A 144,179-nucleotide genomic window follows, 5' to 3' on the forward strand; every position below is an offset into this window, starting at 1 on the left:
TGTAATGACATAAAAGCATTTATGTCAGCTGTTTTGCCGTCTCATCCAGAACCAGTAATAATCAAGTTTAGTTCTGTCACAGTCACCAATCAGGTGATCACAGTACTCAGTTTTCCTACCGTCATTAAATAAACGTCAAGCCGGCTATCTAACACCTGCTAAATCACTCAGTGCCTCAGAAGGCAGTGGTGTCCACTGTGCCAGTGCTGTTGCTTTCTGCCTTTTTTTTATAAACTCATCTGCACAAACACAGAGGATTATGGGATATGTAAGGCAGTGAAAGATACATCTACACTGCCTTTAAAAAATGGCAGAATGGAGGAACCTCAGCAGGCAGCGTTCATACAAACATCAGAATCATCACAACTTGGCAGCTCTCAGCTCCTTGTATCCTCTCTGTGGGTAGGTCTTTTTGAGAAGAGACATAAACATGCATGAGAACTATCAAGTGTGGCGTGAGAGCGAGAGAACGAGATCTGAATGTGTAAAAGCCCTGTCTGCTTAGTTTCACCCCTATAGTAACCACATCTGTGGTTTTGTACTGTGGCATCAGTGCAGAGTGAGAAGACACAGGAAACACAGCACTTCAGGCAAGAGAATTGAATCACGGCAGCAGTAATTAACCATTTATTATATCTTACAAACCATTATATTATTTAAATTATTACTTATAAGCCGGCTTTTATGTGGCAGTAACTGGACAAAAAAGACACAAGTGAACAGACGGACATACACACGAAGGGATGAATGAAGAAATGGACGGACAAAGCAATGACAAAGGAACAAAGAGTGCATTTACATACACTCAATAATTTGACAACTGCAACTTTCATGCTCTTGGGTGATCAGATAATGGGTGAACTCTGGGTCTACCTGAGTCAGGCAGTAATCAGATTTTTCTAACCAGCCAGTAAACTCACGGAATAAGACGTGTTGTAAACACAACCTAAAATCAGTGGTGGACGAAGTACACAAACCATGTACTTGAGTTAAAGTAGAGATACCCAAAGTAAAATATTTCTCCAGTAAAAGTAGAAGTTCTCCCTTTAGACCTGAAAGTACTAAAAGATTAATTTTGGCTCTAATGTCCTATTATCATTTTTGTAACAAGACTCTTACTTTTATAACTCAATTTAGGTGAAAGAACTCTAGTGTCACTCTTATAACACCAATATTTTAATAGAATGTCATTAAATTTAGTTTTTAAACACAGGTTCACAAATAATTTTCCTTTACTCTATCGCTTCTGTAGGTCTCTGTTCATAAACATAAACTAGCCAAAACAAATTCACCAAAAAATGAAATATTGTTCGTATAAATTCAGAAAAAAAGACACATGCCAGTCACAAATGCATATGTGCACATATTTCTATATTGTGGTCTATAACCATAAAGTTATGTTAGAGTCAGGATTTTCTTCTATCATTTATGTTGGCATAGGCTCTCCCAAAATTTTATGCTGCTGCACTGACGTTGAACCGTATGCTTGCACTAGGTAGGTGTGTCCAACAGGTCAAAACAAGCTCAAAAGAAAGTGCACGCTGTGCCGTGATTGGTGTTCTTACTTCACGCTTCTTTCGATTTTACATGTTATGTTTTTACACACACATAAACCAAAAGGAACAACAAATTTCGCATAATGTAGTGGAGTAAAAAGTAAGATATTTGACTATGAAATGTAGTGGGTGAAAGTAAAAAGTCGCCCAAAATGGAAATACTTCAGTAAAGTACAGATACACAAAAAAAAACTACTTAAGTACAGTAACAAATTACATTTACTTAGTTACTGTCCATCACTGCATAAAACTCAAATGTCATAATCAGCAATTTTTAAAACACTGAGTCACCTTAGCTGAAAATATGAACATACAGCTGAGACTGCTGCCTATTCTGCTGGAGCCTGACCCTCGGCCACACACACTGCCTCTAGACTCGCTGCGCAGACTCGCTGTGCAGACTCGCTGTGCAGAGCTCACTGTCAGGCCTTGTTGCATTGGCTCTGACACCAGGCCTTCCCACACTGACTCTGGCCTCCAGCCTCACCTTGCCATCTTCCAGCTGGGGTTTGCTGGCAAGCCTTGCTGTGCCACCACTGCCCTCACTACCTGTCGTTACCTTTGCAGTTTTTTTAGAGCAGGACACAAGCACAGTCCACAAGGCAGGCCACCAGTCCATCACAGGGCAGACACACATAGCTTTAGCGCAAGTTCTACCAGGGAGACTCCAATGCCAGAACACACTTTAAGAAAGTGCACATATCTAACTTTTCCATGTTTTCAAGAGAGGGCAAAGGGTCTAGAATCTATTGATTTATCTTAATTGTGACTAAACAGTGATCAACTTTCTGTGTGGAGTTTGCATGTTCTGGCATTGGAGAGAGAGAGAAATAGGATGCACGTTTTGTAACCATCAGATTTGCTAATTGATTTTGACAGGTCGTAGCCCCACCCCCTTTGACCTTTGACCCCCATTATCATCATCATCATCATCATTACCCTTCCGTCACCCCAGGGTGGGGGGTGTCACCCTTGACCTTTTGAACAACTTCCCCATGCTTCAATGAAGCATCTAATTTAGACATCTGGTTTTGAACTGGAAATCTTCTGGCGCCAATACAACCACCAGTCACCCACCCGCCATCACCCTTCTGTCCCCAGGTGGGGGTGTCACCCTTCATGAACAATTCCCTATTGTTCAATAAAGCATCTAATTTAGACATCTGGTTTTGAACAGGAAATCTTCTGGCCCCCCACCAGTACCCCCCACTCCCCATTCTTCAATTAATCATCTGGTTTAGACACCTAAACAGGGAATGTTCTGGCCCTACCAACACCCCCTTGCCCCCGGAGGCCTGAACAGGATACCTCCAGCACCCCCAACCCCAAGCCCCCTCCCCAAGCATCTAATTTAGACATCTGGTTTATCTGGAGGATAATATCTTTCTATATCGTCCTATTTCACCCGTATTATTTTCAGCCATTCTGATACGCTATGACGCTAACATCGATTTTCCCGCCAGTTTTTAAAAAGATGTCGACCAATCAGATGTATGTTTTCATAACTACACGTAAGATCAAACTCCTCCCTTCTGTCCATGACGCTGTGAGCAAGGGTTTTTAAGAGTTAGTGTTTCAAGAGATCTATATGCAGCTAAGCGGCTAAGCGGCTAAGCAGCTAAGAAGCCATGGCCAACGCACCAGATGCCCCTAAAAAGTCTGTGACAGCTTTGTCTAGATCAACAATTTTGCGACTCAATGAGTCGGACAAATTTCACGCGTGGAGACTATCCAACGGAAGCTACTTTGGATTCGTTTTTGATGAATAAAATGACAGCGTTACCCTCTTCAGCAGTCCGACAGAGAGTTTCACGGATGCGTCCTCTCGATTTACCCTGCATCGGAACGATTGGAGCGTTTTCAAGAGACACTGTGCTGTGCTTAATGCTTATGTTAATTACAGATGTACAGAGTGTGATCCCTCTTATGATGAGATATACAATTTAACATGGAAGCCTTCAGGCCAGTGTTTGCGTACTTTCAGTCTCTGTCCGAAAAGAAGCAAAGAGGTATTTGATGTGTGTCTTAATGTGATTTACATTCTCAGATGCTACGCATTTGAGAATGAAACTAAAGAAAAAGACTGTCAACTTGTTTTTAAATGGAAAGACTTTCAAAAGATGAATGAAGAACACTTTGTTATAATTGACAGACTGTTCACCGTAATCAAAAAATGAGTGTACGTTCTGTGAATAAAATGATGTATCGCTTTTAACAGACTGTCTCCATGTAGTTTTTCTTTTTAATCATCTCTTTAAGCGTAGAAATAGCAACATGAATTACCTACTTAATGTGTTTATGTAACAAGCTAACTAAAATAAAGCTAAACTAAAGTTAGATACCAAAAATTCCATTTATTTATTATTCCTATTTATTTGATGTATTTTTTATTTTAGGATCATTAGATTTGATTCACAAACGTCAGCATTAATGTGAGTAATATTTTATTATTGAAATCTATTTTAGATTACAACATCTAATAACACTATTTATGAATGTAATACTTATTACATTAAGCGTATATGTTGTAATGTATATTCAAAACTAAGGTTAACTTTAAATGTGTTTTTGATTTGATCGATTCAACACTTCAGTGACAGAATCATAGTCTGCGTGTGTGTGTGTATTACATGACTGTTTTTTGGCTAACAAGAAAATTAGGTAAAATGAACCGATGCTCAACTTGATAGGTTATTTTATGATTTTTTCAGTTCCAAATACATCCTCAGACTGTTTTGACTACCATGAAACACAACAATTGAGTAAATGTTTTTTCTGTAAAATGTCCTTTGATTTTATGTGATGCTTAGACATTTTATATCTTTATAATTTTACATATATATATATATATATATTATATATAATAATTAATTAATTAATTTTTTTTAAAAGGATATGAACCGAGCGATGACGACGTTATACTTTTAGAAAGTGCGGGCGAGACTCATTACCAACCTGTAACAAGTCCTTTGAGTAAGTAAAATTAAATGATTTTTATACTTTGCTACGTCTGTCTACAAATTCCTAATTGTATGTTTGTCCTTCTTCAGATTTCAGTCAGAATTCCTATGACCTTTATCAACCAACTTCTCCACGTAAGCGTCTTTAATTCAAGATAATTATGGTCATTGTTTTTGTTATTTTCTTTAGTTTATTTATATTTATTCATTTATTAGGACGCGAGATAGATCAAGACGAGGGTGAGCCCAGACGAAGTCCTTTGAGTAAGTAAAATTAAATGATTTTTATACTTTGCTACGTCTGTCTACAAATTCCTAATTGTATGTTCCTCTTTAGATTTCAGTCACGCCTCCTACCAGGAACCATTCTGGCTGGAAGAAGTCGATGACACTTACGATTTCCGTTACCTGTCATGGGCCGTCGAACTGTCGCTACAAAAGTTGAAACGCGTGACTGCACACGGATCAAGGCAAGACGTTTGTTCTGCTTTTTCCAAGTTCAAAGAACGTGTAAATCTGTTTATTAATCATTGTAATATACTGTATGATTCAAATGGCTCAGAAACGCCCTGGCAGTGATCTTTTTAACGATGCTGCTAAGAAGCCTAACATCATTCCTTTTTCAAGCACCCCAAATCAAATAGTGTCTGTACTGGATCATAATCTGTCAAGATTACAAAATACTCTAATCGAACACAACGCATACACAACTGTGAATCCGTTTTTTATTAGATGCGGTGAATCAACTTAATGAAACTTTGTCATTAACTCATGAGCGCGGCTCAGTCTTTGAATCTGTAGCATCTCCTAATATTACCTTACAAATCACACCAGAAACTCTACATGATGCTTTCTATCAACTAAACCAAAGTCTGTCAAGGTTACAAAACAATCTGCAAGAACAAGGATCGTCTATTCAGTTGAACCCTTTTCTAATAGATGCGGTGAACCGACTTAATGAAAGTTTGTCAGTATCTCACGAACGCAACTCTGATATAGAGTCTGTACCGCCGCCTCACAATATCCTAGAAAATGTGCCATCTCAGGATTTTTTCTTTGAACTAAATCAAAGTCTTTTGAGATTAAACGATAATCTGGTAAATTTAAGTCAGAACTCATCAACCAGCCCTGTTCATGATGAACATAACTCTTTTACGGCTGATAATGAAATCAGTAATTCCCCATCACCTAACGCTGGAAGAGAGGATGAACTGAATGACTTTTCTCCTCCTCAGCCTTTACCTAACGCTGAAAGAGAAGATGAACCGAATGACTTTTCTCCTCCTTCACCTAACGCTGAAAGAGAGGATGAGCCAATTGACTTTTCTCCTCCTTTACCTAACGACGCAAATGAGCAAATGGGAAATGGTATAGATCGAAATATCATCATAAATCGTCTGGACAGGTTCAACACCACAGAAATTAGAAGGCGGGTAAACTTTTCCTCACTAGGTAATGATTTTTACAATTACGTTCTTGAGATTTTCAACCAAATGTTGGATGTGGTTAATGATGAAGTAGGCCCGAGTGATGTTGTACATGTTGAAATTCAAGGTAATTCACTCAATGTTTCATCGCGTGTTCAGGTAGACAATGGGATAATCGAATTGAATTATTTTCTGTCGTTGCTCGAAAATGCCATACAGAGTAAATTTGAAATACTTTCGGATGAAACTTTGCAACTAGTGATTCGAATTGCGCATGCCCCGCAAGGGGGAGGGCGGCAAAAGCTATCACACATCTTCAACTCTGAAGTTGTTCAGAAAATGATGAAACATTTGTACGTGTTTCACAATAAAGACAACCTATGCTTTGCCTTATGCGTTTCCCAATTATTGAATCCTGATAAAAACATTTTTCAAGTAGAACAAATTGCAAGGCAGCTGCAACATGATGTAGGGCTGTCTGTAAACGATATGGTTAGCTTTGCTGACATTGTGCGTTTTGAGCAACGATTGAGCTGCAAAATTGTAGTGTTGTACCGAGCCGCTAACAAAAATGGGTACTCTCTTTATCAAAATACCAAGATGCCCCATGACAAAACCATTTACTTGTTTTTGCATGAAAATCATTATTACGGAGTGAAAAATCTTAAAGGTGTACTAGGTACCTCCTACGTCTGTCCTTACTGTCATGCTGGCTTTAACAGCGCGAAACATCACAAATGTGATTTCTGTTGCAACGTATGTCTCGACCGTGACTGCCCCAATCAGCCTCGAAAGACTGCGCAATGTAAAGAATGTCTAAGGATTTGTAGATCGTAATATTGTTATGATAAACATAAAGCGGCTATCGGGGCGGATGTAGAACATTCTTTGTGCAAAACTAGATTCTACTGTCCTAAATGCAACACATTGCAGGATCGGGGTAAAGGATCCACAAAGCATCAATGTCGTACGAGTCTATGTAAAGAGTGCGGTGCCAAAGTGAAATCAGAAATTGCGCACGAATGTTTTATTGAACCTTTAAAAGGAGAACCTTCGGATGAAAGGTTCATCTTTTATGATTTTGAGTCCAATCAACAGACGGGGTACCACATAGCAAATTACATATGCTGCATTGATTTCAGCGGTAATGTGTGGACGGCCGGCGGAGACGCATGCATCGCCGCATTCTTTAAGAGGTTTCGCAGGAAAAAATACAAAGGCTACACATTCATAGCGCACAATGCTAGAGGGTATGATTCATATCTTTTGCTGAATCATTTGGTAAAACAAGGTATAGCACCTAGCATCATAGCACAAGGTGGTAAAATCTTGTGTTTTGAAGATGTTAAATATGAACAGAGATACATCGATAGTCTCTCTTTTCTCCCTATGAGACTGAGCGCTATTCCAAAAGCCATCGGTTTCACAATGGAAAAAAAGGGGTATCTTCCGCATTTCTGGAATACCCGGGAAAATCTGAACTATGTAGGACCTTATCCACAGCCCGAGTTTTAAGGGGTAGCTACCATGATGGCTAAAGAAAGAGATGAATTTTTTGAGTGGTACAATACACTCACAGGAAAGGTCTTTGACTTCAAAAAAGAGATGGCTGAATATTGTGAAAATGACGTTCGCATTTTGAGAATGGGGTGCTTGTCTTTCAGGAGTGAGATACTGAACAGCACGGGGGTTGATCCGTTCATCACAATCGCCAGCGTCTGTTTGAAAATTTTCAGAACCAACTTCCTACCTAAAACATTTTAGCTATTCCTCCTTTAGATAATTACATTGACAGACAGAAATCATACTCCACACCCTCTATCCAGCGGCTCGAGTACCTCTCTGACAGAGCTGAAATTCCCATTCGACACGCTCTCACTGAAGGTGAAGTCAAGTTTGGAAACTACTTTGTGGATGGTTATTTTGAAGATGGTAGTATTCGAAAAGCTTTTGAGTTTTTGGGTTGTTTTTATCATGGTTGTGATAAATGCTACCCTTCAAACTTACCGCATCCGCTAAGTAAGTCTTCTCAAAGTCTTCTTTCCAGGGACTGATGATAAATGTCCCCAAAGGTTTGAGAAGACTTACTTAGCGGATACATCTGATTTGGGGTGCTTGAAAAAGGAATGATGTTAGGCTTCTTAGCATCATCGTTAAAAAGATCACTGCCAGGGCGTTTCTGAGCCATTTGAATCATACAGTATATTATAATGATTAATAAACAGATTTACAAGTTCTTTGAACTTGGAAAAAGCAGAACAAACGTCTTGCCTTGATCCGTGTGCAGTCACGCGTTTCAACTTTTGTAGCGACAGTTCGACGGCCCATGACAGGTAACGGAAATCGTAAGTGTCATCGATTCTTCCAGCCAGAATGGTTCCTGGTAGGAGGCGTGACTGAAATCTAAAGAGGAACATACAATTAGGAATTTGTAGACAGACATAGCAAAGTATAAAAATCATTTAATTTTACTTACTCAAAGGACTTCGTCTGGGCTCACCCTCGTCTTGATCTATCTCGCGTCCTAATAAATGAATAAATATAAATAAACTAAAGAAAATAACAAAAACAATGACCATAATTACCTTGAATTAAAGACGCTTACGTGGAGAAGTTGGTTGATAAAGGTCATAGGAATTCTGACTGAAATCTGAAGAAGGACAAACATACAATTAGGAATTTGTAGACAGACGTAGCAAAGTATAAAAATCATTTAATTTTACTTACTCAAAGGACTTGTTACAGGTTGGTAATGAGTCTCGCCCGCACTTTCTAAAAGTATAACGTCGTCATCGCTCGGTTCATATCCTTTAAAAAATAAATAAATAAATTACATATATATATATATATATATATATATATATATATATATATATATATATATATATATGTAAAATTATAAAGATATAAAATGTCTAAGCATCACATAAAATCAAAGGACATTTTACAGAAAAAACATTTACTCAATTGTTGTGTTTCATGGTAGTCAAAACAGTCTGAGGATGTATTTGGAACTGAAAAAATCATAAAATAACCTATCAAGTTGAGCGTCGGTTCATTTTACCTAATTTTCTTGTTAGCCAAAAAACAGTCATGTAATACACACACACGCAGACTATGATTCTGTCACTGAAGTGTTGAATCGATCAAATCAAAAACACATTTAAAGTTAACCTTAGTTTTGAATATACATTACAACATATACGCTTAATGTAATAAGTATTACATTCATAAATAGTGTTATTAGATGTTGTAATCTAAAATAGATTTCAATAATAAAATATTACTCACATTAATGCTGACGTTTGTGAATCAAATCTAATGATCCTAAAATAAAAAATACATCAAATAAATAGATACGTACTATTTTGACCGCTACTCCTCTACATTTACTTCTCAAGTACGTTTGATCATAATGTATATATTTTATTTTGAATTATAGTCTATTTGAAAAAAGAGTAAAAACAGTGTCGTACAAGTCTGTTCTTACCTGCTGAAAAATGATTCATGCTGATGAGAAGTTTGGAGCGGTATTGGAGCGTTCGCAGAAGAGTTTGGCAGAAGTTGCAGCTGCAGTTGGCAGAAGTCCAGGATTTTCTGTCTAACTGTCTTCTCTGTGGCCATTCCTTTATATGCCTAGATGCTGGCCCTAGGAATTTTTGGTATCTAACTTTAGTTTAGCTTTACCTTAGTTAGCTTGTTACATAAACACATTAAGTAGGTAATTCATGTTGCTATTTCTACGCTTAAAGAGGTGATTAAAAAGAAAAACTACATGGAGACAGTCTGTTAAAAGCGATACATCATTTTATTTACAGAACGTACACTCATTTTTTGATTACGGTGAACAGTCTGTCAATTATAACAAAGTGTTCTTCATTCATCTTTTGAAAGTCTTTCTATTTAAAAACAAGTTGACAGTCTTTTTCTTTAGTTTCATTCTCAAATGCGTAGCATCTGAGAATGTAAATCACATTAAGACACACATCAAATACCTCTTCGCTTCTTTTCGGACAGAGACTGAAAGTACGCAAACACTGGCCTGAAGGCTTCCATGTTAAATTGTATATCTCATCATAAGAGGGATCACACTCTGTACATCTGTAATTAACATAAGCATTAAGCACAGCACAGTGTCTCTTGAAAACGCTCCAATCGTTCCGATGCAGGGTAAATCGAGAGGACGCATCCGTGAAACTCTCTGTCGGACTGCTGAAGAGGGTAACGCTGTCATTTTGTTCATCAAAAACGAATCCAAAATAGCTTCCGTTGGATAGTCTCCACGCGTGAAATTTGTCCGACTCATTGAGTCGCAAAATTGTTGATCTAGACAAAGCTGTCACAGACTTTTTAGGGGCATCTGGTGCGTTGGCCATGGCTTCTTAGCTGCTTAGCCGCTTAGCTGCATATAGATCTCTTGAAACACTAACTCTTAAAAACCCTTGCTCACAGCGTCATGGACAGAGGGGAGGAGTTTGATCTTACGTGTAATTATGAAAACATACGTCTGATTGGTCGACATCTTTTTAAAAATTGGCGGGAAAATCGATGTTAGCGTCATAGCGTATCAAAATGGCTGAAAATAATACGGGTAAAATAGGACAAAATAGCAAGATATTATCCTCCAGATAAACCAAATGTCTAAATTAGATGCTTGGGGAGGGGGGCTTGGGGTTGGGGGTGCTGGAGGTATCCTGTTCAGGCCTCCGGGGGCAAGGGGGTGTTGGTAGGGCCAGAACATTCCCTGTTTAGGTGTCTAAACCAGATCATTAATTGAATACCTCTGTTGGTTTTGGGGGGTCCCTCCAAGGGCAATGGCTCGCAGAGAAATGGCCAGCCTAATTCTCTGAATTTGCCCTTGGATCTGCTTCCTCGGCACTGTACGAGATTTATCCCATTGTCATCGCTAACATTCTGTGGGATGAGGCTTGGTCACGGAAATGTATTATTATTTTTTGCGACATCAAAGCCGTGGTTGCCATCACTAACAAAGGAAGGTCGTCATGTAGCACAATCATGCGTTTACTTAGACGTTTAACATGGCAATCAGTCATTCATAACTTTATTGTGTCAGCTGAACATATTCCTGGCCATTTTAATGCTGTACTGATGCTCTATCTCGATCTCGTTTACAGGAGTTCAGACGTCTCTGCCCATCAGCCAACATGGATCCAACACCTTGACCTCCTTTTACCCTACTTACGCCTTGCTAGATTCAGCCAAATATTATATGTCAAAAGGCTAAGCCCCTTCCTCTCTTAAAGCTTATAACTCCATGTGGTCTTGGTTTGTTCTGTTCTGTCTTTCACTACAAATTCTGTTTTTTCCCCATTCTCGTGACAACAGTTTGCACATTCATCGTTCATAATTATCAGACTCACAATCTTAAAGCCACTTCAATTCGCAGAATGTTAGCAGGTATCCAATTCCATGCTAGATGTAATGACCACAACTATCCTAGTTTGTTCTTCAATCCAGCAATCCACTTGCTTCTTAAAGGTTTAAATAAATTTACACCGCAAGTTTCAGATAAACATTTACCCATAATTTCTGAAATACTGCAGATGCTTATCTCTGCTCTACGCAAAGGTCTTTTCACACCTTTCATTAACACTTTACTTGAGGCTGTTTCTCTCACAGCTTTTTATGGTTTCATGCGTCCAGGGGAATTCACTTCTAACACTCAGTCATTCGATCCCACACACACTCACACTGTCTGATATACGCTTCTCGTCTCACTACTTTGCTATCTTTCTTAAACACTCTAAGACAGACTTCTCTGAAGCTGGGGTTTCTATTAAAATCTATAGACTAAACACCTCCTTCTGTCCCTATTCCTCTATGACCTGTTATCTGAAACTCCACCCACCTACTCTCAACTCACCTCTTTTTATATTACCAAACGGTCTTCCTATAACTGCACAATGGTTCAGGGAACATCTTGTCTTCATCATTTCAAAATGTGGACTGTCCCCAACTCACTACACAGGCCATTCCTTTAGAACAGGAACAGCTACAACCGCAGCTAAACTTGGTCTACCCATTGATTCAATCAAGCTGCTTGGGAGATGGTCCTCGTCTGCCTATGAATCCTACATAAGGCCAGATGCACAACTCATTATCGATGCTCAGTTGGCTTTCTCAAAATCTATCAGAGTACATTATATTTCTTGCAACTACTGGTGGCGGCTACTGACCTTTGCAATTGAATGAACACTGCATGATTTAAAAAATAATAATAATAATAATAATTCTTTACTTAGCTCTCTAAGCAATACCTCTTTAATGTTATGCATTTTTAATTTATGACAATCGGTGCTTTTGTTCTGCATTTATGAGCTCATCTGCTGGGGCATTGCATGCCTATATGAGCTCATTGCTGAGCAAACGCCATGCAATCTCAATACATGAATGGGCCATCATCATAACAAACACTTGCATATATGGACCAGTCACTTGAGCAAACGCCACATGGGCTCGTAACCTGAGCAAAACGCAGCAATGAATGTGAGGCCATGTCGCCCCAATGACAGCTATGCATGTATGGGCCCGTTGCCCAAGCAAACCGCTACGCATGTGAAGGTGCGCCACCCTAACGAACGCTATGCAGGCGAGGGCGCGTTGCCCTAACAAATGCTTTGCATGTATGGACCCGTCGCCCAGTGAACATAGTGCATGTGTGGGCTCGTCGCCCAACGAACATGGTGCATGTATGGGCCCGTCGGATTCTCTTGCTTTGTTCACTGACGCCGCTACCTCTGTTGGTTTTGCGGGGTCCCTCCAAGGGCAATGGTTCGCAGAGAAATGGCCAGCCTAATTCTCTGAATTTGCCCTTGGATCTGCTTCCTCGGCACTGTATGAGATTTATCCCATTGTCGTCGCTAGCATTCTGTGGGATGAGGCTTGGTCACGGAAATGTATTATTATTTTTTGCGACATCAAAGCCGTGGTTGCCATCACTAACAAAGGAAGGTCGTCATGTAGCACAATCATGCGTTTACTTAGACGTTTAACATGGCAATCAGTCATTCATAACTTTATTGTGTCAGCTGAACATATTCCTGGCCATTTTAATGCTGTACTGATGCTCTACCTCGATCTCGTTTACAGGAGTTCAGACGTCTCTGCCCATCAGCCAACATGGATCCAACACCTTGACCTCCTTTTACCCTACTTACGCCTTGCTAGATTCAGCCAAATATTATATGTCAAAAGGCTAAGCCCCTTCCTCTCTTAAAGCTTATAACTCCATGTGGTCTTGGTTTGTTCTGTTCTGTCTTTCACTACAAATTCTGTTTTTTCCCCATTCTCGTGACAACAGTTTGCACATTCATCGTTCATAATTATCAGACTCACAATCTTAAAGCCACTTCAATTCGCAGAATGTTAGCAGGTATCCAATTCCATGCTAGATGTAATGACCACAACTATCCTAGTTTGTTCTTCAATCCAGCAATCCACTTGCTTCTTAAAGGTTTAAATAAATTTACACCGCAAGTTTCAGATAAACATTTACCCATAATTTCTGAAATACTGCAGATGCTTATCTCTGCTCTACGCAAAGGTCTTTTCACACCTTTCATTAACACTTTACTTGAGGCTGTTTCTCTCACAGCTTTTTATGGTTTCATGCATCCAGGGGAATTCACTTCTAACACTCAGTCATTTGATCCCACACACACTCACACTGTCTGATATACGCTTCAAGCCTCACTTCTTTGCTATCTTTCTTAAACACTCTAAGACAGACTTCTCTGAAGCTGGGGTTTCTATTAAAATCTATAGACTAAACACCTCCTTCTGTCCCTATTCCTCTATGACCTGTTATCTGAAACTCCACCCACCTACTCTCAACTCACCTCTGTTTATATTACCAAACGGCCTTCCTATGACTGCACAATGGGCCATCTAGTCTTCATCATTTCAAAATGTGGACTGTCCCCAACTCACTACACAGGCCATTCCTTTAGAACAGGAACAGCTACAACCGCAGCTAAACTTGGTCTACCCATTGATTCAATCAAGCTGCTTGGGACATGGTCCTTGTCTGCCTATGAATCCTACATAAGGCCAGATGCACAACTCATTATGGATGCTCAGTTGGCTTTCTCAAAATCTATCAGAGTATATTATATTTCTTGCAACTACTGGTGGCGGCTACTGACCTTTGCAATTGAATGAACACTGCATGATTTAAAAAAATAATAATAATAATAATTCTTTGCTTAGCTCTCTAAGCAATACCTCTTTAATGTTATGCATTTTTAATTTATGACAATCGGTGCTGTTGTTCTGCATTTATGAGCTCATCTGCCGGGGCATTGCATGCCTATATGAGCTCATTGCTGAGCAAACGCCATGCAATCTCAATACATGAATGGGCCATCATCATAACAAACACTTGCATATATGGACCAGTCACTTGAGCAAACGCCACATGGGCTCGTAACCTGAGCAAAACGCAGCAATGAATGTGAGGGCATGTCGCCCCAATGACAGCTATGCATGTATGGGCCCGTCACCCAGCGAACATAGTGCATGTGTGGGCTCGTCACCCAGCGAACATAGCGCATGTACTCCTATAGTGCAGTACTCCTTACATAATGTAAGCATGAATTTGTTGCTCTCTGCAAACAATTTGCAGCGTCGAGGCCTCGGGCTCTAAAACTTGAGTTTTCTTTTAACCTGACGAAAAACTTTAAGCTTAAAGCCGCCTTATGTACTGCACGTGACCTATGTGTTAGAGCAACTAAGTTCTGTCACTTATTACACCACCACAATGGTATTTAGAACGATGAGCCCATTCACTTATCACTCCATCTTAGCACATGCAATAATTAAAAGCTCCTTTTCAGACTAGCCAATTCAGGTAAAGCCTTTCCCGGTGGGTATCCATTATCTCTTACAACCTTTTGGGGGTATGCTCCGCCCCCTGCCGTCCCTGTACGGCAGGATCTGCGAGGCTCTACACGTTGAAGACCTGTAGTCCTTCCTTCACTTTCGTCTCTGGAGTCTTCTGGTAGAATTATAGTACTTTTACTCTTACTTTAGTTAATTTTTAATAAAATACGTTTAGTTCGCTAGTTTAATTTTCATAACGTTACAGAGTAAAAATAAATGATGACGTATCAGTTCAGAAACCAATACGACGCGCGCTTAAATTTAAAAGATTCACCAATCAGAAATCAGCAGCTCCGGCAGGAAAAACACTACAGAGCGGTCCAGTTTAGTGGAGAAGGACAGATGAGAACTGAACCAGCACACACGAGGAGCAGACCGCCTCCAAACGGTCATCTGTATTAATTTTCACACGAACTAAAGAAAACTGCGCTATTATCAGCGGCCAAACACAAAACCTGCTGAGGCAATCCGCTTTCACAACTCAACTCGACTGAGGCAGCGTTAACCGAGCTGAACAGGTAGTACGGATCTCTTCTTTCTTCTATAGTGATTCTGTTTATTACACTGGAAACCTGTTGCGTATATTTTATCACAGTGCTTCTCAGACACTTTAGTTAATAGGTGTCGCCCACAGCCCACCGTTTACCGTTTAAAATACAGCCTAGTTTAGCTGCTGTTTTGGAGATAAACGGTCGTTTACGGATGTGAGACAAGGAATCTAGTCTAATACAAGTCATGAGCTCTGGACAGTGATTCTGTCGCGCCGTCGTTCTTTAAGCTGACTGGCCTGATCTGATCTGATCCCTCCTCTCTCTCTCTCTCTCTCTCTCTCTCTCTCTCTCTCTCTCTCTCTCGCTCTCACGCTCTCTCTTCCTCTCTGTCTCTCTCTTCCTCTGTCTCTCTCTCCCTGCCTTGGTGTTTGTCTTTAACTGTGAGAGGTTGTGTAGCTGTTCAGCTGTTAAATGCAGTAATAATGTCTGATTCTGTATGAAGTGATCAGCATGATTAGTGAAGTGTATTACAGTAAAAATCAAAGCTGAGTAAATTGCTGATGTTTCTGCTGATCTTAATGGTGTAAATGTTCTGAACAGATATCAGTGAAATATACAGTGTGAAGGCTGTGAATGTGTTTACTGTCTGTAGAGGTTCAATGTAAGCTAGAGTCCAGGGAGCTGATGGGCAGCAGGACTCTCATCAAAATTACATTATTAATTAAGCACTCTGCTCATAATTTTGACTTTTTCTTTCTCTCTTAAATGAGAGAAAAAACAGCCTCAGAGAGAACAGCCTCTGCACGGTCTTTCAGGGATTCTAAAATACTTTATTGGTAACAGATAAACTAGGACGTCTTATATAATCATCCAACCATGAAACGCATGCACTGTAACCTAAACCTTGTTCCTTACGCAGTTCACAGAAAGGTGTGTAAATGTGCTCTAGCAGAGCGGACTGTGATCAATCTCAGCTCTCAGAACTTTAGCTTTAGTGTTTTTCTGTACAGATTATTTCGAGTGATGTAGCCGAGTAGCTCAGAAACATGTTCAAGTAACTCAGTACTTAAGTCGTTTTTCAACTAACTACTTATTTACTCTTACTTGAGTAATTTTATTTACTAATACTTGTACTTGAGTAAATTATCACTACAGTAACAGTACTTGTACTTGAGCAGGGATTTTCAGTACTCGTGACACCCCTGGGTATATGAAGAAATAGGACTGAAATGACTGACGAAAGATGACATGGCATGTCGCAAAAGGTCGAGGTCAACTGAAGAAACAAAGTGAATATAAAAGGTACAAAAACATTACAGATCTCTGTATGTGCTGATGATCTTGTATGATGTATGCTGGTAACCAAGACTTTTCCAGTGCAACCCATCCACACAATGTAAGAGCATAACTGATAAAGCACTACATAATCCACTTAAATTAACATTAAAATGGACTCCAAACCTGCAGGTCTTGATTTGAGTTCAGAAACTCCTAAACTAAAGACACCACCAGCAGAAAGGCTGCTGTGGGCGTTTAAACTGAACTGCAGTCTGATCTACTGCTGCCCTCTTGTGGCAGTTCAGCACAACTTCAACCAAACCTAAAGCTGAGACATGCTTCCTCTGAGTTAGGGTTCTCTGGCCTGAATGAACGTTATGGTGAGTTTCTTCTTGTTCACCTACATGTGTGCAAAATCCCCCAGGGTGGAGGCCTTGCCAGTGAGAACCTGAGGGAATTTTTATGTTGCGGTGGCATTGGAGTCTCCCTGGTAGAACTTCCAATTTTTCAATTATGATGTTGGATGAGGATCACCTGCTTGGAATTCAAGCCCCCAAAAAGGTGAGTGATGGTGGATGGACAAGATTCCCAGGACTGAGAACTTGGGGATGAGAGAGCAGTCAAATCAGTGAGGGCGGAAGTGTGGCTGAAGTGACTAGGAGGGCAGCAGGGTCCCAGGGACACAGGCAACATCTTCACAAATGGATGGTGGAGCAGTATGAGAGGGAAGGGGGGCATATTGAGGGGGGTTTCCTCTGCAGCATGATGCAACGGTGACGCAGTGGAGAGGGAGTGGGAACGGTTAAATAAGAGAGGCAGTCATGCCTGGTCAAGCTGTCACAGAGGAGAGGCCTGAGAAGCAACAGCATCCGGAAGTATAGTGAAGCATCAGACAGAGCTGCTGTGGTAAAATTCTGATTCTGGTAGCGGCAGTAAGAGTGGGTGGAGGCAATCTGTGCCCGAAGGCAGGGCTGAATGATTTGGCCAACTAGAGCACTGTTTTTGGCCTGGGACTTTCACGACAAATGAAGTGTGCCAGACTGCCATTAAGGTTTGCCATGGGTCGCTGGACATGGTCACAGCATCACGGCAAGTAGGCGTGCGGTTACTGCAGAGAAGGGGAATTCCTCCCCATCCATAGTTGGAGGTGCATGGCTGAAGGCTGAGAAAATGCAGTGATGGATGCTGTCTAGAAGGGAAGGCAGGTCAAACAATGTACCAGTAGATGGGAGAGAGGGCAAGCTCGGAAGCTTAAGGATTGACAGGTGGAGGTGAGAGGAGACGTGGGAGCAGGCTGGAAGAAATAGGAGGAGGCATCGAGGGCCAAGCATTAGCAATGCAATGAAGCAGGTAAGGACTGGGTTGGTGAAGTAGGTAAGATGGAACAAAGAGGTACGATTTATCGAGGTGGCCGGTTTGGAAGGGATGAAAAAGGGAGTAAAAGGAGAGAGAGAAAGATGGATGTACAGAAAAGAAAATAAAGAGGAGGAAAAAAGGGGGGATGAAAGAAGAGGGGTGGGATGAGGGATGACAGGTTAAAGAAGGGAGGGATCCGAGCTGAAAGTGGCCAGCATTATTAAATATTTTATGTTTTTCATGATCTTTATAATCTTTAAGCTGCAGTCCAGCTTCACTGCTGTGTTTTTTGTCTTGGCAACTCGCTCTTCCGTTGTGGATGCACTGAAGCCACGCCCATTCCCCCAAACCAGCCAATCCATGAACAGCTTCAGAAATAACACACAGGTTTCACTCGAATCAAACATTATTTATTTTAAAGAATAATTACAGTGAAAAAACAGTGAAACAGCCCAAAACTCACAATATTACACTCTGCACTTTTTGAAACGGCTGGTCAGAATGAACAGTAAAGTGACCTGACTGCAGTCCACACTGTTAATACAAATAAAACCATGTCTGATTGCTGAGTTCTCCCACTTTCTCCTCCCGTTTTTCTCCTTTGTCTCTTCACTCTGGAGGTTTATTCGGTCGTCCAGGCAGTTTTGACCTTCTCATTGGGTTTCTTTAGCGTGTTGAGGAGGTTCTGGATGAAGTACGGCCTCTCTGCAGATCCATTGTTGCCCTCCAGATCCTCCACTGAGGGAACAACCATTAAATCAGAACCAAAACCAACTCAGCAGTGAACAGTAACAGTGTAAACCTCTAACTCACTCTCACTACGACTGGAGCTGTCACGATTAATCAGAGCCTGATTGAAGAACCTGCTGAAATGGACCTTCTCTGTGAATCAGTGCTGATTAGTTTCATGGTGATAGTGTATATTATAAATTCTTCTACTGCTCTCATTTAGAGTAACACACACTTTTATATGAAACACTACAGTTCAGAATGTTTTAAGACAGACACTTAATTTGGATTTACATTAACGTATAAATGACTATAATCTGCTCATCCTGAACATCTTCACAGTTTTCAGATCATTAGCGGGAAGCTGTGAATAATAGAAATGTTACAACGATGAGTTTCAGAATGAAACTCTAATGAAATGAATTGTTTATTTAATATTCCCAAATAAAATGCCAATTAGTTAGTTAGTTTCAATTTTAGTTTTTCAGTTTATTTTCAGTTAGTTTTAGTTTTCAGTTTAGTTTTATTTTTCAGTTTAGTTACAGTTTTACATTTTAGTTTAGTTTCAGTTAATTTTAGTTTTCAGTTTAGTTTCGGATTTAGTTTTCAGTTTAGTTTCGGATTGAGTTTTTAGTTTACTTTCAGTTTTAGTTTTCAGTTTAGTTTCGGTTTTAGTTTTCAGTTTAGTTTCGGTTTTAGTTTTCAGTTTTTTTCAGTTATAGTTTGCAGTTTAGTTTTACTTTAGTTTATATTTAGTTTCAGTATTATAATTACGGTGTGATTATTCTTTGAGGAGAAGGTTGATAGAATCCGCCAGTCTTTTCCCTCTGTCCCCACTCTTTCCACTAGACCTCCTCTCGTTCTCAATCCCTTAACCTGTTTTTCTTCTCTTTCCACAGATGCTGTCCTTCAACTGATCAAATCCAGTAACCCAACCACCTGCCCACTGGATCCCATTCCATCCACATTGTTCCAGTCAATCTCCAAGGATCTACTGTCCTTCATCATTTTTCTCATTAACAAGTTCTTGTCATCAGGTGAAGTTCCATCAACTTTGAAGACTGCAAGAGTACTTCCCATCCTGAAGAAGCCCACGCTTGACAGCTCTTGATGCCAACAACTACAGACTGGTATCACTTCTTTCTTTCCTTTCAAAAATTCTTGAACATGCAGTCTATAAACAACTGTCTCTCTCACACAGAACCAGCTCCAGGACCCCAACCAGACTGGCTTCAAACCGGTGAACTCAACAGAAACTGCTTTTAGCAGTGACCAAGAAGCTCCAGTCAGCAAGATCAGCCAGTCTGTCATCTGTCCTGATTCTTCTTGACCTCTCAGCAGCTTTCGACACGGTCAACCACACAATCCTTCTGGACGTCCTCACCAACCTTGGAATCACTGGCTCTGCGTGGAAGTGGTTCAAGTCCTATCTGGAGGATTGCTCTTATCAGGTAACATGTAGAGGGTCCACATCCTCTCCATGCAGGCTCTCCACTGGTGTCCCACAAGGCTCGGTGATAGGTCCTCTTCTCTTTTCTCTTTACACTAGCTCTCTTGGCAATGTAATATCATCTCATGGCTTCTCTTATCACTGTTATGCTGATGACACTCAACTAATTCTTTCTCGCCATCTGACACACAGGTTTCCAGTCGGATCTCGGCATGTCTGTCTGACATCTCTTCATGGATGGCAGCTCACCACCTGAAGCTCAATCCTAGCAAAACTGAGCTGCTATTCGTCCCTGCAACTACAGGTCCTCATCATGATCCTGACATCTCATTCGAGAACTCTCCGATTGTCCCGTCCGTAGAGGCAAGAAGTCTTGGTATGGTTCTGGATGGCCAGTTATTGTTCTCGACTCACATTGCGAACCTAACTTGGTCATGCAGATTTCTCCTGTACAACATCCGGAGGATCTGACCCTTTCTCACTCGAGAGGCCAACCAGGTGCTAGTGCAGTCTCTTGTCATCTTGAGGCTTGACTACTGCAACTCGCTCTTGGCTGGTCTTCCAATGCAGGCCATCAAGCCTCTGCAACTCATCCAGATTGCAGCAGCACGGCTCGTCTTCAATCTCCCCAATTTCAGCCACATCACCCCACTGGTGCGCTCCCTTCACTGGCTTCCTGTAGCTGCACGCATCAGATTTAAAACCCTAATGCTTGCCTACAAAGCCAAAAATGGACCAGCCCCTCCCTACTTGATGGCAATGGTGAAATCTTGAACTGTAGCACGAGCCCTTCGAGCTTCGAGTACAGCTCGGCTTGACCCGCCATCCTTCAAGGCACGCGGAAGGCAAGCATCAAGACTGTTCTCTGTGCTGGCACCCAGGTGGTGGAACGAACTCCCACTGCCTGTCCGTACAGCAGAGTCTGTCACTGTCTTCAAACGCAGACTGAAGACACATCTCTTTATACAGCACTTAAATGAGCACTGAATTAAGTATTGATTGTAAAGTATTGTACTGCACTTATGTATTGTATTGTATTGCACTGCTCTCTGTTTAACTCTGTTCCTTTTTCTCTAGGTGTCTATAATGACTTCCTGATTCTAGCAGTATCTGACCTATTGGTAACTTGCAAAGATACTTTTTCTGGATAGACAAAGCACTTTTTGTAAGTCACTCTGGATAAGAGCGTCTGCTAAATGCTGTAAATGTAAATGTAAATGTAAATAGCACTCCAGCTTTCCTAAAGTATGAAACACAGAAATACACTCCTAAACAAAAACAAAGTTCATTATCAGTAATTCTGTTTAGTTTAGGTTTTGCAGTGGACGTTATAGTTTTGATTGTTTCTGTGAGCACATTTTTTACTGTTTTTACTGTCAGTTTTAGTGAGCCAAAATATGTTTGCTTCTTTACCTTTAGCACTGGAGCTACAAAGCAAATGTAGCTAACAAGTAACTGAAGCTTAGAATCCACTTAGAAACATGCTAACTGCAAACAGACTTAGAACACTCTGGGGTAACTTGTTATCCTCCAAACAAAATCATTATCCTCCTAAACTGTGGCATTGTAACATGCAGGACATGGTTAGCTAGCTAACATTAGGTAGCAAGGTGTGTTAGCTGTGCTACAGTACTGCAGCCTGGTCTAGTTGTTATCTATGCTATGGTAGCTGCAAAAGTCAGGGCTGCTAACTTTTTTATTGCAATGAGATTTCAGTGGGCGGGGCTTGAGGCGGGGTATGAGGTGGATGCTATGGGGCTTTTCATTCATTTGATTTTTTAATTCAGTTGTTTGTAAAGGTTTGTAAAACCTAACTTAGCTAACCTAGCGAGCCTGGTCAGAGATTTCTGGAATCTGGTGTGGCTGTTTCTGTTAGGAGTTGTGGTTCTGAGGAACAGCAAAGTTGAACACAGCTGAGTCCACGTGAGACGCTTCAAGTCTGTAGGATAGTTTACTTTTAGCACTGCTTACTGTTTAGCTTGTAAGACAGAACTGTGTTCATTTTGCAGCACAAACTGTGCAGTGAACGCTGCTCGTTATTGATCAGGTTTAGTTTACTGACCAAGTTGGTTATGTTCTTTCAGTTCTCGTCTGTCTGGCATGTGTTTAGTGAAGGTTTTCGCTGTTCTACGACACAAGTGCTCTGTGGCCAGTTCACGCACTGGTTCCCCGTTGCTATGGAAACCAGCCCCGCCTCCACTGATCTACAGCACACATGGACCAGCAGCAACCGACTAGTCAGCGTGATCTCTTTCATTTGCATTCAGGTAAACTGTTGTTGCCAGATCTGCAGATGATTTTGTAAAAATGTGTGAGAAATGTGCAGTGTGGTGTGAGAACATGAGATTAGACCAAACTGCGTGAGATGCGTAAGAGTTGGCAGCCCTAAAAAGTTAATAGAAAATTTACCTGTACCTTTCCGTTTTTCTACAGGCGACAGGTTTTGGGCAGCAGAACGCTAACATAACTGCTACTGAGTACTAATTGGATAGAATTACTGCTACTGAGTGCGAACTGGTTAGCGTTACTGGAACCGATTTGTTACTGTTACTGCTACTAAGTGCTGATTGGTTAACATTACTGCTACTGAGCACTGATTGTTTAGCATTACTGCTACTGAGTGCTGATTGGTTAGCATTACTGCTACTGAGCACTGATTGTTTAGCATTACTGCTACTAAGTGCTGATTGGTTAACATTACTGCTACTGAGCACTGATTGTTTAGCATTACTGCTACTGAGTGCTGATTGGTTAGCATTACTACTACTGAGTGCTGATTGGCTGCCATTACTGCTACTGATTGCTGATTGGTTAGCATTACTGATTGCTTATTGGTTGCCATTACTGACTGCTATTGATTGGCATTACTGCTACTGAGTGCTGATAGGTTAGATTGCTGATTGGTTGTCATTACTGCTACTGATTGCTGATTGATTAGCGTTACTGATTACTGATTGGTTAGCATTAATGTTACCGATTGCTGATTGGTTAGAGTTACTGATTACTGATTGGTTAGCGTTAATGTTACTGATTGCTGATTGGTTAGCGTTAATGTTACTGATTGCTGATTGGTTAGAGTTACTGATTGGTTAGTGTTAATGCTACTGATTGGTTAGCGTTACTGCCACTGTGTGCTGATTGGTTGGTAAGCTGAGTGAAGCTGTTTGAATGTACATAAAGTCCTATAACTGGAATTTGAAAATATAGCAGCAGTGTTGAAAGACTGTATGATGTTCTGTGTTGAGTCGATTAGTGCATTTTTCTGCATGAACAATTATTAAGAATTTAAAAACTGTGATTTGGCACAAAAGCGCCATAAAAACCCATTCATTTTGGACTTGCTCAGGTGCGCCCTCTAATGCCTGACAGACCCAGAAGACATTACTGAGAGGCAGTTCTCTCTACATATTGTCTGTTTTTTTGAGTTCTGATTAAACTAAGCAATTTCACACCGAGCTAATCTATAGATTCATTCTGTACAGGCACTTCTATGCATCATGGTCTGGGATCAGATGCATAATGGCTTGTGTGGAGCTTCTTTACAGCATGAGTTCATTTCAAAAAGACTTGTGGTTTCTAAAAATGTATGATGTATTGTAAAATGGACAAATGATGATTTGGACAGCCCATGCTAAATGGAGTTCCATTACTTGTTAGCTACACTAGCTTCGTAGCTTCAGTGCTAACCTCAAGGAGAACTAAATGTGTTTTGGCTGATTGACTGTATTAGTTGTAAACTAGATTTTTTTTGCGAAAGTATCACTTGAAGTAAACCAGGTTTTAGCTGTGAGGTTCTGTTCTGCTAGACTGGACTGACTGCGCAGTCTGCTAGCATAAGTGTTAGTCCCGAGGTGTTGGTGGAGCCTTGCTCTCCTGAGGGCCGTTCTCCTGTGGCTTCACTTCCTCCACTTCAGCTGCTGGCTGCTGGAGCTCTGGCTGTGGCTCCTCCTGCTGCTGCTGATGTTCTTGTTCTGGTTCCTCCATCTGTTTCGCCTCAGCCTCCTGAGGGCCATTCTGATGCACCATTTCTCGCAGAGTCTCCAGCGGCAACACTGCTTCCTGCTGTACCTCCTGTTCTTCAGCTTTCTCCCCCTGCACTTCCAGGGTATTAGGCGCTGTGGCCTCCTCCTGCGGTGGCTCCTGCGTCAGCGCCGCCTCCTCTTCATTCTCCTGTTTAAGAACTTCCTGCTGCTTCAGATGGACTTCACCGTTCTCCTGCAGCAGCACCGCCTCCTCCTGCTCCGTCGCTGCACAATCAACCTCTTCTACTTTGCTTGTGGACAGGATCTCATGCAGCTCAGGAGACATGAAGTATGGTCGTTCAGGTGAGCCGTCATTCCTCTCTAGGTCCTCGCCTCCGGCCCGGTGGGTTCGGGTTGGTGCAGTTTTTGGGTTAGTGGTTTGTAGAGAGAGCAGAGAGGTGGCATAGATGCAGCAGGGTGGGAAGAGCGAGACGATGCAGAAAAGAGAGAAAGAGAAAAGGATTAGACTCAAAGCCAGTCGAAAAGAGCTCACAAGCATTTCAGAAACGTGGAAGTGAAAAGAGGAGAAAACAGCCAGGATGTTACAGTGAGCATAAAGCATCAGCACATACAGTAAGGTGGATAAAACCAGTTCAAATCCTAATACTTAGCTCCGCCCACCCAACCTGATTGGTTGAAAAATGTTCTTCCTGCTTTACATGTTGTTCTACCTGATGTCAGCACATTTTTCTTTACCTACCTGCACCTTTCACCAGCTGCAAAGTAATTACAATTGTCGTTTTACTAAAAGCTGCTGAAACTACTTTTTTTTGGAAAATGGCACCATCAAAAACACATATTTGAAACAATATTACTTGTTGTTTATTTTGTAGAACTGTTGTTAAACGTGCAGCAGAACACTGGAGGAGGTGAGTTTTGGGAATTAAATCACAGCTAGGATGATTTACTGTGACCAAATCACAGCTGTGATTATATTCACTTCCAATGTTCTATCGGTCATATACCATATGCCCATCACATGTAGCTTTTCAAAGCGCTTTGAGTCCAAATGGTCAAGCTTTCTTTTCTGATTTACAATAAATTCTCAAATTAAAACATAGTCTGGGATATTTAGAGGGAAACAGTATCACACATTTAAATATTTGCACCTATTTTAGAGCCTTTGCATGTTGGCAGTCGACAGCAAACTGGATATTCCACTGCTTTTTATGGAGCAGTGATGGAAAGTTCTGGCACTGCCAGTGGAAATGGCAGCGTACCATAGCGGTCAAGCATCAAGAGTTCCATTAACCGTTAATTTTTCAATTGTTTCACCTTAAATAATCAGTAAACACCGACAAAGCATCTAAAAGATGGTGAGGTGTCCCTAAACGTTTGGGTCAGTTTTTAGCACATTGTATCTCTCCTGACAGAAGGTTTTGTTTCTGCAAGCTGAGTGCTGCGTTTTCTCTTCCAGAGTAAATAAGGCTTCAACACTCACAGAAGCACAGGAACAGAGTGTCCACACACATGGCGTAGACGCTGAAGAAGCCGTGGGCGATGAGGTACATTACCGTCTGGAGAGACAAACACAAGCTGCACTGAAACAACCTGCTAATATTTCTCCTGCTAGCATAAACACAGCTGATTCAGTAACATAGTAGTATATCCTGGTATACCACAACAACACAGCAGGAACTAAGCCTGTATTATTAGGTTATATCAATAACGCTAATGCTAAAAAATCCCAGAGAACTGATCTATTCCTGTATTATTTTGGTATATCATTAATACTCATAATTCAAAGCATTGACATTGTGCAGTCGCACTGCTACCATTTTGGCAGGAAACTGTGAGTTCATTTGGCAGATGTGGGTTATTATGAGATCATAGAGCCATAATTGACCCAGCAAAGGCAGTAAAACACATTTTATCTGGAGTACTTATTAGTTAGTGTTAAGTAGTTTGTGTAAAATCTCACGAATTAGAATTCTCTGAATATTTGAGATATGGAGGTTAACATTATATGGATCCAGTCCATAGATACAGCTAATCGTCTCATAGTGTTTCCTGGACATTGTATCTAAAGTGTCCACCTGTTTTCATCTTTTTTCATGGTCATTCTTGTCTGTTTTGTTGGTGTTTATCCAACTGCAGGGCTGTATCTGCAGTAATGGTGATAAGACAAGCCCTATCAGTTACAGCTCACCTACCAACATGGAGACGCACTTTTCTTAATACTACGAATAATAACCTGATCTGAATGCTTATAATAATGAGATTATAAGAATGGAAAGCTGATCTAAACTAGTCTGTATTATTGTGGTATGTCATAAATACTAATGCTAAACAATTTCATAGATCTGATAATAACAATAATAGTAATAATAGAAAGCTGATCTGAATGCAGCCTGTATTATTGTGGTATAATGCTAAAGCTAGTGAACAGTGAGCGTCTGATCTCACCAGGAGGGGAACCCAGTAGAGGTTTAGTGACGGAGCCGCTTCCTCCACAGCCTTTATTTTCCCTGTGAAGAAGAAGAAAGAACAGATTCCTGACAGGAGAGAAAACACAAAGTTACTACTTTTCTAAATTATTTCAGCAAATGTATCATCAGATCACACTAATTAACATTCTGCAAGCTACACAAGCTGTTTTTATCCTCATGCCAGAAGTGAAAACCCAAACTGTGGGGGAATATGTGGTGAGAAACGCTGAGATCACAGTGAGAGCTGCAGAAACAATTTATAACAAACTGTAAACACAGGAACTCGACAGCTGACATGTCTCCTCACCTTTCTGTCTCTTCTAGCTCATCTTGGACCACTCGTTCAGTTACATCGCTGACCATCTCGCCCTACTCTGAGCTTTAAGAGAGTCAACTCATATTAGTTTCTTCATATTTTCCCCTCCCCTTAAATGGTGCAGCAGGGCGGAACAGAAAATTTGAATAAGAAGCTGCTAAACAGGAAGCCAACTTCACTAACACGTTTAAGGCAGGTGTGATGATTTGGCCATGCAGTTAGCACCATGCCAATTGGCATCCCCATCTCACAGCTTTTCAGCACTTTGCAATGCGCAACACTGTTGTTATCTGATTTATATTGTAGCGAGTTCAGAAAATGGGTGCATGTTATTTGGGTTTGTTTTCCACAGTGTTATTTTCTGGGTTATTTTTAGTGGATAGACTTTTACTGTAAAGATGGAATTAAGCTGACTGTTTATGCTGAGTTCCTGGAGAGCAGTGGGGTCCAAGGGGGGCTGACGGCTTAGCTTAGCATCACATCCCTTATGTAAGGCAAGCTGTGGCCACATAGCAGTGAATAAACCCAAGGTTCGTGCTGAAACAGCATGTTCCTTTCCTTGTAACAGAAATCATTACAACTTTATTCTTCCTCTTTTTGTCATTTTTCTGTATTTTTGTCTGCTCACTTGTCCCACGTTTTTTTGAGGTACTGACATCATTTCAACAGATTTTGAATTCAAAACAGTCCACCTTGCAGTGTAATAAAGTTACAGCCATACTGTTTTACACTGTGCAGCACTTTAAACAACATCAAATCAGTGTAATTAATCTTATACGTTTCATTTTCTGCATGTTTAAATGCAGTCTTGTGTGTTCACTGCATTTCACTGTTTTGGTTGCGTTTCAATGAAGCAAAAACATTTAGTATAAAAAAAAGTATTACAAAAGGTGAAGTGTAACAGAGACAACACAAAAACTATGTGAACAGTTTTGTAAACAGCAGATTCCTGCTTTTCTGTGAGGTTTGGTTTAGTTTGTGTGGAGAGGCTTTCAGTTTTATTGTTATATTTTTTTCAGCCGCTCTCGGCACTCACCCACAATCCCCACTATCAGCAGCTTTCACTTCTGCACTCACTTTACTGTCTTCAGTTTTATTGATGTTGGTGATTTGCGTTACAAAACTACTGCAAATTATCGGTGCATTGATAAACATATACACACAGAACTGTAAGTGTTGCTGTGGACCAACACTGTGGTCTGTTTCCTCTATTGTCCTGAGCTCAATGGCTGTATAGGTGTATAGCTGTAGTTTGTAAATATTTAGAGAAGAATTTATTGTATAGTTTTTGAATAGTTTGAGTTTATTGTATTTATTGTCTGTCTGCTGCTGTTGTGTGTTAAATGTAGCAGCATGTACTGAAGATTTTAATTTAGTTTCTTTCTTAACACGTCTGTTATGATAAAAAAAGACAATAAAGCTCACTTTGACTTTATTACAGTAACTATTCAATTACTGATAATTAAAAACAAAACACTCAAATAAATTAAAGTAGAGAAAACTCAATTAAAAGCTGAATTTTTTAGTCAAAAGTAAGGCAGGATTTATTTTTTTAACCTTAACTCTAACTTTTTTGAAAATTAATTGTGTGGTAACTCAACTGGCATAATACATTAGCAAAATCTTCTATGGCCACTTACAAAAACCATCTTAAGTATTCATCTTATGTGAAATGTTTAAGGGATCTGCTTAAACCTGTAAATTATATGTTATATATATAATTATATATTTTGCAAAAACTAAAGCTTGTCTATAATGTTTAAACAAATTTGTAAGGAGTATAAAAGTCTGATTTTTTTGCTAAGAAATGTAATTGTGTAAGAGTACATTCAGTATGGTAACAAAGTACAATCACTCCTGCTGATTATTCTTCTGTAATCGACTCTCTGTCTAATACTGGCTGAGTAACAGCACTGTATGATGTGTAGTTTCTCTCACCGGACAATGTTCCTCATCAGGAGGAAGAAAGCGTCCTTAGCAGACGTGCAGTACCATAAATGGCGATCTGGGAGAGAATGAGTGAAAAAACATTATTAACCTTTAATTCTGAGATGCAGGGTCATCAATACTGAAATCGACTTTACAGCTTTCTAACAGGAACACTGTAAAAATCCCACTTAACTAAGATTAGCCACCACTGTAGTGATACATTCACTTCAATACAAGTAAAAGTATTAATAAATGACTGAACAATAAACTGATTTAAGAGAAAAAGAGTAGAAGAGTAAAAACTACTCTGACAATCACTGTGAGCTTCTTTAAGGAACATTTTCCTCACACAAATAAGCTCCAACTAAGATGCTGAGATTTCAGTAATAATAAGCTAACCCATTAGCCTAGTTTGAACATTAGCTGACATTTGCTAAATTAGCTAACAGGCACTCAAAATAAAACATAAACCTCAGATTTAGATTTAATAGAGCTTTTCTGCTTGTTATTCTAAATGGTCAAAAAACAGTTATCTGGCTAACATTAGCTTAGTTAGCAAGTGCAAGTACACTTACTTTTACTCTCTAATGGTAAAAGTATAATGTACAGCTTTCTAACAGTCTGTAAGGAGTGATAAATCAGTGAGATCAAGCTACCTAGTGATAAATGTGTTTAAAGTAAAAGTGTTAATAAAGAAAATGACTCAAGAATAAATAGGAACAAATAGGTTTAAGAGAAGTATAGGAGTAAAATTATGGTAATTATTTTGAGGTTCTTGAGTATTTTTATGCTAAAGTTCCAATATGCTAAGATATCAATGCGTTCCCCATTACCTTAGCTTGAACGGTAGCTGACACTGGCCAAATTAGCTAACTAACAAGCACTTAAAGTAAAACATGTTGATGTTGTCAGAAGAAAACCTTATGTCTCCATTTTTGATGTTTTTACGTTTTTGACATAATTTGAAAACAGTTATTATCCTTTACATTGTATATTAAGATCATAATGAAGGGATCAAAAGAAATGACCCAAAATGACTTGGAAAAAAGTCTGGTTCCATTGGCTTACATTAAAAGTAAAGTAGGTTTTTTCCTTCTCCTGTTAAGTTATCATTTTGGAAATACAGGGTTTCGTCCGACAACAGCGATATAAACAACAGATTTAGGATTAATAAAGAGCTGTTGTGTTTGTTATTCCAAAAGGTCAAAATGAAAAGAAATGAGTAAAAGAACACAGGAGCTATCTAGCTAAGATTAGCTTAGTAAGCAAGCTAACAGTTTCCTCAGTTCGGAAGTTGTGAAAAGCAGAACGTTTTGGTCTTTATTGGTTATTTAAAAATAAAAAAGTTATGTTGCAAATGTATTAGAAAGGAACTTAAGTGAACATAAAAGTACTATGATTTATTTACATCCAAAAAGTACTGATAGAGCAAAAAAATACAGGAACTGCAAACTGTCAGTACAGACAATCGTACCATGATGTAGGTGTTTCTGTTAAGGAACCTGATGCATTTCTCCAAACACCAGAAGCAGCACTTCAGGGCAGGTCAGGAAGAACTTAGCAACTCTGTTTTCAGCAACTGGGAGAGAGAGACAACACAGGGGTCAATTATATTTTATGAACTGCATGGATTAAAATAAAGACAAATTTAGATAAATTATAGAGCCTGTAAATAACAACAACCATATAATAACTGAAATAACTGCAACAAGCAGCTGACTGGATGGCAGCCCAACATATTTTATTTATTTATTTTTATCAGCTGTTTGATTTTGTCCTGTTTCGTCATAAATGGTTAATTTTCCCTGCTAGAAAAACCAGCGTAGACCAGCATGGCTAATCACCAGCAAAACCAGCATATGTTGTGTTTTGGATGCTGGTATGCTGGTCAACCAGGATAACCATGCTGGGATGACCAGCTTAACCAGCATCAAACCATCCTAGATGAGCACAGACCAGCATAGAACGTCTTAGACCAGCATAGACCAGCCACTGGTCAGTGCTGTTTTTATTAAGCAGGATCTTGTTGATCTGAACACACCAAGCAAAACAGCTCACCTTTCAGCTTCTGCTCCAAATACTCCAGGATCACCCTGATCACCTGAATGATTGAGAGGATCAGAGAACCGAAGGCCAAAGAGCCTGTATGATACCTGAGAGAGAGAGAGAGAGAGAGAGAGAGAGAGAAAGAACATCATTAATCACATTATTATGAAAATGGAGAGCAGAAATTCAGGCTTCAAGGCGCTGCCGCTACTGTTTTTAGCTATGCTGAATGTTTCTATGGTCTATGCACAGTGTCAGAAACCACAAATTTTTCGTTCCACCTTAAATGGTGCAGCAGTTACATTCTGGCACCTGAGTGGTTTCCTACAGGATGTTTTTCAGCAGCAGCAGGCTCACACTCCAACACCCCCAACAAAAGCAGCAGTGGTAATAATTTGACATAAACATAAAACATATAACAGATTAGCACCATGCTAATTGGTGGGATTTAAACTTTTATTACTTGCTAGCCTTGTATCTCCAGTGCTAAAACTAAAGAAGCAACAACATGCCTTGGCTGATCGGCTGTGTTCAGGGTAAAGCTGTAAATTTGAACTGTTGCCAAACTATCGCTTTAAAGCAGAGCAGGCCAGGTATTGTGAAGTTATGGAATGGAGCAGGTGCAGTAAGATTAGTGAACGCACCTGAGGGCCTGTCCGAGTGAGGAGAAGATGGGGAACGCTGGGATATCATCTGGTTTCTTGAAGGCCCAGTAGTAGGAGGTGAAGGCCCCGGCCAGGGTCACCTGACCCAGCGCCGTCACAAAGTTCACACACCAGAAGAACGGGAACAGATTATAGAACTGGAACACAATCAGGTACTTGTGGTAGTACGTCTCCCCGCCGTAGAATGCAAACAGACATTCCGCATCCGGACACTGCGCGGAGATGTTGGAGCTGTTGAAGTTCTGTGAAGAAAATTGAAAAAAAAAGAGAAGAAAATCTGACTATCACATCACCACCATGAATTCATTTATACAGTGATTTAGATTGTCTATTCAGTCTACAGCAGTATAGTTTCCCACCCAAACAGCCTACAGCAGTTTAGCCCCGCCCATTCAGCCTACAGCAGTTTTATTTACAGAGGTCATTTACATATATTACTCTTAAAGAGGACTGAAAGGAGAAAAAATAAAAAACTAAAAACTGCGGTGTATGTGTGAACTGTATGAACTAATTACTCATTAATGTTATTAGTTATTAATCATGGAGACTGACCTCAGGGTTGCAGGTCTGTCTGGAGTATTCACACTCTGTGGTGTTGAAAACTTTATTGACAGGCTCACTGGAGGTGGACAGGAAGCTGCAGGAGGCCGTTAAGGATCAGCTAGACATTCCTCTATAGGAGCTCTTTATATTTTAATTGAATTGTACTTCTTATATTTTACTCTATACAATTTTGCTTTATTGTTTTTATTGTTAAATTCAATCTGTGCAGTGAGTCAGTTGCGCTACAAGAGTGTGTGTAGCTCTGATGTGGATACACAGCGGTGACAGCCCAGTACGCGATCACCAGAGACAGGAGGGCAAAGGTCAGCATAGGTAGAACAGCGATGACATCACATGACACAGATGGGTTGATAATTACAATAACACAACTATAACATGCGTATAACTACCACAACTATAATTTACTCATAAAAAATATTCATATTGCCACTGTCCAAAGGAAAACAAGTATCTCCAAAATAGTAACTTTGCAGGAGAGGGCAAAATGTTCTTTGCTTTCAATGTAGTTTGATGGAAAGAGTTTTTATTCTAAGCAGTTTTGGAGCTTCTGTTGGTCCAATCATAATGAAATTCCCACAGTGTAAAGAACAGCTGCCGAGCTCAAACAATGCAGAACAGTAAAAATCACCAAAAATGGAGATACATGTTTTTCATTGGACAGCGATGTTATTTGCAATCTTATGCAAATACTTTTTTTTAATTACATTTAGCAAATAAACAGGAATTGTGCACTGATTTTGGCAAAAAAATTAATTATCTGTAAGTGTGTTCTGTACAGTGTGTTCTCTTTTATGTAAAATGTTATTTGCATGTTGTTCAAGTTTCTACATTTTTACAAAATGAAAACAATAAAACATAATTCTCTTCTAACTATTCTCTTTAACCCTTTAATGTCCTCACCAAGAAAAAAAGCAATGGAGTTTTATTTTTTGTATTTTTATTTGTTTGGATAATAATAAAAAACAATTGGTGTCGTTTTTGACCCTACAATTTTTTTAAATATTCACGTCTACCAAACGGTTGAGATGGCACTTTGTGGCGTCTATAGTGACTCAAAATGTGCTCTACCAAATGGTTGAGCAGAACATTAAAGGGTTTAAGGTGCACTTATACTTGTGTTTGCCAGCGAACTTTGCAAGCAAAATTACATTAATTTCAATAGAATTTGTCGCACTGATTGAAGTTCAACGGGGGTGACCTTTGAGCAGAATGCCAACCAATCAGCACTTAGTAGCAGTAATGCAAACCAATCAGCACTTAGTAGCAGTAATGCTAACCAACAAACACTTAGTAGCAGTAATGCTAACCAATCAATGTTCAGTAGCAATAATGCCAACTAATCAGTACTCAGTACAGTAATGCTAACCAATCAGCGCTCAGTAGCAGTAACGTTAGTGTCCATACTGCCTGAAACCTGTTTGCTGTAGAAAAAAGGAAACATATAGGTCAATTTTTTTGTGTGTGTTTTTTTGTGAGTGAAATACTTTCTAAAACTAAAGGAAGTGTTTGGTTTTAGCCAAGTTTAGCAAGTTGCTCGTGAATCTTTAAAACAACCAATGCAGTGCATTATGGGTATCGCATATCTGCTAGGGTACAATACTTATTGCGGTGCACTGGGGGATTGTTTGAGTGCACTGGATCTTCTGCATGTGTTCAGACACCACCAAAAAATAGTGGAACCCCAAAATAGTGCACTGACAAGAGAGGAGGGGACCCAGTTTCAGACTCAGGCTCTGACTGAACCACCAAAACTGAGAAAAAGCTATTTTAGCTGTGTTTATGCACAAACCTTTAAGCAGTTCATCACCACTGACTATAAATAAACACATAATGAGAGACTGTATGATACACAGTCAGTCCTGAAACTGTATTATCATCTCAACGCTTGTGTTTTTACTACTATAGTAGGCAAAATAGCCAGCTTGCTAACTGCAATGTTAGCTCGTTGCTAACTGAAGCTACACAGTTCACTCCACTATCACTGTTGAAGTTATATACACTTTAACACTACATATCTGTGTGCAGCACTATACTCTCATGTACATCATTATCTGACGTAATTTTGTTCACTTTTATGTTTTTACTGTTTATGCTAGGTGAATTAGCCAGCGTGCAGCCAGTGTGCTCTTTTTTATAATCTCAGTGTCTCAGTGTGCAGCTTTCGCAAGTATATCATTATCTGATATAATTTTCTACACTTTGTTGTTGTCACTGCGTGTGGGTGAGGGGGTGATACAAGCTCTGTGCTCACTTGCTGGCCTCTTTAATGAGAGCGATGGCGATGAGGATTCTCTTCCTTAGAAAGATGAGGAGGAGGAAGATGACCACTTCAACGATGCACAGGATAATCGCTGAGAGACAAACACACACAAATTGAAAGATAACCACCATACATAATAAAAACAATATTAATAGTTATCCTACTATTTATTATTAGCAACAAACTCACTGAAGGCCAGCCAGGTCTGCTGGATCTGCAGGTAGATGGAGAAATCTGTCTGCAGCCCCAAATCCTTTATGGTAACATCTGATCCAGGCTGGCCTTTCAGAACAGCGTACTGCATATAACAGTGGAAAATACCTGAGAGAGAGAGAGAGAGAGAGAGAGAGAGAGAGAGAGAGAATGTAAGAACACTAAAACCAACAGAACTGACCACAGAGTTTATCAGGGGTTTAGTGCACCAACACCACACCAGCTTCATCATCATACCCCATTAAATGTTGCTGAGTTCTTTATATTTTGTTTTTACTATTAAATACAATGATTTAATTTAAACGCAATCATAAATGGTCAGTAAATATATGTTACAGACATAAGAGTAAGCTAACCAGCAACAGATGAAGTCAACAGACAGAGTAAGCTAACAGATGAGTAAGATAACAGACAGTGTGAGCTAACAGATGAGTAAGCTAACCAATGGACTAATGAGTAAGCTAACCAATGGACTAATGAGTAAGCTAACAGATAGTAGGTTAACAGACAGAGTAAGCTAACAGAGTAAGCTAACAGATGTTTCAGTGTTTGTGTGAATGTGCTGCCCCCACCGATACTTTCTGGATGTCCCACTTGTGATTTAGTTTTGGCACTGAGCCGGGGGTCTAGTCCTCCACTCTAACGAATGCAGTTTAAGTTAAAATCTCTCAGCCTGGAACATTTTCCACATAAACTGCTTACTAGGGCATGAAAATAGCCTGACCTACAGCAGAATAAACGTCCTCACCATAACCAATAACAAGGATGACTGAGATGACCATCACCCAGACCATGACCCCAGCCAGAAAACGCAGAAGAACGATGAAGAGCAGACTGAGCACTATGGCAATCACTAATCCACTGAGAAAGAGAGAGAGAGAGAGAGAGAGAGAGACATATTATACAATGTTCTACTGTTGTAGAGTGTGTTATACAGTGTTACAGTATGTTATACAGTGTGTTGTGTTATGCAGTATATGCAGTGTGTGATGAAGTGTTATGCAATGTTATGCAATTTGTTATATAGTGTGTTATGCCATGTGTCATGCTGTGTAATACAGTGTGTAATACACTCTCATACAGTTTCACAGTGTTTTACAGTGTTATGCAATGTCATATAACACTTTATTGTGTTTTGCAGTGTGTTATATAGTTTTATGCAGTGTTACACAGTGTGATCTACGGTGTGTTATATAGTGTCATACACTTCTAAGTACAATTCCTAGACAGTGTTTTGCAGTGTTGTACAGTGTAATGGTGCATTGTACCATGTACTTTTTGCAGTGCAACGCTGTACAGTGTGTTAGAGCTTCATGCAGTGTTGTACAGTGGTATGCAGTGTTTTGCAGTGTTTTTTTTTTCCGTGTTATGTAGTGTTTTGCAGTGTGTGAGGCTGATGTTAGTTGGTGTGTAATAGTTGAGAGTCTCACAGCAGGATCCGGCGCCAGGAAATTATATAATCCTCAAAGATCCTCATCGCCAAATTCTGAGCCTCTACAATGATGTCGGACTTCCTGCAGAAACACAAAATCTATTCAGCTTCTCACTCAGAATTTAACACTGACATTCACACACACACACATTGACTTTATTGCTTCCAGCAGGTCAGTGGAATTGGAGTAGTTTTGATAGCAATGACAACTACACCGCCCTTCTTGTTCTTCAGGCCTGGCACACACCTGTGCATAACTACACACACACACACACACACACACACACGCACAAGGCATCAGACTCTGGCATATAAACAGGTCAGATCACAGACGCTGATGCAGAACTGAATGACTCACATAGCTGGCTGGGTTTGATCCATTCCGGACACATTCCACGTTTCAGGACTTCAGGATCTGGCTGTAAATAAAAAACAAACAATAACATTAGTGTGAGAGAACAATAAACTCAACTCAACACAATCCTGCTGTGAGACTCTTAGCAATTACACACTAACTATGTGACGCCTTCCTCCATTCCAGTGGTCACTTCTTCCTAGTCTCCGGACTCCATCTTCCAGAACTCCTCACCTGATCACGTGACTTCAGATCTCTCTCCCATGACTCTCCACCTGTTTGCTTCACCTGATTAGTGATTCACCTCACCTGTTCCTTGTTTCATGTTACTTGTTTGTTTAGTATATAAGCCTGGGCTTTAGCATAGGACCTTTGCAAAGTATTGCCTTTGTTTACAGAGTCTTACCGAACCTTCCAGTCTGTTTGTTTGCTTTTCTGTGTATGACCACTGCCTTGTTTGTTTTTGATCCTTGCCTTTGGCCTTGCTCTCTCAGTATTGTTGTGATTTGTGGTTTGACCTTCTTTTCTGGATTTTGGACTTTGTTTTTAAACTTCACTCATGGTTACTGTTTGCGTGATCTGGCTTTTGACTTTGGACTGGTTGACCTTGATTTTGGATACCCCTCAGTATCACAACTCGGTCAACTAAAAACAACACAAACAACTCAATACAACTCAATCAAGTCAATCAACTAAAGACAATTCAATCAACTTAACTCAATCGACTACACACAACACAACTTGGTCAAACAAACACAACTCAGTCAACTAAACACAACACAACTCAATCAACTCAACACAGCTCTACACATTTCAATGAACTCGACACAACTCCACGTAACTCAATACAACTCAATCAACTTAATGCAACTCAACACAACTCAATCCACTCAACTCAATCAGCTCAACACAACATAAGCATCTATAGACAACTCAACAAAACTCAATAATTTCTACACAAATCAATCAGCTCAACACAATTTAATAATCTCTACACTATCAACACCACTCACTTGACTCTAAACAATTCAAGACCACTCAATCAACTCACCACTTTGATCAGTTCAACACAACTCAGTTATCTCTACACAACACAACACCACTCAGTCAACACAACACAACTTAACACAACTCAAGTCAAAGTCAAAGTTTATTTATATAGCGCTTTTTACAACAGGTGTTGTCACAAGGCAGCTTTACAGAAAAATCTGGGTCCAAGCCCCCATAAGCATCGCCAATGGCAACAGTGGCAAGGAAAAACTCCCTAAGAGCAAGAGGAAGAAACCTTGAGAGGAACCAAGATTCAAAAGGGGAACCCATCCTCCTCTGGTCGACACTGGATAGCAAACAGCATTAGTATAAAATATCATAATGCAAAACAGGGAAAACAGGCGGAGCAATGGTTAATTAGATTGGTTTTAGTTTATGCAGCAGCAGCATTATCAGAAGGGTCAGTTCATGAGGGTGAGGTTTGCACAGCGCTGTACAGCATGAAGCTCACTGGTGGTCAAGCCGGTCCAGAAGGCTGGCGAGCAGTGGGCATCCGATCAAAGCAGAAGAAGCAACAGCATCAGACCACATAGGATGGGCAGCTGTTCAACACAGCAAAGCAAAGGAAAACACACAGAGAGTCAGTTCTGTAAAGAGTGACTGATCACAGATTACAGCATTAACAGTGCAACAGAGACTCTGGCAGGTCTAGTTATTACAGTAGTTATTAAGGCCTAACTAAAAGGGAGAAACCAGAAAGGTAACAGAGACATGAGGCTCCCTGAGATTTCGGCGCCCCTCCGCCCCACCGTCAACAAACCTGAGTGAGTGAGTGCATGCAAGCAACAGGACAACAGCACCAATCCTTCAAATTTACCATAATACTCTATGATCAAGAATCCCCAGATCTGCACCTTTTATCTGACAGGGAAAACTAATTACCAAAGGCTTGACTAAACAAGTAAGTTTTTAGCCTAGACTTAAAGACTGAGGCTGTGTCTGAGTCCCGAACACTGACTGGAAGATTATTCCAAAGCTGGGGGGCTTTGTATGAGAAGGCTCGTCCCCCCTGATGTAACTTTGTTAATTCTAAGGACTAATAATAAGCCAGCACCTTGTGGTCTAAGTAGGCGTGAAGGTTCATAGTTGTTCATAGTAGTTCATAGTAGTTCATAGTTCACTCAGGTACTGAGGGGCAAGTCCGTTTAGAGCTTTGTATGTCAGTAAAAGAATTTCGTAATCAATGCGAAATTTAACAGGCAGTGTAGGTTTGATAAAACTGGGCTGATATGGTCAAACTTTTTGATTCTTGTGAGACTCTGGCTACAGCATTCTGGACTAGCTGAAGCTTGTTAAGGCTTTTGCTGGAACATCCAGACAGCAGGGCATTACAGTAATCTAGCCTTGAGGTAATAAATGCTTGAACTAGCTTTTCTGCATCCTGTAGAGATAATGCATTTCTTAATTTAGCAATATTGCAGAGATGCAAGAAGGCTGTTCTAATAATATTCCTTATATGTGCATCGAAGGACAGATCAGGATCTATCGTGACACCAAGATTTTTTAGAGATGAACCTGACACAACTGAGAAACTATTAAGTTTGAAAGTTAAATTAGACAGTTTGTTTCTAGCAGCTTTTGACCAAGAAGCAGAACCTCTGTTTTATCTGAGTTAAGTAGGAGAAAGTTACTCGAAATCCAGTCTTTTATGTCTTTTATACAGTCCTCAATCTTGCTAAGTTGAATTTTATCATCTGGTTTGCTTGATATATATAACAGAGTGTCATCAGCATAGCAGTGGAAATTGATGCCGTGTTTACTGATAATGGTGCCCAGTGGTAGCATATAAAATGTGAATAACATAGGTCCTAAAATAGAGCCTTGTGGTACACCATACTTTACTTTTGCGAGGACAGATGATTCACTGTTTATGTTAACAAACTGATAGCGATCAGTGAGGTAAGATCTGAACCAGGAAAGAGCTATTCCTGTTACCCCTACAAGGTTTTCTAGTCTATCTAGTAATATAGAGTGGTTATTGTGTCAAATGCCGCACTAAGATGAAAGAAGACTAGCAAAGACACATTTCCTTGGTCAGAGAATAATAAAAGATTGTTTGCAATTTTTTACTAGTGCTGTCTCTGTACTATGATGTGGCCTAAAACCAGACTGAAAATTTTAATGTATATGATTCCTATGCAAATAGGAACTTTTTTTTTTTGCCACAACTTTTTCCAAGATCTTTGATATAACGGGGAGATTCGAGATAGGTCTATAATTTGATAGTTCGCAGGGATCAAGGTTAGCTTTCTTAATCAGAGGTCTAATTACTGCTAGTTTAAGAGTTTTTGGGATATAGCCAAGGCTAAGAGAGGAGTTTATTATTGACAGAATAGGCTTGGTAATTTCTGGCAAAATTTCTTTAAGTAAACCTGTAGGAATCGGATCTAACATACAAGAAGAAGATTTTGCGGAGGAAACAATTTTAACTAGTTCATTTTGTTGAAGTAAGGTAAACAATTCCAGCCTCTCTGCAGTAGTTACAGTATACAATATCTAGACTGGTATTATAAGGCAGCAAGTTTGTATAGTTTAACTGTGCATTCTGAATTTTCTGCCTAATTTTTCAGTTTTATCACTAAAGAAATTCATAAAATCATTTCTGCTATAGGCTAATGGCATCTGGGGTTCAGGAAGTGTTTGGTTCTTAGTTATTTTAGAAATTGTGTTAAATAATAATCTAGGATTATTCTTATTGTTTTCTATGAGAGAGGAGAGATATGTTGAGTGTACTGCAGTAAGTGCACTTCTATAGTCTATAAGGCTCTCCCTCCAGGCAGGGCGCTTCTAGTTTAGTGAGGCACCATTTTCGCTCTAGTTGTCCAGACAGTCTGTTTTAAAGCTCGAATATGATCATTATACCATGGGGTGGCTTTTTTGGCCTTATTTTACTTTTTAATGGAGCCACATTGTCTAGTGTAGATCGAAAAGTATCCTCTAAGATCTTGGTCATAATATCTAAATCGGTAGGATTAGATGGACAGCTGACAGAAGCTGATAATTGTGGGATGTTTCTGATAAAGCTACCAGTTGTGGAGGAAGTTATAGTCTGTTTAACACAATAACATGGTGATGAACGTACATTACCACTAAAGTGAATTCCATATGAGATTAGGTAATGATCTGAGACTGCTGTGCTCTGGGGGAGAATGGCTAAGTTAGCTATGTTTACACCAAAGGTCAGAATTAAGTGTAGCTGCAATAATGAGTGGGCTCCTTTATATTTTGAGTGAAACCTACAGAGTCTAAGATAGATATACATGCCTTACTTAGTGCATCTTGAGGTTTGTTAAAGTGGATATTAAAAACTCCGACAATTATTATTTTATTTGAAAACGTTATTAAACTTGACAGAAAGTCTGAGAATTTCTGTAAGAACTGAGAATACGGCCCTGGTGGCCTATAGATTGTAATTAGTGAAAAGGAATTCTTCGAAGAGAATTTGTATCCTACTTCCCGGCTCACGCCTAAAGCTTTAGTATGGATGGTTGCTATACCCGGCCGCTTAAACAAGGGCTATGCGCATAACTGTAGCCTGTGGGCGGTTTCATTTAGACTAAAGTAGTCATTGGGTCTAATTTTTAAAAACTTTGCTTTATTCAGGGAACAGACACAGTCTCAATCGGGTGCCGTCTCAAGGTTTAGCCTGTTTGTCTGCTGCCTGGCCTCGGCCCTGGTTTGTCAGCAACTAACTGTCCTACACTAGCCATGTTTACATGCAACCTAATAATCCGTTAATAATCTGACTAATAGCTCAATCGGAATAGAATACGTCCATGTAAACACCTCAATTGGAATAGTCTAGTCTGATTGAGGCCATTCGGAATACAATTTCTATCCGATTGAAGGACGTGGGCAATCCTGTAAATAACCCGTTAAATAGAAGAATAATAGCCATGTAAATGCCTGAATCTGATTACATTCCAATCGGAATGTGTAAATACGTTCTGCGCATGTGCATCACGTCACAGCAAAAGCAGTTTTTCTGTGAGGGGCTCAAACGTGTGCAGCTGAACCGCTGCCACGAGAGCCTAGTTCTTTATGTTACCTGGAAGATGCCACTATCAATCATTTTGCATTCTGACACCCACACAGTTCTGAGCAGCAACTCAGAAGTTTTGGAGCTTCTAGTTTCTATCAAACTGTATTAATTTGTATATTGCTACTGTTGGAGCAAAATGATCACTTTACAAGAGAAAGAAAAAACTTAAACTACTTCTATTGTAAGTCAATGGAACCAGATTTCTGTCCAAATCATTTTGGGCTGTTTCTTTTGGTCCATTCATCATGACATTTACAAAGAATGTAAAGCGCACTAGACATTTTCAAATTATGTCAAAAAGTGAAAAATGAGGTTTTGTTTCAACAGCAGTGATATATTTCTTGAATAAAACTGATAAACGCTTATTTTGCAGCATAACCATTAAAACAAAATTAAGGGGGGATGGTGGATGATTTGCATGTTGGCTGGTATAATTAAGATCTGAGAAATGGGAGGGTGGGAGGTGTTTTGATGTGATTTCGGTTCTGATGCTGGATGATAAGAGAGCAGCCTGCAGTTATTCTGGGAGAGAAGGAAAACATACACTATAATGAACTACACTGCTCTACTACACACACACACACACACACACACAAACACACACACACAATACACAACTCTACTGCTCAAATTATTGTTACATATAGCTGAACGCCCAGTCTCCCGGCCTGTCCCAAAGTTCACATGTGCGTTAAATTTGACCCTTTCTTGAACATCACTACACAGAACACTACTGGGTAGGGGTCCAAATCTGTCTCTTTCAGACGATGTGATACACATCTCGAAACACAGTTTATGATATGATCCAAAATGACACAGCTAAACAGGTAACGACTCAATACACTTTGATTCCTTACAGAGCCAATACGACTTGGTTCAGCATTGATATGATTCGGTTCAGCATTGATACGTTCACACCAGGAAGCAGACTGTCTGGTAAATCTACAGACAACTGTACCAACTTTTAGCTGTTTTCATTTCTGATTTGAATTGAGTCGAGGCTTATAAATCAATGAAAGTGTATCGGACACCACTGGACTGTTTTACCGATTCAAACTGTTGTTTCTTTACACCCCTACTACTGGGTTAGGTATATATCCCATAGCTCAAGGCACTGGTAACGTTCTAAATAACGCTGTTCCAGAAATATCAGTACAGGGCCAAGCCCCACCCCCACTACGGCTACTCAGACCTCATCTCTGTGACGCTCACTCCAGCATACAGACCGCTCATCAGACATGCCAAACCGGACCAGAAGCAAGTGAGAACCTGCCCGCCAGGAGCTATCTCTGCTCTTCAGGACTGTTTTGAGCACACTGGTTGGGAGATGTTCAGAGAAGCAGCAACTTCTGGTAACTCAACCTGGAGGAGTATACAGAATCAGTGACTGGCTACATCAGCAAGTGGATTGATGATGTGTCTCCAAACTCAACACAACAAACCCCAACCAGAAGCCATGGAGGACTGCAGAGGTGCGCATGCTGCTGAGAACCTGTGATAAGGCCTTCAAGTCAGAGGATAAGGCAGGCCTGAGAATAGCAAGAGCCAAGCTGTCCCGGGCCATCAGAGTCAAAGCGTGTCTACGCAAAGAAAATCCATGAACATTTTCAAGACACTGCTGACACACAGTGCATGTGGCAGGGCATCCAGGCCATCACCAACTACAAGACACCTCCAAATCATCATGAAGTGCTTCGAGAGGCTTGTCATGAGGCACTTCAAAGACCAGCTACCCCTTCACTAGATCCACTGCAGTTTGCATATCGCCCCAACCGCTCAACAGATGACGCCCTCTCCACCACACTCCACCTGGCTCTCACCCACCTGGACAATAGAGACACCTATGTCAGGATGCTGTTCATAGACTTCAGTTCAGCATTCAACACCATCATCCTTCAGTAGCAGATTGGAAAACTGAGCTTGCTGGGCCTGAACACCTCTCTCTGTAACTGGGTCCTGGATTTCCTGACTGAGAGACCTCAACTAGTTAGGATTGGTAATAACATCTCCAGCACCACCATACTGAGCACCGGTGCACCTCAGGGCTGTGTGCTTAGTCCACTGCTGTTCAGTCTACTGACTCACGGCTGTACTGCAAAGTACAGCTCATGATACGACTGTGGTGGGTCTGATCAGCAAGAACGATGAGTCAGCATACAGAGAGGAGGTACAGCGGCTAACGGACTGGTGCAAAACCGACAACCTGTCTCTGAATGTGGACAAAACTAAGGAGACGGTTGTTGACTGCAGAAGAGTGCGAGGTGACCACCCCCCACTGAACATCACTGGCTCTGCTGTGGAAATCATCAGGAGCACAGAGGATCGTCCACATCACAGAGAACCTCACCTGGTCCCTCAACACCAATTCAATAGCCAAGAGAGCCCAGCATCACCTCTATTTCCTGCAGAGACTGAAGAAAGCTCATCTCCTCCTCCCATCCTCACCATGTTCTACAGGGGGACTGTGGAGAGCATCTTAAGCAGCTGCATCATCGCCTAGTTTGGGAATTGCACCGCCTCTGTCCGCAAGACCCTACGGTGAATAGTGAGGACAGCTGAGAAGATCGTCTGGGTCTCTCTCCCCTCCATCATGGACATTTACTCCACACGCTGCATCCGCAAAGTCACCAGCATTGTGGACGACCCCATCCATCCCTCACACGGACTTTTTCACTGCTGCCGGCTGGCAGAAGCTACCGGAGCATCCGTGCTATCACTGCCAGACTCTGCAACAGCTTTGTTCCGCAAGGAATCAGGTTTTTAAACTCATAATGACTGAACTGAAATCCCTCTCACACACATACTCTACACTCACACACACACACTCCTCTTTTGATGCTCTGCTTGCACTGGAACAATGCTGCTAACACTGTGTTTTCAAGTACTGTGTATTTCTACCTCAGTAACCGCTGTGCTCATGTATGTTATCTGACTGAGTATACTCACATATCACAGCATGTTAAATATCTTTGCACCTTATTCCACCACCTCATGCTCAGAAATGAGTGCTGTGTCAGCGCTGCACTGTCCTGTCCGTTTACTGTGTCTAATGTCTGTTTAAATTATCATATTTACTGTATTGTCTCTAGTTTATTGTTTTGCACATTTACGTCTGCACATATGGGAGGCAAATCCAGCCAAAAAAAAATTTTAATTAGACAATAAAAATAAACAATAAAATGTAAATGCAAACCTCTTTTTTGCCATTTCTTTTTCCAAACATCTGTGCAAATATCCTGCCAAAATTAAAAATGAAATTAAATATCTACATTTGCAATTTCATTTTTCACATGAGCACGAGTCATTTGTGACAAAAATAAACATTTATTTAAAACAGCTATTTGTCGTTTCATTTTAGTCGTTATTCTGGTATTTCATGGCCAAATCTAAAATGGAAAAAGCTAATAGAGAAAAGAAAATCCAAGCTTCACATTTTCTTCATGAAATGCAGAATATCAAGAATGTCAAAACTAAAATCAAAATGCAATGTTTACATTCTTTTTCATAGCAATCGGCTGCATATTTGACAAAATGAAAATGAAAATGCAAAATGGATAAATCAACAGCAAAGTGACAGTTTGTGATTCAGTTTTCGGCGTGGACGCGCTTTAAGTGTCAAAAGTTGCATTTTATTGTTTTCATTTTAATTTCTTTTTTGGCCGGATTTGCCTCCCATACTGCACGTTGTATATATAGTATATATGTGATATATAGTATATATCCCACAGCTCAATTTGGGGGAGGCTTGGGTTACTGCAACGGCTCTTCTTAAGCACTACAGGACTTCGCATAGCTCACTGTGTACAGCGTTTATAATTAATAAGAATCACAATAAACAACGGTTTCACTAAGAAATGTAGGTTGTTTAATGTATGTTATTGTTGCAAAACAACCACAGAGAGCCGAATCTGGATAAGAACTGATGTCATTTCATGAGTTTTCTTAAACTTTCTCATTTTCTGTCACATAATGTCACATCTGTTGCCTGTTCCCCTCCACGCCAACAGAGGTCTCACTCACCTGAGTACTGATTCATGCTGACACCTGTCTGTAATCAGAAGACCATTAGTGGTCTACTTAAGTTGTACCCTGAGCTAAGCTCCGTGCTAAGTCTTGTTAAGGTTTTCCTAGCAATGCTGAGCAGTATACTCCTTGTATGTCTCTGGTTTTGACCCCTGGCTCCTGGAGTACGTTATTGATATCTGGATTGTGGTTTTGGACTTTCTACATTATCTCATGTGAAGCTCTCATGGTTTTGACCCGGCCTGTCTGTGTTTACTTTGAAATCCAATTTGAGCGTCCAGAGCGTCCAGCCTGAGACACATCTGCAAAAATCTGACTGGAGTCGCATTTCAAACCAATGTCTTTTGGGTTTGTCGGATTGAGTGAGTCCAAAATTAGAGGGTTAATATGGTCCATTTGGGCAAAATCATAGCAGTAATACTAATCAATCAGTGCTCAGTAGCAGTAATGTTAATCAATCAGTACTCAGTAGCAGTAATGCTAACCAGTCAGCACTCAGTAGCAGTAAAACTAGACTGCAATTTTTCAACTTTAGGGCTGAATTAGCTCTGTACACAGTGCTCCAGGTCAAAGGGTCATATTACAGAGAGAGCTGAGATTGTTCTGAACATTTTGATATATAATATATGGGTATCATGTTGTATGCAAGTGCCTTTGAAGGCACATTTAAGAACATAGGCAAAAATGTAGAAATTGATTTAATTGAATAATGGAAAAGCCAGAAATAAAAAAAAAAAACACCCAAATATCACAAAAGAGGTTTTTACGCTAAGACAAGGTGGTAAAGGGTGATGGAGAGGGGCTTTTCGAATAAGCAATGACGTGTCACGCCGTAAGTCACATGATTCTGTGATTCCTAAAGACGGTCGATCATGGTGCAGAGCTTTTCAAAGACTACTTTCAACATTCTGAAAAGCTTTTTTGAAATGTCTCTATGCACAATGAGCTCCAGAACTGTCTGGTGTGTTTGTGGGGTGGCACAGAGATTTCAGCCCTCATTAGGTGGCCACTGCTCATCCTGCCCGGCGTCTCTGAGCTGCAGTAAAAACTGTTAAAATTGAGTTAAATCTCTCCATCTGACTCATTTCAATGAAGCTCCTAATCAAGTTTGCCTGTGTCATCTAAAGATTCTTCACAAAACTGTAGTGGATGGAAACACGACTTAATTTGCATTTTTTTCTGCTGAAATTTTTTAAATGCATAAACGTTTGAATGGAAACCTGTCTAAAGTAAATGTGCGGTTATTCCAGGAACTCAGTATATTCAGGTATGTTCTTCTCTCTCACTCTCCCTCCTTATTTTTTGACACCCTTATTTCCTTGTTGGATTTGCCTTCCTTCAGGAAACACACCTGAGATGAAAAGAAGCTCACTGTCTTAATGTGCTTGGATGGGGCAGGTGATTCATTCGAATTTTAATTATTCCCCATTCTTCGTGGGTGTGCTGTGGTGGGGAACCTCTCCAAACTGGGGAGTAGTCTGCACTGACTGGGGTTAAGGAAAAGCACTGAAAGGGGAACCAAGTTGTTCAGCGGGGGCTCTCTGTGCTCCATCAGTAGCCCCTCCTGGGCTGGACAATACACATGACTGCCACAGGAGCCTCAGATAGCTCTTCCCCAACAATGTCTCCCTGTGGTCTGGTGCAGCCTCTGTATGGGGCCAGCCTATCATGGTTCAGTGCCACTTTGTACCTGTGGTGTAGGAGCTGCACTCTGTACACAACTTCTCCTAACCTTTCTAGGACCCAGCATGGCCCTACTCAGTAGCTGTCCACTTTAGGAGACCTGTCCTTCTTTCTCTTTGGGCTGTAGACCCATACAGGCTCCCCTACTGCGAAATGCCTCCCATGAGTGTGCAGGGCACAGTTCCTTTTCTGTCACATGCCAGAACTTAGCAATTGCTTCCTATCACATGCATGTGCTATGTCTATGCGGTCTTGGACCTGCCAAGTGTTCTCTGGGCCTGCTGGTTCTGGTAGTGTGTCTGGGGGTGACCTAAAGCTAGTTCAGCAGGGGTCCTGATTTTCCTCTCAAGGCTGCTTGGATGTTAGAATAGCTAGCTGCTCATCCTGAATGCGGGTGAACCTTTTCACCAACCCATCGCTATGGGGGTGAGTTGAGGAGGTGCGGGTCTCCAATACCCAGCCACTCATACACGGCAGTGAACACCCTGGATTTGAATTAGCACCTTTAGTCACTATGGATGGCCTGAGGAAACCCATACCTACTGAACATCCCCTCAACCAAGGCATTGATGACAGTCAGCATAGGCCTCTGGCCATTTGGTGAAATAATCCATGACAGACAAACACAATACAGTCAATGTCTCCCAGCAGTGCATGGAAATGGCCCTACTATGTTGATTCCAACTCATTGCATGTGCTTGCTCACTGGAAACTACTGCAACTGGGTTCGGGACTGGCCCTGGGGTCCCTTGCATTCAATACACAAGTCACACCCTCTGCAAAAGTCCTCTACATCCCGCCTCAGCCATCCTCAGTAAAAACTCTTGAAGAGGGTGAAGTGTTTTTGTGACTCCAAAGTGACCAGACACTGCTGAGCCATGCATGTGTAAACCCCCGTACATTATTTTGGTTATTTAATAAAGTTTTTATCCTAACCAACCAGTAGGGTGCGCTCTTGCGTCACCAGCTAAGTAAACGAGGCTCCGCCTAAAGAAGAGAGAGTCTCCATTTTCCAACAATGTGTTAAGAACCGGCTGTTGAGTTAACTGGAAAGAAAACCAATGTTAACTGTGAAATACTGGAATAATTTACACATTTTGAGTTATTTATGCACCTGAAGTGAATAGTACCCTTTCTATTTTATCAAGCTTTCGAATGTACTGATCGAATGTTGTTTCTATGGCTAACTCACGAGTTCAGTTGTTACCCTAAGTTCAGGATAATGGAAGCTAAGAAAACCAATCGGAGCTGTACTTTTCATGCAAGATTATTCTTTGATTAGCAGTTGCCTTTTGTTTGTTTATTGTTAGTCGTTGAACCCATTATTTTTATGTCCATAGTGCTATCTTGGCAAATGTGCAAGTTAAGCCTATTGAGTGGTTAAATACACAATATTTTAATTGTATTCTTGGTAATCTGTCTATTTCAGCTGCAGTTTAATTCATGTAGATACGTTTAAGTGAACAATTGTGGAAATTTTGATTGCTTTTATAAGTAGAGAATGCAGAAATTTTAATTGAGCTAAAATGCATGTGCAGTTGTGCACGTAGGCTACTGGCACAGTAGTTGGTTTTGCTGAATTCTCATAGCGAGATTTGAGTTTCACCTCTCTTTTTGTGTTGAAATTTGTAATTGTTTGCATTATCGAACGCAGATTGGTTTAAAGGAAAAACCTTTATTTTTCTCAACCTTTATTTTACTCTTTATTTTTATTTTCCAAGCCAAAGACTTAAATACTCATTGTGGTGTACAATAAATGTCGCTTTTCATTTTCTTTAAGTCCTGTATTATTGTGAGTGATTAAAACCCCTCCCACGAACCTAGGACAAGCATTATCCTTCTTTAGGATAGTCCCAAACATAGTAACTCGTACACACGGGCTACACATGGCTTTTGAAACTTCCTCCTGCAGCCCTCGAGGCATGATGATCTGCCATCTCTTTTCCACAGTTCCTGGCTCAGTCCAGGTCCACTGTAGAACACCACCCTCTAGGGAAAGGGTGTCAGATTTGGCCCACAGTCCCTTTGTGCATGGAAACAGGATCGCCACCACCTCCCAGTGGGGCCGTTGTTGTGCCCTTAACGACTGTGTCACTGGCTGCAAGTCTGGGTCCCGCATTTGTTGATCAGCCCACTCATTGCTGTCCATCTCTCGTAGTTCAGCACAGCTTTGTATGGTTGCCTCACATGCCACCTCAACCTTTACACCCTCACCTTGTCTCAGCTCCTGCTCTCTGGCTTCTTGGTGCTCATAGTACTTGCATGTGTGTTCACTACATGGGCGACAGGATAGGGCATCAGTGTTACCATGCTGTTCACCCACACAGTGGGCTATAGTGAATTCCTAGGTCTGTAGCTCTTCTAGACTGTGGGCCACCTGCCCCTCAGGCTTGCAGAAGGTCATCAGCCACTGCAAGGAAGCAAAGCCTGGGAGCAGTGTGAGAATCATGTTCTTTGATTTCACCAGATTTCAGCGAACAGTCCTGGCACCGTTCCTCTTCACGCTGTACACTGCAGACCTCAGGTACAGCTCACCAAATTCCATCTACAGAAGTTCTCTGATGAAAATGAAGAGAAAAAAATATACAAAAGTAAAAAAGTAAAAGCAAAAACAATAGCTCAGACACTCCTAAAACATACCAAAAGTCATATTAAAAGTTAAGTAAATCAAATAAAGCAGTTGCAGGCTGTGCGGAGGTGGTTAGAGACTAAAAGTTTAAAATGTTCATGTGACACCAGAGAGCGAAGCTTTAGAGTTTCCTGTAAAGAATTGCACTGTAGCTAAAAGCAGATTTTCCCTGCTCAGTAAAGGTCTTGGCACCTGAAACGGGTCACCAGTAATGAATCTTAAGGCAGCATGGTATACAGAGTCTAGAGATTTCAGATTAGTTACAGGTGCATATCTGTACAACATTTCACCATAATCCAGAACAGGCAATAATGTTGCTTCAAGGATCTTTTTCCTTGTGTGCTTTGGGAAACATACTTTGTTACGATACAGGGAGACAAGTTTTTGTCTCAGTTTACAGATAAGTTTGTTAACATGTTTTTTTAAAAGTGCATTTGTCATCTAGCCATATCCCATGGTATTTCTACTCATTGACTCTTTCAGTGTCAGATCCCTCCCAGGTTGTGATTTTAAAAGTGCTAAAATCAATGTTAGAGGCTCTGGAACACAGCATAAATTTAGTTTTTTCAGCATTTAAAACTAGCCTATGGTTGTAAAAAGCCGATTGTAGGACATTAAAAGAATGCTGTAGTTTATCTACTGCAGTACCAATATAGTCGAGCAGTACAAGATCGTGTTATCAGCATATAAGTGTACTTTGCAGTCAACAATTGAGGTGGCAATGTCATTTATATAAATATTAAATAATACTGGTCCAAGGATCGAACCTTGAGGGACCCCCTTTATTACTGGACGTAGCTCTAGATTTATTCTGTCCGAGGGCCACACGTTGCTGTCAATTGGAGAGAGAGTTTCTAATCCAGTTAGTAGCCCTGAGATCGAAAGCAATGTTTTGTAGGCTTTTTAAGAGTAGGGAATGATCAACTCTATCAAAGGCTTTAGAGAGGTCAATGAAAATGGCTGCACAATGTTTCTTTTTATCGATGGCCCTGAAAAGATCGTCTAAGATGAGAGTAGCTGCAGAGATTGTACTGTGCTTTTCCCTAAAACCAGATTGGTACTCTGATAAGATTTGATCATTTACTAAGGTTTATAAGATCTTGGCTAAGCATGACAGTTTTGAGATGGGTCTATAGTTATTAAGATCAGCAGCATCACCTCCTTTGTGAAGTGGAGTTATATGTGCTGTTTTGCAGATACTGGGAATTCTGCTTGATAAAATAGATAGAATAAAAATATATGTAATATGTTCTAAAACAATCAGGGTCGCAAGCCTTAGAAAAAAGGGGTCCAAACTGTCCTCTCCTGTACTTTTTTGGTATGAATGGTATTAAGTGATTTGGCCACTAAATGAGGAGAAAAAGGGTGAATTGTAAAGAGACCATGTCTTACAGCAGAGGGTGTATCTATTTCATTGAAAGGTGCTTCCATGTTAATATTATCAAATAAATGTCCAGCAGCTGCAAAGTGAGTATTAAATGCTCTGCAAATCTCTCTCTGATCAGTAAGCTGTTGATCGTTAATTACAATATGATTTGGAATGGGCATTGATTTGTTATTGAGCAAATTAATTGTCTTCCACAATTTAGAGGAATTTGTAGTTGAGTTTGTGAATATCTGGAGGTCGAATTCTGGGTAACACTTCATAATAAGGGTACATGAAGTGGCAGTAATTATGGCATTTACTAATGAATAACTAATCAGAAAGTAATCAGGAACAAATGAATAAGTCATATATTAACAACCACAAGACAAAATTACTAACACATGTACTAATGAATGAAGATGAAGGTAATAAAGGCTTTATTCAGTGCCTGAATTTATTCGGAATTCATGTGTTAATTAATGTTGTCACAAAATCCCCCTGGGACACAGTGCTCTGGAATATTATGCCTATCAAAGTCAACTGTTTTTTTTTTATAGCTCCATCCTCTCATCACCTTGTCCTTCTTCTTTATCATGTTGTGTAAGCTGCCCTTGTATTTGCCTGTTTCCACCTGTCAGGTCTTGAGTTTATGGTTTTTGATTTCTTATGTTACCTGTTTCTACCCACCTAGTGACTGTTCAGTAAAATTAAAAGCTTACACTGACATTGTTTTGCAACTAGTCCTCATTTGTGACAGTTGCCATAGTTTTAATTAACCTTTCATGTTAATAATATGACATGTTTTATTGCCTATATTGACACACTGTGCCTCATGAGGGAATAGTTTAGCCTACAGTTACCACTCAACTCAGAAATGAGTTAATTATTGGAGTGTCTTTCTCCTGGGGTCATAAGAATCCTTAATTGTATGCACATTTTTGTGCTTTCCCAGATCCAGTACAGCTGATTGAACTCAGCTGCTAATTTACAAGCTCCTGTTGTGCTGGTTAAGGTGAATGAGAAAAATACAAAACTATGCAGTGTCAATTCTCAATTCACTATAAAGAAAGCAGTGATTACTGATAACTCATGATGAATTCATAATGTTCGTGCCCCCTAAAGTAAAGTGATATGTAGCGAACAAGTGAATGTAGGCTGAAACTTTACCTCAAGCAGAGCGTTTACCCAAAAGTTAAGGGCCTTTTGGCTCCAGCAAGTCTGGAATTGAGGTGTAAACCTGTCGGGTTAACACCCCCCAACCCCAGACTCAGATTTACAGCTGAATCAAGAACCAGCACCCCTCTCCCTTGACCTAGAAGGCAACAGGACAATGCCTCCCTGGAATATTGGCCACATGGCCCTCCAAGTCCTGTGGACGACCTTATCTTTAAGTAACAGAAAGTACATTTCTAAGGTATATGTCCACTCCAAACTGCAACCATTCATTAGAACTTTTTTTTAACTAAACTAGACGTACCAAAAGCGGAAATCTTACGACTTTGGACGGCAAAGTTGTAACTTCCTAAATTCCCTAGGGATCTCAAGCATGGACCCACAGCACCCCCAAGGGGTGAAACTGCGAATTACCACATCACCACCGTAAGGACTTGTGCTTATAAGGAACACGAGAAACTTCTTGCTTTGTCTGCTTGATTATCAACATTTATATAATCTGTAAGCAATACTACTTGTTGTATTAATCTTGTGGTTGGGTAGTACCTAAATATTACCTGTATCTTTTTCTACTATTAAGTGCTAGAAATACGTAGTGTATAACTTTGATAACAGACAGAGACAACCACTTCATTGTAATGAATTTAGACCATTTACGAATATGTATCCTGAATGTGGTTTTCTTTTCTTTCTTTTGTTCCTTTTCTTTCGCTGTCGATTCTATTTCTTCATGCATTGGGTCATATTCAGATATTATAGGCAAATATTACCTTTAACATGTGTTGTGTATCAGGTAACAAGGGTTAAACTCGCTCTTATAAATATACCTGAATATCCTAGTTGTTCTTTCCTTGATTTTGTAAGTTAACCCAATTTGATGATATAGGAATGTTTCTTTTTCTTTGTTTAAAACTAACTGAAACAAAGAAGGCAGTGATTCTGGGGAAGGCGTTCCTAAGATTAGGCACAACCAATCAGAGTTGGAAACAGTGAATAGCTAGTTAACCGTTAGGTGAGGAGAACCTATCAGCACTCTGGCTCCACCTCCAAAGGGTAGGGCCTCCAGCCGAGCAAAACCAGAGTGCACCGCAGAGTACAGGGGAGATTCCTGTGTTCGCAACAAAAGTTTCTAAGGAACCACCGCGTGAGCTCCAGCCTTCGATTGAGTCTGTCCTGAGACGACCCCTCCTGAAGTCAGCCCCCGACTCCCACGTAAGCTGGTCCATCAATTTGCAGTCAGGGCCCTGACGCCAATTTATTTAATAAGAGAACTTTTTATAGGTACATCCAGCCATGTAGTTATTCTAATCCAAGCTTAGGTTAATTCTCTAGAGGCTCTCCCAAGCGACTCCCCAAACCACACTGCCTCATACCATTTAGCCATGAATCACTCTAACCTACTCGAGCTATTTTGTCTTTGATTACTATCACTTTGTTTTGTTTTGTTTTCTGGTTTTATTTTCTATGGTTTATCAATGAATGTAGTCCAAAAGTAGTTTGATATTTAGCCAATAAACTCCCTTTTCTGAAGCATCCTTGGTGCGAGCGTTTCTCTCTCTTGCCCTGGTCTGTAGACTTCAAATAAATCCGGGTTACCTCACACCCTCACATAAGGTTCTAGCAATAATAATATTAAAAATTGCAAAACCCGTTACAGATAAACCAGTCACACTTTATTACTCATTAAATACTGATTCTTCATGATGAATTCATGTTTGTGCCCCTGAAAGTGATGAACAAATCACAGTTTATTACTGATTATATACTAGTTCTTCATGATGAGGTCATGAGCTAATAAAATAGCAGGGGTTAATCAATTTACTTACCAAAATGACAGTCATTCTTTTGCCCTCTCAAGAACAGTTATGAAGGATAAGTACAATATGGCTCATATGAAAACATGACATTGACGAAATTCACAGGAATAAAAAAAGCATACTTTATTATCATCTTATGACTTCTACACAATACAAGAGCCAGAGCACGTGAATACGTCACTGTAACAGACAATGAAGAGAAACCAATACATATTGGTTCTGTAGTTCCACAAACATCTGTAAAACGGACAGAACTGCTGGCTAATTAAAGCCACAAAGATATTCACACTGCAGCGGTGTTTCCAAATAACTCACCCAAGCTGAAGGTCGAGTTTGTGACTCAGCTTTACTGAAAAACTCAGAACGGCGTACAAAAGAAAGGGGAGAATATAGCGCTAGTTTAGCGCTCTTCTAAGCGCAGTTAGCGCCCTCTCGCTGTCTCGGCTCGGTCTGTTTACTACTAGGCCCTGTGAAGCACCGCCACCACACACACAGGCCTTCACAATAAGAGTCCCTGTCAAAGGAGGAATAACAAATGAATCAAGCAGCATAAAATTAACACGTGATTTTAACCAGACAGAATAGACGAGCCTGACGCCACATATTACTACTACAATCACACGACGCTCATGAGAAACACAAACACCTTACTATTAAAACCAAAAAGGTTTACTGCAAATAACTAAGCACCAAACCAAATATTTCAGCTACTTTATAACAAATTTAGAAATAATAGTTCCAAATCTGTTCTGTTTCACCACAGATAACAGCTGCATGTTTTACACCTTAGTCTAAAAAGAGGTGAGGCACGAACATAAGCTACATACTAGCACCCACAACACTCAGACAACAGTACCACGTGTAAATATTATATCTGCGATGTAAATGACGTATATAATACAGTATGCATATGCAAAGAGAAATATTGAATTGTTTTATTATTTCAATTATTTTAATTCGCTTCTCTTAAACGATGTACTAGAGATATTCACTCAAGACTCTATGGCCGCTTGACATATAGCATTTAACGCAATTACTGCCATTTACTGGTGAAGTAAAGTAGCAGTAATTTCCAGCTGCGGAAACCTTTGAAGTGTTACATTGCAAAATGCTGTGTTTGCATTAATAAAACATTTAGTTATAGCAAATTTTTTAAAAGAATAATAGATGTATAATGGGAAACACATTTTCACTTTCTGAAGGTGGTATTTCTCAGAATAACTGTGGCATATAATAAGATAATTCACAGTTTTAATTAAATCAAATGCCTATTTTCAGTAAATAAACTAGTTTACAGTGTATTAAACATACAACAGTTTATGTTTCTGTTGTAACAGTATGACATTGCAGTATGACACAGGTAATCATAAATTGCATGAATAGAATGAAACTAACAGAGCTTCTGGCAGTTCACCAATGTGTACAAACATTCTTTTTGTATGCTCAATTAACACATGAATTCCTAATTAATTCAGGCACTGAATAAAGCCTTTATTACCTTCATCTTCATTCATTAGTACATACGTTAGTAATTTAGTCTTGTGGTTGTTAATATATGACTTATTCATTTGTTCCTGATTAATGACTCATTACTTTCTGATTAGTTATTCATTAGTAAATGCCTTAATTACTGCCAGTTCATGTACCCTTATTATAAAGTGTTATCGAATTCTGCTTTAGCTTTTTTGATGTAAGAAGTACATTTATTCCTCAGCTGCCTGAAGGAAAGCCAGTGGTCTCTGTCACCCTTTTGTCTAGCCTGGGCCCATGCTTTATTTCTTGCATTGAGCAAGGAAGATATTTCTGAATTGAACCAGGGGTTTGATCTATCTCTGATTCTCACGTTTTTATAGGGGGCATGCTTATTTACCACTGACAGGAAAGTTTTGCAAAAATGGTCTAGCGCTACATCGATATCCGAGATTTCAGAAGTGTAGTGGATGTCGCTGAGCACCAGATCATTTAAAAAGGCTTGATCATTCAAATTTCTTCTAACCACCATCCGAGAGCCTGACTTTATTGAACTGGTGCTGCTTCTAATGCATCCGATAAGGGCAGTGGTCACTAAAAAAGTGTGTAAAGGAGCGCCATTGCAGGTCCTTCCTTCCTGCTGATGTTAGACTGTACAACCAGCCCTGCTCCCAGTAGAACCTCCTCCATCCCCTTTAGACCTCACACACCTACAGCACATAAACTGTAAAATTCATCACCATTTCCTGTGTGCAATATACTCAAAACTCCATGTGCAATTAGTGTAAAATATATACATAGTGTAAAGATCTTTTTGCTTTTTTATTTATAATGTTTATGTTGTTAATTCATCACCATTCCCATGTGTAACATAATCAGTATTTCATCTGCAATATTCCATGTACAATTCTGGTGAAATATCCTTACAGTGTAATTTTTTTTTTCATTTATAATTGTTTATATTGCTAATTTTTGTAAATAGAGTTTATGTGAAGGATAGAGTTTATATTTTTCATTATGTATTTTGTTATCTTTAATGCTACATTAAATGGTGGATCATTCTCAGCACTGCAGTAACACTGATGTGGTGGTGGTGTGTTAGCGTGTGTTGCGCTGGTCTGAGTGGATCAGACACAGCAGTGCTGCTGGAGTGTTTAAACACCTCAGTGTCACTGCTGGACTGAGAATAATCCACTAACCAAAAATATCCAGCAAACAGTGTCCTGTGGGCAGTGTCCTGTGACCACCGATGAAAAGGATGACTAGAGGAAGGCCAACACAAACTGTGCAGCAGCAGATGAGCTATCATCTCTGACTTTACATTTACAAGGTGGACTGACAAGGTAGGCGTGTCTAATAGACTGGACAGGGAGTGGACACAGTGTTTAAAAAATCCAGCAGCACTGCTGTGTCTGATCCACTCAGACCAGCGCAACACACACTAACACACCACCACCACGTCAGTGTTACTGCGGTGCTGAGAATGATCCACCACCCAAATAGTACCTGCTCTGTGAGGGCCCTGACCACTGAAGAACAGGGTAAAAGGGGGCTAACAAAGTATGCAGAGAAACAGATGGACTACAGTCTGTAACTGTAGAACTAGCAAGTGCACTTATACAGTAAGTGGAGCTGATAAAATGGACAATGAGCGTAGAAACAAGGAGGTGGTCATAATGTTATGCCTGATCGGTGTACAGTGTCTATATAGTAACAACACATGCATGTGTACAGGTGTCCATGAGGGGGCGCTCACAGTGTGGTTTGTATTGATGACAGTAGTGTAAAAGTGACATACACTCTGCAACTTTGGGGGGCAAGAGCAAAAAATCTTTCTGCCAGTCCAGGATACTCTGCCTTGACTGACTGCCAAAACTCTGGCAGCGAGGTTGAATCAAAGACTGCCTTCAATGATCGGTTACTTGAAAGGTCCAGAAGAGCATCCTTCTGGTCTGACGACACCTGGCACCCTGCACTGGTGATGAAGGGATTACGAACCCAGTCGTGCTGGTCCTGTCTTTGATGCTCGGGAAAATATTTCCTGAAGTGATCAGAAAGGGCTTGGAGACGGAGAGCGATTTGCTTTTTCGTACCATCCCAGCTAAGTTCATTTTCAGTTATGAAGACCTCCAAGGTTGGGAACATGTCCACATTTCCACCCTTAGCCTGGCCTCTCCATCATTCTTGTTTTCTCATGAACCTCATAAGAATTTGGGCCCTGAAGTGACGAATTACGGGTATTAAGTTTGTCGAAAATATCTGACAGATACGCATGATCTGTGAGTCACTTTGAATTGCTCTCATATATTACATGTAGGAAGATGCAAAATCAAGAAGGAAAATCCGTAGTTCATCTTGTAATGAAAATATCCATTGAAGAACTTTTCCTCTGGAGAGCCACCTCACCACTGTGTGCAGGAGTAACGATTCGTGTTCTGACCCCATTTCTTTGCACAACAGGGCAAATAGTCTTGACTTCACTGGACGAGTTTTGATAATATTAACAATCTGCGTTGCTGTCTGTAGCACACTGCTCAACTCTGAAGGGGTTTTTGATGCAAGGGCCTCTCTGTGAATCATACAGTGAGTGAAACAAACATGCAGAGCTACATCACGAACGATATGCTATTGAGTTTTTCAAAGATGGATCTCCCTGTTCATGTTCCCTCCAGCACACAGCAAAACAACAGATCCTCTTGCAGTTTTTCCTCGTGGCAGTAGCGGACAAATACAAGCAGTTGGGATGCATTCGAGATGTCTGTTGACTCGTCCAATCGCAAAGAAAATTTCTTTCCGCCCTTTAATCTTTCTGTTAGCTGACACTTCACGTTGTTTGCCATCTCAGTAACACGGCAGCTGATAGTGTTATCAGAGAGTGGAATTTTCTCAATGTTGCGGGCAAACTTAGCTCCATGCATATTTCTAGATATAGTCATGGCTGCTGGACGAATAAGTGTCTTTGCAATCGTATGGGGCTTTCTCGCTTTGGCAATCAAATACGCCACTTCATACAAGGCAGTCAGGGCTTTGACCGTCACTGTGGTTTGGTTGATCATTGTCCGTTTCTGAGTAGCCAACAATGACTTTTTACGGTGAAAAAGGTCAACTGGCTTATCTGTGAATGTCAGATGCTTGCTGTTTAAGTGTCTTATTAATTTTACGGGTTTTAAACTGTCGTTTGCAAGTAACTTTGAACGTATAACACACTGTAGGTATTGTTCTTCATTTTGTATGATGCATGTAAATCCATATTTTAAGTACCTTTCATCATACTCTCTGCGTTTTGATGCAACCAGGCCTTTGGAATTAGCAGGTAGCTTTCTCTGTTGTGGTAGCCCTGCGCTTGATGTGGATGGCTCATCGGCATCGATGGGGTCGGGATGGAAGGCCTCACTTGTGGATTTCTCGGCTGAAACAATGCAGTCATTGTTTTTGCCACTCGCTTCAACCAATTTATCTTCACAGTTAGCCCTATTTTTAAATTTTGCTAGCCACCGGTCCATTTTTCAGATTGTGAGCTAGATAACATTGGACGAGTAGTGTGCACAATTAGCGAGACTAATCAGATGATCCCTCTGATTCCGTCTAGAGGTTGAAAAATAAATTGCTAAGGACTGAAAGGACAGGTTCACCACAGTAATATATTTGTCTCTTAAGTGTTTGAAGTCAAAAATCTCATAATCTTGCGCCCCCCTGGACAGGTACTCCACAGGTTGAAAACCCCAGCTCTAGACAGGGCTTCACAATATGTTTGTTAATAGTAGTCATGGACTTCACTTTAGCAATATTCTGATCAATCACAGCAAGGTTACCCCTTGAATGGCCACGACCGCCGACGGGCCCAAAGTTTTATTACACACTTCTATAATCTAAGAGATAGCTGAACCAGTTTGCACTGAAGTCCCTGTAAGTACTAAATAATAAACCTAAGTAATGAGCCTGAAATTTAAAGGTTTAAAGGGGATTTTTACAGATGAATTCCTGCATAATTAACACTTAAGATACAAACAAACTCAATGCTCAATTCTAGAGAAACTTAACAAGTCAGAATTGTTAACAGTGGTGGTGATAAAACAAACCTTATTATTTCAGATTTTCCACTATTTTCCCATCATCAACATTCCATATAAAACTCAAAGGACACTATAGGTTTACTGGTGGTTTTGGACAGTACATAAAACGTCTATATTTGTGTTGTAGTCATGGCGACCCCTGGTTCCTATCACCACCACTGTAAAGACATCTGAACCATTTCACACCAAACCACTCTGAATCACTCTGATTACATCACAAACACTGAGTTATGGAGAAGTTTGGAAAAATAAGTGGAAATCAATAGCAATAAGCAAGAATATTAACATATTAATATATAAAGACTGTAATATGTGAATTAATATTTTCTATCACAATCAAAATCTGTATGAATATAATGGCATAATTAGTGCTGCCTGCTTTAAAACAATCTTATTCAGTTTATTTCTCAGTCAGTGACCCAAAGCAGCTCTTCAGGAACACCAATAGGAACCAAGACAGAATTCCTTCTTTAAAGGTGAGTCAGAGATTCCTGACCTTCACAGACATGTTCCGGAATGCAGCCTTGTCCGAGCGGTTCTGAAACACCTCGCTGATAATCTGCTCATCTCTCTGCAGACACATGAGTACATAAAGCAGATGAAGCAGACAGGTAACCCTAATACAGCACAAACACACAGATCTCATATTTCATATTCAGTGTAGAGCTGGGCGATATGGCCAAAAATGTTATCACAATAAACAAAATTCATACCGTTCGATATCCATACATATCGCAATAAATGTCAAATCATTATTTCTTTCCAGTTTGAAGGCTGATTTGTGGTCCTCGGTGGTTAATTGCTGTTTCAAACTATCCTTTATTGTCAGAACATGACAAACACTCATGACAAACAGAACATGACAAATTACAATATAATATAACAAAATCCAATACTATGCAAATTTGAAGACATAAAAACATATCACACTGCAGCTCCTCAGCAGTGTCGACTCTCAGTGTAGTGTCGATGATGTGTTGACTCTGGGCATTGTATCACTGTATCCTTATTCAAAGTCCCTCAGTCCATTCTTGTTGTCCATGCACATCGGGGTCCCTGAAGATCCAACCACCCTTACAGTGGTCTTCCCCCATCATTCTTGAAGGAAAGAAAAGAAAACCACCAACCAGTATCTTTTGCAAAAACAACAGATGCAAATTGAAACATCAAATACAGATTAACACCTTATAAGCAAATGTGAAATTCACAGTATCATACTTTCACATTATTCCAAATTATAAACCACATTTTCCATTGCCCCCTGTTATCATCCCACTCTACAGTAATAAACTGTAACAGAAATAAATGTTAAGACTATAATAAGAGTAGATATTCAAAATGGATATTTCTCCATCGGTTAACCTTCTAACACCACTTCCTCATCTTCGTCTGTGTCAGTCCTATGTGGTAATGGCATCTGAATTTGATCTCCAGGCATCACAACTCCAACCCATCTCAATATCGTAAAGGTTAACAACGTACAGAAACAAAACATCACACTCAATGATATAAGAACCACTACCATTATCTGAACCAGCACTGCTCCCAACAGTCCTAATTTCTCCTGCAACCAAGCATTCGTAGACCATCCAGCTCCTTCTGATGAGCCAAACGCCTCCCTTATATGCTTCAATGCATCTATGACACTAGTCATATTGTCAGAACTATCAGGAATCAAAGTATAACAGGCATCATCAGTTAAGTTCAAAGCCACACATAGGCCACCTTGTTTGGCCAAAAGATAATCAAGAGCCATGTCATGTTTCAGCAACATCAGTCTATGACTCTTTTGAGTATTTGACAAGTATTCAAAACCTCTTATAGTGTCATTTGCAAAACCCTGTAGGGTGTAGGTAATATTATCAATGTGATCTGCCAAAAATGTTACACCATACCATGGAAATAATCCTATACCCCACTTCTCTCCTAGACTTATCCTCCAATGGTAGGACTCCAGATTCTGAAATTGTGCCAGTTCCCTTGTCAGTCTACTTCCAGAAAGAGCATAAGATTGAACCTCATCAGATACTTTTCCCTTCTGGACAGTAAAAACCTCATGTGGAAGCTTCAACGTTGCCATATAACAGCATCCTATCCACCCATACGGTAGAAATATATCACCATAAACCCCACAGATTTCACTTCCAACGGATCAGGGATCGCTGTTATCATATTTTCATGCTGATCAAGTAATTCACATATGGTAACTCTCCCAACCAAGAACAATTATGTTTAGGTCTAAACAGATGCACTGACATTGACATTTAGCACTGAATATGTGCTTGTGTTCTAATTGAATATTGTCTTTCTGCTGTGTAAGGCAGGCTCTGAGTTGAGACTTTCTCTAGCTTAGACTCTGTCAGTTACAAGGCTGTCTTGTAGAACCTAGTGCTTGATTGTAACTACTAGTTTCAGGTGTAGTTTCGGGTTAGCCAAAGGTGTGAATTGTAGGGGCCGGACACAATCGGTCTGATAAATTGAGGAGGTGTTCAGTCTGGCTTTAAACCAGTGCACTCAACAGAAACTGCTCTTATAGCAGTGACAGAGAAGCTCCAGTCAGCAAGAACAGCCAGTCTGTCATCTGTCCTGAATCTTTTTGACCTCTCAGCAGCTTTTGACACGGTCAACCACACAATCCTTCTGGACATCCTCACCAACCTTGGAATCACTGGCTCTGCGTGGAAGTGGTTCAAGTCCTATCTGGAGGATCGCTCTTATCAGGTAACATGGAGAGGGTCCACATCCTCTCCATGCAGGCTCTCCACTGGTGTCCCACAAGGCTCGGTGATAGGTCCTCTTCTCTTTTCTCTTTACACTAGCTCTCTTGGCAATGTAATATCATCTCATGGCTTCTCTTATCACTGTTATGCTGATGACACTCTAAACTAATGCTTTCTTTCTCACCTTTTAACACACAGGTTTCCAGTCAGATCTCGGGCATGTCTGTCTGACATCTCTTCATGGATGGCAGCTCACCACCTGAAGCTCAATCCTAGCAAGACTGAGCTGCTATTCATCCCTGCAACTACAGGTCCCCATCATGATCTTGCCATCTCATTCGAGAACTCTCTGATTGTCCCATCTGTAGAGGCAAGAAGGTGTGGTTCTGGATGGCCAGTTATTGTTCTCGACTCACATTGCGAACCTAACTCGGTCATGCAGATTTCTCCTGTACAACATCCGGAGGATCCGACCCTTTCTCACTCGAGAGGCCACCCAGGTGCTAGTGCAGTCTCTTGTCATCTCAAGGCTTGACTACTGCAACTCGCTCTTGGCTGGTCTTCTAATGCAGGCCATCAAGCCTCTGCAACTCATACAGATTGCAGCAGCACGGCTCGTCTTCAATCTCCCCAAGTTCAGCCACGTCACCCCACTGCTGCGTTCCCTTCACTGGCTTCCTGTAGCTGCACGCATCAGATTTAAAACCCCAATGCTTGCCTACAAAGCCAAAAATGGACCAGCTCCTCCCTACTTGATGGCAATGGTGAAATCTCGAACTGTACCACAAGCCCTTCAAGCTTCGAGTACAGCTCACCATCCTTCAAGGCGCCCGGAAGGCAAGCATCAAGACTGTTCTCTGTGCTGGCACCTAGGTGGTGGAACAAACTCCCACTACCTGTCTGTACAGCAGACTGAAGACCAGAGTCTCTCGCTGTCTTCAAACGCAGACTGAAGACACATCTCTTTATACAGCACTTAAATGAGCACTGAATTAAGTATTGATTGTAATGTATTGTACAGCACTTATGTATTGTATTGCACTGCTCTCTGTTCCTTTTTTTTCTAGGTCTCAGTAATAACTCTGATTCTAGCAGTATCTGAGCTCAGGACTGACTTTCTCTCTAAACCTATTGGTAACTAGCGAAGATACTTTCTCTGGATAAACAAAGCACTTTTTTGTAAGTCACTCTGGATAAGAGTGTCTGCTAAATGCTGTAAATGCTATGGTTCTGGTACCTCTCTAAAATTGAAGGCCATGTGCCTGGTGTTGGAACTTTCACCACACATGGACAATTCCGTTTCTTAACCGATCTTACAGAATGAGTTAACTGCTGGAACCATAAGTTCCTACCTTCCCATGGGTCTGCAGTTTGTAACACCTAGGAATCAAATCCATATGCCTCCACTTAGTTTCTCTCTTCTGTAATACACAATACTGGTCAGTCATGTCTTCTGGTGTCCAGTCAAAGTCAAAAAACTCCTCTTCCACATTTAAAATAGTACTCTGAGCTGTCACAGGTGAATCTGCATCATGCTCTTCCACCCTCTGTTCTCTAGGTTCAAAAATCTCTTTACTACTATTTACACTAAGCTCTATTTTTAACATAGGTTTCTGGGTTATATTTACTCCTTTGAAGTTCAAAGATGTCATATTAGGTGTCTGTGTCACCTTTACAAATTTCCTAGGTGATGAAGGTAAAAATTGTCACCATCCCTGTAGTAGCCTTCATCCCCTTCAAAGTCATAGCTAAAGTAATAGCCTCATCGATGCAATATTCACCCTTGGAGTGGTTGCTGTGGTAAATTATTCCTGAACTCTTGCAGCAACCATGAAAACTCCCAGTAGAACTCAAATCTTAACTACTATCATAACTACTACCTTACGAGTTATATAACCCTCTCTCCACACATTTTCTTCTGGCTCTCTTGAGCCTTCAACATCTCCTCTCTTCTTTACCTTCAGCTGCTTACTCCTCTTACTACTGAAGTGAATTTTGTATGTGATTAAGTAATGGTCAGAGACTGCTGTGCTCTGGGGGAGAATGGCTAAGTTATCTATGTTTACACCAAAGGTCAGTATTAAGTCTAGAGTGTGGTTGTGGTAGTGTGGGCCCCTTTTTGAATTGGGTGAAACCTATGGAGTCTCTGATAGACATAAATGCCTTGCTTAGTGCATCTTGAGGATCGTCAGAGTGGATATTAAAATCTCAGACTTTCTATTATTTTAGTTGAAAGCGTTATTAGACTTGATAGAAATTCAGAGAATTCTTGTAAGAACTGAGAATACGGCCCTGGCAGTCTGTAAATTGTAATTAGTGAAAAGGAATTTGTTCCTTGATCACTTATATTAAGAAAAAGTACTTCAAAAGAAGAGAATTTATAGCCTACTTTCTGCCTCACGCCTAACACTTTAGTATGAATGGTTGGTATACCTCCACCTCAGCCGCTTAAACGAGGGCTATGTGCATAGTTGTAGCCTGGGGGTGTGGCTTTGTTTAGACTAAAGTAGTCATCAGGTCTAATCCACGTTTCTGTGAGGCACAGAGCATCAAAACCGTGATCGGTAATAATTTCATTTACAACGACGGCTTAAGATGTGAGGGATCTTATGTTAAGTGGCCCTAGTTTTAGACCAAAGGTGCTGTCACTGCAAACTGGTATAACTGGTGTGATATTAATCAAGTTACTAAAGCAAACTTTTCTAGGCTTTTTGATGCTCTGTTTTATTCGGGGAACATACAGTCTCTATCGGGAGAAACCTATGAGCATTTGTATTTATAGAATAAGTATTTGTATTAGCCCTTGCCCTATTTACAGTATAAGTGCTAGTAATCGCATTATTTTCAGCAGTAACACTAGCATTATGAGCTGTAGCGTTTCTATTTTTGCCGCTACTTACGTGGCCTTCACTCTGAAGTCAGCAGATGGCCCTCTCGATGTTCTGCGAGAGAACTATGGATCCCAGGCAACTAGGGTGGAGGCCATCCCTCCGGTAGAGTGCTGGCTGTTCCCAAAACGAGGCCCAGTTGTCCACGTAGGCCAAGCTGTTGTGGGCGCACCAGCTGCAGAGCCAGGACTGCAGCGCGAAGAGCCTGCGCCGGAGGTGAAGATCAGCTGGGGCAGCGGGGAGGATCTGCTTGGCCCTCTGCGGCGCTGGCGTTCCCAGGGACCATGCGGGGCTGGCGTGAGAACGGCATCTCCCGGCGTGCGGAAAGACGAGGCTGGCTCCACCACCGAGGGGAAAACTTCCCGGGCGGCTTCGGGCATCGACTTCCGCCGAAGGAGCTCGTTCTGCTTCTTCAGGAGCACGGTGATCTGCTGGTCCAGCCAGGCCAACTCTGAGCTCAGGGTCTGGAGGGCGCATTCCTGGGCGGAAGCCATGGTGGATGGGCTGAGGAAGTGTCTGTGAGAGAGACAGAGAAAAAGAGAGGGAGAACACAAAATAAGGGAGAGGCGTGAGGGGGTTAGTGGCCTGCTAACTGCAGAATCAACTAATTTTCAAGTAAAGTTTGGACGCTGCTCGGTCTGAAGTTCTAAGGTGTGCTGCTCTCTGTCGCTCGCAGTGACGTGCTCTCGTCGCAAAGTCCCTACAAACTCCCCTCAAAAGAGACTCATAAATCTTATCAAATCCAAAAATGTCCCCCAAGAAAGGCTCATAAGTTTTAACAAAATCAAAAAACGTCCTCTCGTAGAAGCTCATATGTTTTTACAAATTATCATTTATACACTGACCCGAAATTTACCTAGTGATTTTCCAGGATTTTAGGCCTGTCTAAAACTGCCTCCCAGAGGGCTTTGGTCCAAATCTGCGGCTCCTTTCCCTTTAACTCTTCTCTATTTTCTTTAACCTCTCTTATTTCTCTTTAACTCTTATTTTCTCTATTTTCTTTCCTCTTTTTTTCCCATTAATCTAATTTCCCCAGGGCCCTGGGCTGTTACTTTTCACTTTTTTCCCTTTTTAACCTAATCTGACTATTTCTCTAAGCCAACTTTTATGCAGTGACTAATATACACATCTTCCCATTAAGAAGATAAGCGCCCAACCTTCATTAATCTCGCATGGTGTTATTTAGCTCACCTTATCGTTACTAATTAGGCTATTCTACACTTTTACATCAGCTTTTCTTTTCTCTATTATACTCCCCCTTTTATTGCAGCATTTACAACGCAATAAACCCCAATTTAGAACAAAGAAACACTCGAAACATCCAAACAGCATGGCATGCACCCTCACACAGTTCTTCACGGTGCAACTAGACAGCAAACACCCAGCAGCCCCAACAAAATCTTGTCCGCAATTCTGTTTCGTCACGTCAAAATCTTGTTGTTTATTAAATAGCGGTTATGTGAAGATGATGAAGGAGACTCCGCTGACACCATCTTCCTTGTATAAGATGTTTATTACAAAGTAAAACAGTATCATATCAAGCACTATAAAGTACCTAAATTCTAAAGTATCCCCTCCAGACCAGAATAATCCCAACTGCTTATATATGGTACTTGTTGTTGAAAAAGGAGACAGAACATATGGTCCTTATTAAAATGATCTCATCTATTTGAAATTTAGAGAGGCCCACTACCTATGGGGGCCTTTGGACGAGGGGGCCCCCTTAACTTAAACATTCCAAACCTGCAAAAACAGATACCACATAATACTTCAGACATCAACTTATACTGAAAGTTAAGAGTATTTTTGCCTTCTTTTATAAAGCCACTCTTTCAAATATACCTCATGATCTTTGTAATTTTTACGCTGCGGTCCGGCTTTACTGCTGTGTTCGTTTACTTGTTATCTTGGCAACTTTTCCGCTGTGGATCCGTGGAAGCCCCGACCCATCTCCCAAAACCAGCCAATCAGCGAACAGCTCCGGAAATTAAACACAGTTTTAACTTAAATCTTTAAATAAAACATTAACCACATATTTCTTTTTAACAAATAATTGTTAACAATAATAAAATGAATTGTTTCAAAAAGTGCTGAATTTTACACAATTTTAAATGGTTCTTTCATCATCCTTTGTACATTAGTTTAATAAATTATTTTAACATTAATATAATAAATAAAGTCAGTAATATAACTGTAACCAACCTAACAACATAAACATTTTATATCAGGCCTAGACTTTATTTCTTCTTAGAAATTTGTAATATTTGTCTTATTTTATTTTGCAAAATAAAAGTCTTTGTGCATTTATAATCTGTTTGAGTAGGTTAAAAATGAGTTAGACCTTGTATGCAGGACAGTGATCTGGGTGGTCCGAGGGTGGACCAGCAGTAGGATGCCGCACTTATCAAAACAGTGGACAGATATATGCTCACTTCCTGGGGAATTTATTTATGGAAAGACAGAAGGCCATATGTGTTAACTTTAGGGGTCCTTACCTTGATGTAATGGGAGGGCTGTGTATTATACTTGGCCACAGATTCTAGGCCTTGTTCAAACTGCCAGTCTAAATATGATTTCTGTCATATCCAGATTGTATCCAGATTCTTTTTTGATAGTCAGGACACCTAAAAACCACATGAAATCCAATTTCGGGCAAATTTGATCCAAATCACATTTGGAGGTGGTTTGAAAAGTTACTTCAATCTGATTTTTACAGAGGCGTCTCAGTCTGGACACTCGGGCCACTCAAATTCAAAATGTTTCCAAAATGTTTTGTGCGTCACTCGCAATGCGACAAACAACAATGATGTCAAATCCAGAGTGACAGAAGTGCTGGGACAGTCACCTCAAAAGATCTGATTAGATAAACAAATCCGGTTTACCTGCAGTCTGAACACAGACTTAAATAAGGTGGAGAGAAACCAAGGCGAGTTTTATAGACAGGTTTCTGTGCAAAATCATCACAGAGAAGGTGCTCAGCTAAGCAACAATGACAAGTAGTCAATGTGCTGTAAACAGCACCGACCGCAGAGAAGATGGCTGGAATATGTTTAATATGCAGAGGGGATCACATCCCTTTGCCAAACACCACAGAAGATGATGGATCCAGGCCATCAAAAGGGCGGATTGGGGTCCCACTGGTCCCAGAGGCAGCAAATGTCTGTGCAGCACCCACTTCATATCTGAATGTATTAATACTGGTAGCATTTTCTGACGAGGCTGAAGTCGGCTTCCTATTTACCAGCTTCTTTTCAAATTTTCGGGTTCCACCTTAAATGGTGTCTGAGTGGACACTGGCCTGAGGGACCATAAGAAGCCGACTTCAGCCTCATGTGATTTAGGTTATCAAAATATCCTACCTACAGTTTTATGTAGAGCTCAGCCTGTAAATACCTGCTATGGTCAGACATTTCCACAAGGTTTCACAATTCCGGTACGTTTGCTAACATTAGCTAGTGAGGTAAGGAGTGAGTTAGCACTGTGTGTCATTCTTATCAATGATAGCTAAACTAAACTAAGCCTAGCTAGCCAGCTAAAATGTCTGTTTACTTAGCTTAGCGACACTAGCGGTAGCACCATGATCCTGATATTGTCAGATAAAGAAAAGAATAGACAGACTCAAAACAACTAAACCAGGTTAAGCTGGTGTAAATTCATAGGACATGTCAAGCTATAAGGGTTTCTGTGGTTTGGAGCTCCTATTAGCTAAACATTTAGTGATTAGCAAACTTAGTGGGGCGTTTATTATAGAGACCTGATGATTAGCCGATACTGATGGTCAACTATTGTTAGCTAACGTTTTACATAATGCTGTATTAATATACAAATGAAAGACAAACAAACAGATTAAATGCTGCCATTTTATTATTGAGTCAACAATAATGTGTGAACAATGCGAAATCTATGTTGATTAGAACAGGTGACTAACGTTACAGGCTTGTGACCGGCCAAGTTACAAAAGCGGTTTTGCCCCCCGACTGCACATCCAGTAATGTTTGTAAACAGGGGTCGTATTACAGAAACCTCTTAAATCTGAAACCTGATCTGTTTGTTCTCCATGACGACTTCAGTACGGACTAAATTTAGGACAGAAGCTATTACAGAATAACAGTTCTTAACTTTATAATCTCATCATTAACTCCAGATAAGAAAACAGTATTACACAAACATCTTAACTAGACTAAACCTCCTCATTAAATCTCTGCAAACTCGAAAGGTAGTTTCGTTCTTTCATGAACTATATCCTTTCATACACGTATGTTACATTAGGAACTTAAAAGGAAAACGACACACATTGCTGAGATATGCTGGTCAGACATGCCGGTACAGCGCTGCACTCAGAACACCACTTAGTAGGACATGCTATGCCATACTTGGCGGTTCATGCTAAGTGGCTACGGGTGAGCTGCACCAACAAGGCTTAAGTTAAACAGAGTTTAGAGCTCATCAAGGATTTGTTAATCTAGGTTTTATTTCAAATTGTGCTACATGACTTAAATTTAAACATGGATCAACAAGTCTGTGATTAAAGCCTTAATCTGCGCTTAAGGCCTCAGCCATCATTTTCATTGACCGCCATGATGGATTTGGCAGTAAATAAACAGCTATAACATCACTGTCCACACTAATCACTGTCCACACTAATCACTGTATGTAAGGTACTTTATTGCATTTTGAATGTAAATTAGCTCAGAGCTACGTCAGAAACAGGTCTCACAGAAAAAGCAGATTCAGACGTTTAAACAGTCCGTTATTAGACCCAGAGGCTCTGCGGGGGGCGCTGTTTATTCAGCACTGAGAAGACTGCTTACAATATACACCAAAGCTGCTTATAATATATACAACACCTGTTGGTAAATTTGAATCAAAATATTTTCAGTACACATGCTCTGTATGTTATTCTTTAAGCTGCAGTTTTACAGTAAAAGCTCCATCATTAAATTTAAATAAAGTTAAATCTAAAGCCTAACTCAAGCATTATCAAAGTAAACTTTTAGCCTGTTAACTAATGCTAGCTAGCCATCTGCCAAGCCGTTCATCCCAGACCAACAAAGCTTATCTGGAGGATATTCAGTCTTCAGCTGTTCACTTCATTTACACACAGTTTGTAGCTGAAAAACATGCATTATTTAATACCGCTGCTCTGTTCATTTTCTTCAGTGATGCGCACAGAAGCTACATGAGTACTAACAGCGCCCCCTTGTGGGGAGAATCTTTAACCATCAATGAGTGCCTATATAAACTTTGATGTAATCCAAGTTTAAGCTAAATCCTTGTTGGTGCAACTCACCCTACATGTTCAGAAGACCTGTCACTCCAATTTAGTTGACCAATAGAAAGTGCTGGTGAATGCCCTCTTCTAAGACCCACCCCTGTTAAAAAGTGCCAAAAATCAGAAGCAAAAGAAAAATTTCAGCAGCAAAAAATATTTCAGCTAAATCAGTAAATAGAAGAAATTGAAAATGAAAAGGAAAATGAGTAATAAATTCCAGAATAAGAGAAAATGAGTATTCATCTTTTTGAAAAATAAAATGTAACTCATTACTTTGATTTTGACATTTTGATACTTAAACCGATCCTCAGACTGGACAGCATATATTAAAACAACAAACAACGTGAGAAAAAGAAACAAACAGTAACAGACGGTTAATACACAGTCAGAAGACATGAATATTAAAGAATTTAACACTGTTAATACAAATAAAACCATCTCTGATCACTGGGTTCTCCCACTTTCTCCTCATGTTTTTTTCCTTTGTCTCTTCTCTCTCTGGAGGTTTATTCACTTGTGACCTTTTTTTTTTTACTCAGTGTCTTCCGGAGTCTCTCGGACATGAGGTACGGCCTCCCTGCAGATCCATCGTTGCGCTCCAGATCCTCCACTGAGGGAACAACCATTAAATCAGAGCCAAAATCAGCTCAGCAGTGAACAGTAATAGTGTAAACCTCTAACTCACTCTCTCACTATGATTAGAGCTAACTGTAGTATAAACGCCAATAGTGTCCTAACTTCTGTTTAAGCATCCGTTCTACCGATTTTAGGCAGCTGTGTCAGGCGGTGTAATTCACTGCTAGCATAATGATGCTACATTATGATGCAAATCTTAAAAGACCTGTCAGATCTTAACTTTGGACCAAAGATAGGAAGTTTCTGTAATACGGCCACTAATCAAGTTCAGGGGCCGTATTACAGAAACTTCCTATCCTTTTGTTAAGATCTGACAGGTCAAGATAAGATTTTTAACATTTTTTTTTTTGTATTACAGAAGCAAATATGATCTTAATTTAAAAATTTTATCTGATCTTACAACATCTGAACACACAGCTGAAACGTAAACATGTAATCAACATAATGTTAGAAATATAAGTTACAGCTGCTGTTACTGACGCAGTGAGGCTCACAAGGGGAGCCCGGAAATTGAGTGGATGGCGAAAGAAGCAGCGTGGCAATTAGCGGCAAAAGCTCAGGGAGGTGATGATGTGCAGAGAGGCCCCTGAGCAATTCGAGGTGGAACGACTGATGTGCTGGTGCTGCAGAAGGAGGAGGCGCTGCGGTAGCAACCTTTGGATCTAGTGCAGCGTTGGCTTCCCTCACTGACACTGGCTAATTGGTGTCACTGCTACGTCCAGGCACGACCCCTCGCACCAAAAGTGGCACTCTTGTCAGCTGGGAGGCGACAACTGCCAAACTCAAGGGCCATTCTTATGAGGCTTGGCTTCTGCGCAGTCTCCTCTTCATTCTCCTGCTTGAGAACATTTTGCTGCTTCAGCTGGACTTCGTTGTTCTCCTGCAGCGGCACCTCCTTCTCATGCTCCATCGCTGCACGATCAACCTCCTCCGCTGCTTTGCTCACAGACAGGTGCAGCGTTGGAGACATGAAGTACGGTAGTTCAAGTCCTTCCTCTCCAGGTCCTTACCTTCAGCCCGGCAGGTTAGCACACTTTTGGGTTAGTGGTTTATAGTGAGAGCGGAGAGGCGGCAGAGAGACAGCAGAGTGGGTGAGAGCAAGACGATTCAGAAAAAGAGAGAAAAAGAAAAGGATTAGACTCAAAGCCAGGCGAAAGAGCTCACAAGCATTTCAGAAACGTTGAAGTGAAAAGCGAGGGAAACAGCCAACAGTCACCTTGCTAACATTTCCATTGTTGCCAATGTCAGTTGTGTACCACTGTAAGGCACGGAATGATGTTTTTTCAGCGCCAGTATGTAAACGCTGCATTAATGTTGAAGATAAATACTTCCAAAGCACTAGCATTAGTCTTACTTTACTGTAAAGTACAATTTTAAAAGATGGTGAAATGGCCCTAACTGTTTGGCCTGCAGTGGGTTGATATTTTTAGCATACTGTATTTTTCCTGACAGAAGGTTTTGAATGCTGCGTTTTCTCTGCCAGAATATATAAAGCTTTAACACTCACAGAAGCACAGGAACAGAGTGTCCACACACGTGGCGTAGACGCTGAAGAAGCCGTGGGCAATGAGGTGGGTGCCAATCATCACCGTCTAGAACAAACACACACTGCAGTGAAACAACCTGGTAATACTTCTCACAGTAGCATAAACACAGCTGATTCAGTAACATTTAGCATCCTGATATACCACAACAACACAGCAGGAACTAAGGATTACTATGGATTACTGTGTTATATCAATAATGCTAATGCTAATAATCCAAGAGAATTGATCTAAAAACAGCAGTAGTTATATTCCAGTATCAATAATGCTAACGGTATTAATTCCAAAGAACTGCTCTAAATACATTGTGTCATCATTAATGCTAATGCTAATTGATTCCAGAGAACTGATCTAAATACAGCAGTATTGGTATCATTTACATTTATGGCATTTGGCTGACGCTTTTATCTAGAGTATCTTACAATATGGTCATATAGGATCAAAATCTCTCCAGCATGGAGGGCATATCATTAATACTTATGCTAATGCTAAATAATTTCAAATATCTGATATTAATGCTAATAACAATCATTATTATTATAATAACACAAAGCTGATTTGAATTTTGCTGTTGCCCGTATTATTGGTATATTGTTACTGCTGGTGTCTGATCTCACCAAGATGGGAAGCCAGCTATAGTTCAGTGGTGAAGTCGCTTCCTCCACAGCCTTTATCTTCCCAGTAAACAAGAGCAAAGAGAGAATTCCTGACAGGACAGAGAAGAAAACAGCTAAAATTACTACTTTTCCCAAATTCTTTATCAGATCAACCATCATATCTGCAGGACTACTATAAGTTTTTGTATATGAATTATCCTCCTTATTTTTTTCCAGTTTATTTAGTTTTTTTTTTTTTGTTTTGGGTGTCACTATGCACTGTAAACCCCACTATAAATAATTGCAGTATGCTTTGTTGGTCTGAAACAAATACCAGCAATGTATTGCTCACTCAGCAATACAGCATTTAAGTGCTTAGCGCAGCTATGGGGTCCTGCACAATCGAGTGTGTTGCAAGAGCTGAGTGTACAGCCCCGTTTTAAGAGCTGACGAAATGTGCAGTGTTTTATGCTTTCAACTCGTGAAGAACACAAATAAACTAATTCATAAAAAAATCATGCATGTATGGTGGCTCTTCATTTACTACTGTGTTTAACATATCATACCAATTACTACTGAGTGTGTTTACATGCACTTACATGCATAATCTGATAACTGCAGTAAATCAGATTGTGTCAGTAACTGGTTCAGTGTGTTTACACTTAATCTGACAACTGCAGAAAATTAGAAGAAGGATAAGGATATTAAGAAAACCAGCATCAGCAGTAGGGCTTTAAAAAACGATTAATTTAATAGTCGAATAATCTATCGATTACTGAAATTAATAATTGATTATTCGGAATTTGAATCACTAAATGACCAAATAACCCTTATGTAGCTGTCAGCTGTTGAATTTAGCGTGAGGTTGTTTTATGCATTTGCTAACTAACAAGGAAGACAATAAAGATGAATATCTTCTTCAAAATGTTTTTAATTGTTTACAACTCAACACATTATGTTCTTTCTCCTGATTCAGTAATGTTACTTCCTTTAATTTTAACCAAAAATGTTGCTTTCATTTAAAAACACAGGAAAAAGTTCCCTGCTTCTTTACCCATGATACGTTCCAGACTGTGAGTTTTGTGATCTGTTGCGCTCTTATTTCCTTCCATAAGATGAAAAAACTCACACCTGAAAAAGTTCACACCTTTAGCACCTCTGAAAACTAAATGTGTCTCTTCAGCACCTCCATGACCTGGTATAATAAAGCAGGCTGGCTGTCAGTGGGAAAGACTTTATCAAAACTTCCTGTTCATGCTGAAGCTTATAAACAAGTATCTGCCTATAGAGATGCCCTGCATACTCAAGTCAGCCTAACACCAACACTAACCCCTGTCATACACTTTTGTCCGTGTGTCCAACTGTCCAACTTATTTGATCTTTTTCAGGTTTGAAATAATGCCACAGGATGTGGTGGCACAATACTGACATAAACATTGGACCATTCAGCGAATAGGTACACCTTTACATCATTCCACCAAGCGGATCTGTGGTCTGGAGCACACTTAGCTAACTGAGACACACTGAGCCCAGTTTTTAAGCATTTTGTGTCAGTGTGAAAAAATATCTGGAACGGTTACCCTCTGGGCTCAGAACCATTCGGCCCTGCAGTGGAAGCAAGGCCATACAGTGTCAGAAACCACTGAATCAAGTCTACTACAGACTAAAACTAAAGATGCAGATTCCTGCTTTACTGTGCGGTTTGTTCTAGTTTGTGGGGAACAGCCATCAGTTTTAATAGTATATTTTAATGAGCTGCTTTCGGCACTCACCCATAATCCCCACTATCAGCTTTCTCCCCAGAAACAACAGGAAGTCTGTCACTTTGTCCAGCTTGACCACCCTGAAACACAAATCAGGAATTCAGTATGGAAAAGATCTTTATTACAGTAACCATTCAGTTACTGATATTTATTTAAAAAAACTTATTTTTCTTAACTTAAATGCTTTAGGGATCAACTTAAACCTACAAATTTAAATGTTTTATTTTTTTTTTAGGTGATAAATTAAAATGATACATTCCCCTAAAACATTCCCCTGAAGAGATTTTCCACAGCTCACTTAAAATAAAAGGACAAAATGTACTAATGATGTTTTATACAAATGACCACAAGACTCTGTTTGTAATGAGTACCTGAATGTCTCAATTAAAATTATAAATGTCTGTTTTTCTGTTAGAAATGTAATTGAGTAAAAGTACAAGCGTTAAGTTTCAATAATACTTGAGGAAAATCCAAATCTTTAATGCTTAAGTACAGTAATAAAGTACAATCACTGAAGTATTTTCCACTCTGCTAATTTTTCTGTAATTGATTAGCTCTGTCTGATCCCAGCTGAGTAACAGCACCGTGTGATGTGTCGTTTCTCTCACCGGACAATGTTCCTCATCAGGAGGCAGGAAGCGTCCTTAGCAGACGTGCAGAAGTTTTTACCATAAATGGCGATCTGGGAGAGAAAATGAGTGAAAAAACATTATTAACCTTTAATTCTGAGATGCAGAGCCATCAATACTGAAATCAACTTTACAGCTTTCAAACAGGAGGACTGTAAAAATCCTACTTAACTAGGATTAACGCACCACCACTGTAGTGATACATTCACTCCAATACAAAAAAATGTATTGATAAATGACTAGACAGTAAATAGATTTAAGAGATAAAGAGGACAAGAGTAAAAAACAGTTTCTTTAAGGAACATTTTTCTCACAGAAAGAAGCTCCAACACACTAAGATTTCAGTGATAAGCTAACCCATTAGAATATTAGCTGATATTAGCTAATTTAGCTAGCTAACAAGCACAAAAACACAAACAACAGATTCAGGTTTTATAAAGAGTTGTTGTGCTTGTTATTCTAAAAGATCAAAATGAAAGGAATGAGTAAAAGAACACAGTCGATGTAGCTTAGTTAGCAAGCTACGTGTTTCCTCAGTTTGGTCAGGTAAACTGCACAGCTTTCTAAAAGTCTGTAAAGAGTACTGATAAATCATTGTAAGATTAGGCTACCATAAATTTGCTTTAAGTAAAAGTATCAGTAAAGAAATTGAAGAATAAAGAATAAATAAAGCACTTACTTTGAATTTCTTTAACATGTTTTCCTCACAGAAAGAAGCTCCAATATGTTAGGATGTGCTGAGTTATTGTAAGCTAACCGATTATCTTAGCTTGAAAGTCATGTGGAATTAGCTAAATAAGCTAGCTAACAGACAATTAAAATAAAACAACAGAAGCAGTTTAGGATTAATAAATATCTTTCATATTTGTTGTTCTAAAAGGTCAAAATGAAAAGAAGAGTAGCTATTTATCTGGCTAAGAGTATTTTAGTTAATAGCAATGTTGCATAATTTATTAGAAAGGAACTAAAGTAAAAGTGAAAGTATAGTTTAATTATATTTGCACTGATAAAGGGAAAAATACAGGAACTGCAGAGATGCTAACATTAAATTTCAGTACAACAGTCGTACCATGATGTAGGCGTTACTGTTAAGAAACTTGATGCTACAGTCCAAACTCCAGAAGCAGCACTTCAGACACCTCATGATGAACTTAGCAACTCTGTTTGTAGCAACTAAGAAAGAGAAAAAGAGAGAGAGAGAGACAGAGAGAGAGAGAGAGAGAGAGAGAGAGAGAGAGAGAGAGAGAGGGAGAGAGAGAGAACACAGGGGTCAATTTATAGTATTGAACTGTCTCATTAAGAAGACCATGTTTAGTTTGGCTTGGAGGTGTTTAATGAGCAGCTAGCAAGCAGCACAGCAGAGCAGCTGTTGAACGCGTCTTACTGGCTGATTTAACGCTGCGTCCCAAAACACACACTTCTGTACTTCACCTACTACACTAATGAGTGCACTAATGGGTTATGCGCTACTTAGTGTGCTAGTATGTGGTTTGGGATGCAGCAGAAGTAACGCAGCGGGAAATCTCAGCTGTTCAGATTTCAGCTTTTATTTGTCGTCACTACAGCAACAAATCAAATAAAATATCAGTTAATATATTTTAAAATGAGATTTAAAAAGTATTTCAGAAAATGTGATTTACTGCCTTTGTTGGATCACTTATGGCTTTATCTCATTACAAACAGCTACAGCACTGCTGAATAATCTTGAAGTTGCCTACCAAAAAAGCACATTTCTGTCATCAGAATACTATCAATATGATGATATTTTAGCATTAATGTTTTATCAAATGTTTGTTTAATAATGGTCTACAACACCTGCATGGATAATATTAAAGACTATAAACTACAACCATATAGTCACTGTATAAACTGCATAGTAACAAGCAGCTGCATTGTTTTATTCAATTATTTAAGCCAAATGTTTGACTTGTTTCTTCTTAAATAGTTTGTATATTAAATATTAAATGTTTACATATGTTATATATTGTTTATCACAAAGGTTTTGCAACTTTTCCAACACAAAAAGTGTCTATTTCTGGCATTTAATCTAACTTTTTCTAGTAATAACTGAATTTCTGAATGCTGTTGTTGCATTTATTTGATATGTAAAGACTGTGACCTAACAAAGCTACAAACCCTTATTTTTTTCAGTTTCTGCCACAAACTCCCATTTTTGAAGAAGAAATCGTCACTCAGCAGTCAATAAACAAAGAAATCATTAATAAGCTCTTATTGATCAGAACCGGGCTCTGAACGAGCTCATGCCGACTCACTCTGAAAAAAAACTTGGTGCATCCAACAATAAAGGAGCCTCATGCATCTTTTATACAGTGATAGTAAACACAACAGCTCACAGATCGCTCAGGTTCATCATTACTGCCTTCTGTAAGTCACTGATGTTCATAGTTTTTACTGATAACACTGATTCTCACAGATGTGTTTCTCAGTGTTACCCTGATCGGCCTCTGACAGTCATCAGTTATCGCTGATTAAAAGGAAGAAAAGCTCCAGCTCACCTTTCAGCTTCTTCTCAAGATACTCCAGGATCGTGATGATCACCCAATTGATGGAGAGGACCAGAGAACCAAAGGCCAACGAGCCTGTATGATACCTGAGAGAGAGACAGTATTACGCTGCTGTTTTTATCTGTGCTAATGCATTTATAGTCCATGAACAGTGTTAGAAACCATATTAGCATGTCTGTTGTTCCGCCGTAAATGGTTTGCAGGCACCAGAATGTAACTGCTGCATCATTTAAGGTGGGACGGAAAATTTGAATAAGAAGCCAACTTCACTAACATGTTTCAAGCGAGTGTGTGATGGTTTAGACATGCAGTTAGCATCTTGCTAATTGGTGAGGGACAAGCTTCCACTTTTTCTTATCTAAATTAGCACGGCAGCTCCACCCTGCTGAAAGAAATCATAGAAACCATTAAAAGTGTCTGTTGGTTCCTGGCGGTGTCCAACAGTAACTAATGGTAGTGTGTGTTATCCTGATGGACTGATATCACAGTGTAAAGGATTCTAACGGTTTAATGATGTTCTGGGATTGACTCTGGATGAATCTGATGGTTTCTTAATGGAATCTGTAGGTGTCCCACAGAAAACTAGTGATTTTTAATGGTAACCATTAAGCCAGTTCCCATTAGAATGGTTAGCAGTATATTAAAGTAATAATTGGGCAAAAATTAAATTTACACAGCCCTCGTCCAGAACCCCAAAGGTAGTCATGTGTGGTGTCTGAAGTTTTCTTCTTCAGTTTTAGCTCTGGAGCTATAAGGCAAATGTAGCTAACAGGTAATGGAAGCTTTTACACCACCAATTAGCATGGTGCTAACCCTTCAAACATGTTAGGGAAGTTGGCTTTTTGCTCACCAGATCTGCTAGGTTCAGGGTTAAGACTGTAAATTTTAATTGTTAGCAAAGTATTGGGCCAAGTTTTGTTACGCTATGAAACGGAGTGTGGGCAGTAGGAATAGTGAATACACCTGAGGGCCCGTCCGAGTGAGGAGAAGATAAGGAATCTCGGGATGTCATCCGATTTGTTGAAGCAGTGGGAGGCGAAGGCTCCAGCCAGGGTCACCTTACCCAGCGCCATCACAAAGTTCACACACCAGGAGAACATGAACAGGTTATAGAACTGGAACACGGCCTGGTACTTATGAAAGTAGGTTTCTCCGCCACTGAACGCAAACAGACATTCCGCACCTGGGCACTGTTTGTGTACTTCAGAGCTGTTGAATGTCTGTGAAAAAAAAGAGAATCTGCATAAAATCACATCACCACCATGAACTCATGTATATATGACTGTCTATTCAGCCTACAGCAGTTTAGCCCCGCTCATTCAGTCTACCGCAACCTGTGTCATTTAAGCAATAGAACACAAGAGGGAGTGTGTTATTGTGAAATAACATCACAGCTGTGATTTAGTCGCAGATAATCACAGCCATGATGTCATTCGCGATAACACATGACCTCGGGTGTTCTATTGCTTTTATACAACAGTTAAATAAATAAAGTAAGAAATTAATAAATTGGGTCATGAAGGTGGCATTTAATATGTTTTAATGTCAGCAATTCCTTCTGCCAAATTATAGTTCCTTAACAAGCAGCTTGTTGCTACATCAGAGTAACGAACTCCGCTCACTCGCCGCACAGCCGGCAGTTTGTTCTTTAGCTCCACACAGACCAACTGACAGTTTGGGAATTTCGTGTAGTCTCATCTTCAGAGTCTGACTGTCGGCCAAATGTGATCTTAAAAGTGTCCATTTTCTGTTTGTGGCAAAGTAGGAAGTAAAAACGTTCAGATGGCTTGAGTGTCTCCTACAGCTGTCAAAGTCATTGCTTAGCAACGGTGTCTCAGCGAAGTGATACAGTGTTGTCATGATGTCATGGCGAAATATCAGCACGGTTAGAACGCCTCTCAACCAATCAGTTTGCGTGGCTGGAACTAACTATTATACAATGTAAGATATAAAAAGAAGTTGGAAAACTGTCATGCAGAAATTAATTATGGTACATAAATACACATAAATTTTATAAGAGGAACAAAATAAAATATAAAATCAAACTCATTTAAAGAATGAATATCATTTTATTATTATCAACTATTAATAATACTATTCAAAAGTGTTTCTGGAGACTGACCTCAGGGTCGCAGGTCTGTCCGGAGTATTCACACTGTGTTTTGTTGGTAACTTCATAGATCGGCTGATTTGAGGTGTACAGTAAGCTGCAGGAGGCGGTTAAGGATCAGCTGGACGTTCCTATATAGGAGCACTTTATATTTATATTTGATTACTTAGAATTGTACGGAGCCCCACTGGTGACATCCTGTATAAATAAAAATAACGGGTGGCCATGACTTAGTAAGGAATGGGAACAAGATAATTAAGTTGTGGCCACAACTTAGTAAGGCATGGGAATGAGAGCCTAATGCATGGCCATAACTTAGTAAAGCATGATCTAATTCCCACTGCCTTCCCAATACCTTACTAAGTCATTGCCACGCATTAGGTTCTCATTTCCACGCTAATACGTTAATGAGGCGTAGCCACACATCATTTTTATGTATATGGGATGTCACCAGTAGGGCTCTGTAGATTTGTAATATAAATTTACATCTATATTACTTTGAAGTGCCCAAAGCTTTTCTAAGTACAATGTCTATCTATCTATCTATCTATCTATCTATCTATCTATCTATCTATCTGTCTGTCTGTCTGTCTGTTTGTCCATCTATCAATTTATCCATCTGTCTATCTGTCTATGTATCTGTCTGTCTGTCTGTCTGTTAGTTGAGTGAAAGTGTCTGAGAGTGATGGTGGTGTGTCTGTGAGGTGAGTCAGTTGTGCTATAAGAGTGTGTGTAACTCTGAGATGGATACGCAGAGGTGACAGCACAGTACACGATCACCAGAAACAAGAGGGCAAAGGTCAGCATAGGGTAGAACAGCGATGACATCATATGAGTCAGCACCCTGAAAAATAAATGGGGTGAAAATTACAATAATACAACTTTAACAAAACTATAATGATAATAACTACAATCAATTCATAATTATATTAATGCTGAATTCATTCATTTTAGTTTTTTTTTTATTTGTTAAATTCAGTAAATTCAATAAATTTATTCTACATTTAGCAGAAAAATGCCATATGTAAATGTGCTGTCTGTAGAGGATGTGTTAACTTATTTTCATGTAGAAAATAAACAAACATGGCACTGATTTGGCTGTGCTGACCCCTAAATGGGTAGGGCTTCATATAGCAGCTCTGAACTTAAAAAAACTGAGGAACTGCTCATTTTAGCAGCATTTAATCACAAACCTTTAAGCAGTTCATCACCACTCACTATAAACAGTCACATAAAGAGAGACTGTATGATACACAGTCTGCCTCCATACTGTATTATTATCTCTAATTTTGTGCTTTTATCTTAGAATATTAGGAAAATAGCCAGCTTGCTAGCGGTGATGTTAGCTTTTTGGCTAACCGCAGCTGTACACAGTTCACTGTAGCCAACCACATCACATTTCTACACGTTATTACTGCAGACTAGTGTATAGAACTATGCTCTTGTGTGTATAATTATTTAATTAATTATTATAATTATCTGATTTTTTTTTTTTCACTTTTGCGTCATCACTGACCAGCGACTTAGCTGCTTTACAACTGCACCTAAACTTCTGTCCAGCCTCAGTGAGGCAAACTGCAAATGCTTCTGTTGACTGTGACTGTGGCTTAAAACAGAAGAATTGTTTTAGACCGGACTAGTGTGGGCAGGTGAGAAGCTGTATAACATCTGTTTATTTGAAGTCTCCGTCTAGTTAAAGCAGCATGTGTGCCTTGGGGGCCGGGTCGGGGGGGGCTTACCTGCTGGCCTCTTTAATGAGAGCGATGGCAACGGCGATTCTCTTCCTAAGGGAGATGAGGAGAAGGAGGATCACCAGCTCCACGATACCCAGGATAATTGCTGAGAGAGAAACACACACAGACTGAAAGATAAGCTAACCACCACACATTATAATAATAAAATTACAAATAATCGTACTACTACTACTACTACTGCTAATAATAATAATAATAGTAAAAAACTTACTGAGGGCCAGCCAGGTCTGTCTCTCTGACTCTGTCTGGTCGATGGAGAAATCTGTCTGCAGCCCCTGATCCTTTATAATAACATCTGATTCAGCCTGGCCTTTCAGAGCCGCATACTGCATATAACATTCGAAGGTAACTGAGAGAAAGAGAGAGAGAGAGAGAGAGAGAGAGAGAGAGAGAGAGAGACAGAGGATGATTAAATTAAATGTTCATTTTCAGTTTGATTTTATTATTAAATACACTTTATTTAAATTAAATCACAAGAAGGCAGTAAATATGTGCTAAACATAAAAGTATGCTAACTAGCTAACTAGTAAACTAACTAGTCCACCACTCTAACGAAAGCAGCTTCTCTCACACAGTTTAAGTGCTTCGATCTCTCAGCCTGGAACATTTTCCACATAAACACAGTTCAGCTGACTATTTACTGGAGCAGGAAAACAGCTTGACCTACAGCAGAGGAAACGTCCTCACCGTAACCAATAACGAGGATGACCAAGATGATTGTCGTCCAGATTATGACCCCGGCCAGAAAACGCAGAAGAAAGATGAAGAGCAGACTGAGCACCATGGCAATTACTAATCCACTGAGAGAGAGACAGAGAGAGAGAGAGAGAGAAAGAGAGAGAGAGAGAGAGAGAGAGAGAGAGACATATTATACAATGTTCTACCGTTGTAGAGTGTAATACACTCTCATACAGTTTTGCAGTGTTTTACAGTGTTATGCAATGTCATACAACACTTTATTCAGTGTGTTATATAGTTTTATGCAGTGTTACACAGTGTGTTACACAGTGTGTTATATAGTGTTATACACTTCTAAGTACAATTCTTGTACAGTGTTTTGCAGTGTAATGGTGCATTGTACCATGTACATTTTGCAGTGCAAGGCTGTACAGTGTGTTAGAGCTTCATGCAGTGTTGTACAGTGGTATGCAGTGTTTTGCAGTGTTTTTTTTTTACAGTGTTATGTAGTGTTTTGCAGTGTGTGAGGCTGATGTTAAGTTGGTGTGTAATGGCTGAGAGTCTCACAGCAGGATCCGGCGCCAGGACTTTATATAAGCCTCAAAGATCCTCAGGGCCACCTGCCGAGCTTCTACAACGACGGTGGACTTCCTGCAGAAACACAAAAACTATTCAGCTTCTCACTAACAGTTTAACACTGACACACACACACACTGACTTTGTTGCTTCCAGCAGGTCAGTGGAATTAAAGTTGACACCCCCCCTTCTCCTTCTTCAGGTCCAGCAAACACCTGTGCATAACTACACACACACACACACACACACTGACTTTCTTGGTTCCTGTAGGTCAGTGGCATTCAAGTTGGCGTCTTTGTTCTTCTTCTGGACCGGAAAACACCTGTGCATAACTACACAAACACACACACACATGCACAAAGCATCAGACTCTGGCATATAAACAGGTCAGATCACAGTCGCTAATGCAGAACTGAATAACTCACACGGCTGGCTGGGTTTGATCTGTTCCGGACACATTCCATGTTTCAGGACTTCGGGATCCGGCTGTAAATAAAAAACAAACAACAACATCAGTGTGACAGAACAATAAACTCAACTCAACACAATCCTGCTGTGAGACTCTCAGCAATTACACACTAACTATGTCACGCCTCCCTCCATTCCACAACTCAATCGTCTCAGCACAACTCAATCAGCTCAACACAACTCAATCATCTCTACACAACTCAACAACTCAATCAACTCAACACAACTCAATCAGCTGAATACAACATAAGCATCTATACACAACTCAACACCACTCAATCATCACTACACAACTCACCACAACTCAATCAGCTCAACAAAATTCAATAATATCTACACAACTCAATCAGCTTCACACCACTCACTCAACTCTAAACTATTCAAGACCACTCAATCAACTCACCACTTTGATCAGCTCAACGGAACTCAGTTATCTCTACACAACTCAACACCACTCAATCAACACAACACAACTTAACACAACTCAAGTCAAAGTTTATTTATACAGAGCTTTTTACAACAGGTGTTGTCACAAAGCAGCTTTACAGAAAAATCCGGGTCCGAGCCCCCATGAGTGTCGCCAATGGCAACAGTGGCAAGGAAAAATTCCGTAAGAACAAGAGGAAGAAACCTTGAGAGGAACCAAGACCAAAAGGGGAACCCATCCTCCTCTGGTCGACACTGGATAGCAAACAGCCTTAGGATAAAATATTATAATACAAAACGGGGAAAACAGGCAAAGCAATGGTTAATTAGATTGGTTTTAGTTTATGCAGCAGCAGCATCAGAAGGGTCAGTTCATGAGTGGGTTCGTTTTCACAGCGCTGAACAGCATGAAGCTCAATGGTGGTCAAGCCGGTCCAAAAGGGTGGCGAGCAGTGAGAACCCGATCAAGGCGGAAGAAGCAACAGCATCAGACCACATAGGAGGGGCAGCTGTTCAACACGGCAAAGAAAAGGAAACACACAGAGTCAGTTCTGTAATGAGTGACTGATCACAGATTACAGTATTAACAGAGCAGCAGAGACTCTGGCAGGTCTAGTTATTACAGCCTAACTAAAAGGGACCAGAAAAGTAACAGAGACATGAGGCTCCCAAAGATTTTGGCGCCCCTCCGCTCCACCGTCAGCAAACCTGAGTGAGTGCGTGAGAGCAGTGGGACGACAGCACCAACACTCCCAGTTTACCATAATACTCTATGACCATGAACCCCCAGATCTGCACCTTTTATCTGACAGGAAAAACTAATTACCAAAGGCTTGACTAAACAAGAGAGTTTTTAGCCTAGACTAAGGCCTCATTTCACCCCTTGCCCCTACCCCTTGGCCCTTAGCCCTCTGTTTTGCGCGTTCACCTCTAGGGTTAGGGTGTCCCAATTATTATTGAGATAGAGGGGTAGGGTGAAGTGTTAGGGCTATGTGGCCCTTCAAACGGAGGTTTTTCAGAGGCACACTCCAAACAGAGTGTTAAGAAAGAAAAACAAGAAAAACCAGCAAGATGGCTGTGCGAGCGACCAAAGAAACTCACAAATGTAAGTATTTTCTCCGTTATAATATTACGATAACCATTGTATTATCTTAGTTTAATGTCGTTTCAATGTATTATGGTCGTTTTCTTCATAACAAGCATAAAAAATCGCTAAAGGTATGCTAATGTCTCGGTAGCTAGCTAGCTAATTTTCCCGTTCCACTTTAAATAGTCCCAGAAGTATTGACGCCTGAAGCGCAAGAATGTAATGGCTGCACCATTTAAGGTGGAACAGGAAATTCGAACAAGAATAGCTGACTTCAGCTTCGTATCACCAAAGAATTAGTGGTGGGTAGTAGTATGTATCATACACTGTTTTTCAATGTATGATTTATGACCCTGATTTATGACCCTGATTTATGACCCTGATTTATGACTCTGATTTATGACCCATATGATTTGTGGTTCTGTGATGGACAGATTGGACACTTTAACAAGGTGCCCTCTCTCCACATTACACATCTACCCCTCCCCATCACCTCCCTCATCACCCCCACCCCACCACACCTCACCCCAAAGATTTATGACCCCCATAAGTGAGTTTTAAAAAGTGTTTAATACACTTTTAGGTCAAATTTCAACTTTAAACTTTAAAACTTGTTAGACCATATAGAAGTTTTTTAAAAAGTGTTTAATACACCTTTAGGTCTAATTTCATATGGTAGTTTTTATAAAGTGTTTAATACAAATAAACATTAATTTCAACTTTAAAAACTGGTAAGACGACTTTGTGTGTGTGCGAAAGAAGTTTTAAAAGTGTCTAATACACTTTTAGGCCTAATTGCAACTTTAAACATTTGGTAAGGCAGCACTGTATGTGATAGAAGTTTTAAAAAGTGTTAAATATAAATAAACGTCTAATTTCAACTTTCAAAACTGGTAAGATGACTTTGTGTGTGTGTGTGTGTGTGTGTGTGTGTGTGTGTGTGTGTGATAGAAGTTTTAAAAAGACCTAATTGCAATTTTAAACTTTAAAACTTCTAAGACCATATAGAAGTATTTTTTTTAAAATAGTGTTTAATACACTTTTAGGCCTAATTTCAACTTTAAAACTGGTAAGACTCCATTGTGTGTGTGTGTTTTGGGTGGGCGGCTCGGCTTGGGAGGGTGTGTCTCATATGACACTATCATTACGGCTACCCAACCAAACCAATCAAACACAAAGGTATTCAACAGGTCATAGTAACGGGAGTGCCTTGAGTAAATGGTGTATAAAAACGACTCGCAAAGACCCTGCATTCACCCTATATACCGTCAACAGCATTGTTGTGTGTGTGTGTGTTGTATTTTGCGAACGAGAAATTGATGCCAGCTTTCTTTGTAAGTATGTACCATGCTACATACCTTTTGCCTAATTTTCCGTGTAAAGTAATAACTAAAAGACTGTCACAATTTGTATTTAACAGGAATGTTCTTGGTCTAGGTAACTCTGAGCTTGAAACAATCGAAGCCATCAGAAGTATTTAAGGTTTATCGCAACTGTTTGACAGTATGTCACTGTTTGTTTATAGCATTATTTACTTATTTATTTATTTATTTGCAGCTCTTGATGTTCATTAAAAAATATTTCTTGCATTTCTACAGAACCTGGTAGCGCATTGGCTTGTGAAAACCCTCTTGGTGAGACAAAGTTTATGTTTTGATTTTTGATTTTGTAGCAAAATGATATGCTATACTAATTCAGACTATTTGTTTTCTGTAGCAGGTTTGAACCATTTGGTTGAGTCCGTTGGTCTCCTAACACCACCTGGATTTGACGCTGTCCCAAGTACGTCTAAAGCAATTGAACACCATGTTGCAGTACATAACGATTTCAAATTGGTTGGATTTAACCCCAGCGCTTCAAGCAGCCCAGGTGAATCATCGCGGGGGCAAAAGAATAAGGCTCTTCTGTGTGTAGACGAGCCAAATACAAAACAACGTAGACTTGGGGAAATCCAGAAATCAACTGGTAAGAAAATACAAATTAAACACTATATACAATATTTTAACATTAGTGAGTATATATGTTAATGTATTTTTACTTGATCTGTCTACAGATTTGGTGTGTGCAAATACGGTGTTACCCAGCGTTGATCCTCAAAAGTTGGAACTCTAAATAAACCAAGAGACACTGATTTGAGGTCAAATCAAGAACATGAAGCCCAAGACCAGGTAGGCCGCTGTACCATATGTAATATTGGGGCAGCTTAATCAAGAGATAAAAAGGTTGTCAATTGAACAACGTAGACAAGCCGCTCTTCTTCGTCAGTGTGATAAAGACAAGGTGAAACTAAATGAAGAAATTTCTAAATTAGAAAAAGCTGTTCAGGAGCGTGACATAATTATTCAGAAAATAGTTGGTGATCTTAACACACATACTAAATTGATAAAAGACAAGGCTGAATATGATAAAGTAACAAGAGAACTGTTTAATTTAAATAGATTCTTGCAGTTAAAACTATCACCACGGATTCCAGTTCCTGGACCATCTTCCAGATAATCATTTTTGTTATTGGTTAAGGCTTGGGTTTTATATTGTTTTTTATTTTTAGTGTTTAAGGTTGTTTTGTATTGTTGTGTTGACATTGTCACGGCTGGTTTGTATTGGGTTCAGTAGTTTTAAATAAACTAACTCATCAGCACTAAACTCGAATGTAAACACATTAGCGTTGTTTAAAATATGTAACGGTAAAATCTCAAATTAAACATATAAAATGGTGTCTAATAGGTCTTGGGAGTCAGACAACAACCAGTATGTTAGTCAGTGTTGGGGGCAGTTGTCACCCATTGAACAATTGCAGTGTCTAAATGATGAGTATGTGACTGGTATTGATAAGCTCATTAATGAACAGCAAGACACGGACACCTTACATAACATACTTAGTAGTTTACAAATTACACACAATTATACAATTGGTCGCCAAATACAAGTCATACAGTACAATTCCCACCAACAAAATGTTGTAGAATCGGTGATAGTTGCAGCAATTTTGCGTATAATGACCCTATATATGAAGCTAGGGACTTGTTCACCATCGAGCAAATACATAGTCTAAACGATGAAATTGTGACGGCTATAGCATCCCTAGAAAGCGACACACAAAATAATACACAACACAAATACAGAACAGACAGGCGCTGGCATGCAAACACATAATTCCCCATCACTTGATCTAACGGCACCTAACTTTGGTTTATCAGATGATGATATTGCACAGTTAGTAAGAGATGGAGGGGTTGTTGATGACTATACTGTGGTGCCTAGAAGTAGATTTAACAGCGTTGTGTTACACAGGACTTTGAACTTACGTAATGCTCCATCTACGGATATGGCTTCATATGCAACCTATATACACAATATGTTGTCAGACATTGTATCTTTCTCCAGAGTGTTGGGTGGTGATGGTAGCATTATTGATATAACGCTAAGAGGTAGTAGTTTAACATCTGACGTAAATGCTTTGTTATCTTCAAGATATGGTTACAGTGTTGACAGATTTTCAGACGCTATTCAACGGGTTATACAGAGTAACAGTAGCATTAAAACAGATGATAGTTTGGTTTTGACTGTTTCCATTGTGATGAGCAACAGCGGTGGTGTTCGTCATAAGGTGCGTGACCTTGCACACAATCAGGTAATTGATAGGAATAGACTGAATCTTTTCTGCCCAACAAACATCTCAAATAACCTGTGTTTTGCAATCTGCCTCACTCATTTTCTAAATCCACAAGCACCCCACAACACACTAGAACCTATAGGCGAACAAATACAGACAAATGCTGGCTACACACGTGACCACCGGGTTGGGTTTAATGATATTGGCTGTTTCGAATACAAGTATGGTGTTAAAATAGTTTTCTACAAAGCTAGTTTGGGTAATTTAGAGAAGTATCAAACAAAAGACAAACCACACACCAAGGCTGTGTTTCTGTATCTTCATGACAACCATTATTATTTGGTCAAAAATTTGAAAGCATTCGTGGGCGTCCCATATGTTTGAGTTTTGTTACAAAGGTTACACCAGTGCCAGAGATCATAGTTGTAAATACAGTTGCGATGTGTGTCAAGATGTGTTCTGTTACAAGAACCCCAGATGTTTCAAATATTGCAATGACTGTTCACACTACTGCAAGTCCGAATACTGTTATATTCAACATAAGAAACAGAAACAACAACCTACAACAGGAGTAATGGCATCCTCATGTGATCTGACCAAGTACTGTAAAAAATGCGGCCGACGTTATCATGTTAGTTTAACAAAGCCAAAACCCCACAGATGTGTGTCAGGACGTTGTGTTCATTGTGGAGAAGAGTTAATATCGGACAGCACACATGAATATTACATACAACGAATCAAATTAAAAGAACCCTGCAATTCATACATATTTTTTGACTTTGAGACACGATTTGCAAACGGTAAACATGAGGCTAATTTCGTCTGTGCTATTACATTTGACGGTAGAGAGTTCACAGTAGAGGGGTACACGTGGTTGGCACACAATGCTGCTGGATTTGACAATTTTCTGTTACTGGAATATTTTCTAAAGTGGGGATAGCTGTCAAAATTACCGTGATGGGGTGCAGGCTGATCTCCATGTATGACGAAGCATTCAAACAACGCTACAGTGACTCATACTCGTCCATTCCAATGCAATTGGCTAAAACACCATCGGCATTAAATCTAACATGTTCGGAGAAAGGTTATGTTCCACACAAATTAATCTGAAAGTGAAAGTTTAAAATGAAAGCTATGTGGGCAAGTATCCTGACAAGTGTTTTTATGGCCATGACACTATGGGTGACAAAGACAGAAAACAGTTTGATGAGTGGTACAACACAGTCTCTGGTGGTGTGTTTGACTTCCAAAAGGAATTGTCCATTTATGGCCAGAATGATGTCGTTTTACTACGCAAAGTGTGTATTAAGTATCGTGACGAGTTCATTCAATGTACATCATGAAGCATCGTATTGCATGGCTGTGTACAAAACACATTTTCTACCCAAAGACACACTAGCGCTGACATATAACAATGCGTACATTAACCAACACAAGACATTCTCAAATGTTGCTATTGAATGGCTTGAGTATGTTAAAAGTACAAGAGATGTCGATGTACACCACGCACTTTCTCATGGAGAAATGAAGTTTGGTGCATTTTATGTTGATGGGTATTATGAAAAAGATGGTGTACGTAAAGCTTTAGAATTTAATGGTGGCATGCATCATGGTCATGAATGTCGCCACAGTCCGAACCAGGCCCATCCGATGTCAAAGGTGTTGTATGGTGAACTGTGGAAACAGTTTGACGCCAAGGTGGAGATACTTGTTCGTGCATACAATCTACATGTTGAAGTAATGTGGGAATGCCAGTGGGCGTGCGCTAAGAGGGAAGATTTGTGTGTTATGGCATTTATGTCTAATTATACAGCCCCCGAAAGACTGAAACCAAGAGACGCACTTTTTGGTGGTAGAACCAATGCGTACAATTTGCATTGCAAGGCAAAGGAGGGTGAGAAAATCAGATATTTGTTTGTATCCATTCTGTCAAGCTAGAAAGAAATACCCCATAGGTCACCCTCAAATATTTTACAAAAATTTTCGACCTCTTGAGGAGTACTACGGTCTAGTTAAAGCAACTGTACATCCACCTAGAAAACTCCTACACCCTGTGTTACCATACTGCTGTAATGGTAAGTTAATGTTCCCACTCTGTCGTACTTGTGCCAAGCAGAAAAACCAGCTTCAAACTTGCACACATAGTGATGAAGATAGATCTATCACAGGGACATGGGTTAGTATTGAACTGATGAAGGCTGTTGAGAAAGGGTATGTGGTGGCAAAAATCCATGAGGTTTGGCATTTTCCAGACAGTTCAGAGATGTTGTTCTGTGATTATGTGAAGACATTTTTACAGTACAAGCAGGACTCCAGTGGTTATCCAGTACAAGCAGTCACTGAGGAAGAGAGGGCAGAGTGTGTCAGGGATTATTTTGAGAAAGAAAAGATTCAGTTGAACCCTGACAGGATTAGTCTTAACCAAGCACGACGATCTATCAACAAATTGTTGTTAAATAGCTTGTGGGGCCGTTTTTCAATGAAGGAAAACTTGCCAGTGTCTGAACTGTTGACTGACCCTCAACAGTTTTCACAACACATCTTTGACGTTGGATATTACGTTAAACATTTTTCTTTTGTGTCTGACACCACAGCTCTGATTCAATGGAGACAGTTGTCCAACACGTGACATTAATGTGTTTCTCAGTGCTTTTACAACTGCACATGCTCGTTTAGAACTGTACAATCTGATGGATAAATTGTGTGACAGACTGTTGTGCAGTGACACTGACAGTGTTATTTTTGTTTCGCGTGAAGGTGACTGGGAACCGCCACAGGGGCCCTATTTAGGGGATTTGACTGACGAGATTGGTGGTGTCGATTACATTACAGAAATTTGCTTAGGAGGTCCCAAGAAATATGGTTATTGTACAGCCAGTGGTAAAACATGCATGAAAGCAAAAGGAATCACACTTAATTCTGAAAATTCTAAAGTTATTAGACTCGACACTCTCATTGGCCTTGTTGACCATTATGTAGTTCATCATGATAATAGTCGTCATATACTTGCTCGTGTAGACGGTATTGTAAGAAATAAAAAGAACCTCACTCTGAAAAAAAAGTCAGTTGTGAAACATTTCAAAGTTGTGTACAACAAATGGGTTCTGCTGTCTGATTTTTCAACACTCCCTTATGGATACTAAAGACATCCGAGACTATCGCAGTGTACGCGAAGTTGATGGTTTTGATTTTAGATTACAACACCCTTTTTCCTGCGTAATAAGTGGACCATCAAATTCTGAAAAACATTTTTGTAAAACAGTTGATTGAACGTGCTGACGAGTTAGTTTCAAAGAAAATAGAAAACATAGTGTACATTTATGATTGCTGGCAACCCCATTATGATGAAATGTTGAAAATAAGAAATATTCATTTTGTTCAAGGGGTACCAACAATGCTAAATGATGACACCCTACTACTGCCTAACAGAAATAATTTGTTGATTATTGACGATGTTATGAAAAGGTGGAAAAGGTGTTTACACAATATGTTCATCACCGAAATTTAAGTGCCATTTACCTAATACAGAATTTGTTCTTTCAAGGAAAATCTAGTAGGACTATTATTTTAAACACAAACTACCTCATATTATTTAAGAATGCTAGAGATACTAATCAGGTTGGTGTATTAGGTAGACAAATGTACCCTGGTAATACAAAACCTTTTATGGAGTGTTTTCAAAATGCTGTAAGCAAACCATTCGGCCACCTCACGATTGATTATAAAGCAAAGACTCCTGAAGACTTTCGTCTCAGAACGGATCTGCTTTCAAACGGTTCTGTTGTATATATTCAGAAAAAAACGTAGATAGATCAATATGTCCGACCGGCTATATAGAAACCTACCACTTCTTAAACTTTTATTTAATGCTAAACCATCACAGAGACATGTTATTCTGCAGGAAGCATCTGATGAACTCATCTTAACCCTGTGTGAAACAGCTCTTAATGTGCTTACTGGTAACATACCTCTTACACCAAAGCAACATTGTATGTTAAAGAAGAAGAAGACGGTCATAAAAATATTTGCTAATAAAAGGGGCAGAGTTTCAGAAAAGAGTAAGGTACTTAATTAGAAAGGAGGTAATACCGTTTATAACAAGTTTGATAACAAACAGACAAAACTGAAGTGATGGAGTATGCTGAGAAAATGTTTTTGGAACCACAACACCGGCTGGATAAGAGAAAGAGCAAGAACTTGCAAGGGACTATCAGACAAATTGTAGAAAATGACTTGGATGTTTCTATTAGAAATATTTTGGGTAGGAATGATCTTGACGCTCATGAGAAAGCAAAGCTTTATGCTACTGTTTTGCAGAGATATTTAATCATTGCTAAACTGGGGGATATGGAGACCAACACTTTAACATTGTCATTACCACCCACAGATAATGTTAATAAGGATGTAAATGTCTTGATCGGACTGATGACAAAAATGAATTAATCATTGATGTTCTTAGAAATGTACCCTCACGAAGAAAGAGGAAAGTTCAGTATCTAAATCAAAAGATGTGTCATCCTGGAACAAATTGGGTGAATTTGTCTTGCATGGAAGTCCAGTCCCAGGGTCACATATTCTGGACTTGGTGAAAAGTATCACAGCACCGCACAAGGTTAGCGATGATCGTAGACCGCCGGGTTGGGATACGTTTCTAGAGGCTTTTGCTGTTTTAAATATACCTCTTTCTACCATACCAAACAAGCATGTAAGACAAAAAATTGTTTTGTTAAAAAACAAAAAGTCTGCTGGTCATGCTGTGCCTAGGGGGGACATTTCACGATTGTCCGATAGCAACTGTGAAACCCCAAAGTTTAAATCACCCATTATTGACAGAAGTAAATGGCTAAACTTGTAAGTCTTTTTTTGTGTGTTTGTGTGTCTATGTGTATCTTGATTGTTCACAATGTTCTGTACATATTTGTTAACGTGTTTTAGAATTGTCTTATTTTGTTAACGATGTGCTGAATACTGATGTTGAACACTGTGTTGTATTTTGTAAATAAATGACACAATGCTGAAATACATTTTGTCTGTTTTATTTTAACCACAACAACAACAACAAAGTGTTTAACAAACTACACATTAAACATTTGTCATGATTGAACATACTGGACACATTTAAACAACTTGTTCTAACAAATACATGAATAAAATTTCTTTACAAATGTTGAAACCATATTGTCATTTTTTATCAAATCTAAACAGTATTTAGACATCACATCTTCATAACTTAACCCTTTGGTGATGTAGTTTAAAAAAAACACACAGTGTTGGCCGCAAGTAGTTGAAGCAAAGTCTGGTACTTGTCTAGTTGAGTACCGCTGTGTTATGCATGATGTTTTAAGAAAAAAACAAATCATTTCAGGGAACCTCTCTGGTGGGTTTCCAAAACTGTCAAAAAAACATCCAACACGATCTTCAGCTATGTAGACAGCAAGGCAGTGTTCACCCGGAAGCGTTTAACTCTAAACCAAACCTTAAACTCAACCAAAACTTGTCTTCGATTAGACACTTCAATGATACTGTCAAAAACAGCATATACAATCAAATTTATGGTGTGTGGAAGGGGTTGTCTAAAACGAGCCTCCAGTCCCGATTTGACCAAAGACACACGTTGACTACATTCTTCATCAGGTGTAAGATTAAATGCATACAGAGTGTAGCCCTGTAGGAAATCCGTTCTATCAAAAGGCAATGCCTGGTTTTTCAGATGTCTACCAGATGCTAAAGCCAACTGATAAAATTCACGCACAGCAGAACCAGACTGGAAGTCGGGTTGATGTGGTTTAGCAGGATACTGTTGCCCATCTACATAGACAGCGAGAAACTCTAAATCATAATGTTTGAATGCAAATGGGTTTTTATTGTATGTACCTGTGAAAGCATCATTGTCAACCATTGCTATTATCATAGACTTTGGTAGTGTTCCCAAGAACAAATTCTCTTGATTAGAAACTCTCATCCCTGCTGGTATAGAGAAATTTTTTAGACACACTCTGTCAATCGGGTATTTAGCAGTTGTTGACAGCAACGCCTGTGCATGACCCAGCCTTACAGCTGGTGATACAGGCACTTTGTTGACAAATAAAGATGCCGAGAGAATATTTACTTTGTAAGCTAACACATCATGTCGCATTAGACAGAATTCATCCTTACTACGGGTCATGCAGATTTTTATGTCAACGCCGTTAAGCATCAATTTCTCCTGAAAAAATATGTCGCTATGAATCGGCGGCAGCAATTCTATTTTATTTTTGTTATTTTTGAAGCGTTTTAATCGATTCCCATAAATGTTGCGTCATCTTCATCAAATGTTTTCCACGTCCGTGGGTACTGAAACTCTAAAACACCCACTTCCCACCTTTTAAATCAATTGGTTTTGCCAGTTTTGTTCTGTAATTAGAAATTTGATTGTCGGGGTATACCGACATCGATGAATTGCATGGCAAAGTAATGAAAAAACCATTGTCACCCATGTTTGTCATTTGTTGTAATGAATGCATTCACAAAAGCCACTTTTAAGGCTTTTGTATATCCACCACATCCTTTTCAGGAATCCACCTGTTGAATTTGGGAGGCCACCCCAGCCATTTCACCAAAACCATTTTTTTTTACCCTGTTTTTTCTTCTTTTTTCAACTTTGAATGTTTTATCTCTAGGCACATTTATTTTTTGCAACTCTTCTTCATAGAAACAACCTTGTATAACATCACCATCATAATCTGTCAATCTATAAACAGGTGGTTGACGAGGAATACACTCTGAAATAGTGAAAATTCATGTGTATAGTTCTCCTCATAACCCTTGCTAATGGACCCCTGATATTCTCACAACATCGTCCACCTTGTACTTAAACACAGTTTTCTTGTTTCTTAGTTTTTCTTGTCTCTCACACCATACAACATTTTAAACACAATAGTTTCATTGTCTTTAGACACATCAGCTGGTTTAATTTTTATACTTCTGTGGTGACTGTTGTTGTAACCGTGCACTATGTCTTGTAAAACATCAATGTACCTTTTTGGAATTTATAGCCGTTAGATATCTCCACATACGACTTTTTAGAGTTCTATTAAAACGCTCTACGATACTAGCCTTTAGTTCACTACCTGTAGCAAATTGCGTAATTTTGTTTTTTGACATCAGGTTTTGAAAATGTTTGTTAAAAACTCTTTACCCCAGTCAGACTGTAATTTTTGAGGCACTCTACCCTCGGCTAGTATGGACGCAAATGCGCTAGCAACTTCTAAACCTTACTTCTTTTTTAACAACCGGACCCAGGCATGTTTGCTAAATACGTCAATACACGTCAACATATATTTATAACCGTTGTTTTCCTTAGAAACACTTCAGAAGATCTGCTATGGCATGGTTCAACCCAGGCGTAAACAGCGACCGTGTTATATCGTCATATATCCGTTTGAGTCGATATCCGGCTCAAACAGACATGAATGTCGAAGTTGACTAGGGTGGTCCACTTCACAACCAAGACACAACCTTCAGTTTGTTGTTTATGATGTGTTGTAAGATTACAACAACAGCAGAAAGTCGGTAGCGCATACTCGACCATCCACATCTTCGGTTGGTGTGGGTATAGGCCTGCATTCAGGAGCTTCGATGAGTGTTTCATCATCTACCATGCATGCTGGTACCGGTGAAAAAAACGGTGTATGCAGGAAAGTCATATTTGCATGTGCAAAATCTTCACACAAATGATCTAACCAGTTGTTGTTTGATGTGTTGGATAGTGTTGGCTGATTGCCGCTGCACGCTGTATCGCCATCTGTGCTGGTATTGTTGCAGAAATGGTCTGAGAAGCTGTGGTCTGGTGTCACGTTGGCCGCTGCTGGTTCGTCATGGCTGTAGTTCACAGGACCAATGGCAGTGTCGAGCAGTGCGTAATCAACGTCCGGCACTTGATAATTTCTATACCACAGAGGCCCGTGGTTGTCGGGGTGACCTGATGGATGAAAATCCTCAAACATGTTGACTTGAGTGCTGAGAAAATGAAGCTGTATGCATGGATGGGGACCCTTTAAACAGACATTGCGGAGGGCGGTGATTGTGTTTGACCATCCCCACAAACATCATAAGCCAGAGAATCAAAGAGGTTAATCTTAACACCCCCGAAACGCTTGCGAGACCTGCAACGAAATGCATCACAATACCGTGTCTTCCTCGGCGCAAACCCCAATATGGTGTCGTAGTCGCTAGAATTAACAGTTGGTGTTGCTGTAGAAATGCTAAAAACGGTCTGATTTACACTTGCAGAAGACATTTTGCTGCAATAGTCATGCAATCCGCCTGTGAGAAGAACGCTTAAATACAATATATGTAAGCCACACCCTGCTCCCCCATCAGGCAAACCTGTCCCTCAAACTGGCCTGTCACAGAGGGGTCATAATTCAACTTGTCACAGAGGGGTCATAAAAATGACCTGGCAATCAAAACTGACAGACCTGTCACACAGGGGTTATAAATCAGGTCATAAATCAGGTTCATAAATCAGGGCCATAAATCATACATTGAAAAACAGTGTATGATACATACTACTGTGGGTGATAATAAATAATTGTCTTATTTGCCCTCTTTGAAAGCATATGATGCCCTAAATGTAACTAAAGCCCAGCAGCGAGGTTGCTGAACTTTTCCCTTCTCTCCTATCACTGAAGTTGGGCTGGGTCGGCTAGAGAGCACCGCTAAGCCTGTTAATGAAGCGATGTTTTTTTTTTAGGGTTGTCCCATTTCGTAGGGCAAGATTTTAACCACTACCCTTTACAACTTTGTTCCAAGGGATAAGGGTGACACTCGAAAACAAGGGGTAGTGGTAAAAAGAAGAAATGGGATTGGGCCTTAAAGACTGAGGCTGTGTCTGAGTCCCTAACACTGGCTGGAAGATCATCCCAAAGCTGGGGGGATTTGTATGAGAAGGCTCTCCCCCTGATGTAACTTTATTAATTCAAGGTACTAATAATAAGCCAGCACCTTGTGGTCTAAGTAGGTGTGAAGGTTCATAGTAGGAGAGAAGTTTACTCAGGTACTGAGAGGTGAGTCTGTATAGAGCTTGCATGTCAGTAAAAGAATTTTGTAATCAATGTGAAATTTAACAGGCAGTGTAGGTTTGATAACTGGGCTGATATGGTCAAACTATCTGGTTCTTGTGAGGACTCTGGCTACAGCATTCTGGACTAACTGAAGCTTGTTAAGGCTGTTGCTGGAACATCCAGACAGCAGGGCATTACAGTAATCTAGCCTTGAGGTAATAAATGCTTGAACTAGCTTTTCTGCATCCTGTAGAGATAATGCATTTCTTAATTTAGCAATATTGCAGAGATGCAAGAAGCCTATTCTTGTAATATTCGTTATATGTGCATCGAAGGACAGATCAGGATCTATCGTGACAGCGAGATTTTTTAGAGATGAACCTCACGCAACTGAGAAACTATTAAGTTTAAAAGTTAAATTAGACAGTTTGTTTCTAGCAGCTTTTAAACAAGAAGCAGAACCTCTGTTTTATCTGAGATAAGTAGGAGAAAGTTACTCGACAGTCTTTTGTGTCTTTTATACAGTCCTCAATCTTGCTAAGTTGAATTTTATCATCTGGTTTGCTTGATATATATAACTGTGTGTCATCGGCATAGCAGTGGAAATTGATGCTGTGTTTACTGATAATTATGCCCAGTGGTAGCAGATATAATGTGAATAATATAGGTCCTAAAATAGAGCCTTGTGGTACACCATACTTTACTTTTGCGAGGACAGATGATTCACTGTTTATGTTAATAAACTGATAGCGATCAGTGAGGTAAGATCTGAACCAGGAAAGAGCTATTCCTGTTACCCCTACAAGGTTTTCTAGTCTATTTAGTGATATAGAGTGGTTATCGTGTCAAATGCCGCACTAAGATAAAGGAGGACTAGCAAAGACACATTTCCTTGGTCAGAGAATAATAAATGACCGTTTATAATTTTTTACTAGCGCTGTCTCTGTACTATGATGTGGCCTAGACTGAAAATGTTCATGTATATGATTCCTATGCAAATAAGAACTTAAATGTTTTGCCACAACTTTTTCCAAGATCTTTGATATAAAGGGGAGATTCGAGATAGGTCTATAATTTGATAGGTTGCAGGGATCAAGGTTAGCTTTCTCCACATTATCTAGAGTAGATCGAAAAGTATCCTCTAAGATCTTGGTCATAATATCTAATTCGGTAGGATTAGATGGTCAGCTGACAGAATTATAGATAATTGTGAGATGTTTCTGATGAAGCTACCAGCTGTGGAGGAAGCTTAACACGATAACATGGTGATGAACGTACATTACCACTAAAGTGAATTTCATATGAGATTAGGTAATGATCTGAGACTGCTGTGCTCTGGGGGAGAATGGCTAAGTTATCTATGTTTACACCAAAGGTCAGAATTAAGTCTAAAGTGTGGCTGCAATAATGAGTGGGCTCCTTTATATTTTGAGTGAAACCTACAGAGTCTAAGATAGATATAAATGCCTTCCTTAGTGCATCTTGAGGTTTGTCAAAGTGGATATTAAAAACTCAGATAATTTTATTTGAAAACGTTATTAAACTTGATAGAAAGTCAGAGAATTCCTGTAAGAACTGAGAATACAACCCTGGTGGCCTATAGATTATAATTAGTGAAAAAGAATTCTTATTTGTTCCACAGTCACTTACACTAAGAAAAAGAACTTCAAAAGAAGAGAATTTGTATCCTACTTTCTGCTCCTGCACAACTGCACTCATTTCCTCTCTGTAAGCTGTGTTAAATGGTATCACCTGCTGTACTTTTTCTCAGTAAAGTATGTATGTGTGTGAGAGTGTGTGTGTGTTTAACTCACCTTTGCAGTGTTCACTCTCTCCTTACAAAACTGCAAGTAGTACTGCATGTCCTCTTTGCTCCGTTTAGCCTCCACCAGCTTTAGGAACTGCTCTGGACATTTTTTCACACAAATCTACACACACAGACACACACACACACAAACACACACACACACAAAATATCTGACATTAATAACAATATAACTTATAACTGCTGCTGCACACGGTAGTTAGGCTAACAGTGTAATCACAGAGATTGACAATGACAATGAGAGTTCTATGTTGGGGTAAATGGGGTGTTACCTGTGTGGTGTGACACTTCAAATCCTTCAGCACCCGTGTATTAGCACACTTTGTGATGTTAAAATAAAACAGCAGAGGCTTCATCCTACACACACACACACACATGCACACACTGAGTGAGGATCAACTGAGCTCATCTGAGTTCTCATGTTTTCACTAAATCAAATTGTGGGTGAGTGACTGTGAGTGTGTTTCACTCACTCAAGTGGGGTCCCGGTCTGACCACAGAACTGCCCGCTACTGTCTTTGGGATAAATCACCTTCCACAAGTTACTCTGAGTCCAGGCTGGAGAGGGGAGTAAAATAGACACAGATCTTGATTATTGCAATTGGTATTAATAATGAATGCAATTATGTACTGAACATATAATTGTGCATAATTGGATGATATACTCCATAATTAGAAATTGGTATATAAATACATCATTTGTGTTTGCTCATTGCACAGCAACACACAACGCTACTGTTATAACCATTTAGCTAAACCCTTGCAACCACTTGGGAAACCACAGTAACCATTTGGAAACAACCACTTGGGAGTTGCTTGAGTCACTTTACATTTTCTTCATGAAATGCACTTTTCTAGTCTAGTGTTTATTGTATTGTTTATTCACTTTCACAATTCACTTCTTCACCCACTCAGAGCAGCTCAGAGCTCTAATACACTAAAGAGATAGATAGATAGATAGATAGATAGATAGATAGATAGATAGATAGATAGATGTTTATTTATTTTACAGATGTATAAACTCACCAAAAGCAGTGACTGCAATATAACCCAGCAGGGCCAGAATGAAGAGCAAACAGCAGAAAACATCAGTGCAGCTCCTACACACACACACACACACACACACACACACACACACACACAGTGAAGTATACGAACTGTGCTGAGATCAACAGTCACTGCTGTTCTACACACAGTGTACACACGCTCTGCTGAGTTGTACACACTGCTAATTTGTACACACTGTGTTTAATTATACACACTACACTGAGTTGTAAACACACTGCATCACTGTCTGGTACAGCAGCTGCACCGCCTGCGACCATAAGGCCCTTAAAGGAGTGGTGAGGACTGCAAAAGCCATCATAGGCAACAAACTACCGGCCTTACAGGACATCTGTCAGTCCTGCTGCCTCAGGGAAATCAAAAAGATCCGGTCGGACAGCATCACCCAGCACACAGCCTGTTCACTATCCTGCCATCAGGCAGGAGATTTTGCAGTATTCAGACTAGAACAACCCGGTTAATGAACAGTTTCTACCCACAGGCTGTCAGGCTTCTGAACAAGCTGTGAAGCTGTGGGTCCTTCCCCAACTATCATTTCACTCAGTCACTTTGTCAGTAGTATTATTATTGTATCATATTACTGCTATGGACAATAACACTTTAACACTAAGTCACTTTAAATAACAATAACACTGAGTCACTTAAGTCACTTTAAAATGTATATATTCTTCACAGATTAGCTGATTAGCTGAGCTTTGACATATTTTGACAAGATATCACAATTTGCCAGAATACCAGAGATGAGGCGGAAACATTCGACAGAAATGAGAATTGAAACAGGAAAAATACCTCTTACAGCAGACTTAAAGTGCAGATTATAAACTGTTACAACAGCGTTAATGAAGTGAATAACAGTCTCTCTCACCTGTTGTGAATGGGCCCTTTAAAATTAGGGTCAAACCTCCGGGAGTCACCTGCAGAGAAAAACAACAAACTTTAATTCATTCAACTTAATGTCTCAGTATCTGATCAATACAGTGATCAATACAGTATAAACACTGCAGTGGGAGCTTTAATGCAGCCTGATAGCTGTTCTGTGTGAGTGATATTGAATGATTGCTTAAATGATTAAGTAGAACCCCTCTGAGTGAACAGTTCTAGATACACAGAACCAAATTCACTGCAATAGAAACAATATAGACAACAACACATACAACACAGACCTGTATGACTGATATTAACACCACATTCATCTTCCCTTATGAGTATAACTGTGTTGTCTCCACTAGTCTCAGCTTTAGCATTAAGGGCTGTGTCAGTTATTTTGATGACCCTCTTTGAAAATGAGTTAAAATATGAATTAAAGCTGTTTACCGTATTTTTCCTTTGCCATCACTGAGGACTGATTTCTTCTTGCTGTATGAACACTCATGCACCTCCTCACCTCCTCCTACCTGACAGGAAACTGTTTGTGATGGCATGTTTGTGTTCAAGCTTAATATGAACACACTTCATATTCAACAGCTAAATTTAGTATGACAAAGATAAAATGACAGAGAACATTTATATTCTGAAGTTGTATTTTGCAGGAGAGGCTATCATTTGAAATTAAATATCCAGGTTAATTTACACTTAAATTTGAATTTAAGTGTAAATATTTTGTATGTCTGGTATTTTGTTGAAAATCAGTCAAAATCCCATCTGACCAGAAGACTGAATTTAATGACTCATAAGATTAAATAAATAAATAATAAATCCCTTTTAGGTCCATGCTTTGATCAGTTTAGAAAACTTTCTTCAGATTTGGGCTCAATGTTAACAAGTGTTCACTGTAAAAAATTTAACTGTAAAAAAAACAATAAAGAACTGGCATCAGGGTTGCCAGGAAATTGTAGGTAAATTAACATTATCCTACTGTTGTAAAAATGTACAGTTTAATACTGTTTTTACAAATACAGGATATAACCGTAATTTAGTATGTTTACAGTATAATACTGCTCATTACAGTTCATTACCTTTTTAATGGGGGTGCACTAACGTTCCCTTCAGATATAGGTACAGATTTTTGTCTTGTCCTGCTTTCTCTTTCTTTGTTTCTGTCTGTGTCTGCCTTTATCTTCTCTACTGCCTCTTGGTTCATGTGCTTTTGTTTATGTCTGCCATGTGCTTTTGTTGTTTTTGTCCATCTACCCCCAGTCATCTGTCCAACCAGCGTGTAGTCTGTAGCCCCACCATCTTGTTAGCCCCAGGTGTTTCTCAGGTGTTCTCTTGTCTTTTCTTCCCCTTGGTTTAGTCTGTTCTTTGCTTGGTGGTGTTTGTAGTATGTTTGTAGTGTGTTTTGCTGATTCTTAGTTTGAGTATTTCTTTATTTTTAGTGGTTCTTTTCATTTCATTAGTGCTGGCCTCATTTTGCTTTTCTTTTGTTTCTGGTTCTTCCTTTGCTACTTTCTCCATGAACAACAATTAAACTGCTAGCTCACACATGCATCCTGCTTCTGTAAAACACAGAATGGTCAATAAAGTTGCCTGCATGCCCTTATAGATGATGTGTCCCTTACAACTGACCATCCAGCATTCAATACAGCTTGCTGTTTTTCTCACCTGAAAAAAAAAACAAAACAAATGAAGAGTTAATCACTTGCAGCAAGGATAGTACCATTTTGCTGAAATACAGGATTGTTGTTGATTTATGCAGATTCTTTATAAACATAGCAAGCAGAAGCAGCAGCTGAGAAGTTACCAGTAGGGTGGGCATCCTCTTCACGTCAGCTGCAGTGGCAAACACCTAGAACACATCAATTTAATTGTTTAGTTTAGGCAGAATAACAACAGCATGCACCACACATATATCTGTCCCTCACTGAAGTACCAGTATCACCACTGAACAGATTCCTTCATTTCCCTTCTTCAGAGCTAGTTACATGAAATAGTCGTATCAGCCATAGACACCAACTAGCTAAACTACATTAGTGTGGTATTTTGTGCAGAGGGAAGATGTTTCTCAGGTCAAACACTGCATATATAAGACATTTTCTCTAACAAAATTGTGATTTCAGTTTCAAAAAACACTGACATGACCACAGAACGTACTTTGTCCAGTGTTGCACATGGGGGAAAGGCAAGCTTAGGGGAAAATGCACTGCTGAGATGGTATTGAGTCTTGCCAGGATTCGAGGGCTAGTTGTTGAAGGTGGTCAAAAAACAAAAAATTTAGTCTCCTACAAAATGATAATCCAGACAGCTGGAAATGTTACTGATGAGTTTTGTATATCCTCACAAGCAAAATGAAATGCCATGCTATGATAGACACAGTTGTTGATTATTGCAATTGGTATTAATAATGAATGCAATTATGTACTGAACATATAATTGTGCACAATTGGATAATATAAATTATTCTAATTAATTAGAATATTGTGGCATGGGCCCGCCCCCCGGGCCCCGACGATGACGGCCGCGAGAGCCGGCAGGAAGGCGGGCCCGAACACCCAGCGGCGACGAACCTCGGCCAGGACGGCAGGCAGTGAGCCGCGAGTGTGGAGGGGGCGGAGCGCAAAGCCCGAGCAAAGCCCGAGCTCCACTGTGCTCAGTGGTGCACAGTGCGTTAATATATCCTAATTATTCTTCTAATGCTGGTAACCATTTTTAATAAGGTGATTTAGGTTAACTTAGGTTATTTAGGAGACTTAGGTTGCATAGATGGTATTCAGTCTTCCCACCTTTCAACAGCTAGTTGTTGAAGGTGCTAAAAAAAAAAATTTAGTTTCCTACAAATTGATAATCCAGACAGCTGGAAATGTTACAGATGAGTTTTGTATATCATCACAAGCAAAATGAAATGCCATGCTATAATGTAAAATATGAAGCTGGATGAAAATCACAAGGATTTGCCACAAGCTACTGCTATGCTAGCTTCATATCATGCAACACCTGTAACCAATCAGGTGATCACAGTGCTCAGTTTTCATACTGTCATTAAATAAACGTCAAGCCGGCTATCTAACACCTGCTAAATCACTCAGTGCCTCAGAAGGCAGTGGTGTCTGCCTTTTTTATAAACTCAGACACAGACACTGAGGATTAGATATGTAAGGCAGTGAAAGACACATTTACACTGCCTTCAAGTAACAGCTGAGATTTATACTTTATTACTTTAAATGTGGAAACTGTGCAGTGTGTTTGAGTTCTGTCAGCTTCAGTGTCAGAATCAGAGCAGAAACAGGCACTGCACTCAAACTGACATTTACCACCAATCACTCACACAATAGTGCCCACTGGTCCCAAAAGGTTTTGAACTTCTGCTAGATTCTTGATGGTATGAGTTGATAAGAAACAGAAATGCTGAACTCGTTCTCCTTTATTTCTCCCTCTGACAATTTAGATAAACAGGTCATTATCCACTATGAATTATACAGTATCTGCTATGAATTATTCAGTGTCTACTATGAATCATTCAGTATCTATTATGAATTAATAGCACTGCTCATGCAGCCAAATGCTACCGGTCCAGGCAGTCCCACATCTGCAGTGCAGCGTCATCCAAGCAGCCAGCCCTGGCTGCCACATAGCTGCGATGTAGCATTGATCAGGTTTCTGGTCCAGGCAGCCTTGTAGCCGCAATACAGCGTCACTCAAGTGGCATTTCCAGGCTGCATCATAGCTGTGATGTAGCGTCACCAAAACAACCAGCCCAAGAAGCCTCTGAGCTACAGTTGGAAAGTTACTCTCAGCTGCTATCTCGGAGGATATGATGGCAAACTCCTCAGCCAGCAGGAAAACATCAAAACATACACACAAACAATACAAAACAAATGAAAAAAAAGTGGCAGCCATATTGCACCAGCATACTTACAACAAAACACGAGCATGAATAAATATGAATATAAATTATTCTGTAACTATAATGAATTATTCAGTATTCATTGTGATTTTTCTTTTAAGTATCTGCATGAATCATTCAGTATCTATTATAAATTATTCAGTAAATACTATAAATTATTTAGTAAATACTGTGGAATACTACTATGTATTATTCAGTATTTACTATGATTTTTTGTTAAAGACTAAAAATCTATATAAGTATCTAATATAAGACGACAATGTAACAACTACCAATTATGTGTGTGTATTTGTATGTGCAATGATTTCTTTTTGACTGTCTACTTTAATAAACACCCAAATGAACCATTTCCTCTTTGTTCTCTTTTATACGTAACATTGAACATCCACAAATACCCCCGCTTGTACCACCCCCACTGCTTAGTATGATGTATACTTGGTGAGAGCTGAGGGGTGTGCCAGCATGGAAGCATCTCTCTAGTCCAGTCCACCATATTTTTGGCAGTTTTGCCTTTAAGCACCTTGTAGAGTGGATACATCAGGCTGGCCACCTGATGGAGAAAACAGTGGTAGAAGAACTCCTGCAGACCTTTTACTGTGAGAGGGCGGGTGAAACACTGGATAGCCTCAACCTTGGCAAAAAGCAGAGCAGCCCTGGCACTGGTGATGCGGTGGCGAAGGAAGTTATTGGTGTGCTGCTTGAACTGGCACTTCACTGAGTTGATGATGAGTTCATGCTGACTGAGGTGCTAAAACAGGATTCTGAGATTTTGCAGGTGTTTCATCCTGAAGATGCTGGCAACCAGTATGTCATACAGGTAGGCAAAGAGGAAAGGCAGGTCACACAGGTCACTGTCCCTGAGGTGTTGGAATGTCTGGGTGGCATTCTTAAGCCCAAAGGGAACATAAAAAGGATGAAGTGGGGGAAATCATCACCCTGTGGTTTGATGTGTCAGTTAGTATATGTATATTGTCCTCTCTCACCTCATCATTCCACTGTGGGACACATTTTGTTTGATGTAAATTTTTAACAAAAAAAAATCAAATGAAAAAAGGCAACTCATTTTGCATGACATCATCGGTCATGTCACATATATTCTGCTTAAAATTTCAGCACCCCCATCTTAAAACACCCTGGAGTAGGAGGTTTTGAGAGCTTAAATCACTGTATCAGGTAGGACAGTTTAATAACCTAAAGCCTCTTATTAGAACACATTACTAGCATGAAAAGAATAATAGGATATTTGGATGGCCTTAATCGGCTTTTCGGGACTATGTAGCAATATTAAGCTTAGTCTGTAAAATAGACTTGAAGTAAGCCCAAATTAACACGAAAAGCAGAAGTTACTATGCTGGTAACAACAGGTGTTGTCACAAAGCAGCTTTACAGAAAAATCTGGGTCCGAGCCCCCATGAGTGTCGCCAATGGCAACAGTGGCAAGGAAAAAGTCCCTAAGAGCAAGAGGAAGAAACCTTGAGAGGAACCAAGACTCAAAAGGGGAACCCATCCTCCTCTGGTCGACACTGGATAGCAAACAGCATTAGTATTAGATATAATACAAAGCGGGGAAAACAGGCGCAGCAATGGTTAATTAATAGATTAGTTTTAATGGTTAATTAGAATAGTTTTAGTTCATGCAGCAGCAGCATCAGGAGGGTCAGTTCATGAAGGTGAGGTTTGCACAGCGTTGTACAGCATGAAGCTCAGTGGTGGTCAAACCGGTCCAGAAGGCTGGCGAGCAGTGGGCACCCAATCAAGGCAGAAGAAGCAACAGCATCAACTGCACAGGATGGGCAGCTGTTCAACACGGCAAAAAAATGGAAACACACAGAGAGTCAGTTCTGTAAAGAGTGACTGATCACAGATTACAGTATTAACAGAGCAGCAGAGACTCTGGCAGATCTAGTTATTACAGCCTCACTAAAAGGGAGAAACCAGAAGGTAACAGAGACATGAGGCTCCCTGAGATGTCAGCGCCCCTCCGCTCCACTGTCAGCAAACCTGAGTGAGTGCGTGAGAGCAGCGGGACGACAGCACCAACACTCCCAGTTTACCATAATACTCTATGACCATGAACCCCCAGATCTGCACCTTTTATCTGACAGGAAAAACTAATTACCAAAGGCTTGACTAAACAAGTAAGTTTTTAGCCTAGACTTAAAGACTGAGGCTGTGTTTGAGTCCCTAACTCTGACTGGAAGATTATTCCAAAGTTCATACAAAGTTCATACAAGTATTAGAAAGCTCTCCCCCTGATGTAACTTTGTTAATTCTAGTTACTAATAGTTAGCCAGCACTTTGTGATCTTAGTAGGCGCGATGGTTCATAGTAGGAAAGAAGTTCTCTCAGGTACTGAGAGGCGAGTCCGTTTAGAGCTTTGCATGTCAGTAAAAGAATTTTGTAATTGATGCAAAATTTACCTGGCAACCAGTGTAGGTTTGATAAAACTGGGCGGATATGGTCAAACTTTCTGGTTCTTGTGAGGACTCTGGCTACAGCATTCTGGACTAACTGAAGCTTGTTAAGGCTTTTGCTGGAACATCCAGACAGCAGGGCATTACAGTAATCTAGCCTTGAGGTAATAAATGCTGGAACTAGCTTTTCTGCATCCTGTAGAAATAATGCATTTCTTAATTTAGCAATATTGCGGAGATACAGGAAGGCGATTCTAGTAATATTCGTTATATGTGCGTCGAAGGACAGATCAGGATCTATCGTGACACCAAGATTTTTTAGAGATGAACCTCACGCAACTGAGAAACTATTAAGTTTGAAAGTTAAATTAGACAGTTTGTTTCTAACAGCTTTTGACCAAGAAGCAGAACCTCTGTTTTATCTCAGTTAAGTAGGAGAAAGTTACTCGACAGTCTTTTATGTCTTTTATACAGTCCTCAATCTTGCTAAGTTGAATTTTATCATCTGGTTTGTTTGATATATATAACTGTCATCAGCATAGCAGTGGAAATTGATGCCATGTTTACTGATAATGGTGGCCAGTGGTGGCATATATATGAATAATATAGGTCTTAAAATAGAGCCTTGTGGTACACCATACTTTACTTTTGCGAGGACAGATGATTCACTGTTTATGTTAATAAACTGATAGCGATTAGTGAGGTAAGATCTGAACCAGGAAAGAGCTATTCCTGTTACCTCTACAATGTTTTCTAGCTTATTTTCAAGATAGCATGGTCTATCGTGTCAAATGCCGCACTAAGATTGAGGAGGACTAACAAGGACACATTTCCTTGGTCAGAGAATAATAAATGACCGTTTATAATTTTTTACTAGTGCTGTCTCTGTACTATGATGTGGCCTAAAACCAGACTGAAAATTTTCATGTGTATGATTCCTATGCAAATAAGAACTTAAATGTTTTGCCACAACTTTTTCCAAGATCTTTGATATAACGGGGAGATTCGAGAGAGGTCTATAATTTGATAGGTCGCAGGGATCAAGGTTAGCTTTCTTAATCAGAGGTCTAATTACTGCTAGTTTAAGAGTTTTTGGGATATAGCCAAGGCTAAGAGAGGAGTTTATTATTGACAGAACAGGCTTGGTAATTTCTGGCAAAATTTCTTTAAGTAAACTTGTAGGAATCAGATCTAACATACAAGAAGAAGGTTTTACAGAGGAAACAATTTTAACTAGTTCATTTTGTTGAGGTAAGGTAAACAATTCTAGCCTCACTACAGTATTTTCAATATTCTCAATGTCTAGATTGGTATTATAAGGCAGCAAGTTTGCATAGTTTAACTGTGCATTCTGAATTTTTTGCCCAATTTTTCAATTTTGTCACTAAAAAAATCATAAAATCATTGCTGCTATAGGCTAATGGCATCTGGGGTTCAGTAACTGTTTGGTTCTTAGTTATTTTAGAAATTGTGCTAAATAATAATCTAGGATTGTTTTTATTATTTTCTATGAGAGAGGAGAGATATGTTGAGTGTGCTGCAGTAAGTGCTCTTCTATAGTCTATAAGGCTCTCCCTCCAGGCGGACTGGAACACTTTAGTCAGGTGCCATTTTCACTCTAGTTGTCTGACAGTATGTTTTAAACCTCAAGTATGATCATTATACCATGGGGTGGCTTTTTCTTTTCTGCGTTATTATTTTACTTTTTAATGGAGCCACATTGTCTAGAGTAGATCGAAAAGTATCCTCTAAGCACTTGGTCATAATATCTAATTCGGTAGGATTAGACGGTCATCTGACAGAATTATAGATAATTGTGAGATGTTTCTGATGAAGCTACCAGCTGTGGAGGAAGCTTAACACGATAACATGGTGATGACTGTACATTACCACTAAAGTTAATTTCATATGAGATTAGGTAATGATCTGAGACTGCTGTGCTCTGGGGAGAATGGCTAAGTTATCTATGTTTACACCAAAGGTCAGAATTAAGTCTAAAGTGTGGCTGCAATAATGAGTGGGCACCTTTATATTTTGAGTGAAACCTACAGAGTCTAAGATAGATATACATGCCTTACTTAGTGCATCTTGAGGTTTGTCAAAGTGGATATCAAAATCTCTTACAATTATTATTTTATTTGAAAACGTTATTAAACTTGATAGAAAGTCAGAGAATTCCTGTAAGAACTGAGAATACGGCCCTGGCGGCCTAAAGATTGTAATTAGTGAAAAAGAATTCTTATTTTTTCCTTGACCACTTATATTAAGAAAAAGAACTTCAAAAAAAGAGAAGTTGTATTCTACTTTCTGGCTCACGCCTAAAGCTTTAGTATTGATGGTTGCCATACCTCTACCATGGCTGCTTAAACGAGGGCTATGCGCATAACTGTAGCCTGTGGCGGTGGCTTCATTTAGACCAAAGTAGTCATCGGGTCTAATCCACGTTTCTGTGAGGCACAGAGCATCAAAATCATGATGGGTAATAGTTTCATTTACATCGACGGCTTTAGATGTAAGAGATCTTATGTTAAGCAGTCATAGTTTTAGACCAAACGTGCTGTCACTGCAAACTGGTATAACTGGTCTGATATTAATCAAGTTACTAAACCTTTTCAAGGTTTTTTGATGCTTTATTTTATTCAGGGACAGATACAGTCTCAATTGGGTGGAACCTATGTGGCGTCTCAAGGTAGTTCACAGATGGTCGGTTTAGCCTGTTTATCTGCTGCCTGGCCTCGGCCCTGGTTTGTCAGCAACTAAATGACTACACTGATGGCTGTCTGAGAGATTACGAGCTATGCTACATGAAATGAGAGCAGCAACCTCCCGCAAGGGGTGGATACCATCCCGACTCAAAAGACCAGGTTTGCCCTCAAAAGTAGACCAATTATCTACAAATCCCACATTGTTTTCTGAGCACCACTTGGACAACCAGCAGTTCAGCAACCATAACCTGCTGTAGATTTCGGCGCCACGTCAAACTGGGGTGGGGCCAGAGCATATTACGGCATCGGACATTGTCTGGGCTAATTTACATACCTCTTTAATGTTACCTTTGGTTATTTCTGACTGCCGCAGACGAACATCATTAGTACCTACTTGAATGATTATTCTCAAAAATCTACGGCTAGCTAGCAGCTTCAGGTTCCCTCTAATGTCCGGCACCCTGGATCCTGGTATACAGCTAACTGCTACTGGCGCCCCAAGGGAGTGCCGTAAAATAGAATCACCTATAACCAGAGCTCTTTCAACAGGCATCTCAGAAGGTGTCTCACTGAGTGTGAGACATATGAATGGGAGATGAGTGGTGCTTGTGTGGGGTAGCTTTAGCTTTAGCTTTGCGGCTATGCCGCCGAGACGCCACCCAATCACTGCACTGTGCTGCCGGAGTCGAGGCCGTGTTAGCTCTCCCTCGGGCACTAAGAGCAAGTCTGAGCCCTGCTCACTAGCCCTGCTCTTTTCTAACTTCCGGATGCACCTCTAACTGTATAATTTTCTCTGTCAAACACGAAATTAACTTACACTTCTCACAAACATAGCTAGTAACAGTGATTGAGAAAGAAGCATAACTAAACATGGTGCACTCAGAGCAAAGCAACAGGTCGCAGTCTACCATACTGAAACTCACGTTGTTTCGACGGCTGAATTGAGTCCTTTCCAGGGGTCTTGCGAATCTGATGAGAGAAGAAGTGACTCGGTCGGTGGTTGTAATTAATTGCGAGTGATATGCAACAGCGAATTGAAAATGTAAAAAGCCACAAAAGACTAGCAAAATAGAGCGTAAAAACAGCAAACACGTCCGCCAGTAACTTCGAAAAACAGTAAACCAACAGGACAAACTGTTAGAACACCCGGTCACAAGACTGTAACGCTAGTCAACTGCCATGATCATCTGTTTGTCTTTCATTTGCATACAAATGGATGTATGTAGTGTTGATGTGGAAACAGGTCAGATTTAAATGTGTGGGTAACGATCTGATGCTGATACACATACAGCATGATACTCCTGCAGAACTTTTTAGTAATATTTGAGAATATCTGCATTCCTACAAAATGAATGTTGTGACCCAAAGTAAATTAAAAAGTTTTTGCATTAAACATTTCTACATAATGACCTTCAGAACTGGTAACAAGTGTGCATCTAGAACCAATAGTGAACTTAAAGAGTAAAGATAAAGATGTGCAATTAGGACACAAAAATAGATTAAATAATAAATAAATACCAAGAAAAAGATCTCCTGAGCCCATACCGCCCACGTTCATGTCCACCAACCACCCCCCACCCCCCAATTAGCCCTGTAATTTAAGCTTATGTAAATTTGTCTTGAAAACTTACTACTGTCAGGTGCTCAAACGTGTGCAGCTGAACCGCTGCCACGAGAGCCTAGTTTTTTAACGTTACCTGGAAGATGCCACTATCAATCATTTTGCATTCTGACACACCCACACAGTTCTGAGCAGCAACTCAGAAGTTTTGGAGCATTTAGTTTCTATCAAACTGTATTAATTTATATTTTGCTACTGTTGGAGCAAAATGATCACTTTGCAGGAGAAGGAAAAAACTTAAACTACTTCTATTGTAAGTCAATAAAACCAGACTTCTGTCCAATTCATTTTGGGCTGGTTCTTTTGGTACATTCATCATGAAATTTACAAAGAATGTAAAGCGCACTTGGCATTTTCAAATTATGTCAAAAAGTGAAAAATGAGGTTTTGTTTCAACAGCAGTGATATATTTCTTAAACTGATAAACGCTTATTTTGCAGCATAACCATTAAAACAAAATTGAAGGGAGGATGGTGGATGATTTGCATGTTGGCTGGTATAATTAATATCCGAGAAATGGGTGGGTGGGAGGTGTTATGATGTGGTTTCAGTCCTGATGTTGAATGATAAGAGAGCAGCCTGCAGTTATTCTGGGAGAGAAGGGAAACATACACTATAATGAACTACACTGCTCTACTGCACACACACACACACACACACACACACACACACACACACACACATACACACAATAACTATGCAACTGTACTGCTCAAATTATTACTCCATATAGCTGAACGCCCAGTCTCCCGGCCTGTCCCAAAGTTCACACGTGCGTTAAACTTGACCCTTTCTAGAACATCACTATACAGAACACTACTGGGTAGGGGTCTGAATCTGTCTCTTTCAGGCGATGTGATACGCATCTCGATACACAGTTTATGATATAATCCAAAATGACACAGTTAAACAGGTAACGACTCATCTTGGTTCAGCATTGATATGATTCAGTTCAGCATTTATACGATTTGCTTCAGCATTTATACAATTTGGTTCAGCATTGACAGAATTTGCTTCAGCATTGTTATGATTCAGTTCAGTATTGACACGATTCGGTTCAGCATTGATACAATTCAATTCAGTACTGACAGCATTCGGTTCAGCATTTATATGATTCAGTTCAGTATTGATACGATTTGGTTCAGCATTTATCCAATTCAGTTCAGCACTGATACGATTTGGTTCAGCGTTGATATGATTTGGTTCAGGTCTGGTCCAACATGGTTAAGTTAAATTCAACGATTTGTCCGTGTTTCAGTTTAGCAAGTAACAATGATTTTGTTGATTTTTCGGCTAATAATTGACTGATAGTGAGCTCTGAAAGAAACACTATTGCTAGCTTTACCTGTTGCATGTTTAGCTGCAGAATCCCCCTTGGTTAGTATCACACCGTGCTGCCTCTGTAAGTTTATAGCAAGATTTGTCAGTGTGCTTTATGGAAGTTTTTTGACAGCAGTGCTTTTGTCAAGATTTTCTGCTGAACTTTTGCTGAATCCAAAGTATTTTCACATTTTTAACTTTTGGTGATGCGTCCCAAAACGTATGTATGTAAGCAAAGAGGAATCAGTGGTGGAGCTCTCTCTCTCTCTCTCTCTCTCCCTCTTTTACACACACACACACATGCGTTCACACCAGGAAGCAGACTGTCTGGTAAATCAATTTCCTGACAACTGTACCATTTTTAGCCATTTTAATTTTTTATTTGAATTGAGTCGAGGCTTATAAATTGATGAATGGGGGTCCATCCTTACCGCAATGGCTCTTCTTAAACACTGCAGGACTTCGCATAGCTCACTATGTCAAATATAGCGCTAAAGTTATAATTAATAAAAACCACCAAACAAAACCAATAAACAATGGTTTCACTAAGAAATGTAGGTTGTTTAATGTATGTTATTGTTGCCAAATAACCACAGAGTGCTGAATCTGGATAAGAACTGATGTTTTCTTAAACTTTCTCACTTTCTGTCACATAATGTCACATCTGTTGCCTGTTCCCCTCCACGCCAACAGAGGTCTCACTCACCTGAGTACTGATTCATGCCGACACCTGCCTGTTATCAGAAGCCCATTAGTGGGCTATTTAAGTTGTACCCTGAACTAAGCTTGGTGCAAAGTCTTGTTAAGGTTTTCCTAGCGATGCTGAGCAGTATACTTGTATGTATTCTCTGGTTTTGACCCCTGGCTCCTGGACTATGTTATTGATATCTGGATTGTGGTTTTGGACTTTCTACATTATCTCATGTGAAGCTCTCATGGTTTTGACCCGGCCTGTCTGTGTTCACTTTAAAATCCAATTTGAATGTCCAGAGCATCCAGCCTGAGACACATCTGCAAAAATCTGACTGGAGTCTCATTTCAAACCAATGTCTTTTGGGTTTGTCGGATTGAGTGAGTGCAAAATTAAAGGGTTAATCAATCAGTGCTCAGTAGTAGTAATGTTAACCAGTCAGCACTCAGTAGCAGTAATGTGAACCAATCAGCAGTTGGTAGCACTAATGCCAACCAATCAGCACTCAGTAGCAGTAATGCTAACCAGTCAGCACTCAGTAGCAGTAATGTTAACCAATCAGCACTCAGTAGCAGTAATGCCAACCAGTCAGTTCTGGAGCTCACTGTGCAGAGACATGTTTCAAACCAGCTTTGGATCAGGCATTTCAGAATGTCGATAGTAACCTTTGAAAAGCTCATCGCAAGATCGAACGTCTCATATCTGTAGTTATGAGGCTATGAAGACAAGTCGAAGTTGTTTGTCCGTCTACATTCTGTGTGAAACTGACCAATGGACACTCAGGAAATCACTAAGGACTGAACATCTTGCCGGAAACACTTAATTCTTCATTCAGTCCACATTGGAGACACATATGAAATGGCGTGCAGAGAGTTTACAGCTGCTAAAGTTTCTGCAGCGGTTTTGGAAAATAGTGATGAAGATAACATTTACCTACTATGTTATTCATACATTCCGCTACTTTTGTGATCCTAAGTCTTTGGTAAAGACATTTCAAGCACCAAAACAATTTGTCCACAAGAGTAAAGCTCTTCACAACAGATATTAAGAAGTTCTAAAACTAGACTTCAATTTTTTCAGCTTTAAGGCTGAATTATCTCTGCACACAGTGGTCCAGGTCAAAAGGTCATATTACAGAGAGAGCTGAGATTGTTCTGAATATGTTGATATATAATATCAGCAGCTGGGATAGGCTCCAGCACCCCACCGAGACCCAGAAGGATAAGCGGTTAAGATGATGGATGGATGGATGGATAATATATGGGTACCATGTTGTATGCAAGTGCCTTTGAAGGCACATTTAAGAACATATGCAAAAATGTAAAAAAATAATTTAATTGAATAATGGAGCAGACAGAAATGCAAAAAAACACCCAAATATCACAAAAACAGGTTTTTACGCTAAGACAAGGTGGTGATGAAGAGGGGCTTTTTGAATAAGCAATGACGTGTCAAGCCGTAAGTCACATGATTCTGTGATTCCTAAAGACGGTCAATCATGGCGCAGAGCTTTTCAAAGGCTACTTTCAACATTCTGAAAAGCTGGTTTGAAATGTCTCTGCACAATGAGCTCCAGAACTGCCTGGTGTGTTTGTGTTCCAGATGTGAGGTGGACGTCAAACGGGGTGACACAGAGATTTCAGCCCTCATTAGGTGGTCACTGCTCATCCTGCCTGGCGTCTCTGAGCTGCAGTAAAAACTGTTAAAACTGAGTTAAATCTCTCCATCTGGCTCATTTCAATGAAGCCCCTAATGAAGTTTGCCTATAAAAATTCTTCACAAAACTGCAGTGGATGGAAACACGACTTAATTTGCATTTTTTCTGCTGAAATTTTTTACGTTTGAATAGAAACCTGCTTAAAGTAAATGTGCGGTTATTCCAGGAACTCAGTATATTCAGGTATATTCTTCTCTCTCACTCTCTGTCTATTTTTGTTTGACACACCTGTTTCCTGTGTTGACCACCATATCATATTTGTCCTGTCACATTTAGCCACACACCACGTCTTTCCACATGCTGATTACTAATTGCCCTAAGTTCAGATACATCCTGTTTACATCATGGAACTTTAAAGAAGTAAATAAACCAGTTTAGTTGTCTCACATTTGCAGCAATTAAATTGCAGGAATTGCCTTCCTTCAGAAAACACACCTGAGATGAAAAGAAGCTCACTGTCTTAATGTGCTTGGGTGGGGCAGGTGATTCATTTGAATTTTAATTATAAAGCTCGAGACACAGCAGTACTTAAACACAACAATATTACCTTTAAACCTAGCAAAGTTATTTCTGATGAATTAAATTCAGTTAATCATTATTGTCACTATACATACTGTATCGTTCCACTGCTATGGAACACACAGCTCTTCCACAACTGTACAGACTAGCCTCACTGTACAATAAGAGTCTCTGTAGAGAAAAAAACAGTGAATAAATGCAGTAGAACAACTACCCCAAAACATATAAGAAAAAACATGTCCAAAACACACTACACTACCCCCCAACTGCCCCTCCCACCTTACAAAAGTCTTCATCCCTGAGTAATAACAGAGTCCTTAAACCAAGCTGGAAGCCGCACCATTCTTTTGGGGTGTGCTAGGGTGGGGAACCCCTCCAAGCTGAAGAGTAGTCTGCACTGACTGGGGTTAAGGGAAAGCATTGAAAGGGGAACCAAGAGGAGCTGCACCCTGTACACGACTTCTCCTAACCTTTCTAGGACCCAGCATTGCCCTACCCGGTAGCTGTCCACTTTAGGGCACTTGCCCTTCTTTCTCTTTGGGCTGTAGACCCATATTGGCTCCCCTACTGCGAAATGCCTCTCATGAGTGTGCAGGTCATAGTTCCTTTTCTGTCACATGCCAGAATGTAGCACGTGCATGTGCTATGTCTATATGATCTTGGACCTGCCGGGTGTACTCTGGGCCTGCTGGTTCTTGTAGGGTGTCTGGGGTGACCTAAAGCTAGTTCAGCAGGGGTCCTGATTTTCCTCACCAGGCTGCTTGGATGTAAGAATAGCTAGCTGCTCTTCCAGAATGGAGTTGAACCTTTTCACCAACCCATCACTAGGGGGCTGGGGTGAGGTGGTGCAGGTCTGCCAATACCCCACACATGGCAGTGAACACCCTGGATTTGAATTAGCACCTTTAGTCACTATGGATGGCCTGAGGAAACCCATACCTACTGAACATCCCCTCAACCAAGGCATTGATGACAGTCAGCATAGGCCTCTGGCCATTTGGTGAAATAATCCATGACAGACAAACACAATACAGTCAATGTCTTCCAGCAGTGCATGGAAATGGCCCTACTATGTTGACTCCAACCCATTGCATGTGCTTGCTCACTGGAAACTACCGCAACTGGGCTCAGGACTGCCCTTGGGGTCCTTTGCATGCAGTACACAAGTCACACCATGTGCAAAAGTCCTCTACATCCCACCTCAGTTATCCTCAGTAAAAACTCTTGGAGAGGGTGAAGTGTTTTCATGACTCCAAATTTTGACAGCTGTAGGAGACGCTCAAGCCATCTGAACATTTTTACTTCTTACTTTGCCACAAACAGAAAATGGATACTTTTAAGATCACATTTGACGGACAGCTGATTTGGTCAGACTCTGAAGATGAGACTACACTAAATTCCCAAACTGTCAGTTGGTCTGTGTGGAGCTGGAGAATGAACTGCCAGCTGTGCAGCGAGTGATCGGAGCTCGTTACTCTGACGTAGCAACAAGCTGCTTGTTAAGGAACTATAATTTGGCGGAAGGAACTGCTAACATTAAAACATATTAAATGCCACCTTCACGGCCCAATTTATTAATTTCTTACTTTATTTCTTTTACTGTTGGATAAAAGCAAAAGAACACTCAAGGTTGTGTGTTATCGCTATAACATCACGGCCGTGATGTTATTTCGCGACAACACGCTCCCTCTCGTGTTCTATTGCTTAAACAACACATGCATGTGTACAGGTGTCCATGAGGGGGCGCACACAGTGCAGTGTAAAGGTTTATGAAAGTGGTGTAAAGGTGAAATACTCTCTGCAACTGTAGGGGAGGAGGGCCCTAGAGCAAAAAATACTAATTCTCACATAATGCTGCTTCAAATAAGGTGGGGAGAAACCAAGGAGAGTTTTATAGAGGGGTTTCTGTGCAAATCATTATAGAGATGTGGCGCAGCTAGGCAGCAAAGACGAGAAGTTGTTGTTCAGTAAACTCCACCGACTGCAGGGAAGATGGTTGGAGAATGTTTAATACCCCGAGTGGATCACATCCTTTTACCAAATATGGATCCCGGCCATCACATGGACAGATTGGGGTCCTGATGGTCCCAAAGGCAGCAAAAGTCTATGTGGCACCCACTTCATATCTGAATGTAGTGTTTTTTTAAGGGTGATCAGCTATCAGCACATCCAAACTGTGGTTATAATACTGGTAGCATTTTCTGACGAGGCTAAAGTCGGCTTCTTATTCGCATGCTTCTTGTTCATATTTTCCTATTCCACCTTAAATGGTATCTGAGTGGGCAGTGGCCTGAGGCACCAGAATGTAACTGCTGCACCATTTAAGATGAATTAGGAATATTCAAACAAGAAGCTGACTTCAGCTTCATGTGATGTAGGCTATCAAAATATCCCACCTACAGTTTTATGTAGAGCTCTACCTGTAAATATGCACTCATTGGACATTTTGATAAGGTCACACAATTAGTGAGCACACCAGTACATTTCTGGTTGCTAACCTTAGATAGTGAGGCAATAAATAAGTTAGCACTGTGTGTGATTCATATCAATGATAGCTAAACTAAATAATATTGTTTTTGTTCAGTAGGTCATTTTCTCACTAACTGGCCAGATAAACTGTTTATTTAGCTCAGCGACACTAGCAGTGCCACCATGATCCTGATACTGTCAGATAAAGAAAAGAATAGACCGACTCAACAGACAACTAAACCAGGTAAGTTGGATAAAATTCCTAGGGCACATCAGTAAGCTATAAAGTTTTCTGTGATTTGGATAGCTCCCATTAGCTAAACATTTAGTGAATAGCAAACTCAGGGCATTGATGACTAGTGATAGTCAGCTATTGTTAGCTAATATTTTGCATAATGCTATTTTAATACACAAATGAAAGACAAAAAAATTCAACTCTAAAATGGCATTTTATAACTGAGTCAACAAGAATTTACAAACAATGTGAAATCTAGGACAGTAGCCTTTACAGAATAACAGTTTCTAACTTCATAATCATATCATTAACTCCAGGTAAGAAAAAGTATCAACTCAACCTCCTAAAAAATCTCTGCAAACCTGAAAGGTGGTAGTTTTGTTCTTTCATAAACATTTTTTATGTTCATCAATACCCAAAACAACAGTTATATTCTTTCTTACAGGTTGACACAGGACCTATAAATGTGTATTACATTAAGAACTTACAAGGAAAATCACAAACATTGTTCATAACGCCAGATATGCCGGTACAGCGCTGCACTCATAGCACCACTCAGTAGGACGTGTTATGGTGGGGGCGGTTCATGCTGAGCAGCCATGGGTGGGCTGCACCAACAAGAAATAAGTTAAACAGAGTTTAGACCTAATGAAGGGTTTGTTAACCTAGGATTTGTTTTAAATTGTGTTGAACCACTTAATTTTAAACATGGATAAACAAATATGTGCCTTAATCTGTGCCTCAACCAGCCTTCATTTTAATTGACAATAACATTACTGTCCACACTGTCAGTGATTAGAAGGTACTTTTTTCCATTTTTGAGAGTAAACTAACTCAGAACTACATCAGAAACAGCTCTCACAGGCAAAGAGCTGATTAAGACGTTTAAACAATCCGTTATCAGACCCGGAGGCTCTGCGTCAGCAGTGGGCGCTGTTTATTCAGCACTGAGAAGACTGCTGACAATGTACACTAAACCTGTCTGTAATTTGAATCAAAATATTTTAAATACAGACGATCTGTATGTTATTCTGTAAGCCACAGTAAAAACTCTTATTATTTAATTCTTACACAGAATATTGTAAAGTAAACTTTTAGCCTGCTAGCTAATGCTAGCTAGCTATCTGCCAAGCTGCCCATCCTGGATCAGATAGTTCAACAAGGCCGTGTTCGTATCTTGAGTTTATTCAGTCTTCAGCTGTTTGCTTCATTTACACGTAGTTTAAAACTATAAACCGTGCATTATTTAGATCCGCTGCCGTGTTTATGTTCTTCTATTTCAGTGATTCACACAAAAGCTACAAGAGCGCTAATAGCGCCCCCTTTTTTACAAGTCCTTGTAAGTTTTTTGCTTTATATTAATATAGTTTTACTCAGAGAGATTTTCTGTTCTGTGAGAACACTTAATTTTTTAACACAGTTGTAAATTTAAACCACCAAAATAAGAAGTTTTTCAATTTAATCCCTGAATGAAGTTTAAATCAGGGGTGTCTAATCTTATCCGCAGAGGGCCGGTGTGGCTGCAGGTTTTCACTCCAACAAAGCAGGAGGTCACCTAATGAAATGTATGAAGACAAAGACCATCTAATTAAAGTAGAATCAGATGAGCTTCAGCTTGTTTGGAGTGAAATCCTGCAGCCACACCGGCCCTTTGTGGACAAGATTGGACACCCCTGGTTTAAAATAACGGTGCAACAAAATTAAATTTAATCTAGATTTACTGTAAAAGTAATCCAGAATTAAAATGATGGTTTAAATGTAATCCTGATTATTTTTAAACTAGGTTTAACGTTTGGTGCTACAGAATTAATAGATAGATTTTGATTTAATCAGAGTTTCAGCTTTATACTTGCTGGTGCAGCCCACCTACATGCTCAGAAGACCTGTCACTCAAATCAGTTGACCAATAGAAAGTGCTGGTGAGCACCCTTTTCTAAAAGACCGCCCCCTGTTAAAAAGTGCCACAAGTCAGAAGCAAAAGAAAGATTTCTAATGCAAAAATATATCGGCAAAATCAGCAAAAAAAAAAAACTCAGACAGGACGGTATACATTAAAACAACAAACAATGTTGAGAAAAAAAGTAAACAAACAGTAACAAACTGTAAATATACAGTCAGAACAGATGAATATTAAAGGATTTAACCTCTAAAATGCAAATGTAACACTCATTAACAATGAAACAGCTCAAAACTCACAATATTACACTCTGCACTGTTTGAACCGGCTGGTCAGAATGAACAGTAAAGTGATCTGACTGGAGTCCACACTGTTAATACAAATAAAACCATCTCTGATCACTGGGTTCTCCCACTTTCTCCTCCTGTTTTTTTTCTCCTTTGTCTCTTCTCTCTGGAGGTTTATTCACTCATAACCTTGTTTTTTTTATTAAGTGTCTTCTGGAGACTCTTGGACATGAAGTACGGCCTCTCTGCAGATCCATCATTGCGCTCCAGATCCTCCACTGAGGGAACAACCATTAAATCAGAACCAAGATCAGCTCAGCAGCGAACCTCTAACTCACTCTCACTACGATTAGAGCTAAATACCTAAATACTTTAGGACAAACCCCAACAGCGTTCTAACTTCTGTTAAAGCATCGTTTCTATTGTTTTTAGGCAGCTAGTAGTTCAGTACTAGCATAATGATGCTACATTTATACTGTAAAACGCTGCTTTCACTTTTGAGATGTTTTTCTTCTCTAACTCTGCATTTTAAAAATCTCAGACACTGCAGACTCGATCTACACCATCCCCTCTTATTACCTTCGTGTGTTAATGTTGATGATAAAATATTACAGTGATGGTGGTGAATAATGAGGAGGCAGAGCTGAACGTGTGTGTGTTTATTAGGAGGAATAACGTTAGCGCGCTCAGCTAAAGTGTCGGGAAATGGAGACTGAAACTGGGGAGCAACGACGTTCTGATAAACAGGAGGGGGCGCTCTCACAGTTTTCTCAATTCAATTTATTACAGCAACGGCAGCTGTAACTTACATTTTTAAAATTATTGTGATTACGTGTTTATGTTTCAGCTGTGAGCGTATGGTTGGTTGCTTGGTAACAGTTTACTGTCACCTCCTCCACTTCCTTGGTGGCCGTTTGAGTAAGCCGTCATTCCTCTCCAAGTCCTTCGGCCCGGTGAGTTCGGGCAGCCGTGGTTTTTGGGTTCGTGGTTTATAACGAGAGGTGGCCGAGAGGCAGCAGTGCGGGAAGAGTGAGATGACGGAGAGAAAGAGAAAAGGATTACACTCAAAGCCAGGAGAAAAGAGCTCACAAGTGAAAAGAGAAGATAAGAGTGGGAAGTGTTACAGTGAGTGTAAAGCCTCAGCACGTACAGAGTAAAGTGGATAAAACCAGTTAAAAAGGCAGTAGAACAGCGCAGGAGGCATGTTATATTGGATAAAATTACAACTGGGATGATGTCAGGGTAAAGCCGGTGATCTCCCCCCTCTAGTGCGCTAGTCTTGTTTGTTCTGCTGAATAGGCCAGTGAAATGCAAGTGCAGTAGGAAAAGTTGAGAGTTACAAGCGTTTCCCATTCATATTTTAACCAGTGGCCAGTCTCGTCACTGATAACGTCTGATGTAAACGATTGTAAACGATGTAAACGATTGTTTGTGCTGGTTGTTTGTTTTGCCATGTTACCATGTTACTGCTGCCAACTTGTTATTGCAGAATCATGGCCACCCCTGTGTTTTTTCTTCTGCCAGTGCTACAATATGTAGCTTTTCAAAGTGTTTTGAAACCAAATGGTCACGCTTTCCTTTCTGATTGACATTAAGTTACTATATTGAAGTCTAATCTGGTATATTTAGAGGAAAACAGTCTCACCCTTCATAATATTTGCGCCTATATTAGTGCCACCAGCAGAAGTGGCAGCAAACCACAGCAGTCAACAGAACGTTCTCTTAAGAGTTCCATTAACAATTATTTTTTTTTGAGAAAGTAAATTATACAACAAAACATCAGAATAGCAAAAAAACCTTTTTCACCTTACATAATCAATCAGTTTCCATTGTTGTCAGTGGTGTCAGTCATGCAGGCACAAAACAATATTTTTGAACGTCATTATGTAAACACAGCATTAGAGTTGAAGATAAACATATCCAAAGCATAAGTACAGAACTGATTTATAATCACTAAACTATTGCAGGAATTTCTTACTGTACTGTAAAGTAAAATTTTAAAAGATGGTGAGGTGGCCCTAAACATTTGGCCCGAAGTGGGTTGATATTTTTAGCATACTGTATTTTCCTGACAGAAGGTTTTAAATGCTGCATTTTCTCTGCCAGAATATATCAAGCTTTAACACTCACAGAAGCACAGGAACAGAGTGTCCACACACATGCCGTAGACGCTGAAGAAGCCGTGGGCGATGATGTAGGCGCCAAACATCACCGTCTAGAACAAACACACAGAGCAGTGAAACAACCTGGTAATACTTCTCACAGCAGCATAAACACAGCTGATTCAGTAACATTTAGCATCCTGATATACCACAACAACACAGCAGGAACTAAGGATTACTATGGATTACTGTGTTATATCAATAATGCTAATGCTAATAATCCAAGAGAACTGCATACAGCAGTTGTTATATTGTAGTATCAATAATGCTAACGTTAATTCCAGCGAACTAATCTAAATACATCAGTAGCTATATTCTGTTATCAATAATGCTAACGCTAAATAATTTCATAGATCTGATATGAATGCTACTACTACTACTACTACTACTACTACTAATAATAATAATAATAATAATAATAACGATAATAACAAAAATGGAAAGCTGTTTTTTAATTCAGCTGTAGCCTGTATTATTGTAGTAAATCAGTAATGCTAATGCTCGTGTCTAAACTCACCACAATGGGAACCCAGTAGTAGTTTAGTGACGGAGCCGCTTCCTCCACAACCTTTATCTTCCCTGAGAAGAAGAAGAAAGAGCAGACTCCTGACAGGAAAGAGAGAAAAAACAGCTAAAAGCCACTTTTCTCAACTACTTCAGCAGATTAACTATCATTTCATACCAATTAATCGTGCAACACCTACATCACAAATGTGCACTGCACAGCTGAAAAAACAGACAGAAGTAGAATAAAGCAATAAGCCACAAGTGGTTGTGCATTACTGTGATTTTATCACAGGGAAGGGTGTTCTTAGGCACAACGTGAAGCAGAATTAAAACCCTCCTCCCCATAATAAAATCACTGTAGTGCACGGCATCAAGTGGCTTATTGCTTTTATATCATGTCAGCCAACATAAAATATGCTAAAATACCTCAGTTATTAATAAAGAAATGTAATAAATGAGAAGAATGAGGAAAACGTTCAGTCGCCCATCGCTGTATACTGCGGCCATTTCATGAATTGTTTAACTTTTTTCTCACATATCAATGAACATCTGATAACATGGCACTGTTTAATTCTAAAACCATCATTTCATAAGCACTTTTAGTCACCAAATGGCCACAGTGAGTTAGTACATAAATATTTTCTTAAGTACTTTAATTGAAGCCTGTGATATTAATAATGGAGTCGTTTAGCATGTTTGCTATTTTTTCGCCTGTTAGGCGAACCAGCCTAGTTCTAGTTAGAACATAAGTTGCCAGACCCTCAGTTCAAACAAAAAACAGGTTCTTACTTAATCTATATACTCGATGGTCCATGCGAGCTGCATGAGTGTCAAAGATTATAATTAGAATGAGGGTTTTTTCGTTCCGTGGCTTAGTAATACATAATTCAGTTGTTGTGAGGTGGTCGCTGTGTGTATATCAAGGATTTTACAACGGCTTTGAACGCGGCTCAGCTAATCAGATTTTAGGACCAGAGCTATCAGTTTTATAAGTCTGAATTTAGGGTGATATTGTTACAGCCTCTACCCACCTGCTCCCTCGATCCTCTACCAACCATTTTAACCTGTCTACCCGCTCTGGCTCCTCATCTCAATGATTGTTACTAGTTCACTGCTTTTTGTCGGGGTTCCCATTGCCTATGAGCTAGCCGCAGTCACCCCAATTCTAAAAAAAACGGCCTTGATTCAACTAATTTCAATAAGTTCCGCCAAATCTCTAACCTCCCATTTCTGTTGAAAATGCTTGAATGAGTTGACAACTTACTTAGAAAGCAATAATCTTTTCAAACCTTTACAGTCTGGATTCTGTCAGTATCACAGTGCTGAAATTGCCATGACTAAGGATACCGACAACCTTCTTACATCCGCAGATGCTTTCTTTCTGGAGACAGAAAGAGTGTATTTCTCTCATGGGGTTTACTTCATCAACTTCAAATGTCATTTAAAGGGTCCCTCAGGGTTCAGTCTTCGGACCACTGCTCTTCATCACTTACATAGTCACCCTTGAAGAAATCTGTAGTGAAAAATAGCTGCTGCAAATGTAAATCCTGCTTCCAGAATCCTCCTTGGGCCTGGGGTAGCGCATGACATGCCACAAGATCATATGACACTAGACATTTACTGCTATGCTGATGACACTCAGATATGTCTCAGGATGCAATTCACCTCTCAGATAGTTTAAATATTCTAGTTATTATTCTATAATATTATAGTTTAAACGCTCTGGATGAAACACAACTTTCTGTAATGTTGTGTGATCAGGAGATAATGCAGGATGCAAGTGCGATTTTTTTTTAAGTCCTTGGCAGAAACAGGAGCAATAAGCAGGAAAAACAAGAACACAAGTAAAATGAACAAGAAAAGAAACCAGGAAAAGGAACCAAAGCAACAACATAACAACAAAGCTACAACTGCCAAGCAAAGACAAGACTGAAACAAGGGGCGTATATATATATACAAACACTCAAGACTAGAGACAGCTGAGAACAATGATGGGCGGAGCTAAGAACAAGTAACAGGTGTGGGCTGAACACATGGCAGAACAGGGGAGGAGCTAACAAAACAACACAAAAGCACATAAACTAGAAAACAAAGACACACGTCAGACATAAACAAAAGCACATAACAGAGGAAAACAAGGAAACCAAGGCTAAAAAAGAGAAAGACAAGGACAAGGCATGACAGGACTATCTTTATATATCTTGATACAGCAGTCTCCCCGTCCCCTCAGGTCAGAAATCTAGGTGTCATCTTCGAATCTCTCATTCAATGCCCGTGTCAGCTCTTTTATTAAAGTTTGTTTTTTGATCTCCAAAATGTGACCATTCTTCTCTCTTTCTGCTGCTGCATCTCTCATATGTGCTTTCATCTAGTCGTTCAGACAATTGTAACTCTCTCCTTGCAGGTATCAGTTCTTGCCCCTTCACAAATTTCAGATGGTCCAGAACTCTGCTGCTCACCTTCTCACTCATACTCACTCAGCCTGTTCTCTATGATCTCCACTGGCTTCCTGTAACGTACCACCTTCACTTTAATGTTCTTAACAACATCACTCTTCCTAACTTTCTGATCTTCTCCTTCATTATAAACCCACCTGTACTCTCTGCTTGTCTTCAGCTGATTTGCTAACCTTTCCCCACATCCAACCTTTATAGTTTTGGCGACCAAGCATTTTCTAGATTTGCTCCTTGTCTCTGGAACTCTCTTCCTCCGCATGTCCAGCAGTCTGATTCACTTACTTACCACCGAGCTAATCGCCTCTCTCAGTACGTTACACTGTGTTGTTCTTTGTTTTCCTGTTTGTCTTCTGGTGTTCTGTGTTTTATTACAGTCATAAGTGTCTTAGGGTTCTTGAAACACACTATATATGTTTCATGTAGTATTATGATTATCATCATTATAATTATTATTACTGTTGTAGCGACCCGCTACCACCTGAAGCTGGCTCTGACGAGCTGGGGAGGTGTGGCCACACGAGCAGCCATGCACAAAGGATCATGGAAGATGCACTGTGTTGTTTAATGTTGTCTGTGGCTGAGCTCCCCTGCGAGTTTGTGAGTATGTATTTGCCTTTTCTGCTGGTGTTTAATAAAAGAGCACTTATCGTGGGAAAATCATGGCCTCACTCAATCACGGTCTTACTTGATACCAATGCGACATTATTGCTATTATTAAATATATATTAATTTTCTGCTTTGGGAACCGAACCACAAATATAAAGTCCTGCTTAGTCTGTACTTTCGTCCATGTTTATAGATAACAGTGAATCATACACTGTAAAAAGTGTCTCTTCAGATCTAATTAAAAAAATGACTTAATGTGGTAACAAGTAAATCAACTTGTTTTATTCAACCTAAATAAATACTTTGAATGACTAATTCTTTCAATCAATGTAGTTTTGAATCAAACCAGTTCAATTTCTTGTTACCACATGAAGTAATTTTTTAAGTAGATCTGACAAGACACTTTTTACAGTGTATTTTGGGTTTGGCCCTTTTTTTAATATTTTTGCACAGAAGTGTATTTTGGGTGTAAGAGAGAGGTAAACTGTGTAAATCTGAGTGTCGCTTTAATTTACTGCTATGAAATGAATAACAAACAGAAGATCCGTCTACAACAGCTCTACTGAGATGGACTCAGTTTAACTGAATAAATTGCTCTGAGATGCGCTACAGGTGCAGATTCCTGCTTTTCGGTGAGGTTTAGTTTAGTTTGTGTGGAACCGCTCTCAGTTTTATTAGTATATTTTATTCAGCTCCTCTCAGCACTTACCCACAATCCCCACTATCAGCAGCTTTCCCAGAAACAACAGGAAGTCTGTCACTTTGTCCAGCACGAACACTCTAAAACACAAAACATGAAATTATTATGAAAAAACATCGTTATGAACTTTAGTTACTGATACGTATAAACAAAACCCTAAAAGCATTAAAAGTAGAGAAAAAGTCGATAGATTATGTGTCAAAATCTTAGTAAAAGTGTCAGAACTCAACTGGTAAGAAATGTGGCCACTTGAAAAAAACCTCCTTAAGTATTCATCTTAAGTTAAATGTTTGAGACAAATTTAAACTTGTAAAAATAAATATATTTTTTTACAAAAACTAATGTGATGAATTTTATATTTAGGCTACAAAACATTTATGGATCCACAAAACATTTACCTAAATAGTTTTTTACACAGTTCACTTAAGATAAAAGGCCAAAATGTACTAATGATGTTTTATGCAAATGACTTTGATGTTTGTCACAAGTAAGTAAATGTTTTAATGAAAATGTAAAGAGTATTTTTTAAAAGTAATATTTTCTTACTGAGTAAAAGTACAAGCATTCACTTTCAATAGTACTGGAATCTTTAATGCTTAAGTACAGTAATAAAGTACAATCACTGGAGTATATTCCACTCCTGCTGATTATATAGATAGTCTATAATCGACTATCTCTGTCTAATCCCAGCTGAATAACAGCACCGTGTGATGTGTCGCTTCTCTCACCGGACAATGTTCCTCATCAGGAGGAAGAAAGCATTCTTAGCAGACGTGCAGAAGTTTTTACCATAAATGGCGACCTGGGAGAGAAAATGAGAGAAAAATCATTATTAACCTTGAATTCTGAGATGCAGAGTCATCAATACTGAAATCAACTTTACAGCTTTCTAACAGGAGGACTGTAAAAATCCTACTTTACTAAGATTAGTGCACCACCACTGTAGTTATACATTCACTCCAATACAAGTATAAATAAAAGCCTAAAGAATAAACAGATTTAAGAGAAAAAGAGGATAAGAGTAAAATTACTCTAATAATCACTCTGAGTTTCTTTAAGGAACATTTTCTTCACAAAAAGAAGCTCCAACACGCTAAGATCTCAGTGATAATAAGCTAACCCATTAGAACATTTGCTGATATTAGCTAATTTAGCTAGCAAACAAGCACAAAAACATTTAAACAACAGATTTAGGTTTAATAAAGAGCTTCTGTGCTTGTTAATCTAGAAAAGGGAACGAGTAAAAGAACACAGTCGATATCTAGCTAAAATTAGCTTAGTTAGCAAGCTACGGGTTTCCTCAGTTTTGAAGCTGAGTTGTGAAGCACACTTACTTTTACTCTGTAACAATAAAAATAAAAGCATCATTTAATTACATCCAAATAAACTGTACAGCTTTCTAAGTAGTGTGTAAAGAGTACTGATAAAGCATAGTAACATTAGGCTGTTGCTTGTGATGAATTTGCTTAAAGTAAAAGTATTAATAAAAAAAGAATGACTAAGTTTTAGAGAAGTGTAGGAGTAAAAAAAAGTACTTACTTTGAGTTTCTTCAACATGTTTTCCTCACAGAATGAAGCTCCATTATGTTAAGATATGCTGAGTTTATTGTAAGCTAACACATTAGCTTAGCTTGAATGTTATCTGACATTAGCTAAATTAGCCAGCTAACAGACACTCAAAATAAAACAGTAGAAGCAGTTTAGGATCAATAGAGCTGTGTTTGTTATTCTAAAAGGTCAAAATGAGAAGAACTAAGTAACACAGCAGCTAGTTGGCTAAGATTAGCTTAGTTGGTGAGCTAAGTGTTTCCTCAGTTTGGACGTTGAGGAAATCAGGGAACTTTACTCCCCATTTGTAATTAAAAATTAAAAATAGCCATGTTGCATAATTTATTAGAAAGGAACTCAAGTAAAAGTAAAATTTCATTACATTTGCGCTGATAGAGGGAAAAACACAGGAACTGCATAAGATGCTAACATTAAATTTCAGTACAGCGGTCGTACCATGATGTAGGCGTTTCTGTTGAGGAACTTAACGCATTTCTCCAAACACCAGAAGCAGCACTTCAGGCACCTCAGGATGAACCTAGCAGCTTTGTTGTTAGCAACTGAGAGAGAGAGAGAGAGAGAGAGAGAGAGAGAGAGATAGAGAGATGTCACGAGGTCAATTCATGGTATTGTATTACGTCATTAGGAAGAGTGCGTCTCCATGTTGGTAGGTGAGCTGTAACTGTGCGCTCTAATGGAGCTCGTCTCATCACTGTTATTGCAGATACAGCCCTGCAAGTGGATAAACACCAACAAAACATACAAGAATGACCATGAAAACTTAAAAAGATATGAGGACATTTTAGACAGTCTCTAGAAAACACCACGAGAAGAAGATTAGCAAGACCCAGATAACAAGAGGATGGTGGGCCACTGTTGGCCTACTGATGGCAAAGCTTGTGGTCCACTGGCATTTTGCTCAGAGTTTTCTAGGTGTCCTGCTTCTGGAATGTTAGACAAAATACCACTTTCCCTGCTTATTTTGCACTCACACACAATGTACTTATTTTTCTTCCATTTCTTTCTTTTCTTATCCTTTGTGACTTAGTTTAGTAAATCATTCTAACATAAATAATATGAATAAAGCCACTTATACAGCTGTAGCCAATCTAGCACAGTGTCAGCCTCAACATTTTCAATTAAATTATTTTGTGTTAGGCCTAGTCATTCATTTTCTCTGTTTTTTGTAAATATTTATTAATATTTTTATTTATATAATCTTTATTATTATTTATTAAATAGTTTATTTTCTAAAATGAACAACTATGTACATTTAAAATCTGTTTGAGGAGATTAAAAACTAGTTAGGCCTTATACGCAGGACAACAATCAGGGTGCTGGGTCCGAGGATGGGCCAGCAGTGGCAAACAGTCAGCGGGGGTCCTTATCAAGCCGGTGGACCAATGTACGCTCGCTATCTGAGGATTGGTGGATCTGTGTAACCTGCATATCTCCAGAAAAGTCCAATAAATTCCAATAAAAATAGAACAATGGCTATCAAAGCTGCCAAAGCTCTGAAATAATAAACCAATACACAGACATAAAGCTGAAGTCAGCTTCTTATTCACCAGGTTCTCATTTGAATTCTCCGTTCCACCTTAAATGGAGCTGCAGTTACACTGGGGTGACTTAAACGTAGAACGAATTTCAAAAAAGAAGCTGGTGAATGCGAAGTCAACATCAGCTGACCTTAATAAATGCATTCATTTACCTCAATAAATGTTTCTTTAATCAGGAAACACCTTAAAATTAGTCTTGGAAGTGTTTAACGAGCAGCTAACGAGCAGCTTAGCAGAGCAGCAGTTGAACACGTCTCACTGGCGGATTTAACGCCGCGTCCCAAACCACACACTTCTGTAGTTCACATACTACACTAATGAGTGCACTTCTAATGGGATATGAACCATTTTACACACATTTACTGAGCTAGTGTGTAGTTTGGGATGCAGCAGGAATTCTCGGGAATTTAACATGCTTTTCCACTTCATGGTACTGGCTCGACTCGATTCTACTCGCAAACCTGGTACCAGGTACTATTTCTAGTTCTAGTTCCAAGTGAACTGAGCCCATATCAAAAGGTGACGTAAAAAGGCTGCAGACTGCTGATTTGTTGTAGAGAATCACTAAACACATATGCTAACATTAGCTAACAGGTTAGTGTAGTCTCCTCCTGCGTCTCCTTTGAGTGACGAAGCACCTCTGAAGGCACATTTAAACGAGTGGCTTTCTCATGTTGTTTTTCTGGGTAAGACAGAAAACAGGAGACACAGGAAAAAACAGGAGAAACGAGAGACAGAAAAGGCAGAAAAGCTCCAGCTCACTTTTCAGTTTCTTCTCAAGATACTCCAGGATCACCCTGATCATCTGAATGATGGAGAGGATCAGAGAACCGAAGGCCAAGGAGCCTGTATGATACCTGAGAGAGAGAGAACATCAGTAATCACACTCTAATCACATGATTTTGTGCTCCTGTTTTTAGCTGTGGCAATGTATTAATAGTCTATGTATGGTGCCAGAAACCACACGAGCATGTTTATTCTTGTTGCCAGCTTCTTAGTACAATTTTCCACTTCACCTTAAATGATGCATAGGTGCCAGATCGTAACTGCTGCACCATTTAAGGTGGGACGAAAAATTTGAATAAGAAGCTGTTGACTTCTGCTGGCAAGCGTTGGTTTTTTGAAGCAAACAGGAGTGGAGACTTGAGGAAAATGAAGTTTAATGAACGTGCGTCTTCTCAACCAAACAAGTCTAATGAAGCTTACACACTGATGAACTTATAGTCACAAAATGTAAACCACACCCTCAGTTGTCTCTTTGTCCCAACGAACCCCCAGAACCCCCCACGGAATGGACAACTGCCTCTACCTTTGTAATTAAAACAGAGGTGTTGAGGCCCACCCTAGGGGCCAGGATGTCTCAGAGATATCCCGTCAGCAAATGGCATTGCTAGATTGGGGAGCTATAGATAACCAGATGTGAGATAGGCTAACCATTGGGGGTCGTTAAATGACAAAGGACTGCTCTCCACAGCCCCACACATCACCCAAGAGAGACATACAAACGAGATTAATACAAAAAGGCAAGGGAAAAGGTTTAAGAGAAGTTACAAAGTTAATAAGGAACAAATAAAGTAAAATGAAATATAAAAAAAAAGAAAATAAAATAATATTTAACAAAGCCAACTTCACTAACACGTTACAAGCGAGTGTGTGATGATCAGACATGCAGTTAGCATCAGCAAAAAATTGACGTATCAAAATGTCCAAAATATGTTGCAAGCACAAACAATGACAGTTCCAGCTTAATCTTCAAGCTTAATTTTTCAAAAAAACTGTTTACTTTTTTCTCTCATTCTGATATAAATGTATTACTTATTTTAGCAGTTTTTGCTTTACTTTTTTTCTGTTTGCTGATTTTGCTGATATGTGTTTTGCTTCTGGCATTGCTCTTTTGCTTCTGACTTTTGGCACTTTTTAACAGGGGGCGGGTCTTAGAAGAGGGCGTTTACCTGCACTCTATTGGTCAACTGATTTGGTTTGACAGGTCTTCTGAACACACTCACCTCAAATATGTTAGTGTAGCTCGCTTTCTGCTCACCAGCTCTGCTAGGTTCAGGGTTAAAACTGTAAAATTGAATTGTTAGCAAACTATTGGACCAAGTTTTATGATGCTATGAAACGGAGTTGGGCAGTAGGAATAGTGAATGCACCTGAGGGCCCGTCCGAGTGAGGAGAAGATGGGGAACGCCGGGATATCATCTGGTGTGTTGAAGGCCCAGTAGTAAGAGGCGAAGGCCCCGGCCAAGGTCATCTGACCCAGCGCCGTCACAAAGTTCACACACCAGAAGAACATGAACAGGTTATAGAACTGGAACACAATCAGGTACTTATGGAGGAACGTCTCTCCGCCATAGAACGCAAACAGACATTCCGCATCCGGACACTGTGCGGAGATGTTGGAGCTGTTGAACTTCTGTGAAGAAAATCCAAAAAAAGAAAATCTGCATAAATCACATCACCACCACTCATTTATATATGACTGCCTATTCAGTACTACAGCATTTTAGCCCCACCCATTCAGCCTACAGCAGTTAAGCTCCACCCATTCAGCCTACAGCAGTTTGGCTCCGCCCATTCAGCCTACAGCTGCAGCAAAAAAAGTCTGTTAATTTCTAAGAGCTTTGGAAAATGATCAAGTAGATATTAATTATGGTATATATATAAAAAAAACTTTACAAGAGAAAAAAGTACAATACAAGAAGAATGTAGTGTACATGTGTACTGTAGAAATGATTATAAACATTTTATTATTATCAATTCTTAATCATATTATTATAGGGTGTTTCTGGAGACTGACCTGAGGGTCGCAGGTCTGTCCGGAGTATTTACACTCTGTGATGTTGGAAACTTTATAGATCGACTGATTGGAGGTGGACAGGAAGCTGCAGGAGGCGGTTAAGGATCAGCTGGACACACTTTAAACTTTGTACCCAGCTTTTATAAGTACTATGTCTGTCTTTCTATCTGTGTTTCTGTCTGTCTGTCCATCTATCCATTTGTCTCTGTCTGTCTATCCATCTGTCCATGTATCTGTCTGGCTGTCAGTCTGTCTGTTAGTTGAGTGAAAGTGTCTGAGAGTGATGGTGGTGTGTCTGTGAGGTGAGTCAGTTGTGCTATAAGTGTGTGTGTAACTCTGAGATGGATACGCAGAGGTGACGGCCCAGTACGCGATCGCCAGAGACAAGAGGGCAAAGGTCAGCAGAGGGTAGAACAGCGATGACATCATATGAGTCAGAGCCCTGAAAAATAGATGGGGTGAAAACGACAATAACACAACTATAACAAAACTGTAACGATAATAACTACAATGAATTCATAATTATATTAATGCTGAATTGATTTATTTACATTTTTTTATTTGTTAAATTCAGCAAATAAATTTGCTCTACATTTTGCATAAAAATGTCATATGTAAATGTGCTCTCTGTAGAGGATGTTAAGGATGAACTTATTTTCACTTAGAAAATAAACAAAACATGGAATCTCACATTTTCGCCAGCAGATTTTTGAAAGCCAAAGTCATTGAACTTTGACATGCAAATTTGCGTCCCTGGGGCTTCATGTAGCAGCACTGAACATCCAAAACAGAGGAAATGCTAATTTTAACAGCATTTAATCAAAAACTTTTAATTTAAAACTTTTCATCACCACTCACTATAAATAGTCACAAAAAGAGAGACAGTATGATACACGGTCTGCCTCTAGACTGTACTATTATTATTGATTTTATGCTTTAATCTTACAGTAGTTGCCTAACTCTAATGTTAGCTTATTGGCTAACCACGGCTGTACACAGTCCACTGTAGCCAACCACATCAGACTGGGGAAGAACATGGCTGAAACCCCTTCTTCTTCCAGTATAACACCCTATAAATTCACATCCTCCCCTTTTGTTCCTGTGACAAAGTGTTTGCAATCTCGCCCACCACCCCATCTCCTTCCTGTTCCTCAGTCCTACATCATTCCTGCTACAGCTATGCGGGGGGTCTGGCTTTTTAGCTACCGGCAGAAGCTGCCCAGATACTACCACCACCATGTTGAAGGCATGCTCTGAACTTATAAACTACACTTTATTACTGCAGATAAGTGTACAGAATTGTGCTCTTGTGTGTATATAATTATTTGATAAAGTTTTGTTAACTTTTGTGTAGTTACTGTTTATAACTTAGCTGATTTATAACTGCACATAATCTGCTGGTCCAGCCTCGATCACGCCTGTTTCAAAAGGCAATGCAAACTGCAAAGTCTAGGATTGTGACTGTGGCTCAAAACAGACATAAGCAATGTTTCAGACCTGACTAGCGTGGGCAGGTAAGCAGAGCAAGTAACAGGTTTGGTCTACCTGGAGCAGCATGTGTGCATGGGGGGACGGGGGGGTGGGGGTTGTGCTCACCTGCTGGCCTCTTTAATGAGAGTGATGGCGATGACAATTCTGTTTCTGAGGAAGATGAGAATGAGAAGGATCACCAGCTCCACGATACCTAGGATAATTGCTGAGAGAGAAACACACACAGACTGAAAGATGAGCTAACCACCATATGTGATAATAATATTAATAATAGTAAAACTAATATTTAGAATAATAATAGTAACAAACTCACTGAAGGCCATCCAGGTCTGCTGGATCTGCAGGTAGATGGAGAAATCTGTCTGCAGCCCCAGATCCTTTAAGGTAACATCTGATCCAGCTCGGCCTTTCAGAGCTATGTACTTCATATAACAGTGGAAGGTACCTGAGAGAGAGAGAGAGAGAGAGACAGATGGGAGGGGGGGTGATTTTGTACACCAACACTATCATCATACCCCACTGAATTTTGCTGAGTTCATTATCAGTTTGATTTTACTGGTAGATATGTTTCATTTAAAGGAAATCAAAGTTTTCTTACTGGGGTGTGAAAACAGTCTGATCTACAACAGAGGAAATGTCCTCACCATAACCAATAACGAGGATGACCAAGATGATTATCGTCCAGATTATGACCCCAGCCAGAAAACGCAGAAGAACAATGAAGACCATGCTGAGCACCATGGCAATTATTAATCCACTGAGAGAGTCAGACAGACAGAGAGACAGACATACAGTGTTATTATGTCATACAGTGGGTTATGCAGTGTTATGCAATGTTATACAGTGTGTTAGTGTGATACACTGTCACACAATGCTTTGCAGTATAGTGTTTAATGGTATGCAGAGTTATGCAGTCTTATGAAGTGTTTATTACAGTGTTATACAGTGTTTTGTAGTGTGTGAGGCTGATGTTAGTTGGTGTGTAATGGTTGAGAGTCTCACAGCAGGATCCAGTGCCAGGACTTTGTGTAATCCTGAAAGATCTTCATGGCCACCTGCTGAGCTTTTCCAATGATGTCGGACTTCCTGCAGAAATAAAAAAACTATTCAGCTTCTCACTGACAGTTTAACACTGACATTCATACACACACTCACACACACACACAGACTGACTTGCTTGTGGCATTTGAGCTGATGGTAGTGTTTTCACCAATGACGACTGCGTTACTTTCTGTCTTCTGCAGGATTGGGAGACACCTGTGCATAACTACACACACACGCACAAACCATCAGACTCCAGCATATGAAAAGGTCAGATCAAAGATGCTGATGCAGAGCTTAATAACTCACTCGGCTCGCTGCGAAAGATCGCCACCGGACACATTTCATCTTTTGTGAGTTGAGTATCCGGCTGTAAATAAAAACAAACAAAAATAACAACATCAGTGTCACCAAACAACAAACTCAACACGGCTCAATTCAACACAACTCATCAACACTTAAAACTCAATCATCCTAACACAATCAAACAACTAAACACAACTCAATCAAATCTATACAACTCAACGTAAACAACTCAACACAATTAACTAAACTCTACACAGCCTAGTCAAGTCAAAAAAGAGACAATTACATCAACTAAATGCAACTCAACACAGCTCAATCAACACAACTCAATCAACAAAATACAACATCTCCATCAAATAAACACAACGCAACACAACTCAATCAACTTAACAGAACTCAATATAATCAACTCAACACAACTCAATCAAATCAACTCAATAAATGAATAACTCAAGTAAAATGCATTCAATTCTGTAAGATGTGTAAGAGGTATTCTCTCAGTAACATTTTGTGTGTGAGAGAGTGAGTGTGTGTTTAACTCACCAGTGCAGTGTTCACTCCCTCCTGACAGAACTGTGAGTAGTACTGCATGTCCTTTTTGTGTTTAGCATTTGACAGACTCAGCGACCACTCTGGACATTTCTCCACACAGATCTACACACACACACACACACACACACACACACACACATACACAATATCTATACCACATCAATAATAATATAACTGCTGCTGCACACTGTAGTTAGGCTGACCACAACACAGTGTAATCACAGAGGAGGTAGAGTTGGTTAATATAGTGGGGTAATAAGAGTTTTATATTGGGGTAAATGGGTATTACCTGTGTGGTGGGGTAAAAGATGTGGGCGGGGTGTGTGTGCAGTATTACCTGTGTGGTGGGACACTGGAACTCCAGCAGCACCATCAAACTGACACACTTCAGAATATTCATATAAAACAACAAGGGCTTCTTCCTGCATACACACACACACAGAGTGAGGATCGACTGAGCTCGCCGGAGAACTAGTGTTTTCACTGAATTAAACTGTGTGTGTGTGTTTGATTGAGTGAGTGATTGATTGTGAGTGAGTTTAGTGCACTCACTCCAGTGGGGTTCCCTTCTGACCACAGAACTGCCCCCTGCTGTCTGTGGGGTGAATCACCTTCCGCAGGTCACCCTGAGACCAGGCTGGGGGGTGGTGGGGGATGGGGGGACATGTTGTTGGCATTATTAATGAATGTAATTATGTATTGATTGGTATCTGATTACTGATTGCTCATTGCAAGGCAACATGCAACACTATTGCTATCAGATGGAATATTCTTTTTCCTATTATTGCTGGATTTTTGTCCACTAACTCATCCTGCAGTTTTTGAGGTACCGACAACTCCAGACTTTTTGGTTAATTGTGTGCTTTTATACAGATTTTTGATTTGATATTTGTATATATATATATATATATATATATATATATATATATATATATGATGACAAGATGACAAAACTCACCCAGATATCCGACTGCCAAATAACCCAGCATGCCCAGAGTGAAGAGCAGACAGCAATGAACATCAGTACAGCTCCTACACACACATAGTGAGTTACACACTATGCTCAGTTATACACACTGCGCTGAGTTACAACACAGTGCTCAGTTATACACACTGCACTAAGCTATACACACAGTGCTGAGTTATAACACAGTGCTGCCTTATACACACAGTGCTAAATTATAAACACTGCACTAAGTTATACACACAGTGCTGAGTTATACACACTGTGCTCAGTTATACACACTACACTGAGTTATACAATTTGCACAATTTGTGAGATATCCACACAGCGAGTTCAACACAATGCTCAATTGTACACACTGAGCTCTAACGGTGCTGGTGTCCCTTTGTGACTCTGAGAGAGGAACTGACCTGCAGCTCACACTAACACTGAGTTTGTGTGTGTGTGAGTGAGCGTATATAAAGGTCGGTATGGTTCTGCTCTTTAACTGAACATAAATAATCTTCACAGTCAATCAGAAGAGCTTCTACTCAAATTCCTAATAAATGAGCTGCTGAACTCAACAGTGTTTAAATTTACAGCATTGAAACAGTCAGTTGTACTTTAATAAAATATACCAACCAGCCACTTTATTAAGCCCACCTCCCTGTGTACAAGCTGGACTTAATGCAGTGGCCAGTTGGTGTATAATAACATTTATAAAATCATCAAAACAGTAAACAATTGTTTTATTGTAAAATGCTGATCTGGAGGATCCTAACCAGTGTTGCAACTCTGGTTGCTGGTGTTACATTAAAAGCATCATTTGTTCAGTGTGGGCTCAGGGAGGAGTATTATGACCGATTTAGAGCTGTTTTACAATGGAATTAGAATTGAATTACAAATTATTTAGAATTAAATTAGAACAGAATTGAAACAGAATTAAATCTGAATAAGAATTGAATTAGAAAAAGTTTAGAATTAAAGTACAGTACATCTGCAGTTAATTAACAATAGAATTAGAAAGAGTTCACTCAATTAATCTAGAATTAGATTTGAGTAGGAATTGAATTAGAAACAGCTTAGAACTGAACAGACAACACTTACTGTTGTTCAAAGTGTAACTTTACATGTGGTCAGCGGTTTGACCAGTGGTCTAACAAGGTGTGGGCCTACCGAGCAGTGTAGTAACTTGATGTTTCAAACATTTTATTGTGTTTTAAATGTTAATTCAGTACAGATTGATCTTAATATTCCTTCTAACACCATGATAAGCTGATATAGGCTCTCAAAATATCTTGATTAATTTTTTTAATGCTGGTAATACATTTAATAAACTGATTTAGGCTGTTAAAATCTCACATGTGTACTTTTATGTAGAGTGCTACCTATAAATATGCACTATGGTAGGATATTTTGACAAGGTTTTGTCAAACTCAATTTGCCAGAACACCAGAGATGAGGCGGAAACATTCAACAGAAATGAGAATTGAAACAGGAAAATACCTCTTACAGCAGACTTAAAGCACAGATTATAAACTGTTACAACAGTGTCAATGAAGTGAATAACAGTCTCTCTCACCTGTTGTGAATGGGCCCTTTAAAATTAGGGTCAAACCTCCGGGAGTCACCTGCAGAGAAAAACAACAAACTTTAATTCATTCAACTTAATGTCTCAGTATCTGATCAATACAGTATAAACACTGCAGTGGGAGCTCTAATGCAGCCTGATAGCTGTTCTGAGTGAGTGATATTGAGTGATTGCTTAAATCATTAAGTAGAACCCCTCAGAGTGAACAGTTCTAGATACACAGAACCGAATTCACTGCAATAGAGACAATATAGGCAACAACACGTACAACACAGACCTGTATGACTGATATTAACACCACATTCATCTTCCCTTATGAGTATAACTGCTGTATTATCTCCACTAGTCTTAGTTTTAGCATTATGGGCTGTTTCAGTTACTATGACAACCTTTACTGAAAATGAGTTAAAGTATAAATTAAAGCTGTTTACCGTATTTTTCCTTTGCCATCACTGAGGACTGACTTCTTCTTGCTGCATGAACACTCGCACACCTCTTCACCACCTCCTATCTGACAGGAAACTGCTTGCGATGGCATGTTTGCACACTTCATGTCCAACAGCTAAATTTAGTATGACAAAGAAAAAAAATATACAAAACGTTTGTACACTGAAATGCTGTATTTTTGTATGAAAGGCTATCATTTGAAATGAAGTTTCCAGTTTTATTTACACTCAAATTTGTACTTTATATTGTTTTGTTGAAAATTAGTAATCCCACGTGACCAGAAGACTCATAATGTTGCTTTAAATAAGGTGGGGAGAAACCAAGGAGAGTTTCTGTGCAAAGTCATCAAAGAGATGTGTGCGCAGCTAGGCAGCAAAGACGAGAAGTTGCTGTTCAGTAAACTGATCAAGTTTAGTTCTCTCACACGGTCACCAATCAGGTGATCACAGTGCTCAGTTTTCCTACCGTCATTAAATAAACGTCAAGCCGGCTATCTAACACCTGCTAAATCACTCAGTGCCTCAGAAGGCAGTGGTGTCCACTGTGCCAGTGCTGTTGCTTTGTGCCTTTTTTTTATAAACTCATCTGCACAAACACAGAGGATTATGGGATATGTAAGGCAGTGAAAGATACATCTACACTGCCTTTAAAAATGGCAGAATGGAGGAAACTCAGCAGGCAGCGTTCATAAAAACATCAGATTCAGACATGGCAGATGGGTGGAATAGCTCACCATCTTTTGGTTATGCTGGGTTAGCTTCAGCTCGCTAAGCTTCTCATTGATGACAGTCAGCATAGGCCTCTGGCCATTTGGTGAAATAACCCATGACAGACAACACAATACAGTCAGTGTCTCACAGCAGTGCGTGGAAACGGCCCTACTATGTTGACTCTAACCCATTGCATGTGCTTGCTCACTGGAAACTACTGCATCTGGGATCGGGACTGCCCCTGGGGTCCTTTGCATGCAGTACACAAGTCACACTATCTGCAAAAGTCTACTCTACATCCCACCTCAAAGGGTGTCAATTTGGCCTACAGTCCCTTTGTGTATGGAGACAGGATCACCACCACCTCCCAGTGGGGCTGTTGTTGTGCCCTTAATGACTGTGTTACTGGCTGCAAGTCTGGGTCCCGCATTTGTTGGTCAGCCCACTCATTGCTGTCCATCTCTCGTAGTACAGCACAGCTTTGTATGGTTGCTTCACATGCCACCTCAACCTTTACGCCCTCACCTTGTCTCAGCTCCTGCTCTCTGGCTTCTGTGTGCTCACAGTACTTGCATGTGTGTTCACTACATGGGCGACAGGAAAGGGCATCAGTGTTACCATGCTGTTCACCCACACAGTGGGCTATAGTTTATTTGTAGGTCTGTAGCTCTTCTAGCCTATGGACCACCTGCCCCTAAGGCTTGCAGAAGGTCATCAGCCACTACAAGGAAGCAAAGCCTGGGAGCAGTGTGAGAATCATGTTCTTTGATTTCTCCAGTGTTTTAAACACCATACAGCTTAGGCTCCTAAGGAACAGTCCTGGCACCGTTCCTCTTCACCCTGTACACTGCAGACTTCATGAACAGCTCACCAAACTACATCTACAGAAGTTCTCTGATGACTCAGCAATCCTTTGACTCATTACAGACGATGACGACAGAGAGTACAGAGAACTGACCCAGCACTTTGTGGATTAGTGTCTGAGGAACCACCTCCTGATCAATGTGGGGAAGATCAAAGAGATGGTGGTATATTTCCGCAGGTGCATTCCCTCCACCAGTGAACATCCAGGGAATAGACACTGAGAGACTGGACTCTTATAAGTACATGGGATTTCACCTCTACACTAGACTGGACTGGTCAGATAACATTAGTGCACTTTAAAGGAAAGGCCAGAGCAGACTCCACCTGCTTAGGAGACTGAGGCTGTTTGTGTGTGGGGGCAGGGGGCGCTCCTGAGGACCGTTTTCGACACCGTGGTGGCATCAGCCATCTTTTATGGAGTGGTCTGCTGGGGTAGCAGCATCTCAACTGCGGACAGGAAGAGACTTGATAGACACATTAAGAAGACTAGCTCTGTTCTGGAAAGCCCCCTAGACCCAGTGCAGGTGGTGGGGGACAGGAGGATGTTAGCCATACTAGCATCCATACTGGAGAACAGCTCCCACCCCATACATGAGAATCTGACAGCACTGGGCAGCTCCTTCAGTGACAGGCTGCTTCATTCAAAGTGTGTAAAGGAGCGCCATTGCAGGTCTTTCCTTCCTTCCTGCTCCCAGTAGAACCTCCTCCACCCCCATTAGATCTCAGACACCTACAGCACATAAGCTGTGAAATTCATCACCATTTCCTGTGTGCAATATAATCAATACTCCATGTGCAATTAGTGTAATATATATATATAGTGTAAAGATCTTTTTGTTTTTTTATTTATACAATAAAAAAATATTGTATTCTGGTAAAATATCCTTTATATTTTTGTTTTGAACTGAAATGCTGCATTTTTGTATGAAAGACTATCATTTGAAATGAAGTTTCCAGTTTTATTTACACTCACTTTTAATTCTTTATATTGTTTTGTTTAAAATCAGTAATCCCATGTGACCAGAAGACTCATAATGCTGCTTTAAATAAGGTGGGGAGAAACCAAGGAGAGTTTCATAGAGGGGCTTCTGTGCAAAGTCATCAAAGAGATGTGTGCGCTACTAGGCAGCAAAGACGAGAAGTTGCTGTTCAGTAAACTGATCAAGTTTAGTTCTCTCACACGGTCACCAATCAGGTGATCACAGTGCTCAGTTTTCCTACCGTCATTAAATAAACGTCAAGCCGGCTATCTAACACCTGCTAAATCACTCAGTGCCTCAGAAGGCAGTAGTGTCCACTGTGCCAGTGCTGTTGCTTTCTGCCTTTTTTTATAAACTCATCTGCACAAACACAGAGGATTATGGGATATGTAAGGCAGTGAAAGATACATCTACACTGCCTTTAAAAATGGCAGAACGGAGGAAACTCAGCAGGCAGCGTTCATAAAAACATCAGATTCAGACATGGCAGATGGGTGGAATAGCTCACCATCTTTTGGTTATGCTGGGTTAGCTTCAGCTCGCTAAGCTTCTCATTGATGACAGTCAGCATAGGCCTCTGGCCATTTGGTGAAATAACCCATGACAGACAACACAATACAGTCAGTGTCTCACAGCAGTGCGTGGAAACGGCCCTACTATGTTGACTCTAACCCATTGCATGTGCTTGCTCACTGGAAACTACTGCAACTGGGATCGGGACTGCCCCTGGGGTCCTTTGCATGCAGTACACAAGTCACACAGTGCAATATATATATATATATAGTGTAAAGATCTTTTTGCTTTTTTATTTATACAATAAAAAATATTGTATTCTGGTAAAATATCCTTTATATTTTTGTTTTTTCATTTATAATTGTTTATATTGTTAATTTTTGTAAATAGAGTTTATGGGAAGGATAGAGTTTATATTTTTCCATCATATATTTTTTATCTTTAGTACTATATATATTGTCTATATAGTATGATACAACAGTTAGTTCTGGCCACGCAAGCTTATTGGTTGAGAAGCGTTCTAACCATACTGTTATTTCTCCATAACATCACATTACTTTGACGTAGCAACAAGCTGCTTGTTAAGGCACTATAATTTGTCGGAAGGAATTGCTAACATTAAAACATATTAAATGCCACCTTCACTGCCCAATTTATTAATTTCTTACTTTATTTCTTTAACTGTTGTGTAAAAGCAAAAGAACACTCGAGGTTGTGTGTTATCGCTATAACATCACGGCCGTGATGTTATTTCGCGACAACACGCTCCCTCTCGTGTTCTATTGCTTAAACAACACATGCATGTGTACAGGTGTCCATGAGGG

General features: G+C 39.8%; 2 pseudogenes; both read right to left on the reverse strand.

Moving 5' to 3' along the window:
* Positions 1 to 23,908: 23,908 nt before the first annotated feature.
* On the reverse strand, positions 23,909 to 102,309 carry LOC118808160 (annotated as a pseudogene).
* A 19,381-nt stretch (positions 102,310 to 121,690) lies between these two features.
* Positions 121,691 to 140,339, reverse strand: LOC118807619 (annotated as a pseudogene).
* Between the last annotated feature and the right edge of the window lie 3,840 nt (positions 140,340 to 144,179).

Source organism: Colossoma macropomum, unplaced genomic scaffold, assembly GCF_904425465.1.
Source record: "Colossoma macropomum unplaced genomic scaffold, Colossoma_macropomum, whole genome shotgun sequence".
Taxonomy (NCBI): Eukaryota; Metazoa; Chordata; class Actinopteri; order Characiformes; family Serrasalmidae; genus Colossoma; species Colossoma macropomum.